Below are 144,179 nucleotides of genomic sequence, written 5' to 3'. Positions count from 1 at the left end.
TCATAGATATACTTTTTTAACTCGTTGAGCACATGAATTGATATAAGCGAATAACCAAAATATTAGGAAGGAGTAATGATTCGTGCAAGGTGTTCAGATTGAATATTAACAGTTGGTTGACCGATTTTCGTAAATTACCATTAAAATGAAATGTTAACATACCACTCACATTTGTTTGAACGGTTAATGTAAATCCAACATATCAGTTATCCAGCATAACTTTGCTTCTGTCATAACATCACTGTTGTAAACGGCGTCTGTTGCATCCGTTGCAACGCCCGTTACGACGTTTTGGTGACTAAACCGTTTCGACCCCGTCCCGTTTTCTTATAAGCCGGTCAACGGTCAAAAGTCAGGTCAAATGCAGGAAAAATTGGGTCAACGCCGGTCAATAGTCAGAAATTCTGTTAAAATCGGTCATAAGTCGGTCAAATCAATCAAAATCGACTTAGTTTAGTATTACATTTTGTATTATATTAACGCTAATAGCAATTATAGGTACAAACTTGTCAACGAAGGTTTTTTAGCTCTAAAATATGTGTAAATATATATTTATATATATATATATATAAAAGTCAACATTAGTCAACATCCGTTTCGACCCCGTCTCGGCCCCGTTTTTTCCGTTGCGACGTTTTGAGGTCGCTACCGTTTCGGCCCCGTCTCACGTCTTTTTCAACCTTGCATAACATTACTTTGTCACAAAACACATGACAAAAGTATAATGAAAAAAACAACGATATATTACACACCTTGATCTACCTTCTTCACATTTGTTTGAACGGCTAATGTAAATCCACAACTTTGCTTCTGTCATAACATTACTTTGTCACAAAACACATGACAAAAGTATAATGAAAAAAACAACAGGATATTACACACCTTGATCTACCTTCTTATCGTTATCATTAGCTGCTTTAACATCCTCTTAATATTAATTATATGTCAAACATGATTATGAGATTAGTATTCACATTTATTTTATAGATATATAAAACTGTTACCTTGGTGAAGATTTTGTATAAATAAATATCACTTCTAATTATGAACTCTTAAATCGATATTTAAAAAAGAAAAATCATATCATATGTTCAATACGCGATCTGCAACCTATTTTATGTGAATCCAAAATATCATATGTTCGTTTCATTCACCGATTCCATCAAAAATCAAGTTTAGAATAAGAGGGAAAAAACCTAACTTACGTGAATCGACAATATCAGGGGTGTCAAATCCAACTGTAATCAAACTAATATAAATCGAAAAGATCTCATCCAAAGAAACATGTGCCTTTCAAATTCATGAAGTCGAATGCTTCTGAGTAATACAAACCCCTTACAATCCATCCAAAAAGTTAATATCTCCTGTAACAAAAATAATTCCACACGTTAAATCTTTAAGACACTGATCTTTTATGATCATAAGCTTATAGAAATTTTCAATTAACTCATTATTTATCTTACAATTTCTCTGCAGTTAAAATGAAACAAAACTTGATAAATCTCACAGCTAAATCAAACAGGCAACAAATCATATATACACAGAAACTTATATTCAGGTGATACCTGAATATAATTGCACGATGAAAGATCAGCATAAATTCGAATTTCAGAAACCCTATGCAAATAAATGATCAATGTTAATGAAGAAATAAAAGGATGGAGTTTTAAATTGGAAAAATGAAAAACAAAAAGGATGGAATGCAGTTGGGCGATTATTGAATCGATATGCATCTGATGATGATGATGAACCCTAATATTATTATAAGATGCTTGGTTGAATATTTTTGTTGGTAGCGAGACACCACGTATGTATTTTTTTGAGCCGAGTAGTGGAGGGTATTATTGACAATATACAATAAAAAGATGAGAGAGACAATTGTTGAATGATCAGACTAATCAATGGTTATTATTCAAAGATAAGTTTGAATTCAATGGTCCTTTTTTTGCCAACTAAGATTTTTTTTAAAGATGATTAGCTAAAAGTAGCTTTGTTATAATATATAACTAGTTTATAACTTGCGATTTCGCGGGTTTTTGAATTTTACGTTTATGAAACTCATTTTGAGAGGTATTATTACAATCTACGCTAATATCATTACTATTAGGCAAAAAAGAAAACCTATAAACCCGGACATAGACTTCAATTGAGACTTCTTATTCGTGCCCAACAGTCCGACATACATTCAAAAAGAACCTTATATTCTCTAGCAAACACACCTACGCCTTTACCAAGATTTTTTCACATAGGCAAGACAAAGGACCATCATCGAGTGCGTGGAATAGTACAACAAACACTACTCAAACCCTCGGAAGATAAGAATATATACAACCATACCTATATTCAAATAGAAAAACTAAAATTAACTGTGAATATTATGTTGTTCGTTGGATGGATACGAAGTTGATCACATAGAGAAAGCTTAACTATTTCAAATTAAAAAGCTTAGAACTCTATTAAAACGTTAGATATCTCATCGCCAAACACTGTTTTGCACACAGGTTTTTGTTTCGCAGTAGATTGTTTGTTTGCTTTGCCCAGTAGAATGAATAACGATTGTCATATATAAAATTTCAGTTTACAACAATTGAAACAAAGTAAAAAGCCTCAAAGTTGGGATATTGTTGCTTTAATGTTCTCAATCTTTCAATAGAGTTATTAAAAACAACAAATATAAGGTTCAATGATTTACAACCCCTCATTATAATTTCAGTTACAATGTTGAACTGTTAATTTTTTTTTTTTTTTTTTTTTGCACAAAGTTTATTTAAACAGAAAGCACAAATCATAAAAAATGTAAAAATGTAAAAATGATTTACCAGAGGAGCAAGTGCATCGAAATATTCTCTTACAATCATGGATGATTCTTGTTCCTATTTTTTTTTTCAAAAGAAAAGATGAATCTTGTTCGTATTGCTCGACGTAAAGATGAATTGTGGCACCTCGTAAATCGAAAACCTACAACACCGATTAAGAGATTCAAAAATATGATAAACTGGTCATCCGTTTGATTCAAAGAACCGATATGCATAATTAACTCGATCGACACTCAACAAACGTGACCCGTCTTCAAATAAATACCGGATACCCTGATTCATGGAGATTGAACCATCAACAGGATCCTTGTATTCATATTCATCAGCAATAGCAACATTTGCCACATCAGATTGTATAACTATTCTCGTTCTGCATAAACAAATAGCACAAGGTAAATTGAAGAGTGCAAACAATCGATTTAACATGTATGAACTCGATTCGAATAACAAAAAATAGCGAAACAAAATATTTATATGCAATTACTTGTTAACTTGACTACGATTGGACTGCATGTCTGCATCTTCACCAAGTGAGCATTAGATCCTTCGTAACACCTGAATTGACATTCTTTTTTTTTTTTTTACGGCGAAGAGAATATATGATATATAAATAACATGATAACTTCATCAAAAAAATGAAGGTTATCAAAAAGAGTACAATGGAACTATTACAACCATGATACAAAAACGTGGAACGTTACACAAGAAAAGAAACATAACTAAACGTTAATGACAAAGTAAGAAAGGAATATGCTCCCAAACGTAAGCTTGAAGACCGTGAACAAACTTGAGATTTGTCTCCCAAAGGAAAACCTTCAATTTGATGTTCCTTTAGGAAAAGAAGGATTAGAGTGAAATTCTTCGAACATGTCCATGAAAGTTTCTTCAATAACTCCAAAACTTCTTAAAAAATAGTAACGAAAATCCATCCGGACCCGGTGTTTTGTTCCCACCGAAAGATTGTACAACTTTTAGCACTTCAACAGTCGAAAAAATAGCCTCACATTTGGACTTTTCTTGGGCTGTAATCTGGCCCAAATCCAGCGAGGCCCATTCTAAATTGGCAGTAGGCTGTGACAACATAGCATTAGGAGTGAACAACTTCACAAAATGATGAATTGCAAATTCCTTAACTAACAGTGGATCTTCTTCCCATATATCGTTTCCATTTCCTTGACCATAGTCTCTTGAATTGCTAAAAAATGGGTTTGAAACCGACCAACTAAAGCCCCCGCCATACGCCCTCTTGATTTGTTACCTAGGCCGCGTATGTTCCACGAGGCGATCCTCATTGTTTTGAGGGTTTGATAGGAGTGTAATCATCCTTCATGTTCTCCATAAAGACCCCAAAGTTAAACAATTCCTCTTTGTAAGTAATTTTTTTTGCCCAAAGGATGAATTACCAACACCACTTTGTTTACTAGATGTGCCTTGCCCAACTACATGTGCAATCTCGCTTGTAGTGTCAAAAATATAGGATATATTAGGGATTTCATCGATCCATTTGCTCCCACTATTACGACCACTATTTTTGTTAGAGACTTTTGGTTGTAAAAAAATTTCTTTGCTAACTTTTGAAGGAGTGCATCTTTCTTTGATTTCGTTACAAGAACTCCTGCACACAGAACTTATACACCCTTCGTTAGAAATGGCAGTAGGTTTAGTATTTTCAGTTACCTTAGTAGCAAAGGTTGAAACCTTATTGAAATTAATTGGTTGGCTAGCAGACATAGAAAGGGGTACTTTTGGAGGGCATTTTGGGGAGATAACATCAACGACAGGATAGTCTTTCTTATCAAGACTAAAAGGAGTATTTTGGGATAAAGTAGGGCCTGCAGAAAAAAGTACAGTGCTAGTATCCTCCTTTTTGTCGATTGAATCCCTATCACAAGATTTAAACAGTGACTTTTTGATATCTTCTGCAATTGACTTTGTACTTTGCCCCTGATGTTATGCGAGCTGTATATAAAATAGCTTAAATTTTAGCAGAAAATACTATTAAATACGATACAATTTTACACAAGATATTTATTTATTTATAGAATGGATATACTTAAACCTTGCTACAACACTTATAGGCGGTGTACCTAATCGTACAGTAGTGTAGTTTTTAGTAAGTCCGGTTCGTTCCACAGGGAAAATCTTTTAATCAAAGCTTAACGCTATATTAGTTTAATTTATAAAAATACGAATATATATATAAGTAATATTATTATTTTAAAGGGGAGTTTTTACCGTTTAATGACCGGTTTGTCTATTTTAAAACTTTAGTCGCAGTTAAAACAAAATGTAAAATATTAAATAAATAAAAGACTTAATTTAAAGCGTAAAGTAAATAACGATAATGAAATTGCGATAAATAAAAGTGCGATAAAATAAACTTGCGATAATTAAAAAGTACGATAATTAAAAGTGCAATTAAATAACAATAAATAAAAATGCGATAATTAGAAGTGCAATTAAATATGAAATAAAAGAATTATGCTTATTTAAACTTCCGTAATCATGATGTTTGACGTGTTGATTTTAGTTTTATGCCCATGGGTTAATTGTCCTTTGTCCTGAATTATTTAATATGTCCGTCTGGTTTTTGTCCATAACAGTCCATCAGTCATAAATATAAAGTGCGAGTGTCCTCGTCAAATTATCCTTATACCCGAAGTCAAATATTCCAACTAATTGGGGACTTAAACTGTAACAAGGTTTTATTACTTTGTTTAATAATTACACCAGGATGTCGACTGAGTGTAACCCAAGGTTTTAATACTTTGTTAACAATTATGCCAAGTGTCCTTGTACATAATTTCACCCCTGTTTTAATAATTCTAGTGGCTATTAATCCATTCCCGTGTCCGGTTAAATGAACGATTATTTGTACATATAAATATCCCGCCCATCGTGTCCGATTGAGTGTATATGGTTATTTATAGGGACGTCCAATTGTAAATCTTTATATTAACATTAACAAACTATCATTTAGTTAAACAAATATAAAGCCCATTAATAGCCCATAGTCTAATTTCCACAAGTGTCGTTCTTTTATCCAAACCCCAATTATGGTACAAAGCCCAATTACCCAATTTTAGTAATTAGCCCAACATCATGATTACTTCATTTTAAATAAGCATAATAATAACTTAGCTACGAGACATTAAATTAAAAAGGTTGAACATAACTTACAATGATTAAAAATAGCGTAGCGTTACACGGACAGAATTTCGACTTACACCCTTACAACATTCGCTAACACACCCTTATTATTAGGATTTAAAATTAAAATTAAAATTAAAATATAAATTATATATACATATACTACGTTGAGTGAAGAAGAAAAAGATGTGTTTTTGTGGTGCACCAAAGCTTGATTTTTATAGGCATGTGGGCTGGAACTGGGGCTCATGCGATCACATGGATTTATGCCTTCCAGGCCATGCGATCGCATGGCCAGCTGGGGAGGCTCACATTTGGTTGTTTTCTTCTGCCGACGGTTTTATAATATAATATAATATATATATTAATTTTAAGAATTAATTATATTATATTTATGTGCATAGTTGACTTGTAATTTTTAGTCCGTTGCGTCGAGCGTTGAGAGTTGACTCTGGTCCCGGTTCCGGATTTTCGAACGTCCTTGCGTACAATTTAATATCTTGTACTTTGCGTTTTGAATCTTGTACTCTTGTAATTTTGAGACGTTTCTTATCAATAATTGGAACCCCATTGATTGTATTTTGTACTTTTGAGCTTTTTGGTTGTTTGCGTCTTCAATTCGTCGAATCTGTCTTTTGTCTTCACCTTTTATTATTTAAACGAATATCACTTATAAATAGGACAATTGCAACTAAAAGCTTGTCTTTCTTGAGGAATAATGCTATGAAATATATGTTCGTTTTTAGCATTATCAGCCCCATACCTTTTTGACTTCTAACAGCATGGGTAACATTCTCAAGAGAGTTATGCACCACTCCAAATGTACTTGGTTTTTGAGGGGTGAGAAATTTCAAATCTTCAACGGGCACATTAAACTCGCCATCTTCCACTTCGGCTTCCGTGCCTACATGACCATTATCCGGCACCGGAGAATCAAGATGTTCAGATTTCTGTACCTCAGCAGCTGCTTTAATGGCACACTGTAAGACCAAGTTATATTCAAAGATAGTTTCATCGCTAATAATTTCTACCTCTTCGTTGTAATCGCTTTCTTCAACCCAAACATTGCAAGTATCAATATTGGCGACATTGGCTGTGACCATTTTACCAATAGGACCGGGGTTGAAAATTTCAAACAACACGAACACAACATCTGTGCGTTTAAGCCTGTGCTAATTAGGGTTAATGTGTAAAACTCTTCCGAAGTTTTGTGCAACTTCGATCGTACAATTGGGTGAAGAACAATCGTATGGGATGCCCGAAATCGCTATTTTGGCAAATCTAGAGAATTTGTTCCTTCTTTGAACCATTGGAATAACCTCCAGGATCTTTATGAAAACATTTGATCTTTTAAAAATTAAATCTAGTTTTTACCCTAGATAAGTTTTCCGGAATAACCCGTCACCGGTGTTTGCAAAATATTTTTGTGGGCTTGTGATGTTATGCGAGGTGTATATAAAATAGCTTATATTTTACTAGGAAAAACTATTAAATATGATACAATTTTACACAAGATATTTATTTATTTATAGAATGGATATACTTAAACCTTGCTACAACACTTATAGGCAGTGTACCTAATCGTACAGTAGTGTAGTTTTTAGTAAGTCCGGTTCGTTCCACAGGGAAATCTTTAAACAAAGCTCAACGCTATATTAGTTTACTTTTATAAAAATACAAATATATATAGGTAATATTATTATTATAAAGGGGGGTTTTTACCGTTTAATGACCGGTTTGTCGATTTTAAGATTTTAGTCGCAGTTAAAACCTAATGTAAAATATAAAATAAATACAAGACTTAAATTAAAGCGTAAAGTAAATAACGATAATGAAATTGCGAATAATAAAAATGCGATAAAATAAAATTGCGATAATTAAAAAGTACGATAATTAAAAGTGCGATTAAATAACAATAAAAATGCGATAATTAGAAGTGCAATTAAATATAAAATAAAGGAAATTAAATATGAAATAAAAGAATTATGCTTATTTAAACTTCCGTAATCATGATGTTTGACGTGTTGATTTTAGTTTTATGCCCATGGGTTAATTGTCCTTTGTCCTGGATTATTCAATATGTCCGTCTGGTTTTTGTCCATAACAGTCCATCAGTCATAAATATAAATTGCAAGTGTCCTTGTCAAATTATTATTATACCCGAAGTTAAATATTCCAACTAATTGGGGATTCGAATTGTAACAAGGTTTTAATACTTTGTTTAATGAATACACCAGGTTATCGACTGCGTGTAAACCAAGGTTTTACTACTTTGTTAACAATTACACCAATTACCCTTGAATGTAATTTCACCCCTGTTTTAATTATTCTAGTGGCTATTAATCCATTCCCGTGTCCGGTTAAATGAACGATTATTCGTACATATAAATACCCCGCCCATCGTGTCCGATCGAGTGTATATGGTAATTTATAGGGACGCCCAATTGTAAATCTTTATATTAACATTAACAAACTTTCATTTAGTTAAACAAATATAAAGCCCATTAATAGCCCATAGTCTAATTTCCACAAGTGTCGTTCTTTTGTCCAAACCCCAATTATGGTACAAAGCCCAATTACCCAATTTTAGTAATTAGCCCAACATCATGATTACTTCGTTTTAAATAAGCATAATAATAACTTAGCTACGAGACATTAATATAAAAAGGTTGAACATAACTTACAATGATTAAAAATAGCGTAGCGTTACACGGACAGAATTTCGACTTACACCCTTACAACATTCGCTAACATACCCTTATTATTAGAATTATAATTAAAATTAAAATATAAATTATAAATATAAATATAAATTTTACGTATGAAGAGGAAGAAAAAGATGATCATATTTTGATCAGAATTCGGTTTGCTTTATAGCCAGGGTTGAAAATTGGGGCTCCGCGACTCGCGGCAAAATGCCCTTCAAACTCCGCGAGTCGCGGAGATAGAAATTACAGCTCACACCCTTGGAGTTTCTCTGCCGACGGTTTTATATATATAAATATAATATATATATAATTAATATAATTAATTATATATTATATTATATTTATATACATAGTTAACTTGTAATTTTTAGTCCGTTGCGTCGAGCGTTAAGAGTTGACTCTGGTCCCGGTTCCGGATTTTCGAACGTCCTTGCGTACAATTTTATATCTTGTACTTTGCGTTTTGAATCTTGTACTCTTGTGATTTCAAGACGTTTCTTATCAATAATTGGAACCTTTTTGATCGTCTTTTGTACTTTTGGGCTTTTTGGTCGTTTGCGTCTTCAATTCGTCGAATCTGTCTTTTATCTTCACCTTTTATTATTTAAACGAATATCTCTTGTAAATAGAACAATTGCAACTAAAAGCTTGTCTTTCTTGAGGAATAATGCTATGAAATATATGTTCGTTTTTAGCATTATCAAATATTCCCACACTTGAGCGTTGCTTGTCCTCAAGCAATATTGTCTTGAAATACTAGAATCACTTCTTTATTCTTCACACTTTGTACATCAGTGATTTCTATACGGCGGTATAAACAATGGTAGTAACGATATGGTTTACAGTCCCACATGACTATAAAAATTTAGATCCATTAAGGAAATTGGATCTTTATGAAAACATTTGATCTTTTGAAATCTAGTTTTTACCCTAGATAAGTTTTCCGGAATAACCCTTTACCGGTGTTTGCAAAATATTTTTTTGTGGGTTTGGTGGGTTTCAGATTTGAAAATTTTAGCTCAAAACTTGCGGTTTTGTGTCACCCACTTGCTAACCTTGTATTTGGAAAGCAACACGTCCAGTTTACTTGTCCCGTATATTACCTTTCGGCAAACTACCGTCCGGTTGTAAAGGAAAGCGTTGAACAAGCAACTGTTTAAGGCAATGTCCCGTGACATGCTTTTGATTATGGTCTATAACGTGTCGGACGCAATTACTATCCTTGGTAGGGGAAATAGTAAAGCTCATCCTTATAATTTTTTTTCGGTCTGGCACAAGGTCCTGTCTTTGACCACTATGCAACCACCGTTCTTACGGTTGACACCCGATTTGATTCAGGTGACCTAATGAATTCCAGGTGAATTCCTAGGATTTTACGTTCAATGGTAATGAACGCATTGAAAATAGGGTTTTCAGAAAACAAATCGGTTTGTAATTTTGATCAAAATATTTTCTCGTTTAAGCTCGAGTTTAGATATCATTGAATTCCATGAGTTTGAATTCTCAATCTTTAAGGTCAATCTCAAGGATTGAGTAATATCAGTCTTAAAAGCTGATTTTTAATCTTTAAGGAGATTATCCTTTCTGGGGATCTGATTCATTAGTCTTATCAAGCTAATTTGCACGGTGCCCCCCCATTGTACGAGATAAATCCTTCTCATGGTTAGGATAAATCTGACCACTTGGCGACCCTGTTTAATGCTGAGGTCCGTGAATTTCCTGCTGATTTTAGTGATGACTTTTCTAGATTTTTCGTCAACCTACAGCTGGTCTGGACGACAATTTCATGACCTAAATCAAGAAGCGCGTGTCTTTTTCGGAAGACTTTACTTCCTTTTAAATGATGGAATTGATTCATCGTGTAGATCCATCTCTTTTTTTCTTTCATTGGGTAAAACAGTTTAGTTTAGTCCAAAGCAAAAGTATTTTCAGTTATTTGTTACAGATATATGTGACATATGTTTAAGATAACTTGGTAAATTTTCCCACACTTGGCTTTTATTTTCCTTTTTATCGTCCTCTATTCCATTTTAAATGAATTTTAACATTTTAGTTTGTTTCTCAATTTATGTCCTTTCCGAGGTAACAATAATTTCGGTGTTAAAACCTAGTTTTATCGTTCATAAATATGTATAAACATGATTTGAATTCATTTAATTGAAAATTTTTACTAGAATTGGGTAGTCAGTATATAAGACTAGGGCTGTTCTTTTTTATCAGAGAGCACTGGATTCTAATACAACTACTGCTTTACTAGTATTTTTAATGGTAACCAAATGTATAAAGTAAAAAATTTTAAAATCCGAAAGAATTTAACCCCTTCCCACACTTAAGATCTTGCAATGCCCTCATTTGCAAGAAATCAGTAACAATTTAAATTATTGAGGGTGATTTGTGTGAAAATGATTAAATTTTTACCAAAGTTTCCAAATATATTGGCGTTTGTTTGCTGAATGATAAATGGTGCACATCATTTGTTCATTCCGTCTTGTTGTTATTTCACATATATTTTGCATCTTGTCGTCAAAATTAGTTGCTTTTGCTGAACTTAATGCCAGTCTTTGAAAATGCGTTGTTTTACCCTGTTGTGTACATAAGATAAACTGCAAACATATAAACATATTTTTGAAGTTTGGTTTATTACCCCACATTCAAAAATTATTAAAATCTAAGAATAAAAGTTAGATAATTATAAAAATGATTACAATATTAACAAAAATATTAAATGTATCAATAATTACAAATTACAAAATAATAAAAAATAATAAGTAAACTAAGGATGATATTGGTACCAATAGGGGTTCCAGGCATAACCATAAGTGCTATAGAATGCTTCGGCAGGGTCATACGTAGGATATGGTGGCTGCATCTCTATCGACCAAGGAGGGAAGACGGGTTTTGGTGTAGGAATATAGTTTCTACCTATATGTTGGCAATGCGCTATGATCTGGTTCTGATGAACTTGCCAATCTTCAAATGCTCTCTGTCTAGCATTTTCGTATTCCTGAGAAGCTATAAACCTATGCATTTCTTGCATCTCATTCCCCCCTCCTACATTACCTTGTTCCTGGTTTCTCTCCACCTGTGGATGTCTACCATGGTATCGTACTGCGGCGTTATTTCGCCGCTTCAAAACTTTCGCACCATGGTATACATTTAAACCTATAGTGTCGCGGGGTTCCGGCTCTTCTAGTAATAATCCCCCCCCCCGACTTATATCCACACCGAGATATTCACCAATCAAAGTAATAAAAATACCACCTCCTATTATGCTATGTGGTCGCATCCCCCGAACCATAGCTGATAAATAATAACCCACACAATATGGTATACTTACAGCGCTCTGTGGGTCTCGAATACACATATGGTAAAACAAATCTTGTTCATTTACCTTTTCTTTGTTTTTACCCCTTTGTGTAATCGAATTAGCTAAAAACCTATGTATTACTCTTAATTCGGCTCTATCTATATCCAAATAAGAGTAGTTTCCCCCTTTGAAACGGTGATGGCTTGTCATTTGACTCCACACACCGTGTGTATCAAAATTCTCATCTATCTTTCTACCGTTTAGTATCAATCCTCTACAATCGGCAGACACTAATTCCTCAGGCGTATATATACGTAAAGTCTGAGCCATGTCCAGTAAAGACATGTGGCGCATCGAACCGCCTAACAAAAATCTAATAAAAGAACGATCGGTTAAACTAGCTACCCGATCATTCAACTCTATACTACATAACAACTCTTCACACCATACTTTATATACAGGTCTGCGTATGGTGAATAAACATATCCAGTCATTAAAAGAAGAATTACCATACCTCTGTACCAGTAATTCCCTAATTGGCCCGGCCAATTCTACAGCTTCTAAGGGTCCCCATTCTATGACCCTCGGTACCTCAACAACCTTAGAGTGAAGAGTATGCAAACCCCGTTGATATTTTGGATAATCTATCCAAAGTCTGTCAAATCTCAGGTTCGTGTGCAACTGTTCCAAGTGCATATCTGAAAAGGTCATGACTGGATGAGGTACATCCTGCTTGTAGTAGTTATCTACCTCCTGTTGTTCCAAATTCTCAGCAGGAGCATGGCGGGCTTGGGATGAAGATTCACCCCTTTCATTCTGCAAAACACATCAAACACAAATTTTGTGCATCCAAATATGCATTAGTGTCAGCAAAATCATCAATCAAAATAATTACAATGACATTATCAATTTATATCAAACTTAAGCTTATTTTCACATTTTTATCAAATCTACACTTTTTCAAATAAGCATATACGAAAATTTTCGCCAAGTTCATAAGCATTCAACTCAAATAACATGTCAAAATAATCATTACTAGCAATTAAACAAGTCTCAAATGGCATTATCTTTCAAAAATCAAGTTCATGAATTTTAGACTTGAAAAAGTCCACTTTAATTCTCAAAATCATGTTTAGGCTCAAAGTTTGGATCATTTAACTACCTAGACATGTTACACTACTCAATTTAGCAACAATTCATGACAAAAATCGGCCATAACCTGTTTATATCAAAAAGCCCCAAATTTGCTCAAGAACACAAACCCTAGATTACTCAAAATTTGAAGTTTAAGGCTTCTAATCATGTTAAACAGCATCAATCTAGGTTATACAAGCATAATACATAAACAATTTAAGTCTAATTACACTAAAAAGCATCAAAATCAAATTGGGGAAAAATTAGCTCAAGAACACCTAATTTCGAATTAAATGGTGTTTAGGTGTAGAAATTTACCGTTTTTCTTGAGTAATTCTTAGATATCATCCTTCTCAACATGATTTTAGCAAAAGATTTGGTGATTAACGGTTAAAATTGGGATTTTTGAGGTGTTTTTGGGTGGTTTTTCGGGGTTTTTCGCAGCAGAATTCGAGTTGTTTTTGTGTGTGGGAGTATACTGATCGTTCAGCTATTTTTATTTTTTTTCTGGGTTTTGGTCCCTCCGCGAGTCGCGGAGGTTTGCACTTCAAACTCCGCGAGTAGCGGAGTTTGCTCTTTTTTTTTTTTTTTTTTTTTTTTTATATATAATCTTTAACTTATAAAAACAATTAAGTAATTAATTTTAAAATTTTGTTTCCCTTGTTATTTAGGACGAGGTCGTTTCGGATCGATGTCCTAGTCCGTCCTTCGACAAAATTTTAAAATTTGTCTTTTTGTAGCGATTGTTTTAAAAGCTAAGATTTTTGGGTTTTTTTTCAATGTTTTTGGCATACTTTAATTCAATAAGATTAAAAATAATGATAATAAAAGTTCTCGTCCCTCCCTTGGGTAAAGCAATTTCGGTTCAAAGACCTAGTCTTCAACTTACGACGAATTTTAAAAATCATATTCTTAACTTAATGAGATAAAGTAAATTTTTGTTTTTAAATTCACACAACTTAAATATAAAATTCAAAATTAATATTAAAAATTCACACCAAACTTAAAATTTGAAATGCATAACATTAAAAATTTATATTTTAAAAATTAAAAATTCACACCAAACTTAAAAAATTTATAAATTCATATCAAACTTATATTAATTTTTCAAATATTTTAGATATATTGTTTTTACAAAGTTTACAATATTAATTTAAGATTTAAATATTAAGATTAAAAACATGGTAAAAATAAAATTAAAAATCTTTTTGTCTTTTTATCCCACTTTAATCAATCAAATATTATCAAAAATATGCGCCCCTCTTTTCGGTAAAGTAATTTCGGTTCCAAGACCTAATTTAACTCATGACGAATTTTTGAAATATTTTGGGTTGATTGATTAAAGATATTTATACCTTAAGAATAAACGTTAAATTTCGCAGTGATGTAATAAATTTTTGAATGATATCAATAATTTCGGTCGCCAAACCTAATTTTATTCAATACCAATTTAATACTTTTTTAGCGAACAAATTAGCGTTTATTATCAAAAGGTTAAAAATAAAAATAAAAATAAAAACTGTACAGACATACCTGTGAAATAGATTTCTTAGTTATATGATCTATTATATTCATAAGATAGTCGGTTTAATTGGTTTTCCATGGCTGCATAGGCGTAACCTCGAGCATTCATTGTCTTTTCTTCTAAACATATGAACGGTCCGTCTCTGCATAAAGTAACAAATTCGGTATTTGAATAGGTTTGATTATTTGAACATTTACCTCCATGTGACCATTTTCCGCATTTGTGACATCGTTCTAGGTGTCGTGCTCTTCTTTTCGCTGCGGATTTTGATTTTCCTTTACCAAATTTTAACTTATTATCTTCGCATCTGGATCCTTTTCTAACTCCGTCCATTCTTTCTCTGATTACTGATACTAATTCACTCGGTAGTATGTCATTATTACGTTTAGTGATCAAAGCGTGTAGCATTAGACCATGGTTTAGTTCACAGGCAGTCTTCATTTTGTAAAAACCTAAAAAAAATAAAAATTCAGAATGGGGGGAGAAGACTAGTTCTTTAGGGTCTGCTAGGGAAAGACCATACGTGTTCCATTTTCGAGAACTACACGAAAACAGACAATCTAACTCTAACAGAAATACATATTATCCTTTAAAGACTTGATTCTCCCCACACTTAGTTAGCTGTGGTGTCGAAATTGTGATTAACTTCGTTGTCGACTTCCATCGGACCATGTATGTAATGTTTAACTCTGTGACCATTAACTTTAAATTCAATCCCATTTGAATTTATTAATTCTATCATTCCGTATGGGAAAACTCTTTTGACTATGAATGGTCCAGACCATCTTGATTTCAATTTTCCAGGAAATAGCTTGAATCGTGAATTGAAAAGAAGAACTCTGTCTCCTTCTTTAAATTCTTTTGAACTTCTGATTCTTTTATCATGCCATTTCTTCGTTCTTTCTTTATAGATTAACGAATTTTCGTATGCTTCATGTCTTAATTCTTCTAATTCATTTAGTTGACTTAATCGTAGACGTCCAGCTTCATGTAAATCAAGATTACATGTCTTCAAAGCCCAAAATGCTTTGTGTTCAATTTCTACTGGAAGATGACATGCTTTTCCATAAACAAGTCTAAAAGGTGTGGTTCCAATTGGAGTTTTGTAGGCTGTTCTAAAAGCCCAAAGTGCATCCTCCAATTTAATGGACCATTCCTTTGGATTTGATCCTATGGTTTTTTCTAGAATACGTTTTAAAGCTCGGTTGGTATTTTCAACTTGTCCACTTGTTTGTGGATGATATGCTGTGGAGATTTTATGAGTTACTCCATATCTTTTAAGAACTTTCTCAAGTTGATTATTACAGAAATGAGTACCCCGATCACTTATTAAAGCTTTTGGTGTTCCAAACCTTGCAAAAAGACGTTTTAAAAAGTTTACTACAACTCGTGCATCGTTAGTTGGGAGAGCTTGTGCTTCCGCCCATTTAGATACATAATCAATGGCTACGAGTATATATAGATTATTATGAGATTTTGGAAATGGACCCATAAAGTCAATACCCCAAATGTCAAATACTTCACATACTTGGATGACATTTTGTGGCATTTCATCACGTTGACTTATTTTTCTGGCCCTTTGACATGCATCACAGGATTTGCAAAGAAGGTGTGCGTCTTTGTAAATTGTTGGCCAATAGAATCCAGCTTCATAAACTTTTCTTGCTGTTAGTTGAGGCCCATAATGCCCTCCTGTTGGTCCTGTGTGACAATGGTTTAAAATTTTACTAGCTTCATTTCCGAATACACATCGGCGTATTATTCCATCGGGACAACTTTTAAACAGATGTGGATCTTCCCAGAAATAGTGTTTTATATCACTGAAGAATTTCTTTCGTCTTTGGTACGATAATCCTTTTTCAAGGAGTCCACAAACTAAGTAGTTTGCATAGTCTGCAAACCATGGGATTTCTTTATAATCTATCTTCAATAGATATTCATCAGGAAAGTTGTCTTGTATGGCTGATTCATTCAGAACTTCTAACTCAGGATTTTCAAGACGAGAAAGATGATCAGCGGCGAGATTTTCTGCTCCTCTTTTATCTCGGATTTCAATATCAAACTCTTGTAAGAGTAAGATCCAACGGATTAATCTTGGTTTAGCATCTTGTTTTGAAAATAGGTATCTAAGAGCAGAATGGTCGGTATAGACCACCGTTTTTGCTAGAACGAGATATGATCGAAATTTGTCAAAAGCAAAGACAATAGCAAGGAGTTCTTTTTCAGTTGTTGTATAGTTCGTTTGTGCTCCTTGTAATGTCTTACTAGCATAATATATAGGTTGAAATCGTTTTTCAATCCTTTGTCCTAAAACGGCTCCCATTGCAAAATCACTTGCATCGCACATTAGTTCAAATGGTATATTCCAATTTGGTGTTATCATGATCGGCGCATTAGTGAGTTTTTCTTTAAGAATATTAAAAGATTTGATACACTCATCTGAAAAGATGAATGGCGCATCCTTTTCTAGGAGTTTATTCATAGGAGTGGCAATTTTAGAAAAATCTTTTATAAAACGTCGGTAAAAACCGGCATGCCCTAGAAAACTCCTAACTCCTCTAACATTGGTGGGATGTGGAAGTTTAGCAATTACATCTACTTTAGCTCTATCCACTTCAATTCCTTCTTTTGAAATTTTATGTCCAAGAACGATGCCTTCTTTAACCATGAAATGGCATTTCTCCCAATTAAATACTAGATTTGATTTTTCGCATCTAATTAGCATTCGTTCCAGATTAACTAGACATGATTTAAATGTATCACCGAAGACTGAAAAGTCATCCATGAATACTTCCATGCATTCTTCTATCATGTCGTGAAAAATCGCCATCATACACCTTTGAAAGGTTGCAGGGGCGTTACAAAGTCCAAATGGCATGCGTTTGTAAGCAAAAGTACCATAAGGGCACGTGAATGTGGTTTTCTCTTGATCCTCGGGTGCTATTGGAATTTGAAAATATCCGGAAAATCCATCTAGAAAACAATAGTAACTATTTCCGGCTAATCTTTCCAACATTTGATCTATGAAAGGTAAGGGAAAGTGATCTTTTCTGGTGGCGTCATTTAATTTTCTATAATCAATACATACACGCCATCCTGTTACAGTCCTAGTAGGAATAAGCTCATTTTTCTCATTTGTGATGACAGTCATGCCACCCTTCTTAGGCACGCATTGAACTGGGCTTACCCATGGACTATCAGAGATTGGATATATCAAACCTGCATCTAGCAGTTTAATAATCTCTTTCTTAACAACATCTTGCATATTAGGATTTAGTCTTCGTTGGCGTTGCACATACGTTTTATGACCTTCTTCCATAAGGATTTTATGTGTGCAATACGAAGGACTTATTCCTTTAATATCATGAATCTTCCATGCAATGGCTGGTTTATGAGCTTTCAACACAGAAATGAGTTGTGATTTCTCATTTTCAGTAAGAGAAGACGATATTATTACAGGTAATTCAGATTCACCATGTAAATAAGCGTATTCCAAATGGTTTGGAAGTGGCTTTAACTCTAATTTCGGAGGTTCTTCTATCGATGATTTATATCGATATCTGTCTTCTTCTTTTAGCATTTGAATTTCTTCTGTTGTTGGTTCGTATCCATTAGCTATAAGTGTAGCTAACATTTCAGCTTCATCAATTGGTTCATTACCTTCTCCTAAAGAACATTCTCCTGTTCCTTGTAATTCTGGAAATTCTTCTAATAATTCTGCATGTGCATCTATAGTTTGAATATAATAACATGTATCATCTGCAGATTGTGGTTGTTGCATTGCTCTATCAACTGAAAAGGTAACACTCTCATCCTCTATACTTAGGGTCAGTTTCTTACCGAACACGTCTATCATTGCTTTAGCCGTGTTTAAGAATGGTCTTCCTAATATGAGAGGAACTTGAGAATCTTCTTCCATGTCCAAAACAACAAAATCTACTGGAAATACTAAAGTACCAACTTTAACAAGCATGTTCTCCATTATCCCTCTAGGATATTTTATTGATCTATCGGCTAGTTGTATGCTTATTCTGGTTGGTTTCAATTCTCCAAGGTCTAGTTTAGCGTATAGTGAATACGGCATTAGATTTATACTAGCACCTAAGTCTGCCAATGCTTCTATTGAACTAAGACTACCCAGAAAACATGGAATTGTGAAACTTCCTGGATCAGATAGTTTTTCTGGTATCTTATTCAACAGCACTGCTGAACAATTAGCATTCATAGTAACAGCCGAAAGTTCTTCCATTTTCTTTCTATTTGTGATTAAATCTTTCAAGAATTTAGCATATCTTGGCATTCCTGAAATCACATCAATGAAAGGAAGATTTACATTTATCTGTTTAAACATATCCAAGAATTTGGAATGCTCGGCTTCAAGTTTTTCTTTCTTCATTTTACTCGGGTAAGGAAGTGGTGGTTGGTATGGTTTAACATAAGGTTTATCCTTAACTGTGTTATCTTCATTAACCTTCTCAACTACCGGTTCTTTTTCCTTATCTTGATCAGGTTGTGGTTCTTGTGGAGTAGGAATAGTTTCATCAGAAGTTACTGGTATTTCAGGTGGTTTAAGTGTTGTACCACTTCTTGTGGTAATAGCTTTAGCTGTTTCATTCCGGGGGTTAGCATTTGTATCGCTAGGTAGACTTCCCGGTTTTCTTTCACCTATTAACCTTTCTAGGTTACTCACTTCTTGTTCCAGATTTTGAATAGAAGCTTGTTGATTTCTAAATGCTTGAGCATTTTGTTCATTTGTTTGTTTTTGAGATGTGAAAAACTGCGTTTGAGTTTCAACTAGCTTCGTCATCATATCTTCTAAATTCGGCTTTTTATCATCGGTTTGTTGTGGTGGTTTGTTTTGAAAATTCGGTCTTTGCTGATTGTAAGTATTATTGGATACTTGTTGATTGCTAGGACCTTGTTGGTTGTTGTATGGAATATTTCGGTTATAATTCTGGTTTTGATTGTAAATCGGTCTTGGCGGTTGATAATTATTCTGATAATTATTTCCAGGCCTTTGGTTTATGTATGAAATATTCTCTCTTTGTTCCATTGTTAATTCAATACTGAGACAATCTTTTGTCAAATGTGGTCCTCCACACTGCTCACAACTAATTCGTATAGCATGAATATCTTTAGTCATCTTTTCCATTCGTCTCTCGAAAGCATCTATCTTTGCGGAAATGGAATCTAAGTCATGGCTAGAATCGGCTCTAGCTGCTTTAGATGATCTAATGATATCTTTTTCTTGGTGCCACTCATGTGAGTGGGAAGCAGTATTATCAATAATTTTGTAAGCATCAGTTTCGGTTTTCTTCATAATAGAACCACCAGCTGCTATATCTATGTCTTTTCTTGTAGTGATGTCGCATCCTCGGTAGAATATTTGTACTATTTGACAGGTGTCTAAACCATGTTGCGGACATCCTCTTAACAACTTTCCATACCTAGTCCACGCCTCATATAGAGTTTCATTTGGCTTCTGTGTGAACGTAACAATTTCTGCTTGAAGTCTTACGGCTTTAGATGCAGGAAAGAATTGTTTAAGAAATTTGTCAATTAAAACATCCCATGTATCGATCGCCCCTTCAGGTAACGATTCCAACCAATCTTTGGCTTCTCCCTTTAAAGTCCAGGGAAATAACATGAGATATATCTGTTCATCCTCCACTTCTCGTATTTTAAATAGTGTGCAGATCCTATTAAAGGTACGTAGATGTTCATTTGGATCTTCCTTCGGCGCACCACTAAATTGGCATTGATTAGTCACCATGTGTAGAATTTGTCCTTTGATTTCATAATCTGGCGCATTAATGTCTGGATGAGTAATTGCGTGACCTTGGCCAGTGCGTTTAGCTCTCATTCGGTCTTCCATACTTAAAGGTTCCAGATTCTCCATAATTGAATTTGTTGAATCGGTATCACTAGATGATTCTGTTTTAATAGTTCGTTCCTCAACAATCTCTGTTTGAATGATTGGTGGTTCCGGAGGAAAGTTTAATGGTTCAGGATCTATGAACCGTTCCTGAATATTTTCTGGATTCTCAATTGTGAGGTTGGGTTCAAAAAATGGATTATCGGAAATTTGAACTGAAGTACTTGGTTGACTGGATGACGATTCTAAAGAAAAATCAACGGCGGTTATATTTGTTAAACGATGTCTTGATCGAGTTACAGGTGGTGAACGTACAAAAGGTGATGAACGTCTTGCTCGGTGCATTCACTGAATATCCTATTAGTTTAAAAAGGAAAGAAAAATTATAATAAGTTATCCAATTAATAGACTTTTCTGATTTTGCCCACGTTTCGAATAGCCAAAAGATGCAGCAGAGGGGCAGGATTCGTTTGGTCTCAATATAATTGAGGACTGTTTGGCTCCAATAACCCGGTCCACGTACAAATCCAACTATTACTACGAACCAGAAAATTTTGATGTCTATCAATTTAACCACTTAAAATAAATTTTCGTAATTTTAAGAAATTTAGATAAGAAGTAGAAAAAATTCTAAGTCCTAAAAACTAGAATGGCGAGAAATAAGAGAGAAAAAGAGTTCGTCGAAAAAGGTCGAAAAAGAAAAAATGGTTGAAAAATAAAAGGTGACGGAAAAATAAAAGAAACTTATAAAAACTTAAAAATACTTAACTAACCTAACCTTATTACTACAACTAACTTAAAATTATAATCGCAAATTGAGATTACTAATTGGAATGATAATTGATACATAGTAAAAGGTCTAAAAATATTAAAGCTTACAGGAAAAACTAAATCCCAAATGGAAATAACTTAAAAAGAAACTAAAACTTAAAAAGGCGTCGCAAAATTCTAAAGCACCTAAATCTTAGTCTAAAGAAAAAGCACTTAAGGAATTCTACGGCAAAGCCTAAAAATCTAGGAGTAAAAATAACTATAGCAAAAACTAAGTTTAAAATTAAATATGAGCTAAAAATACAAATATTACGCTACAACGATTAAAAAGGTACAAAATATAAAAATATACAAAAAGTTATAAAAAGTACAATTTTTATAAAAATATTATTTTTATATTATTTATTTAATTAAACTACTAATTTTATAATTTAATAAAACTAATTTAACTAAATACATAAATAAATAAAAAGTAAAAATAAAACTAAAACTAATAATAATAATAATAATAATTAGGTAATAATAATAATAATTAATAATTACCGTAATTAATGCTCGATTAGGGCTTCCTTGTCGCCTGTCAGAAAGGCTCCGCGAGTTGCGGTGATTAATGAAGAAAACCCCGCGAGTCGCGGGGATCAGAAATTCAGCTGACAGGGTTGAGTTTTTACGCGTTTTCTTTATTATTTTTTTTTTATTTTATTTTCTGTTTTTAATTTTTATATAAATGAAAGATGTTTAATAAAATTTATATTATTATAAACTAAAATAAAGATAAAGAAACTTATAAAACTTAAATATTTAACAAAATCTTAAAAATGCTTATATTTTTGTTTTTCTTTTTATATTTTTCAATAATTAAAACGTATTTTTACAAAAACGAATTTTAATAAAAGTAGATAAAAATCTTTTTTTTTTTATATTAGCGTTGCGCTTCCGGCTTTTAAGAGTGTTCCCCGGCAGCGGCGCCAAAAATACTTGATGTTATGCGAAGTGTATATAAAATAGCTTATATTTTACTAGGAAAAACTATTAAATACGATACAATTTTACACAAGATATTTATTTATTTATAGAATGGATATACTTAAACCTTGCTACAACACTTATAGGCAGTGTACCTAATCGTACAGTAGTGTAGTTTTTAGTAAGTCCGGTTCATTCCACAGGGAAATCTTTAAACAAAGCTCAACGCTATATTAGTTTACTTTTATAAAAATACAAATATATATATAGGTAATATTATTATTATAAAGGGGGGTTTTTACCGTTTAATGACCGGTTTGTCGATTTTAAGATTTTAGTCGCAGTTAAAACCTAATGTAAAATATAAAATAAATACAAGACTTAAATTAAAGCGTAAAGTAAATAACGATAATGAAATTGCGAATAATAAAAATGCGATAAAATAAAATTGCGATAATTAAAAAGTACGATAATTAAAAGTGCGATTAAATAACAATAAAAATGCGATAATTAGAAGTGCAATTAAATATAAAATAAAGGAAATTAAATATGAAATAAAAGAATTATGCTTATTTAAACTTCCGTAATCATGATGTTTGACGTGTTGATTTTAGTTTTATGCCCATGGGTTAATTGTCCTTTGTCCTGGATTATTCAATATGTCCGTCTGGTTTTTGTCCATAACAGTCCATCAGTCATAAATATAAATTGCAAGTGTCCTTGTCAAATTATTATTATACCCGAAGTTAAATATTCCAACTAATTGGGGATTCGAATTGTAACAAGGTTTTAATACTTTGTTTAATGAATACACCAGGTTATCGACTGCGTGTAAACCAAGGTTTTACTACTTTGTTAACAATTACACCAATTACCCTTGAATGTAATTTCACCCCTGTTTTAATTATTCTAGTGGCTATTAATCCATTCCCGTGTCCGGTTAAATGAACGATTATTCGTACATATAAATACCCCGCCCATCGTGTCCGATCGAGTGTATATGGTAATTTATAGGGACGCCCAATTGTAAATCTTTATATTAACATTAACAAACTTTCATTTAGTTAAACAAATATAAAGCCCATTAATAGCCCATAGTCTAATTTCCACAAGTGTCGTTCTTTTGTCCAAACCCCAATTATGGTACAAAGCCCAATTACCCAATTTTAGTAATTAGCCCAACATCATGATTACTTCGTTTTAAATAAGCATAATAATAACTTAGCTACGAGACATTAATATAAAAAGGTTGAACATAACTTACAATGATTAAAAATAGCGTAGCGTTACACGGACAGAATTTCGACTTACACCCTTACAACATTCGCTAACATACCCTTATTATTAGAATTATAATTAAAATTAAAATATAAATTATAAATATAAATATAAATTTTACGTATGAAGAGGAAGAAAAAGATGATCATATTTTGATCAGAATTCGGTTTGCTTTATAGCCAGGGTTGAAAATTGGGGCTCCGCGACTCGCGGCAAAATGCCCTTCAAACTCCGCGAGTCGCGGAGATAGAAATTACAGCTCACACCCTTGGAGTTTCTCTGCCGACGGTTTTATATATATAAATATAATATATATAATTAATATAATTAATTATATATTATATTATATTTATATACATAGTTAACTTGTAATTTTTAGTCCGTTGCGTCGAGCGTTAAGAGTTGACTCTGGTCCCGGTTCCGGATTTTCGAACGTCCTTGCGTACAATTTTATATCTTGTACTTTGCATTTTGAATCTTGTACTCTTGTGATTTCGAGACGTTTCTTATCAATAATTGGAACCTTTTTGATCGTCTTTTGTACTTTTGGGCTTTTTGGTCGTTTGCGTCTTCAATTCGTCGAATCTGTCTTTTGTCTTCACCTTTTATTATTTAAACGAATATCTCTTGTAAATAGAACAATTGCAACTAAAAGCTTGTCTTTCTTGAGGAATAATGCTATGAAATATATGTTCGTTTTTAGCATTATCAGCTTGGTAGGTTTCAGATTTGAAAATTTTAGCTCAAAACTTGTGGTTTTGTGTCACTCACTTGCTAACCTTGTATTAGGAAAGCAACACATCCAGTATACTTGCTCCGTATATTACCTTTCGGTAAACTACCGTCCGGTTGTAAAGGAAAGCGTTGAACAAGCAACTGTTAAGGCAATGTCCCCTGACATGCTTTTAATTATGGTATATAACATGTTGAACGCAATTACTATCCTTTGTAGGAGCAATAGTAAAGCTCACCCTTATAATTTATCGGTCTGGCATAAGGTCCTGTCTTTAACCATGCTATGCAACCACCGTTCTTACGTTTGACACCCGATTTGGTTCAGATGACCTAATGAATTCCAGGTGAATTTCTAGGATTTTACTTTCAATGGTAATGAACGCATTGAAAATGGATTTTCAGAAAACAAATCGGTTTATAATTTGATCAAAATATTTTCTCGTTCAAGCTCGAGTTTAGATGTCATTGAATTCCATGAGTTTGAATTCTCAATCTTTAAGGTCAATCTCTAGGATTGAGTAATATCAGGCTTAAAAGCTGATTTTTGATCTTTTAAGGAGATTATCCTTTCTGGGGATCTGATTTATTAGTCTTATCAAGCTAATTTGCACGATGCCCCCCATTGTACGAGATAAATCCTTCTCATGGTTAGGATAAATCTGACCACTTGGCGACCCTGTTTTATGCTGAGGTCCGTGGATTTCCTGCTGATTTTAGAGATGACTTTTCTCGATTTTTCGTCAACTTACAGCTGGTCTGGACGACAACTTCCTGACCTACATCAAGAAGCGCGTTTCTTTTTCGGAAGACTTTACTTCCTTTTAATGATGGAATTGATTCATCGTGTAGATCCATCTCTTCTTTTCTTTCATCGGGTAAAATAGTTTAGTTTAGTCCAAAACAAAAGTATTTTCAGTTATTTGTTACAGAAATATGTGACATATGTTTAAGATAACTTGGTAATTTTTCCCACACTTGGCTTTTATTTTCCTTTTTATTGTCCTCTATTCCATTTTAAATGAATTTTAACATTTTGGTTTGTTTCTCAATTTATGTCCTTTCTGAGGTAACAATAATTTCGGTGTTAACACCTAGTTTTATCGTTCATAAATATGTATAAACATGATTTTGAGTTCATTTAATTGAAAATTTTAAAAATTTTTACTAGAATTGGGTAGTCAGTATATAAGACTAGGGATGTTCTTTATCATCAGAGAGCACTAGATTCTAATATAACTACTACGTTACTAGTATTTTTAATGGTAACCAAGTGTTTAAGATAAAAATTTTAAAAATCCGAAAGAATTTAACCCCTTCCCACACTTAAGATCTTGCAATGCCCTCATTTGCAAGAAATCAGTAACAATTTAAATTGTTGAGGGTGATTAGCGTAAAAATGATTAAATTTTACCAAAGTTTCCAAACATATTGGCGTTTGGTTGCTGAATGATAAATGGTGCATATCATTTGTTCATTTCGTCTGTTGTTACATCACATTTATTTGTCATCTTGTCGTCAAAATTAGTAGCTTTTGCTGAACTTAATGCCGGTCTTTGAAAATGCGCTGTTTTACCCTGTTTTGTACAATTTACCATATACATACATACAAATATAAACATGCATGGCAATTTGAAATGGGACTTAATATCCCACTTTCAAATCCTAAATGTGAAATATTAGTACACAATAATAATAAAAATGATAAAGATTACATAAGTATATTCAATAACATAAGTTTAAACATGAATAAGTAAAAAGATAAAAACATAAAAATCATATAAATAACCAAATGGAACTAAATCAGTCTGGATATGGGTTCCAGTTCATCTCGTTAGGTGGGTTCCATTATTGGTTATAGGTGTTTTGATAGGCTTGGTTATAGTCATACCGGTTAAAGGGTGGTCGGATATCAGGACTGTGTGGCGGAAAATGAGCATGTCGAGTAGGTACATAGTTATTTGGTACCTGATATGATAGCTAGCTCATGATTTGGTGCTGATGAACTAACCAGCTATCGTGTTGGCATCGCCTATAATCCTCGTATACTCGCTCGGAGTTCCACTGCTCATACATACTATGTCTGGCCACGTTCGTCATTGCTTCCTCATCTATACAAACGTGGACGTCAAGAATAGCATCTTGAAAGACATCCCTAATGTCTTCCGCCTCCTCCATTTCCTCGTCTGAGCCTCTCTCTACCTGAGGATGAGATCCCTCATAGGGTACTGCCTGGTTACGTCTACTTTTCAATACCTTAGCACCCACATAAACTTTCAATCCTAAGGGCTCAACCTGTTCTCTACAAAGCTGTAATGGACCCCCTTGGTTCCTATCAACACCTAAATACTCTCCAATGAGAGTAACAAAAATACCTCCTCCTATTATACTCCCGTCCTGCATTCCCTCTACCATTTTTGATAAATAAAAAGCAACACAGTAAGGTATATTGACAAAGCTTCTAGGATCCCGAATACACTTTAGGTAGAATAAATCATGTAAGGTAATTTTTTCTTTATTATGACCTCTCTGTGTAATCGAGTTAGCCAAAAATCTATGAATAATACGAAGCTCGGCTCTGTCAATATGTGTATAGGAGTGTCCTCCTGCTCGTGTAAAAACATCAAAATGTGACATACGCCTCTAAATGGCGTCAGCGTCAAAGTTACTATCTGCCCTTTCACCATAATGAATCAAATTTGTACAATCGGGTAATAGCAACTCACCAGGAGTATATATCTGTAAGGCCCTGGCCATGTCCAGCATGGACATTCTGTACATCCTACAGCCAAGGATAAACCTAAGAAATCTTCTATCATCTATTCTAACTATATTTGTATCAAGTGATACAGTACTCATCAACTCAACACACCATTCCTTATATACAGGTCTACGAATGGTGAAAAGACGTTCCCAATCTGTAAAATAAGAACTGCCATACCTTTGAACTAAAAGCTGTCTAACACGGTCAGCTAGATGGACCGTTTCCAAAGGGGCCTAATCGATTACCCTTGGCACCTCTACATTTTTTGTTACCAATTTGAATTTGTTCCTTTGATATGTCTCGTAATCTCTCCATCTCCTATTAAATCTCAGATTAGGATGCAGAGTGTGCTCAGGAATCGTTGGGAATTCTACTGGCGGCCTCATTGGGAATACTATGGATTCATCAACAAACTGTACCGGATCATAATAAGGTATGTGCTGATCAGGCTGTTGTTGTGGTTCTTGTTGTGGTTCTTGTCCGTGTTGCATTTCTGGTTCTGGTTCTGGTGCTGGTGCTGGTCGTTTAGATGATGATGCTCCTGAACCTCCAGTATCGGCTTTCTGCAAAACACATTAAATACAAAATTTGTGCATCCAAATATGCATTAGTGTTAGCAAAATAACAACTTAAAACAATCACTATAACATGTTAAATCAAAATTAAACTTATACACATTTTCACAATTTTTCACAATTCTACACTTTTCAAATAAGCACATATGAAAATGTATACAAAATTCATAAGCATTTAACTCAAATAACATGTCAAAATAGTCATTACTAATAATTAAACAAGTCTCAAATGGCAAATATATCAAATTAATCAAGTTCATGAATTTTGGACTTAAAAAGTCCACTTTAATTTCTAAAAATCATGTTTAGGATAAATGTTTGGATCATTTAACTATCTAAACATGTTACACTACTCAATTTAGCAATAATTCATGACAAAAATCGGCCATAACCTGTTTATATCAAAAAGCCCCAAATTGCTCAAGAACACAAACCCTAGATTTCTAAAATTTTTGAAGTTTTTGGCTTCAAATCATGTTAAATAGCATCAATCTAGGTTATACATGCATAAAATACTAACAATTTAACACTAATTACACTAGAAATTAACAAAATTGCATTAGAAAAAAAATTGATAATTATCACAAAAACTAGGAATTTATAGAGTTTAGGGGTGTAATTTTTACCATTTTGCTGAAGAATGAGAATCTAGGCATGATTAGAGCAAGAAAAATGACGAATTACGGTGAAAAATGGCGAATTTTAGAGGTGATTTGGGAGTATTTTCGTATGTTTGTGTGTTGTGGTGTGAAGAACTCAGCTCTCTGAGCTATTTGTTTCTGGCCTGCATTTGGTCCCCATGCGATCGCATGGGTTCCAAGTGCAAACCCCATGCGATCGCATGGGGTGCCGGCTACAGTACTTTCAGTTTTTTTTTTGGCATACTTTAATTCAATAAGATTAAAAATAATGATAATAAAAGTTCTCGTTCCTCCCTCGGGTAAAGCAATTTCGGTTCAAAGACCTAGTCTTAAACTTACGACGAATTTTAAAAATCATATTTTTAACTTAATGAGATAAAGTAAATTTTTGTTTTTAAATTCACACCAAACTTAAAATAAAAATACATAAAATTCAAAATTAATATTAAAAATTCACACCAAACTTAAAATTTGAAATGCATAAAATTAAAAATTCTTATTTAAAAATTAAAAATTCACACCAAACTTAATTTAAAAATTCATATTATAAAATCACACCAAACTTATATTATATTTTTCAAATATTTACAATTTTAAATATATTGTTTTTACAAAGTTTACAATATTAATTTAAGATTTATATATTAATTTTAAAAAAATGGTAAAAATAAAATTAAAAATCTTTTTGGCTTTTTTCCGACTTTAATCAATCAAATATTATCAAAAATATACGCTCCTCTTTTCGGTAAAGTAATTTCGGTTCCATGACCTAATTTAACTCATGACGAATTTTTGAAATATTTTAGGTTGATTGATTAAAGATATTTATACCTTAAGAATAAACGTTAAATTTCGCCGTGATGTAATAAATTTTTGAATGATATCAATAATTTCGGTCGCCAAACCTAATTTTATTCAATACCAATTTAATACTTTATAGCGAACAAATTAGCGTTTATTATCAAAAGGTTAAAAATAAAAATAAAAACTGTACAGACTTACCTGTGAGATAGTATTCTTTAGTTATATGATCTATCCCATTCATAAGATAGTCGGTTTAATTGGTTTTCCATGGCTACATAGGCGTAACCTCGAGCATTCAGTGTTTTTTCTTCTAAACATATGAACGGTCCGTCTCTGCATAAAGTAACAAATTCGGTATTTGAATAGGTTTGATTATTTGAACATTTACCTCCATGTGACCATTTTCCGCATTTGTGACATCTTTCTAGGTGTCGTGCTCTTCTCTTCGCTGCGGATTTTGATTTTTCTTTACCAAATTGTAACTTATTATCTTCGCATCTGGATTCTTTTCTTACTCCGTCCAATCTTTCTCTGATTACTGATACTATTTCACTCGGAAGTGTGTCATTATTACGTTTAGTGATCAAAGCGTGTAGCATTAGACCATGGTTTAGTTCACAGGCAGTCTTCATTTCCTAAAAAAAATAAAAATTCAGAATGGGGGGAGAAGACTAGTTCTTTAGGGTCTGCTAGAGAAAGACCATTCGGGTTCCATTTTCGAGAACTACACGAAAACAGAAAATCTAACTCTAACAGAAATACATATTATCCTTTAAAGACTTGATTCTCCGCACACTTAGTTAGCTGTGGTATCGAAATTGTGATTAACTTCATTGTCGATTTCCATTGGACTATCTATGTAATGTTTAACTCTGTGACCATTAACTTTAAATTCAATCCCATTTGAATTTATTAATTCTACTGTTCCGTATGGGAAAACTCTTTTGACTATGAATGGTCCAGACCATCTTGATTTCAATTTTCCAGGAAATAGCATGAATCGTGAATTGAAAAGAAGAACTCTGTCTCCTTCTATGAATTCTTTTAAACTTCTGATTCTTTTATCATGCCATTTCTTCGTTCTTTCTTTATAGATTAATGAATTTTCGTATGCTTCATGTCTTAATTCTTCTAATTCATTTAGTTGACTTAACCGTAGACGTCCAGCTTCATATAAATCAAGATTACATGTCTTCAAAGCCCAAAATGCTTTGTGTTCAATTTCTACTGGAAGATGACATGCTTTTCCGTAGACGAGTTTAAAAGGTGTGGTTCCAATTGGAGTTTTGTAGGCTGTTCTAAAAGCCCAGAGTGCATCCTCCAATTTAATGGACCATTCCTTCGGATTTGATCCTACGGTTTTCTCTAGAATACGTTTTAAAGCTCGGTTGGTATTTTCAACTTGTCCACTTGTTTGTGGATGATATGCGGTGGAGATTTTATGAGTTACTCCATATCTTTTGAGAACTTTCTCAAGTTGATTATTACAAAAATGAGTACCCCGATCACTTATTAACGCTTTCGGTGTTCCAAACCTTGCAAAAAGATGTTTTAAAAAGTTGACTACAACTCGTGCGTCGTTAGTTGGGAGAGCTTGTGCTTCCACCCATTTAGATACATAATCAATGGCAACGAGAATATAGAGATTATTATGAGATTTTGGAAATGGACCCATAAAGTCAATACCTCAAATGTCAAATACTTCACATACTTGGATAACATTTTGTGGCATTTCATCACGTTGACTTATTTTTCCGGCCCTTTGACAAGCATCACAGCATTTGCAAAGAAGGTGTGCGTCTTTGTAAATTGTAGGCCAATAGAATCCAGCATCGTAAACTTTTCTTTCTGTTAGTTGAGGCCCATAATGCCCTCCTGTTGGTCCTGTGTGACAATGGTTTAAAATTTTACTAGCTTCATCTCCGAATACACATCGGCGTATTATTCCATCGGGATAACTTTTAAACAGATGTGGATCTTCCCAGAAATAGTGTTTTATATCACTGAAGAATTTCTTTCATTTTTGGTACGATAATCCTTTTTCAAGGAATCCACATACTAAATAGTTTGCATAGTCTGCAAACCATAGAATTTCATTATAATCTATCTTCAATAGATATTCATCAGGAAAGTTGTCTTGTATGGCCGATTCATTTAGAACTTCTAATTCAGGATTTTCAAGACGAGAAAGATGATCAGCGCCGAGATTTTCTGCTCCTCTTTTATCTCGGATTTCAATATCGAACTCTTGTAAGAGTAAGATCCAATGGATTAATCTTGGTTTGGCATCTTGTTTCGAAAATAGGTATCTAAGAGCAGAATGGTCGGTATAGACCACCGTTTTTGCTAGAACGAGATATGAACGAAATTTGTCAAAAGCAAAGACAATAGCAAGGAGTTCTTTTTCAGTAGTTGTATAGTTCGTTTGTGCTCCTTGTAACGTCTTACTAGCATAATATATAGGTTAAAATCATTTTTCAATCCTTTGTCCTAAAACGGCTCCCATTGCAAAATCACTTGCATCGCACATTAATTCAAACGGTAGATTCCAATTTGGTGTTATCATGATCGGTTCATTAGTAAGTTTCTCTTTAAGAATATTAAAAGATTTGATACATTCATCTGAAAAGATGAATGGAGCATCCTTTTCTAGGAGTTTATTCATAGGAGTGGCAATTTTAGAAAAATCTTTTATGAAACGTCGGTAAAAACCGGCATGCCCTAGAAAACTCCTAACTCCTCTAACATTGGTTGGATGTGGAAGTTTAGCAATTACATCTACTTTAGCTCTATCCACTTCAATTCCTTCCTTTGAGATTTTATGTCCAAGAACGATGCCTTCTTTAACCATGAAATGGCATTTCTCCCAATTAAGTACTAGATTTGATTGTTCGCATCTAATAAGCATTCGTTCCAGATTAACTAGACATGATTCAAATGTATCACCGAAGACTGAAAAGTCATCCATGAAAACTTCCATGCATTCTTCTATCATGTCGTGAAAAATCGCCATCATACACCTTTGAAAGGTTGCAGGGGCGTTGCAAAGTCCAAATGGCATGCGTTTGTAAGCAAAAGTACCATAAGGGCACGTGAATGTGGTTTTCTCTTGATCTTCGGGTGCTATTGGAATTTGAAAATATCCGGAAAATCCATCTAGAAAACAATAGTAACTATTTTCGGCTAATCTTTCCAACATTTGATCAATGAAAGGTAAGGGAAAGTGATCTTTTCTGGTGGCGTCATTAATTTTCTATAATCAATACACACAGGCCATCCTGTTACAGTCCTAGTAGGAATAAGCTCATTTTTTTCATTTGTAATGACAGTCATGCCACCCTTCTTAGGCACGCATTGAACTGGACTTACCCATGGGCTATCAGAAATTGGATAAATTAAACTTGCATCTAGTAGTTTAATAATTTCTTTTTTTACTACATCTTGCATATTAGGATTTAGTCTTCGTTGGCGTTGCACATACGTTTTATGACCTTCTTCCATAAGGATTTTATGTATGCAATACGAAGGACTTATTCCTTTAATATCATGAATCTTCCATGCAATGGCTGGTTTATGAGCTTTCAACACCGAAATGAGTTGTGATTTCTCATTTTCAGTAAGAGAAGACGATATTATTACAGGTAATTCAGATTCACCATGTAAATAAGCGTATTCTAAATGGTTTGGAAGTGGCTTTAACTCTAATTTCGGTGGTTCTTCTATCGATGATTTATATCGATATATGTCTTCTTCTTTTAGCATTTGAATTTCTTCTGTTGTTGGTTCATATCCATTAGCTATTAGTGTAGCTAACATTTCAGCTTCATCAATTGGTTCATTACCTTCTCCTAAAGAACATTCTCCTGTTCCTTGTAATTCTGGAAATTCTTCTAACAATTCTGCATGTGAATCTATAGTTTGAATATAATAACATGTATCATCTGCAGATTGCGGTTGTTGCATTGCTCTATCAACTGAAAAGGTAACACTCTCATCCTCTATACTTAGGGTCAGTTTCTTACCAAACACGTCTATCATTGCTTTAGCCGTGTTTAAGAATGGTCTTCCTAATATGAGAGGAACTTGAGAATCTTCTTCCATGTCCAGAACAACAAAATCTACTGGAAATACTAAAGTACCAACTTTAACTAGCATGTTCTCCATTATCCCTCTAGGATATTTTATTGATCTATCGGCTAGTTGTATGCTTATTCTTGTTAGTTTTAATTCTCTAAGGTCTAGTTTAGCGTATAGTGAATACGGCATTAAATTTATACTAGCACCTAAGTCTGCCAATGCTTCTATTGAACTAAAACTACCCAGAAAACATGGAATTGTGAAACTTCCTGGATCAGATGAAATGTCCCGTTCTTATTGATTAAAAACGTTCCATATTAATTGATTTCGTTGCGAGGTTTTGACCTCTATATGAGACGTTTTTCAAAGACTGCATTCATTTTTAAAACAAACCATAACCTTTATTTCATAAATAAAGGTTTAAAAAGCTTTACGTAGATTATCAAATAATGATAATCTAAAATATCCTGTTTACACACGACCATTACATAATGGTTTACAATACAAATATGTTACATCGAAATCAGTTTCTTGAATGCAGTTTTTACACAATATCATACAAACATGGACTCCAAATCTTGTCCTTATTTTAGTATGCAACAGCGGAAGCTCTTAATATTCACCTGAGAATAAACATGCTTTAAACGTCAACAAAAATGTTGGTGAGTTATAGGTTTAACCTATATATATCAAATCGTAACAATAGACCACAAGATTTCATATTTCAATACACATCCCATACATAGAGATAAAAATCATTCATATGGTGAACACCTGGTAACCGACAATAACAAGATGCATATATAAGAATATCCCCATCATTCCGGGACACCCTTAGGATATGATATAAATTTCGAAGTACTAAAGCATCCGGTACTTTGGATGGGGTTTGTTAGGCCCAATAGATCTATCTTTAGGATTCGCATCAATTAGGGTGTCTGTTCCCTAATTCTTAGATTACCAGACTTAATAAAAAGGGGCATATTCGATTTCGATAATTCAACCATAGAATGTAGTTTCACGTACTTGTGTCTATTTTGTAAATCATTTATAAAACCTGCATGTATTCTCATCCCAAAAATATTAGATTTTAAAAGTGGGACTATAACTCACTTTCACAGATTTTTACTTCGTCGGGAAGTAAGACTTGGCCACTGGTTGATTCACGAACCTATAACAATATATACATATATATCAAAGTATGTTCAAAATATATTTACAACACTTTTAATATATTTTGATGTTTTAAGTTTATTAAGTCAGCTGTCCTCGTTAGTAACCTACAACTAGTTGTCCACAGTTAGATGTACAGAAATAAATCGATAAATATTATCTTGAATCAATCCACGACCCAGTGTATACGTATCTCAGTATTGATCACAACTCAAACTATATATATTTTGGAATCAACCTCAACCCTGTATAGCTAACTCCAACATTCACATATAGAGTGTCTATGGTTGTTCCGAAATATATATAGATGTGTCGACATGATAGGTCGAAACATTGTATACGTGTCTATGGTATCTCAAGATTACATAATATACAATACAAGTTGATTAAGTTATGGTTGGAATAGATTTGTTACCAATTTTCACGTAGCTAAAATGAGAAAAATTATCCAATCTTGTTTTACCCATAAATTCTTCATTTTAAATCCGTTTTGAGTGAATCAAATTGCTATGGTTTCATATTGAACTCTATTTTATGAATCTAAACAGAAAAGTATAGGTTTATAGTCGGAAAAATAAGTTACAAGTCGTTTTTGTAAAGGTAGTCATTTCAGTCGAAAGAACGACGTCTAGATGACCATTTTAGAAAACATACTTCCACTTTGAGTTTAATCATAATTTTTGGATATAGTTTCATGTTCATAATAAAAATCATTTTCTCATAATAACAACTTTAAAATCAAAGTTTATCATAGTTTTTAATTAACTAACCCAAAACAGCCCGCGGTGTTACTACGACGGCGTAAATCCGGTTTTACGGTGTTTTTCGTGTTTCCAGGTTTTAAATCATTAAGTTAGCATATCATATAGATATAGAACATGTGTTTAGTTGATTTTAAAAGTCAAGTTAGAAGGATTAACTTTTGTTTGCGAACAAGTTTAGAATTAACTAAACTATGTTCTAGTGATTACAAGTTTAAACCTTCGAATAAGATAGCTTTATATGTATGAATCGAATGATGTTATGAACATCATTACTACCTTAATTTCCTTGGATAAACCTACTGGAAAAGATAAAAATGGATCTAGCTTCAATGGATCCTTGGATGGCTCGAAGTTCTTGAAGCAGAATCATGACACGAAAACAAGTTCAAGTAAGATCATCACTTGAAATAAGATTGTTATAGTTATAGAAATTGAACCAAAGTTTGAATATGATTATTACCTTGTATTAGAATGATAACCTACTATAAGAAACAAAGATTTCTTGAGGTTGGATGATCACCTTACAAGATTGGAAGTGAGCTAGCAAACTTGAAAGTATTCTTGATTTTATGAAACTAGAACTTTTGGAATTTATGAAGAACACTTAGAACTTGAAGATAGAACTTGAGAGAGATCAATTAGATGAAGAAAATTGAAGAATGAAAGTGTTTGTAGGTGTTTTTGGTCGTTGGTGTATGGATTAGATATAAAGGATATGTAATTTTGTTTTCATGTAAATAAGTCATGAATGATTACTCATATTTTTGTAATTTTATGAGATATTTCATGCTAGTTGCCAAATGATGGTTCCCACATGTGTTAGGTGACTCACATGGGCTGCTAAGAGCTGATCATTGGAGTGTATATACCAATAGTACATACATCTAAAAGCTGTGTATTGTACGAGTACGAATACGGGTGCATACGAGTAGAATTGTTGATGAAACTGAACGAGGATGTAATTGTAAGCATTTTTGTTAAGTAGAAGTATTTTGATAAGTGTATTGAAGTCTTTCAAAAGTGTATAAATACATATTAAAACACTACATGTATATACATTTTAACTGAGTCGTTAAGTCATCGTTAGTCGTTACATGTAAGTGTTGTTTTGAAAGCTTTAGGTTAACGATCTTGTTGAATGTTGTTAACCCATTGTTTATTATAACAAATGAGATGTTAAATTATTATATTATCATGATATTATGATATATAATATATCTTAGTATGATGTATATACAGTTAAATGTCGTTACAACGATAATCGTTACATATATGTCTCGTTTCGAAATCATTAAGTTAGTAGTCTTATTTTTACATATGTATTTCATTGTTAATACACTTAATAATATATTTACTTATCATTTAACATAATTAACCAAGTGTATCAATATCTTAATATGATTCATATGTACCTAGTAAGACGTTGTTATAACGATAATCGTTATATATATCGTTTTCGAGTTTCTTAAATTAATAGTCTCATTTTTATGTATATAACTCATTGTTAAAATACCTAATGAGATACATACTTATAATAAAAACATGTTAACTATATATATAACCATATATACGTCATTGTATAGTTTTTACAAGTTTTAACGTTCGTGAATCACCGATCAACTTGGGTGGTCAATTGTCTATATGAAACATATTTCAATTAATCAAGTCTTAACAAGTTTGATTACTTAACATGTTGGAAACATTTAATCATGTAAATATCATTCTTAATTAATATATATAAACATGGAAAAGTTCGGGTCACTACAGTACCTACCCGTTAAATAAATTTCGTCCCGAAATTTTAAGCTGTTGAAGGTGTTGACGAATCTTCTGGAAATAGATGCGGGTATTTCTTCTTCATCTGATCTTCACGCTCCCAGGTGAACTCAGGTCCTCTACGAGCATTCCATCGAACCTTAACAATTGGTATCTTGTTTTGCTTAAGTCTTTTAACCTCACGATCCATTATTTCGACGGGTTCTTCGATGAATTGAAGTTTTTCGTTGATTTGGATTTCATCTAACGGAATAGTGAGATCTTCTTTAGCAAAACATTTCTTTAAATTCGAGATGTGGAAAGTGTTATGTACAGCCGCGAGTTGTTGAGGTAACTCAAGTCGGTAAGCTACTGGTCCGACACGATCAATAATCTTGAATGGTCCAATATACCTTGGATTTAATTTCCCTCGTTTACCAAATCGAACAATGCCTTTCCAAGGTGCAACTTTAAGCATGACCATCTCTCCAATTTCAAATTCTATGTCTTTTCTTTTAATGTCAGCGTAGCTCTTTTGTCGACTTTGGGCGGTTTTCAACCGTTGTTGAATTTGGATGATCTTCTCGGTAGTTTCTTGTATAATCTCCGGACCCGTAATCTGTCTATCCCCCACTTCACTCCAACAAATCGGAGACCTGCACTTTCTACCATAAAGTGCTTCAAAAGGCGCCATCTCAATGCTTGAATGGTAGCTGTTGTTGTAGGAAAATTCTGCTAATGGTAGATGTCGATCCCAACTGTTTCCGAAATCAATAACACATGCTCGTAGCATGTCTTCAAGCATTTGTATCGTCCTTTCGCTCTGCCCATCAGTTTGTGGGTGATAGGCAGTACTCATGTCTAGACGAGTTCCTAATGCTTGCTGTAATGTCTGCCAGAATCTTGAAATAAATCTGCCATCCCTATCAGAGATAATAGAGATTGGTATTCCATGTCTGGAGACGACTTCCTTTAAATACAGTCGTGCTAACTTCTCCATCTTGTCATCTTCTCTTATTGGTAGGAAGTGTGCTGATTTGGTGAGACGATCAACTATTACCCAAATAGTATCAAAACTACTTGCAGTCCTTGGCAATTTAGTGATGAAATCCATGGTAATGTTTTCCCATTTCCATTCCGGGATTTCGGGTTGTTGAAGTAGACCTGATGGTTTCTGATGCTCAGCTTTGACCTTAGAACACGTCAAACATTCTCCTACGTATTTAGCAACATCGGCTTTCATACCCGGCCACCAAAAATGTTTCTTGAGATCCTTGTACATCTTCCCCGTTCCAGGATGTATTGAGTATCTGGTTTTATGAGCTTCTCTAAGTACCATTTCTCTCATATCTCCAAATTTTGGTACCCAAATCCTTTCAGCCCTATACCGGGTTCCGTCTTCCCGAATATTAAGATGCTTCTCCGATCCTTTGGGTATTTCACCCTTTAAATTTCCCTCTTTTAAAACTCCTTGTTGCGCCTCCTTTATTTGAGTAGTAATGTTATTATGAATCATTATATTCATAGATTTTACTCGAATGGGTTCTCTGTCCTTCCTGCTCAAGGCATCGGCTACCACATTTGCCTTCCCCGGGTGGTAACGAATCTCAAAGTCATAATCATTCAATAATTCAATCCACCTACCCTGCCTCATATTCAGTTGTTTTCTGATTAAATATGTGTTGAAGACTTTTGTGGTCGGTATATATAATACTTTTGACCCCATATAAGTAGTGCCTCCAAGTCTTTAATTCAAAAACAACCGCGCCTAATTCCAAATCATGCGTCGTATAATTTTGTTCGTGAATCTTCAATTGTCTAGACGCATAAGCAATCACCTTCGTTCGTTGCATTAATACACAACCGAGACCTTGCTTTGATGCATCACAATAAATCACAAAATCATCATTCCCTTCAGGCAATGACAATATAGGTGCCGTAGTTAGCTTTTTCTTCAATAACTGAAACGCTTTCTCTTGTTCATCATTCCATTCAAATTTCTTCCCTTTATGCGTTAATGCAGTCAAGGGTTTTGCTATTCTGGAAAAGTCTTGGATGAACCTTCTGTAGTAACCAGCTAGTCCTAAAAACTGGCGTATGTGTTTCGGAGTTTTCGGGGTTTCCCATTTTTCAACAGTTTCTATCTTTGCCGGATCCACCTTAATACCTTCTTTGTTCACTATGTGACCGAGGAATTGAACTTCTTCCAACCAAAATGCACACTTTGAAAACTTAGCGTACAATTCTTCCTTCCTCAATACTTCTAACACCTTTCTCAAATGTTCACCGTGTTCTTGGTCATTCTTTGAGTAAATAAGTATGTCATCAATGAAAACAATGACAAACTTGTCAAGGTATGGTCCACACACTCGGTTCATAAGGTCCATGAACACAGCTGGTGCATTAGTTAAACCAAACGGCATGACCATAAACTCGTAATGACCGTAACGTGTTCTGAAAGCAGTCTTTGGAATATCATCTTCTTTCACCCGCATTTGATGATACCCGGAACGTAAGTCAATCTTTGAATAAACAGACGAGCCTTGTAGTTGATCAAATAAGTCGTCGATTCTCGGTAGTGGGTAGCGGTTCTTGATGGTAAGTTTGTTCAACTCTCGGTAGTCGATACACAACCTGAATGTACCATCTTTCTTCTTGACAAACAAAACAGGAGTTCCCCACGGTGATGTGCTTGGTCGAATGAAACCACACTCTAAAAGTTCTTGTAATTGGCTTTGCAGTTCTTTCATCTCGCTGGGTACGAGTCTGTAAGGAGCACGAGCTATTGGTGCAGCTCCTGGTACAAGATCTATTTGAAATTCAACGGATCGATGTGGGGGTAATCCCGGTAATTCTTTCGAAAATACATCGGGAAATTCTTTTGCAATGGGAACATCATTGATGCTCTTTTCTTCAGTTTGTACTTTCTCGACGTGTGCTAGAACAGCATAGCAACCTTTTCTTATTAGTTTTTGTGCCTTCAAATTACTAATAAGATGTAGCTTCGTGTTGCCCTTTTCTCCGTACACCATTAAGGGTTTTCCTTTTTCTCGTATAATGCGAATTGCATTTTTGTAACAAACGATCTCTGCTTTCACTTCTTTCAACCAGTCCATACCGATTATCACATCAAAACTCCCTAACTCTACTGGTATCAAATCAATCTTAAATGTTTCGCTAACCAGTTTAATTTCTCGATTCCGACATATATTATCTGCTGAAATTAATTTACCATTTGCTAATTCGAGTAAAAATTTACTATCCAAAGGCGTCAATGGACAACTTAATTTAGCACAAAAATCTCTACTCATATAGCTTCTATCCGCACCCGAATCAAATAAAACGTAAGCAGATTTATTGTCAATAAGAAACATACCCGTAACAAGCTCCGGGTCTTCCTGTGCCTCTACCGCATTAATATTGAAAACTCTTCCACGGCCTTGTCCATTCGTGTTCTCCTGGTTCGGGCAATTTCTAATAATGTGGCCTGGTTTTCCACATTTATAACAAACTACATTGGCATAACTTGCTCCGACACTACTTGCTCCGCCATTACTCGTTCCGACACCATTTGTTCCTTTCGTTCTATTAACCCCTGGTCCGTAGACCTCACACTTCGCCGCGCTATGACCATTTCTTTTACACTTGTTGCAAAATTTGGTGCAGAACCCCGAGTGATTCTTTTCACACCTTTGGCATAGCTGCTTCTGATTGTTGTTGTTGTTGCAGTTATTATTGTTGTTGGGATGATTGTTGTAGTTGCTGTTGTTGTTGTTGTTGTTGTTGTTGGGCCGTTTGTTGTAGTTGCGATTGATGTTGCGATTGTTGGGATAATTGTTGCGATTATTGTTGTAATTGCTGTTGTTGTTGTATTGGTGATTCTTATCACCGTTTTCCTCCCACTTTCTTTTGACTTGCTTCACATTGGCCTCTTCAGCAGTCTGTTCTTTAATTCTTTCTTCAATCTGGTTCACTAGTTTGTGAGCCATTCTACATGCCTGTTGTATGGAGGCGGGCTCGTGTGAACTTATATCTTCTTGGATTCTTTCCGGTAATCCTTTCACAAACGCGTCGATCTTCTCTTCCTCATCTTCGAATGCTCCCGGACACAATAGGCACAATTCTGTGAATCGTCTTTCGTACGTGGTAATATCAAATCCTTGGGTTCGTAACCCTCTAAGTTCTGTCTTGAGCTTATTGACCTCGGTTCTGGGACGGTACTTCTCGTTCATCAAGTGCTTGAATGCTGACCACGGTAGTGTGTACGCATCATCTTGTCCCACTTGCTCTAGATAGGTATTCCACCATGTTAACGCAGAACCTGTGAAGGTATGCGTAGCGTACTTCACTTTGTCCTCTTCAGTACACTTACTTATGGCAAACACCGATTCAACCTTCTCGGTCCACCGTTTCAATCCGATCGGTCCTTCGGTTCCATCAAATTCCAAAGGTTTGCAGGCAGTGAATTCTTTGTAGGTGCATCCTACACGATTTCCTCTACTGTTAGATCCAAGGTTATTGTTGGTATGTAGCGCAGCCTGTACTGCGGCTATGTTTGAAGCTAGAAAAGTACGGAATTCCTCTTCATTCATATTCACGGTGTGTCGAGTAGTCGGTGCCATTTCCTTCAAAATAGTTAAATGGAACAAGTTAATCATACAGAATATTAAGAGTAGTTAATAGTATTTCGTAGCATAATATGAACTCATTTATAAAAGCTTTTTCTTCATATTAGCGTTTTATAAGTTTAAATTCGGGTAGTACCTACCCGTTAAGTTCATACTTAGTAGCTAATATACAATTCAACTACTACAATTCTATATGAAAAACTGATTATAATAATATTTCGCGTTCAAACTTTTATACAATATTTTACAAACTTACAATACCGCTTATTTTACATAAAGCATGAAATATAGCACACAATAACTTTGATACAAGATAGTTGTGAAGACAATTCTAGCTAGTACACAAGTCGTTCAGCAAAGGCAATAAAGACACGTAATTCATACGTCCAGAAACAAGTCATGCATTCTGGTTTTACTAGGACTACTTCCCATCCTTGGTCTTGTGCAACATAACCGTTATGGCCGTTGATAAGACAGCGTGTTGTAACGTCATCAAAGGGACGAGGGTTACGTAATGTCCAACAGTCCCGTAATAATCTAAAAACCTCATTTCTTACCCCAATTACCGACTCCGTCACTTGTGGAAACGTTTTGTTTAATAGTTGTAGCCCGATGTTCTTGTTCTCACTTTGGTGAGAAGCGAACATTACTAATCCGTAAGCATAACATGCTTCTTTATGTTGCATGTTAGCCGCTTTTTCTAAATCACGAAGTCCAATATTCGGATATATTGAGTCAAAATAATTTCTTAACCCGTTGCGTAAAATAGCATTTGGGTTCCCCGCAATATATGCGTCAAAGTAAACACATCGTAACTTATGGGTTTCCCAATGTGATATCCCCCATCTTTCAAACGAAAGTCTCTTATAAACCAAGACATTCTTGGAACGTTCTTCGAATGTCTTACAAACTGATCTCGCCTTAAATAGTTGTGCCGAAGAATTCTGGCCGACTCTAGACAAGATTTCATCAATCATGTCTCCGGGTAGGTCTCTTAAAATATTGGGTTGTCTATCCATTTTGTGTTTTTAAACTGTAAAATAGACAAGAGTTAGATTCATAAAAAAATACTTATTAATACAAGCAATTTTTACATATATCATAAAGCATAAGAACACTATATTACATATATTACACCACACGAATACAACTATCTTATTCCGACTCGCTCGTTTCTTCTTCTTCGGTTTTGGTTCGTTTTGCCAAGTTTCTAGGGATATATGATGTTCCCCTAATACGAGCCGTCGTTGTCCACATTGGTTTAGAAAAACCTGGTGGTTTAGAGGTTCCCGGGTCATTGTTACAACTTAAGGACTTCGGGGGTTGATGATACATATAAAGTTCATCGGGGTTGGAATTAGATTTCTCTATTTTTATGCCCTTTCCCTTATTATTTTCTTTTGCCTTTTTAAATTCAGTTGGGGTAATTTCTATAACATCATCGGAATTCTCGTCGGAATCCGATTCATCGGAGAATTGGTAATCCTCCCAATATTTTGCTTCCTTGGCGGAAACACCATTGACCATAATTAACTTTGGTCGGTTGGTTGAGGATTTTCTTTTACTTAACCGTTTTATTATTTCCCCCACCGGTTCTATTTCTTCATCCGGTTCCGATTCTTCTTCCAGTTCCGATTCTTCTTCCGGTTCCGACTCTTCTTCCGGTTCCTCTTCGGGAACTTGTGAATCTGTCCACAAATCATTCCAATTTACATTTGACTCTTCATTATTATTAGGTGAGTCAATGGGACTTGTTCTAGAGGTAGACATCTATCACATAATATCAAACACGTTAAGAGATTAATATATCACATAATATTCATATGTTAAAAATATATAGTTTCCAACCAAAATGTTAAGCAATCATTTTTAAAGAAAACACGGTCGAAGTCCAGACTCACTAATGCATCCTAACAAACTCGATAAGACACACTAATGCAAATTTTCTGGTTCTCTAAGACCAACGCTCGGATACCAACTGAAATGTCCCGTTCTTATTGATTAAAAACGTTCCATATTAATTGATTTCGTTGCGAGGTTTTGACCTCTATATGAGACGTTTTTCAAAGACTGCATTCATTTTTAAAACAAACCATAACCTTTATTTCATAAATAAAGGTTTAAAAAGCTTTACGTAGATTATCAAATAATGATAATCTAAAATATCCTGTTTACACACGACCATTACATAATGGTTTACAATACAAATATGTTACATCGAAATCAGTTTCTTGAATGCAGTTTTTACACAATATCATACAAACATGGACTCCAAATCTTGTCCTTATTTTAGTATGCAACAGCGGAAGCTCTTAATATTTACCTGAGAATAAACATGCTTTAAACGTCAACAAAAATGTTGGTGAGTTATAGGTTTAACCTATATATATCAAATCGTAACAATAGACCACAAGATTTCATATTTCAATACACATCCCATACATAGAGATAAAAATCATTCATATGGTGAACACCTGGTAACCGACAATAACAAGATGCATATATAAGAATATCCCCATCATTCCGGGACACCCTTCGGATATGATATAAATTTCGAAGTACTAAAGCATCCGGTACTTTGGATGAGGTTTGTTAGGCCCAATAGATCTATCTTTAGGATTCGCGTCAATTAGGGTGTCTGTTCCCTAATTCTTAGATTACCAGACTTAATAAAAAGGGGCATATTCGATTTCGATAATTCAACCATAGAATGTAGTTTCACGTACTTGTGTCTATTTTGTAAATCATTTATAAAACCTGCATGTATTCTCATCCCAAAAATATTAGATTTTAAAAGTGGGACTATAACTCACTTTCACAGATTTTTACTTCGTCCGGAAGTAAGACTTGGCCACTGGTTGATTCACGAACCTATAACAATATATACATATATATCAAAGTATGTTCAAAATATATTTACAACACTTTTAATATATTTTGATGTTTTAAGTTTATTAAGTCAGCTGTCCTCGTTAGTAACCTACAACTAGTTGTCCACAGTTAGATGTACAGAAATAAATCGATAAATATTATCTTGAATCAATCCACGACCCAGTGTATACGTATCTCAGTATTGATCACAACTCAAACTATATATATTTTGGAATCAACCTCAACCCTGTATAGCTAACTCCAACATTCACATATAGAGTGTCTATGGTTGTTCCGAAATATATATAGATGTGTCGACATGATAGGTCGAAACATTGTATACGTGTCTATGGTATCTCAAGATTACATAATATACAATACAAGTTGATTAAGTTATGGTTGGAATAGATTTGTTACCAATTTTCACGTAGCTAAAATGAGAAAAATTATCCAATCTTGTTTTACCCATAACTTCTTCATTTTAAATCCATTTTGAGTGAATCAAATTGCTATGGTTTCATATTGAACTCTATTTTATGAATCTAAACAGAAAAGTATAGGTTTATAGTCGGAAAAATAAGTTACAAGTCGTTTTTGTAAAGGTAGTCATTTCAATCGAAAGAACGACGTCTAGATGACCATTTTAGAAAACATACTTCCACTTTGAGTTTAATCATAATTTTTGGATATAGTTTCATGTTCATAATAAAAATCATTTTCTCATAATAACAACTTTAAAATCAAAGTTTATCATAGTTTTTAATTAACTAACCCAAAACAGCCCGCGGTGTTACTACGACGGCGTAAATCCGGTTTTACGGTGTTTTTCGTGTTTCCAGGTTTTAAATCATTAAGTTAGCATATCATATAGATATAGAACATGTGTTTAGTTGATTTTAAAAGTCAAGTTAGAAGGATTAACTTTTGTTTGCGAACAAGTTTAGAATTAACTAAACTATGTTCTAGTGATTACAAGTTTAAACCTTCGAATAAGATAGCTTTATATGTATGAATCGAATGATGTTATGAACATCATTACTACCTTAATTTCCTTGGATAAACCTACTGGAAAATAGAAAAATGGATCTAGCTTCAATGGATCCTTGGATGGCTCGAAGTTCTTGAAGCAGAATCATGACACGAAAACAAGTTCAAGTAAGATCATCACTTGAAATAAGATTGTTATAGTTATAGAAATTGAACCAAAGTTTGAATATGATTATTACCTTGTATTAGAATGATAACCTACTATAAGAAACAAAGATTTCTTGAGGTTGGATGATCACCTTACAAGATTGGAAGTGAGCTAGCAAACTTGAAAGTATTCTTGATTTTATGAAACTAGAACTTTTGGAATTTATGAAGAACACTTAGAACTTGAAGATAGAACTTGAGAGAGATCAATTAGATGAAGAAAATTGAAGAATGAAAGTGTTTGTAGGTGTTTTTGGTCGTTGGTGTATGGATTAGATATAAAGGATATGTAATTTTGTTTTCATGTAAATAAGTCATGAATGATTACTCATATTTTTGTAATTTTATGAGATATTTCATGCTAGTTGCCAAATGATGGTTCCCACATGTGTTAGGTGACTCACATGGGCTGCTAAGAGCTGATCATTGGAGTGTATATACCAATAGTACATACATCTAAAAGCTGTGTATTGTACGAGTACGAATACGGGTGCATACGAGTAGAATTGTTGATGAAACTGAACGAGGATGTAATTGTAAGCATTTTTGTTAAGTAGAAGTATTTTGATAAGTGTATTGAAGTCTTTCAAAAGTGTATAAATACATATTAAAACACTACATGTATATACATTTTAACTGAGTCGTTAAGTCATCGTTAGTCGTTACATGTAAGTGTTGTTTTGAAACCTTTAGGTTAACGATCTTGTTGAATGTTGTTAACCCATTGTTTATTATAACAAATGAGATGTTAAATTATTATATTATCATGATATTATGATATATAATATATCTTAGTATGATGTATATACAGTTAAATGTCGTTACAACGATAATCGTTACATATATGTCTCGTTTCGAAATCATTAAGTTAGTAGTCTTATTTTTACATATGTATTTCATTGTTAATACACTTAATAATATATTTACTTATCATTTAACATAATTAACCAAGTGTATCAATATCTTAATATGATTCATATGTACCTAGTAAGACGTTGTTATAACGATAATCGTTATATATATCGTTTTCGAGTTTCTTAAATTAATAGTCTCATTTTTATGTATATAACTCATTGTTAAAATACCTAATGAGATACATACTTATAATAAAAACATGTTAACTATATATATAACCATATATATGTCATTGTATAGTTTTTACAAGTTTTAACGTTCGTGAATCACCGATCAACTTGGGTGGTCAATTGTCTATATGAAACATATTTCAATTAATCAAGTCTTAACAAGTTTGATTACTTAACATGTTGGAAACATTTAATCATGTAAATATCATTCTTAATTAATATATATAAACATGGAAAAGTTCGGGTCACTACATCAGATAGTTTTTCTGGTATCTTATTCAACAGCACTGCTGAACAATTAGCATTCATAGTAACAGCCGAGAGTTCTTCCATTTTCTTTCTATTTGAGATTAGATCTTTCAAGAATTTAGCATATCTAGGCATTCCTGAAATCACATCAATGAAAGGAAGATTTACATTTATCTGTTTAAACATATCCAAGAATTTGGATTGCTCGGCTTCAAGTTTCTCTTTCTTCATTTTACTCGGGTAAGGAAGTGGTGGTTGGTATGGTTTAATATAAGGTTTAGCCTTAACTGTGTTATCTTCATTAACCTTTTCAACTACCGGTTCTGTTTCCTTATCTTGTTCAGGTTGTGGTTCTTGTGGAGTAGGAATAACTTCATCAGAAGTTACAGGTATTTCAGGTGGTTTAAGTGTTGTACCACTTCTTGTGGTAATGGCTTTAGCTGTTTCATTCCGGGGGTTAGCATTTGTATCACTAGGTAAACTTCCCGGTTTTCTTTCACCTATTAACTTTGCTAGGTTACTTACTTCTTGTTCCAAGTTTTGAATAGAAGCTTGTTGATTTCTAAATGCTTGAGCATTTTGTTCATTAGTTTGTTTTTGAGATGTAAAAAACTGCGTTTGAGTTTCAACTAGCTTCGTCATCATATCTTCTAAATTCGGCTTTTTATCATCGGGTTGTGGTGGTTTGTTTTGAAAATCAGGTCTTTGCTGATTGTAAGTATTGTTGGATACTTGTTGATTGCTAGGACCTTGTTGGTTGTTGTATGGAATATTTCGATTATAATTCTGGTTTTGATTGTAGATTAGTCTTGGCGGTTGATAATTATTCTGATAATTATTTCCAGGCCTTTGGTTTATGTATGAAATATTCTCTCTTTGTTTCATTGTTAATTCAATACTGAGACAATCTTTTGTCAAATGTGGTCCTCCACACTGCTCACAACTAATTCGTATTGAGTGAATATCCTTAGTCATCTTTTCCATTCATCTCTCGACTGCATCTATCTTTGCGGAAATGGAATCTAAGTCATGGCTAGAATCGGCTCTAGCTGCTTTAGATGATCTAACGATATCTTTTTCTTGGTGCCACTCATGTGAGTGGGAAGCAGTGTTATCAATAATTTTATAAGCATCAGTTTCGGTTTTCTTCATAATAGAACCACCAGCTGCTATATCTATGTCTTTTCTTGTAGTGATATCGCATCCTTGGTAGAATATTTGTACTATTTGACAGGTGTTTAAACCATGTTGCGGACATCCTCTTAATAACTTTCCAAATCTTGTCCACGCCTCATATAGAGTTTCATTCGGTTTCTGTGTGAACGTAACAATTTCTCCTTAAAGTCTTACGGCTTTAGATGCCGGAAAGAATTGTTTAAGAAAATTTTCAACTAAAACGTCCCATGTATCAATCGCCCCTTCAGGTAACGATTCCAACCAATCTTTGGCTTCTCCCTTTAAAGTCCAGGGAAATAACATGAGATATATCTGTTCATCCTCCACTTCTCGGATTTTAAATAGTGTGCAGATCCTATTAAAGGTACGAAGATGTTCATTTGGATCTTCCTTCGACGCACCACTAAATTGGCATTGATTAGTCACCATGTGTAGAATTTGTCCTTTGATTTCATAATCTGGCGCATTTATGTCTGGATGAGTAATTGCGTGACCTTGGCCAGTGCGTTTAGCTCTCATTCGGTCTTCCATACTTAGAGGTTCCAGATTCTCCATAATTGAATTTGTTGAATCCGAATCACTAGAGGATTCTGATTTAATGGTTCATTCCTCAACAATCTCTGTTTGAATGATTGGTGGTTCCGGAGGAAAGTTTAGTGGTTCAGGATCTATGAATCGTCCCTGAATATTCTCCGGATTCTCAATTGTGAGGTCGGGTTCAAAAAATAGATTATCGGAAATTTGAACTGGAGTACTTGGTCGACTGGATGACGATTCTAAAGAAAAATCAACGGCGGTAATATTTGCTAAATGTCTTGATCTAGTTACAGGTGGTGAATGTACAAAAGGTGGTGAACGTCTTGCTCGGTGCATTCACTGAATATCCTATTAGTTTTTAAAAAAGAAAAGAAAAATTATATAAGTTATCCAATTAATAGACTTCTGATTTTGCCCACGTTTCGAATAGCCAAAAGATGCAGCAGAGGGGCAGGATTCGTTTGGTCTCAATATAATTGAGGACTGTTTGGCTCCAATAACCCGGTCCACGTACAAATCCAACTATTACTACGAACCAGAAAATTTTGATGTCTATCAATTTAACCACTTAAAATAAATTTTCGTAATTTTAAGAAATTTAGATAAGAAGTAGAATAAAAATTTATGTCCTAAAACTAGAATGACGAGAAATAAGAAAGAAAAAGAGCGCGTCGGAAAAAGGTCGAAAAATAAAAATAAGAAAGAAAAAGAGTGACTTATAGAACTTAAAAACACTCGACTAACCCAACCTTATTACTATCACTAACTTAAAATTATAATCGCAAATTGAGATTACTAATTGGAATGATAATTGATACATAGGTAAAAGGCGTCTAAAAATATTAAAGCTTACAAGTAAAACTATATCCCAAATGAAAATATCTTAAAAAGGTACTAAAACTTAAAAAGGCGTCGCAAAATTCTAAAGCACCTAAATCTTAGTCTAAAGAAAAAGCACTTAAGAAATTTTACGGCAAAGCCTAAAAATCTAGAAATAAAAATATAACTATGGCAAAAACTATGAATTAAAACTAAATACGAGCAAAAAATACAAAAGTTACGCTAAAACTATTAAAAAGGGACAAAATATAAAAATATATAAAAAGTTGTAAAAATTACAATTTTTATAAAAATATTATTTTTATATTATTTATTTTATAAAACTATTAATTTTATAAATTATTAAAACTAATTTAGACTTAAAATACAAATTATAAATAAACTAAACTAAATAATAAAATAATTATAACCTAATTAGGGTTATTAATTAATAATAATTATTATTATAAACCATAATTTCGTACAACTTATGTTTCAGACGAGTCAAATCACTCCATACGATCGCATGGAGTGTATGCTATATATTCAAGCGATCGCATGAAGTAGAAAATCGGGCCAGATGGGTTGGGCTGCTACAGTGTAGCCCGTAAACTTTTATATTTTTTTTTGTTTTGTTTTGCTGTTTTGATGTTTTATAAAAAAAACACAATATTTAAATAAAATTTATATTTTTAAATACTAAAAATAAAAATAAAGAAACTTTATAAAACTTATATATTTAACAAACTCTTAAAAATATATAAATTTTTGTTTTTCTTTTTATATTTTTGAATTTTTAAAACGTATTTTTACAAAAACGTATTTTTATAAAAGTAAACTAAAAATAAAAATCTTTTTTTTATATAGCGTTGCGCTTCCGGCTTTTAAGCTAAATTTTTAAGTTCCTCGGCAGCGGCGCCAAAAATACTTGATGTTATGCGAGGTGTATATAAAATAGCTTAAATTTTAGCAGGAAATACTATTAAATACGATACAATTTTACACAAGATATTTATTTATTTATAGAATGAATATACTTAAACCTTGCTACAACACTTATAGGCAGTGTACCTAATCGTACAGTAGTGTAGTTTTTAGTAAGTCCGGTTCGTTCCACAGGGAAAATCTTTTAATCAAAGCTTAACGCTATATTAGTTTAATTTATAAAAATACGAATATATATATATATAAGTAATATTATTATTTTAAAGGGGGGGTTTTTACCGTTTAATGACCGGTTTGTCGATTTTAAAACTTTAGTCGCAGTTAAAACAAAATGTAAAATATTAAATAAATAAAAGACTTAATTTAAAGCGTAAAGTAAATAACGATAATGAAATTGCGATAAATAAAAGTGCGATAAAATAAACTTGCGATAATTAAAAAGTACGATAATTAAAAGTGCAATTAAATAACAATAAATAAAAATGCGATAATTAGAAGTGCAATTAAATATGAAATAAAAGAATTATGCTTATTTAAACTTCCGTAATCATGATGTTTGACGTGTTGATTTTAGTTTTATGCCCATGGGTTAATTGTCCTTTGTCCTGGATTATTTAATATGTCCGTCTGGTTTTTGTCCATAACAGTCCATCAGTCATAAATATAAAGTGCGAGTGTCCTCGTCAAATTATCCTTATACCCGAAGTCAAATTTTCCAACTAATTGGGGACTTAAACTGTAACAAGGTTTTATTACTTTGTTTAATAATTACACCAGGATGTCGACTGAGTGTAACCCAAGGTTTTAATACTTTGTTAACAATTATGCCAAGTGTCCTTGTACATAATTTCACCCCTGTTTTAATAATTCTAGTGGCTATTAATCCATTCCCGTGTCCGGTTAAATGAACGATTATTTGTACATATAAATATCCCGCCCATCGTGTCCGATTGAGTGTATATGGTTATTTATAGGGACGTCCAATTGTAAATCTTTATATTAACATTAACAAACTATCATTTAGTTAAACAAATATAAAGCCCATTTGTAACAACCCAAACCATACCGCGTATAAAACCCCGTTAAATTTCGTGACAAAAAAAGAATTTGCTGACTGACCCAGTTGCGCGGCGCGCCAACAGGTTGCGCGGCGCGCAGAACCTGTCTGGCAGCCCGCTGTCCCGTTTTACTTAAAATGCCAAAATGTTTGACCCGTTCCCGATGTCTTTAGCCAAAACGCTTTTAACCATGAATTCATATATATAAAACTAGCACGTTTAATTAATAAAATTAAGTTTACGAAGTGGGTCCCACATTAACCCATTTTGCCACCTTAAGTACCGAAATACAACATTTGACCAAAAGACTTTTAATACAAACAAAGCCGAGCATGGCGATTGGGGATACACTACCCAATCCTAAACGATCCAAAAGCAAGTCACTAAAGCAACTATGCAAGTCTTCTAGTCCTCGCGCTTACCCGAGCCACCGTCCGCATCGTATCTATAAAAAGAGTCAACAACGAGAGGGTAAGCTAATGCTTAGTGAATGATAACATACTACATACATATATATGTATAAAATGAATACGCCACACAAAACAAATACCGCATACCGAAGCATCCAAGTATAAAGCATCTACACTAAGCATACCGTACGATCTAAGCAACGAGCTAATGATACAACACAAAAGATAGTCCGCCAACGACAAAGTAAACATCGCCCAATAGCTACACCCGGAGGGTTAGCTACAACACAACAACACATTAATATAATACAATAATAATAATACACAAGGTTAACCCCTTAACCTCAATCACACGAACATTGGCCGAACAACCCGAGCCTTGTGAATTCGCACAACCCGAAATTCACTTCTCAACCATAAGATGACCGAACAACCCGAGTCATCGTGAATCCGCACTACCCGAGATTCACTACCTCAAATAAGGTGACCGAACAACCCGAGTCACCATGAATCCGCACTACCCGAGATTCATTTCACAATACTAAAACCCCCGGTCACGGGATTATAAAATCCACCACACAACCATATCAACCCTTCGCCATTAGGGTTATAACAACCAAATCACAACCAAGTGTGATAACGTGCACACAAACGTGTACTTCGCCAAAGATGGTCAACCAAGACGCACAAACGTGCCAATTGGACTCATACACAAGTCCTTCAAATCCACCTATATGTGAAGTGAGCTCTATAACCGAGAATCACTTCACCCGACCCGCACCCATCCTACACATACATATGCATATAGGATATTATCACTCACCTTGAAGTCTTGAAGAAAGCTTCCAAGTAAACCGCAACTCGCCGATGAAAAATACCTATTCCATTATCACAAATACCACAACACAATTAGATTGGATTCACAAATTAACCCAATTCGTCACTTAGTGCCATTTCGACCCAAATGCACTTCCAAGCACAAACCGTACCCAAACTAACCAATAATCACTAACACAAGTGAGAATGGTCCTAATATGCCAATTAAACCCGAACACAAGTGCCAAACACGTGTCATACCCATTTTGACACTTAAACCCTAATTTTGACCCATAAAGGTCAAAATCTCATCCTTTACAAGTTTTGACACCAAAACACATTTAACTCGGTTCTATACTTCAACTTAATCCATTTTAAGTTTATAAACCTCATTAAATCGCCAATCGGGTCATAGTCACCACCAAACCCTAATTTGACCCAAAGTCAAAGTTAGTCAACCAAACAACCTAAAATGGTTTCCAATACTTCCATAATCACTAATCCAAGTGATTAAACTCATAATCAAAGCCTAATCAAGGCCAAACCGCCAACCAACCCAAAACCCACCAACAATAACAATAAACCCGATTACTAGCATCACTAAACCCATTTCATCACCTAAAAGGGTATTACAACAAATTAACTCAAAACCCTAACTTGAATATCAAATTAAATAAATGAAATTCGGAGTTTGAGCTTACCAATACTATCACCGCGTAGCCGAGAACGAAAGGAACAACTTTAAAACCCGAGACTTTGAACGATTCGAGCTTCTTCTTCACCAAAACCTCTAATCTCTCTCTAAACCTCCCTCTCTCTCTAAGAATGGATGAGGATGATGAATGGATGTGAAATGATCCAAAGTTGGATCTAAACCAACTGATAATGCCCACAAATCCGGCCCCATGTGAAATTACCCAAATACCCTTCATTTAAAATAAATAAAACAAGATAGGTTCTGTCAGCGCGTTTGCGCGGCGCGCGGCCGCTTTGCGCGGCGCGCAGATTGACAGATTCAGCTCTTTTCCAATTTTAATATATATAAGTATTCAACGAAGCCCGATCTCATATGCCTTTAATAAACAAGTATACAAAATAAATATTCGGGTCTTACAACTCTCCCCCACTTGAACTCGATCACGTCCTCGTGATCCTCATCACTTAACCAAACAGACCTCACCCTACGGTCCTCGACATAAGTCTCAATCCGACTTCCTAAGCAATTCTTTCCAACGAATCGCCTTCCACAACTAAATCGTCACCCGCGACTTCTCAAGTCCACAATCCGAGCACTAAACCATGCTCATTCCCCAACATCGAGGAAAACTCAACTAATCTCGTACCGGGATGTCAATCCCTTAGCATACTAATACCGAGTACAACTCTAAAAGCAACCAAGTCTCAACCTAAGGTCAACGACCCGAAACAATGAAGACCGAACCAAAAGAATCCTTACGGATACCACCAATCACGAATCATCCATTGTAGTGCGCAATACGACCCATACGCAACTACCGTAACAACACAATCCACGGTTAGAAACCGATAGCGCCCAAAGCGGCTATGGGAACACAAATCCCAAGGTGTACGAAATCGTCCATCGTCACACCCGTAACAAACATGTGAGCGAAACACGGCTATCGCATCACTAATCATACCACGTGGTCCTCACGACCCCACCATCGACGCATAAAACGACCGATAGTTCCCACAACATGGTCCTTACGACCCCACCATTGGTGTATCAAACAACCAATAGATTACAACTCAACATGGCCGAAACAACCCGAGCCAAAACACATATGGAGGATGGTCGAAACAACCCGAACCTTAGTGAATTCGCACAACCCGAAATCCACCAACCCAATCCATATATCTCACAATGAAATGACCGCACAACCCGAGTCATCGTGAATACGCGCAAACCGATATTCACTACTACCACCACATAGTATAACCGAGGATGGCCGTACAACCCGAACCTTAGTGAATCCGAACTACCCGACATTCACTACCTCAAACTATGAGCCCAACCAACAGGGACATTCGTACTACCCGAAATATTGTGAATACGAACAACCCGATATTCACGTCCCACAACACAACCCTCTTGATGAAGTCAGCGGACCCCGAAGGTCATGCTCCACCAATCTCATTATCGGATGAAGTCAGCGGACCCGAAGATCATGCTTCACCGATCTCAATACCGGATGAAGTCAGCGGACCCGAAGATCATGCTTCACCGATCTCAACACCACGCTCATGACGAAGTCAGCGGACCCTAAAGATCATGCTCCATCAATCACGTACTCCCATGATGAAGTCAGCGGACCCTAAAGATCATGCTCCATCACGCAACCATACTATAATGAAGTCAGCGGACCCCGAAAGTCATGCTTCATTAATCATCAATACCACGATGAAGTCAGCGGACCCCGAAGGTCATGCTTCATCAACTACATACCATAATCGAGCAAGAACCACCTATATCAAACATAGGTACCGAACAAGAATTCTCCAAAAGAGAACCCGACACACACCTTCCTTAACCGAAGGATTTCACCTTGCTCACCAAACACGTCCATTATCTCTCAACGAGATTTACCACATTACCGCCTCGGTGGGATTCCAATCCAAACCATAAGTACAATTTATCCGAAATCGCACTCTACCACGAATCGACCCAAAACTAGGTCTCGGTAAAAATTCCAGATCTACCAAAATCATCATCCGAAATATCACACTAACACTTTCCTCGCGCAGGAGTGCGACTCCCCCACTTGGAAACACGTTCCTATATCACAAATCGTACACCCGTACGATGCTACCAAAGGTAGACTTTACCAACAATTGGGTACACACGACCCATCACCACACCTTGCTCTAACCTTGAGCACACGAAGGATTTCAATCAATCCTTAAACACTTCGAACGAAAAGTGTACCACGATTACACAAACCATACCCTCGCAATTATCCAATTGCTTTAGTTTGTCAAGTTTCACCTAGTCACTCATGTACCTACGGGTTTCTCCCGGTACCCTAAGTACAATGTAACCACAACACAATCGGAGTCGACACCACGCTAGTAGGTATAAAAGAGGCACCTAATGTCGCGTCATAAAGACTCCATTACCAACACACATCGAGATTTTAAACACTCGGCCTCAAAGGTTCCAATCACCCGACGAACCTCATGGTTCATCACTTCAACACCAAAAGCGAACATGCGCTAAACAATCGAACACCAAAACCATTTCCGTGGCTTGGTAGTAACATTCCCCAAATACTAAGGAATGCTTGGTTACACCAAGTCTTACGCCCTTCGTCCAACAACCAAACATCACCATAGGGTACTTCCGTTAGGAACGTCACCCTGAACCATAACATGCAAATCACTATGCAATTAACAAGTCCGAACATAAACGCCACATAAATAAATATTCAAAGACATATTTATCAAAACGAAACGTACCTCAACGTCTCCTTGCGGCATTCGCCGCCGCCAACTCGGGACAATCCGGCTTGCGATGTCCCTCTTTATGACAATAGTAGCACATTCCGCCTTCACTTCTCGGCATCGTGCATTCCCACAACTTGTGACCCCTAACGCCACAATTGAAACATCTAGGCGCACGAGATTCCACCGCGCCCTTTACCACTTTACTCGTACTCGCACTCGGACCCTTAGTCCTCTTACTCGGAGCACCATAAGAAACAACCCTTCCCTCACTTGAAGGTTCGCCCTTTTTCGATCGCGTATAAGACTCGAAACCTCTAGCCACCGCAAATAATTCTGCAAACGATTTCGCGTAGCCCCGGCTAATCTTACCTTTCAAGTCATCATTCAAGGTTCGATAGAAATCCTCCATCAACAAACGATCATTCCCCAAATATTCCGGGCAAAAACGAGCCTTCGACATAAAAGTCGTCTTTAAAGTATTCAAGTCCATAGAACCCTGTTGCAAATTTCGCAACTCACAACGCAATTCCGATAAATCGGCTGAAGTTCGGAACTCCTCGAAGAATTCCTCCTTAAATTCGCCCCACGATAACGTCATAAACGTTTCACCACCGACAAGATCAATCTTGCCATCCAACCAATCCTTCGCCCTACCCCGCAACAAACTAGTAGCGAGTCTCGTCTTTTTCTCGGGAGGGCATTCCATAGTACGAAAACACCCTTCGACATCCGAAACCCAAGTCGTACTCACCAAAGGATCCGGCTTCCCATCATACATCGGGGGTCTAGTCCTCATGAAGCTCTTAAGACAACGCTCCATTTCACCCCTATTTTGGAATTCGGAATACTTCCCATCCATTTCTTCTCGAAACGCTCTCATTTGCTCCGCAACGGCGGCCGCAACTCTAGCGTTAAATTCCGTGTCATTCGTCTCGGTCTCGTTTCGCGTCGTCATTCTAAAGAATGCAAAACGATTAGTCCACGCACGTATAAAACGACACGCACAACACCACCCCATCTTGCTAAACACTCGTCGTACATCACTTGTTAGACACGATTTGCACCCGTAATAAGGTCTGCAAGTTCTTATTACGCACGCACGCCGCATCGACTCGTTAGTACAACGACCGCCTCGCTCGATGCTATAAACAAACACAAACAAAATTCTACGCGATAGAAGCACACGCGAGAATTACCCCACAACACAAATAATATATTAATAATATCCGCATTACTAATATAAACGTTAGTCAACCTATAAACAAGGCACTAACTAAACCCGTTCCTGACCCGTAATCCTACAAGTCCCGCAACAAATTACGCGCACACAAAAGTCTAAGTCTAGGCACTTATCTCAAGTCACCTAAATCCCTTAGACCATGCTCTGATACCACTTGTAACAACCCAAACCATACCGCGTATAAAACCCCGTTAAATTTCGTGACAAAAAAAAAATTTGCTGACTGACCCAGTTGCGCGGCGCGCCAACAGGTTGCGCGGCGCGCAGAACCTGTCTGGCAGCCCGCTGTCCCGTTTTACTTAAAATGCCAAAATGTTTGACCCGTTCCCGATGTCTTTAGCCAAAACGCTTTTAACCATGAATTCATATATATAAAACTAGCACGTTTAATTAATAAAATTAAGTTTACGAAGTGGGTCCCACATTAACCCATTTTGCCACCTTAAGTACCGAAATACAACATTTGACCAAAAGACTTTTAATACAAACAAAGCCGAGCATGGCGATTGGGGATACACTACCCAATCCTAAACGATCCAAAAGCAAGTCACTAAAGCAACTATGCAAGTCTTCTAGTCCTCGCGCTTACCCGAGCCACCGTCCGCATCGTATCTATAAAAAGAGTCAACAACGAGAGGGTAAGCTAATGCTTAGTGAATGATAACATACTACATACATATATATGTATAAAATGAATACGCCACACAAAACAAATACCGCATACCGAAGCATCCAAGTATAAAGCATCTACACTAAGCATACCGTACGATCTAAGCAACGAGCTAATGATACAACACAAAAGATAGTCCGCCAACGACAAAGTAAACATCGCCCAATAGCTACACCCGGAGGGTTAGCTACAACACAACAACACATTAATATAATACAATAATAATAATACACAAGGTTAACCCCTTAACCTCAATCACACGAACATTGGCCGAACAACCCGAGCCTTGTGAATTCGCACAACCCGAAATTCACTTCTCAACCATAAGATGACCGAACAACCCGAGTCATCGTGAATCCGCACTACCCGAGATTCACTACCTCAAATAAGGTGACCGAACAACCCGAGTCACCATGAATCCGCACTACCCGAGATTCATTTCACAATACTAAAACCCCCGGTCACGGGATTATAAAATCCACCACACAACCATATCAACCCTTCGCCATTAGGGTTATAACAACCAAATCACAACCAAGTGTGATAACGTGCACACAAACGTGTACTTCGCCAAAGATGGTCAACCAAGACGCACAAACGTGCCAATTGGACTCATACACAAGTCCTTCAAATCCACCTATATGTGAAGTGAGCTCTATAACCGAGAATCACTTCACCCGACCCGCACCCATCCTACACATACATATGCATATAGGATATTATCACTCACCTTGAAGTCTTGAAGAAAGCTTCCAAGTAAACCGCAACTCGCCGATGAAAAATACCTATTCCATTATCACAAATACCACAACACAATTAGATTGGATTCACAAATTAACCCAATTCGTCACTTAGTGCCATTTCGACCCAAATGCACTTCCAAGCACAAACCGTACCCAAACTAACCAATAATCACTAACACAAGTGAGAATGGTCCTAATATGCCAATTAAACCCGAACACAAGTGCCAAACACGTGTCATACCCATTTTGACACTTAAACCCTAATTTTGACCCATAAAGGTCAAAATCTCATCCTTTACAAGTTTTGACACCAAAACACATTTAACTCGGTTCTATACTTCAACTTAATCCATTTTAAGTTTATAAACCTCATTAAATCGCCAATCGGGTCATAGTCACCACCAAACCCTAATTTGACCCAAAGTCAAAGTTAGTCAACCAAACAACCTAAAATGGTTTCCAATACTTCCATAATCACTAATCCAAGTGATTAAACTCATAATCAAAGCCTAATCAAGGCCAAACCGCCAACCAACCCAAAACCCACCAACAATAACAATAAACCCGATTACTAGCATCACTAAACCCATTTCATCACCTAAAAGGGTATTACAACAAATTAACTCAAAACCCTAACTTGAATATCAAATTAAATAAATGAAATTCGGAGTTTGAGCTTACCAATACTATCACCGCGTAGCCGAGAACGAAAGGAACAACTTTAAAACCCGAGACTTTGAACGATTCGAGCTTCTTCTTCACCAAAACCTCCAATCTCTCTCTAAACCTCCCTCTCTCTCTAAGAATGGATGAGGATGATGAATGGATGTGAAATGATCCAAAGTTGGATCTAAACCAACTGATAATGCCCACAAATCCGGCCCCATGTGAAATTACCCAAATACCCTTCATTTAAAATAAATAAAACAAGATAGGTTCTGTCAGCGCGTTTGCGCGGCGCGCGGCCGCTTTGCGCGGCGCGCAGATTGACAGATTCAGCTCTTTTCCAATTTTAATATATATAAGTATTCAACGAAGCCCGATCTCATATGCCTTTAATAAACAAGTATACAAAATAAATATTCGGGTCTTACACCATTAATAGCCCATAGTCTAATTTCCACAAGTGTCGTTCTTTTGTCCAAACCCCAATTATGGTACAAAGCCCAATTACCCAATTTTAGTAATTAGCCCAACATCATGATTACTTCATTTTAAATAAGCATAATAATAACTTAGCTACGAGACATTAAATTAAAAAGGTTGAACATAACTTACAATGATTAAAAATAGCGTAGCGTTACACGGACAGAATTTCGACTTACACCCTTACAACATTCGCTAACACACCCTTATTATTAGGATTTAAAATTAAAATTAAAATTAAAATATAAATTATATATACATATACTACGTTGAGTGAAGAAGAAAAAGATGTGTTTTTGTGGTGCACCAAAGCTTGATTTTTATAGGCATGTGGGCTAGAACTGGGGCTCATGCGATCGCATGGATTTATGCCTTCCAGGCCATGCGATCGCATGGCCAGCTGGAGAGGCTCACATTTGGTTGTTTTCTTCTGCCGACGGTTTTATAATATAATATAATATATATATTAATTTTAAGAATTAATTATATATTATATTATATTTATGTGCATAATTGACTTGTAATTTTTAGTCCGTTGCGTCGAGCGTTGAGAGTTGACTCTGGTCCCGGTTCCGGATTTTCGAACGTCCTTGCGTACAATTTAATATCTTGTACTTTGCGTTTTGAATCTTGTACTCTTGTAATTTTGAGACGTTTCTTATCAATAATTGGAACCTCATTGATTGTATTTTGTACTTTTGAGCTTTTTGGTCGTTTGCTTCTTCAATTCGTCAAATCTGTCTTTTATCTTCACCTTTTATTATTTAAACGAATATCACTTGTAAATAGGACAATTGCAACTAAAAGCTTGTCTTTCTTGAGGAATAATGCTATGAAATATATGTTCGTTTTTAGCATTATCAGCCCCATACCTTTTTGACTTCTAACAGCATGGGTAACATTCTCAAGAGAGTTATGCACCACTCCAAATGTACTTGGTTTTTGAGGGGTGAGAAATTTCAAATCTTCAACGGGCACATTAAACTCGCCATCTTCCACTTCGGCTTCCGTGCCTACATGACCGTTATCCGGCACCGGAGAATCAAGATGTTCAGATTTCTGTACCTCAGCAGCTGCTTTAATGGCACACTGTAAGACCGAGTTATATTCAAAGATAGTTTCATCGCTAATAATTTCTACCTCTTCGTTGTAATCGATTTCTTCAACCCAAACATTGCAAGTATTAATATTGGCGACATTGGCTGTGACCATTTTACCAATAGGACCGGGGTTGAAAATTTCAATCAACGCGAACACAACATCTGTGCGTTTAAGCCTGTGCGAATTAGGGTTAATGTGTAAAACTCTTCCGAAGTTTTGTGCAACTTCGATCGTACAATTGGGTGAAGAACAATTGTATGGGATGCCCGAAATCGCTATTTTGGCAAATCTAGAGAATTTGTTCCTTCTTTGAACCATTGGAATAACCTCCAGGAATTCCATCTCACTTAGATTCGGTCCCATCGTCATCCTCTTAAAACTTTCCTCGTCGGAACATTGAACAATGTAGCCGAAGAGACCCCATGCTGAAATCGATTCTATGGCGATAAACCGACTTTTCAACCAATTAAACAATTTTAGAGCAGAGATGGGTGTTTTGTCAATGATGAGAGTAGTTAGGTTGATACTTTTACAAGTATCCTCGTTAGCAGGAAGGTTAATTGAAGGAGTAACAGTAGGATTTTGTGAATGATGATGATTGTGATTATTTGAAAATTTGGGCTCAAGAATGATATCCTTCTTTGCGTACCCAACTGTGAGGGTCATTCCGTTTATGATTTTTCCGTTCATTGAGTTCAATGCTCTGGTTGCTACATGGGTATTTTTGAACTTAACGAAGGCATAGGATCGAGCCTTTTTCCAAGAGATACTCAAAATCGTTCCAAAACCGTAAAAAATATTACGGATGGTGGACGGGTTAGTGAATCGAGAAAGGTTTCCCAGGAAAATGGTGGGTTTTGGTGAATTAACATTCTGATTCTTTGGGGTAAAGGTGTTGGAAGGGTGAGAATTTGAGTAGTTGTTATTAATTGGGATGGAATTGGGGAAAGATGTCTTGAAGGGTTGAGAGAGTTTGGGGTTCATTGTGGTAACACAACCGTATTATATCTGTATTTTATCCTGAATTGACATTCTTAAGGAAAATGGGTCAAATTTAACAAATATGAATATCTATTAAAATTTCAAAGCTCATAGTTAGGTTTTATTAGAAGTTCATAATAATTCATAATTAATATCATAAAAATCTCAAAATTATAACCAGTATAATAGTGGCAGCGTGTGGTAAGACCATGCTAGGTATGATATCAAATGGAGTTTTTAGGGAGAACTTGAAAGTTGGGAACATAACCAACAAGATGAGGGAAGGACGACTTAGATGGTTTGGGCATGTTATGAGACGCCCACCTTTAGCCCAGGTTAGGAGAGTCGAGACACTCGTTGTTGGGGGCGTAAGGAGAAGGGGTAGACCCAGACGTAGGTTAGAGGATAGATTGAAGCTTGACATGAAGGAGCTTCTACTGACGGAGGACATGACTTCTGATAGGAACCTGTGGAGGAGTAGAATTAGTGTAATTGAGTAGGAATCTTTTTTCGGCTTATTAGAACTATAATATAGGCGCTAGAGCCATCTCTTCTCTCTTCTTATTAAAGCAGGAGCTTAAATAGATAATATTGTTTTCAAATATTAAATCTTAGCCATCAATTTAACATAAACTCACATTTAGAGCCCTTGGATCAAATCCTCAAAACATTATTACATAATACGAATTTCATAAAAGTTAGACTTACATTTTTACCCATAAAATAACCACATTTTACAAAATTTTCATTAAAATCCAATAAAGAGGTGTTTTTAAAAAATTTTCAACTATCCATTTGAGAAGCTAAAATTGTGGATTTTAATATGGAACATTTAAATTCAAATTAACTGATAACTCAGAATGTAATTAATTTATTGTTATTGACTTAAAATAATTGTGGAAAGACTCGCGTGAACATAACTGCAATTTGATTTAGTCATCCTTTTAATTTGAACAGTTAATCCAACGCGTTCTAGGATTAAACCTAAACCTTACAAATAAACGAAAGTTGACTAATCACATTTTCGAATCCCTTCTTTTCACATTATGTAATACCAAAATCAATTAATCTATCCCGTAATGATATGATTCATCATAATTCGATTAATCTTTCCCCGCGATTGATAAGGTGGTTTCAGTTGGGATTCATCGGGAAAACAATCGAGTGTCGATATCTTTGATTAGTGTTTCAGAACGAATCGGGGGCAAAAAGATTGCAAAGTATTTTGTTTAATTTGATTCTTCTACATTATATATGAAAGTATTTCGTATGCCTGAGCGACATATTAAATTAATGTGGCTAATATGTTATGATCCAAGTCGGGTCATACCCAATAACAAACTTACTGACACCTTAAACGTATTTAATCTTGACGATTGGCTCGCTAAATAAATACGCGACACTTGAACTTTAGAAAATCAGTTTTCTAAAATATTATCACTTGAAATAAATTATTTGAATAATTTATATTTAATTATTTATAGGTTTAAATAATTACGTTGTGTTATATTTTATAAGTTGGTTTATAAAATATATATAAGTAACAAAAGCATGGTTTTATATATTTGCAAGTTTTATAAAATGCAAGTTTTATAAAAATTAAAACCCCACCCATGGTGGACTGCATTTTGAAGGGACCAAGGAGGGACAAACATGAAAGAATCTTGTTGCTTTTGAGTGCACAAGTCCTCATGTACATGGGCATAAGAACCATGACTTATGGGAGACTAAAAACTAATGCAAAAACACATTCTCTCAAGTGAAAACTCTCTCATTTCTGCTGCAGCACCATTCTGGCCGAAATTTTTAGTAAAAAAGGAGTGTGCTTGAGTTAGTTTGAAAGCTTATCTTCAAGTGTCAATAAATCCTAACTATAGTATTAGGTGTTGGGTAAAGTTTGGGGTATTATCTCTTGAGGTTTCATGCTTTTGAAGCTTGCATTCTCACCATCTTTCTAGTTGCTGCTGTCCAGTTTTTCAAGTGCAATCAAAGGGTTTTTGAGCTTGGTTAATTAGTTAGTTAAGTGTCTAAATCTTAACTAACTTAAAGGGTGGTGTTGGTGCATCAAAGGATTGGGTTTTACACACATGTTCATCATCTTCATCATCACTTATTAACCTCCTAACTTGGAGAAGGTATAACCTCTAAACTACTTCTATTTTGTAAGCATATATTCAAGGCTTGATAATTGATAATGGAGTTCAATCTAAAATGGTTTAACATATAAACTTGTTTTCTAAATAATCATGCTTCCGCTTGTTATACCTTTACATGAATGGGTTTCAAGATCAAGTTAACATTATGAAATCGTTGATATGTTGAATTCCATCAATGGTATCTAGAGCCGAAGTCTTTGAAATATGCTTATTATATATGGTCTTTTAAACCCACCAACTTTGCATTCTATTAACATGCATAAAAGTAGAATGTAAAAATGTTCGGTTTTGGGTGGGTTTATAAAATAGCCGAATTTAAGGGGTTCCAAAAGTGGTTTTGGGTTTGCCTTTTGGTTCATATTTGTTGATAAATTAATGTTCACAATCATAGCCATGACCTTGTGTTTGAATGAATACATGTTTGGTTGATTAATTATTCATTTGGTATGTAATATTAATTCATTCATGTGGTTGTAATATTCATTCAATGGGTTTGTAATATTTATTCATTTGGTTATGTAATTTATTTTATATTTGGCATGTAAAATAGATTAGGTTGTATTTTCATTTTCTAGACAAAATGTATTAGGATATATTTTGTAACAAGATGAAGATGCATGAAGATCACAAGGAAGAACACAAGATGCATGTGGATGCAAGGTTAAGTGGGAGGTTAAAACCTCTTACTTTGTGTTTTACCCATTGACCGGTGGCATTTTGTTTTTGGCTAAACAAAATGTCTACCAAAAGGCTTGATTGTGAACATTTGTTTTGCATGCGTGGTTGTTTTAATTTCTTGTATGATTGTGGATTGTGTATGTTACTACAACAAGCTATCACACAAGTTAACAACAAGCAAAACTACAATTTAATTGGTTAAATTATTAACTATATGCAATGAACAAAACTACAATTTAATTGGTTAAATTGAAATAGCAAAAGACGTTAATAAATGGTTATTATGAACTAGAAACGGATTGCACATATAAAATGGTTTATATCATAGTAATAAAATTGGCATTATTACATGACATGAAAATGGATTTTCATAAGTACCATACACTAAATGCATGTTGGTGTATGACATAAAAGTTTTCTCAAACTAGAAATAACGAAAACTTAAAAATCCCTTTTAACAAACAAGGTAAACAAGTTAAACGTCGTCCTTTTATGTGACACTTAGACATATTAGGGAACTCATGATGGGATAAAGGTCACCTAACCGTCATGAACAAACTAATATGATTAAGGTGAATTTCGCATGCTTGTGGGATAAAGGTCACCTAACCACTTGTATGTTAAGTTTACACGTTTACACAAGTAGGACAACTTGATTTGGAAATCATGAACTTAGGGTCACCGAAGCATGATGAACAAATAGGCGTTGATGGGATAATATGCCATGCAAAAGGATTGCATGATCCCATAACTTAGAAGTTGCAAAAGGATTGCAATTGTCATATAATGACTACCTAGCTAAATCAAATGACGGGATAAAGGTCACCTAACCGAAATTTGGTTTACCGTTGGATTCTAAAATTTAATATATATCAATTGGATTTAAGGGTATTGATTGTTAAATTAAAATTAATACTTAAACAACTTTGTTAAATTTTGTAGATGGCCGCCAATAACAACAACATTCCAAACGCACCAATAAACTTTAACAACCTATCGTTGAGGTCAATCCTCGAAAAGGAAAAACTCAACCATACGAACTTCATGGATTGGTTTTGCAATCTAAGAATTGTCCTCAAACTTGAGGACAGGGCGTATGCTTTGGAAGACCCCATTCCCGATCAACCGGACGAGGATGATACGGAAGGCATGGCTTATTGGGAGAAATATTGCACCGATTCGTTACAAGTTTCTTGCCTCATGCTTGGGACTATGATACCCGAACTCCAAAAGGACTTCGACAAGGAGATGTTCTTTCAACAAGCTCATGTCGAGCGCTTTGAAACGGTCCGAGCGCTTCATGCATGTCGGATGGATGACACCAATCCGTTTCATCTTATGTCCTTAAGATGAAAAGCCTGATTGATCGAGCAAATTGTCTAAATTGCAACGTGTCTAATGAATTAGCCACGGACCTTATCCTTAACTCATTGTCAAAGAGGTTTGACACATTCGTGTTAAATTATAACCTGAATGGTTGGGATAAAAGCATTGGCGAATTACATGCCATGATTAAGACGGCCGAAGCAAGCATGGGTAAAAGGGCTTCACCCATGTTTATGATCAATGAAGGCGGGTCCAAAAACAATAACACTTCTAAGCCAAAGGCAGCTAAGAGGAAAGGACCCGCCTACCAAGGCAAGGGCAAAGGGAAAGGGAAGATGGTTACCCCAACCAACAACAACAAGAAGCAAAAGGTTACCGGAAAAGCTAACCCCAAGGAAGATCCGTGCTTTGGTTGCGGTGAAATGGGTCACTAGAAATGCAACTGCCCGGTCTACCTTAAGGAGTTGAAGGAAAAGAGGGATGCATGGCAAACCTCAGGTAATGTATATATGGTATACATTGAGCTTAGTATTACTTCTTCTAATACATGGGTATTAGACACAGGATGTGGAACTCATATTTGCAATTCTTTGCAGGGGTTCAAAAGAAGTAATCAAGATGCGGGAACAACAAGTCTCTTCATGGGAAATGGAGCAAGGGTGCAAGTGAAAGCTCATGGAGACTTTGTTTTAAAGCTTCCAAGTGGTTTGGAGCTTATTTTGAAAAATGTTTTGTATGCACCCGATTTATCTCGAAACATTATTTCTGTATCCCGTTTGAAACAATATGGTTTTAATCTTAATTTCATTAATGATGATATCCATGTTTCTTTAGATAATGTGTTCTATTTTAAGGCTTCGCCTTCAAATGGTATTTATGAATTGGTTCATGATGACACATCATACAATAGCTCAATATACCATGCAAACACCAAGAAACTCAAAAGGGATTTGAGTGATTCCTACTTATGGCATTGTCGCCTTGGTCACATAAACAAGAATCGAATGCATACACTTCAAAAGAATGGCCTTTTGAAATCAAATGAACTAGACTCGTTTGATGTATGTGAATCTTGTTTACAAGGCAAAATGACTACAGCACCTTTCAAAGGGACCTATGAAAGGGCTAAGGACTTATTGGGATTAATACATTCGGATGTATGTGGACCCTTTAGGCCCATAACTAGGAATGGTGAAAGATACTTCGTTACTTTCATTGATGACTTCAGTCGTTTCGGATATGTGTACTTATTAAGAAACAAGGATGAAACTTTTGAAGCATTCAAGGAATATCAAAACGAAGTACAAAATCAACTCAATAAGACAATCAAGGTACTTCGTACCGATAGAGGAGGTGAATACCTAAGCGATGCTTTCCAAGATCATCTTAAAAGTTGTGGGATTATCTCACAACTCACTCCTCCTGGAACACCCCAACTTAATGGAGTTTTCGAAAGGAGGAACCGAACCCTAATGGATATGGTTCGATCTATGATGGCTAGAAGCATGTTACCTCTATCATTTTGGGGTTATTGTCTATGCTCCGCGGCTCGTATTTTAAATATGGCCCCAACCAAGAAAGTGGAACGAACTCCTCATGAGATGTGGTTTGGAAAACCTCCATCTCTATCATACTTAAAGGTATGGGGATGTGAATCTTACGCTAAGCGTTACGTCCCTAATAAGTTGAATGCTCGATCCACGAAGTGTATCTTCATAGGATATCCCAAGGATGATATGGGATACTATTTCTATGATCCAACCAAGCAAAATGTATTTGTTGCTCGAAAGGCTGAATTCCTTGAAACTAAGTTCCTAATGGAAGGAAATAGTGAGAGGAAGATAGATCTTGAAGAGGTTCAAGATCAAGTAGATGATACACAATTGGTTGACACTAGCACTCAACATGAAAATGTTGAGAGTGATCAAATGGATGATCAAAATACACAAGACGTTCGCAGATCTGGTAGGATTAGTAATCCACCTGAGAGATATGGGTTTCTCATGGATGGTTGCTATGTGGTTGATTTGGATGAACCAACAAACTACCAAGATGCTTTATCAAGGATTGATAAAGATAAATGGCAGGAAGCCATGAACGCTGAGATGCAATCCATGTATGACAACCAAGTTTGGGAACTTGTTACACAACCTACTGGCTCAAGGCTAGTTGATTGTAAATGGCTTTTCAAAATGAAAACCGACATACATGGAAACTTGGATACATATAAATCTAGACTTGTAGCAAAAGGTTTCACTCAAACTCAAGGGGTTGACTATGATAAAACTTTTTCGCCTGTGGCAATGCTAAAGTCTATTAGGATATTACTTGCCATTGCTGCTCATTATGATTATGAAATATGGCAAATGGATGTCAAGACCGCTTTCCTAAATGGACATCTTGAGGAAGATGTCTATATGGTTCAGCCTGAAGGTTTTGTTGATCCGAAACATCCTAAAAAGGTATGCAAGTTAAAGAAGTCAATCTACGGATTGAAACAAGCATCTAGAATGTGGAATCATCATTTTAATGAGGAGGCCAAGAAATTTGGCTTCATTAAAAATGGTGATGAAGCTTGTGTATACAAGAAAGCTAGTGGGAGCACTATCATTTTCCTTGTACTATATGTGGATGATATATTGTTATTTGGAAATGATATTCCGGTAATGGAAGGTGTTAAAACTTGGCTACGTAAATGCTTCTCCATTAAAGATCTTAGAGAAGCACAATATGTTTTGGGGATTGGGATCTACAGGGATAGTTCCAAGAAACTGATAGGTTTGAATCAAAGTGCATACATTGAAAAGATCTTGAAAAGGTTCAAGATGGAGAACTCTAAGAAAGGTTTGGTACCTATTCAAAAGGGAACACTTCTCAGTTCATCTCAGTGCCCCACCACGAAAGATGAACACGAGAGAATGAAGAAAGTCCCATATGCGTCTGCCATTGGGTCAATCATGTATGCAATGATATACACTAGACCGGATGTGTCATGCGCTCTTAGCCTGACAAGTAGATACCAGAATAACCCAGGCAATAGTCATTGGATTCCTGTCAAAAGTATATTGAAATACCTTAGGAGGACTAAGGATATGTTTCTAATATATGGGTCTGCTGAGGAGGAACTCGCTGTAAATGGTTACGTGGATGCGAGTTTCCAAACTGATCGAGATGATTCTCGATCACAGTCCGGTTATGTCTTCCTGTTAAATGGAGGTGCGGTCTCTTGGAAGAGTTCAAAACAGGATGTTGTTGCATTATCCACTACAGAGTCGGAGTACATTTCCGCCTCATTGGCAGCTCAGGAAGCTGCATGGATGAAGAAATTCATCGACGACTTAGGAGTAGTCCCTTCCATTCAGGACCCTCTTGAGATCTTTTATGACAACGAGGGTGCGATTGCTCAAATCAAGGAACCTCGTGCTCACCAAAAGACCCGTCACATTGAGCGGAGATTCAACTACATAAGGGATGAAGTTGAAAATGGAAAGATATGTATTCACAAAGTTCACACAGATCTTAACATAGCGGATACACTCACGAAGCTCTTACATGGATCAAAACATGCAGGACATGTTTGTGCTTTAGGGCTTTGATATTCTAGTGATTGGTCATGATCTATTTTAAGTATTGTAACGGAACGAAATTGTTCAAACTCATTAATATAATTATGGTATTAATTTATTTTGAGTCATGTTCCTATTTTGCATATTTTATCCATGAATAAGTAATTATTCTAAATTCCGTAGTCGATTACATTTGTGGGAACAAGTGTGAGGTTTAGACTATTATGAACTTGGATTGGTATACATTCACGGGCTGAATGTGGGGCAAGGTTGCAACCAAGGTTCATAGATATTTGTAGGATACAAATATTGGAAGACCTGCCCTCAAGATTTACTTAATGGAGCCTTTGTGGTTGATCACATGTAATCTTGAGTAAACGCGAATATCATTGTATCCTCTGACCTGAGATACATATTGGGCTCGGATATTTACCAAGTATTGTGCCTTGATTCTTTCCTTCGCTATTCTGAAATATGGTAGTTCATAAGGAAGAACTCAGATACAATGCAAAGTATATATTTAGGACGTATGTAGTCAAGATGGAATTTGTCCCTCTTATTCGTTGAGAGTCAGATGTCTAAGGCCTGATAAAGTTAAAACTAGAAGAGAGTGATCACTCTGTGTCTCTTGGATTTAACATGACATCTAGGATGAAAGGAAATAATGAAAAGATTCACCTATTCATATTCGAGATGGGAACTCGAAAAGGATGATGTTATTGAATAGCACATAGTCATAACATATTAGGGGTGATGGACGGTCGTTAGATGGTATCTGTCACTTGCATTAATTTCTTATGTTTCTTGTGCAAGTGGGAGATTGAAAGTATTTCGTATGCCCGAGCGACATATTAAATTAATGTGGCTAATATGTTATGATCCAAGTCGGGTCATACCCAATAACAAACTTACTGACACCTTAAACGTATTTAATCTTGACGATTGGCTCGTTAAATAAATACGCGACACTTGAACTTTAGAAAATCGGTTTTCTAAAATATTATCACTTGAAATAAATTATTTGAATAATTTATATTTAATTATTTACAGGTTTAAATAATTATGTTGTGTTATATTTTATAAGTTGGTTTATAAAATATATATAAGTAACAAAAGCATGGTTTTATATATTTGCAAGTTTTATAAAATGCAAGTTTTATAAAAATTAAAACCCTACCCATGGTGGACTGCATTTTGAAGGGACCAAGGAGGGACAAACATGCAAGAATCTTGTTGCTTTTGAGTGCACAAGTCCTCATGTACATGGGCATAAGAACCATGATTTATGGGAGACTAAAAACTAATGCAAAAACACATTCTCTCAAGTGAAAACTCTCTCATTTCTGCTACAGCACCATTCTAGTCGAAATTTTTAGTAAAAAAGGAGTGTGCTTGAGTTAGTTTGAAAGCTTATCTTCAAGTGTCAATAAATCCTAACTATAGTATTAGGTGTTGGGTAAAGTTTGGGGTACTATCTCTTGAGGTTTCATGCTTTTGAAGTTTGCATTTTCATCATCTTTCTAGTTGCTGCTGTCCAGTTTTTCAAGTGCAATCAAAGGGTTTTTGAGCTTGGTTAATTAGTTAGTTAAGTGTCTAAATCTTAACTAACTTAAAGGGTGGTGTTTGAAATGTCCCGTTCTTATTGATTAAAAACGTTCCATATTAATTGATTTCGTTGCGAGGTTTTGACCTCTATATGAGACATTTTTCAAAGACTGCATTCATTTTTAAAACAAACCATAACCTTTATTTCATAAATAAAGGTTTAAAAAGATTTACGTAGATTATGAAATAATGATAATCTAAAATATCCTGTTTACACACGACCATTACATAATGGTTTACAATACAAATATGTTACATCAAAATCAGTTTCTTGAATGCAGTTTTTACACAATATCATACAAACATGGACTCCAAATCTTATCCTTATTTTAGTATGCAACAGCGGAAGCTCTTAGTATTCACCTGAGAATAAACATGCTTTAAACGTCAACAAAAATGTTGGTGAGTTATAGGTTTAACCTATATATATCAAATCGTAACAATAGACCACAAGATTTCATATTTCAATACACATCCCATACATAGAGATAAAAATCATTCATATGGTGAACACCTAGTAACCGACATTAACAAGATGCATATATATGAATATCCCCATCATTCCGGGACACCCTTCGCATATGATATAAATTTTGAAGTACTAAAGCATCCGGTACTTTAGATGGGGTTTGTTAGGCCCAATAGATCTATCTTTAGGATTCGCGTCAATTAGGGTGTCTGTTCCCTAATTCTTAGATTACCAGACTTAATAAAAAGGGGCATATTCGATTTCGATAATTCAACCATAGAATGTAGTTTCACGTACTTGTGTCTGTTTTGTAAATCATTTATAAAACCTGCATGTATTCTCATCCCAAAAATATTAGATTTTAAAAGTGGGACTATAACTCACTTTCACAGATTTTTACTTCGTCGGGAAGTAAGACTTGGCCACTGTTTGATTCACGAACCTATAACAATATATACATATATATCAAAGTATGTTCAAAATATATTTACAACACTTTTAATATATTTTGATGTTTTAAGTTTATTAAGTCAGCTGTCCTCGTTAGTAACCTACAACTAGTTGTCCACAGTTAGATGTACAGAAATAAATAGATAAATATTATCTTGAATCAATCCACGACCCAGTGTATACGTATCTCAGTATTGATCACAGCTCAAACTATATATATTTTGGAATCAACCTCAACCCTGTATAGCTAACTCCAACATTCACATATAGAGTGTCTATGGTTGTTCCGAAATATATATAGATGTGTCGACATGATAGGTCGAAACATTGTATATGTGTCTATGGTATCTCAAGATTACATAATATACAATACAAGTTGATTAAGTTATGGTTGGAATATATTTGTTACCAATTTTCACGTAGCTAAAATGAGAAAAATTATCCAATCTTGTTTTACCCATAACTTCTTCATTTTAAATCCGTTTTGAGTGAATCAAATTGCTATGTTTTCATATTGAACTCTATTTTATGAATCTAAACAGAAAAAGTATAGGTTTATAGTCGGAAAAATAAGTTACAAGTCGTTTTTGTAAAGGTAGTCATTTCAGTCGAAAGAACGACGTCTAGATGACCATTTTAGAAAACATACTTCCACTTTGAGTTTAACCATAATTTTTGGATATAGTTTCATGTTCATAATAAAAATCATTTTCTCAGAATAACAACTTTTAAATCAAAGTTTATCATAGTTTTTAATTAACTAACCCAAAACAGCCCGCGGTGTTACTACGACGGCGTAAATCCGGTTTTACGGTGTTTTTCGTGTTTCCAGGTTTTAAATCATTAAGTTAGCATATCATATAGATATAGACCATGTGTTTAGTTGATTTTAAAAGTCAAGTTAGAAGGATTAACTTTTGTTTGCGAACAAGTTTAGAATTAACTAAACTATGTTCTAGTGATTACAAGTTTAAACCTTCGAATAAGATAGCTTTATATGTATGAATCGAATGATGTTATGAACATCATTACTACCTTAAGTTCCTTGGATAAACCTACTGGAAAAGAGAAAAATGGATCTAGCTTCAACGGATCCTTGGATGGCTCGAAGTTCTTGAAGCAAAATCATGACACGAAAATAAGTTCAAGTAAGATCATCACTTGAAATAAGATTGTTATAGTTATAGAAATTGAACCAAAGTTTGAATATGATTATTACCTTGTATTAGAATGATAACCTACTGTAATAAATAAATATTTCTTGAGGTTGGATGATCACCTTACAAGATTGGAAGTGAGCTAGCAAACTTGAAAGTATTCTTGATTTTTATGTAACTAGAACTTGTAGAATATATGAAGAACACTTAGAACTTGAAGATAGAACTTGAGAGAGATCAATTAGATGAAGAAAATTGAAGAATGAAAGTGTTTGTAGGTGTTTTTGGTCGTTGGTATATGGATTAGATATAAAGGATATGTAATTTTGTTTTCATGTAAATAAGTCATGAATGATTACTCATATTTTTGTAATTTTATGAGATATTTCATGCTAGTTGCCAAATGATGGTTCCCACATGTGTTAGGTGACTCACATGGGCTGCTAAGAGCTAATCATTGGAGTGTGTATACCAATAGTACAAACATCTAAAAGCTGTGTGTTGTACGAGTACGAATACGGGTGCATACGAGTAGAATTGTTGATGAAACTGAACGAGGATGTAATTGTAAGCATTTTTGTTAAGTAGAAGTATTTTGATAAGTGTATTGAAGTCTTTCAAAAGTGTATAAATACATATTAAAACACTACATGTATATACATTTTAACTGAGTCGTTAAGTCATCGTTAGTTGTTACATGTAAGTGTTGTTTTGAAACCTTTAGGTTAACGATCTTGTTAAATGTTGTTAACCCAATGTTTATAATATCAAATGAGATTTTAAATTATTATATTATCATGATATTATCATGTATGAATATCTCTTAATATGATATATATATACATTAAATGTCTTTACAACGATAATCGTTACATATATGTCTCGTTTAAAAATCATTAAGTTAGTAGTCTTGTTTTTACATATGTAGTTCATTGTTAATATACTTAATGATATGTTTACTTTTCATAGTATCATGTTAACTATATATATATCCATATATATGTCATCATATAGTTTTTACAAGTTTTAACGTTCGTGAATCACCGGTCAACTTGGGTGGTCAATTGTCTATATGAAACATATTTCAATTAATCAAGTCTTAACAAGTTTGATTGCTTAACATGTTGGAAACATTTAATCATGTAAATATCAATCTCAATTAATATATATACACATGGAAAAGTTCGGGTCACTACAGTACCTACCCGTTAAATAAATTTTGTCCCGAAATTTTAAGCTGTTGAAGGTGTTGACGAATCTTCTGGAAATAGATGCGGGTATTTCTTCTTCATCTGATCTTCACGCTCCCAGGTGAACTCGGGTCCTCTACGAGCATTCCATCGAACCTTAACAATTGGTATCTTGTTTTGCTTAAGTCTTTTAACCTCACGATCCATTATTTCGACGGGTTCTTCGATGAATTGAAGTATTTCATTGATTTGGATTTCATCTAACGGAATAGTGAGATCTTCTTTAGCAAAACATTTCTTCAAATTCGAGACGTGGAAAGTGTTATGTACAGCCGCGAGTTGTTGAGGTAACTCAAGTCGGTAAGCTACTGGTCCGACACGATCAATAATCTTGAATGGTCCAATATACCTTGTATTTAATTTCCCTCGTTTACCAAATCGAACAACGCCTTTCCAAGGTACAACTTTAAGCATGACCATCTCTCCAATTTCAAATTTTATATCTTTTCTTTTAATGTCAGCGTAGCTCTTTTGTCGACTTTGGGCGGTTTTCAACCGTTGTTGAATTTGGATGATCTTCTCGGTAGTTTCTTGTATAATCTCCGGACCCGTAATCTGTCTATCCCCCACTTCACTCCAACAAATCGGAGACCTGCACTTTCTACCATAAAGTGCTTCAAACGGAGCCATCTCAATGCTTGAATGGTAGCTGTTGTTGTAGGAAAATTCTGCTAACGGTAGATGTCGATCCCATCTGTTTTCGAAATCAATAACACATGCTCGTTGCATGTCTTCAAGCATTTGTATGGTCCTTTCGCTCTGCCCATCAGTTTGTGGATGATAGGCAGTACTCATGTCTAGACGAGTTCCTAATGCTTGCTGTAATGTCTGCCAGAATCTTGAAATAAATCTGCCATCCCTATCAGAGATAATAGAGATTGGTATTCCATGTCTGGAGATGACTTCCTTCAAATACAGTCGTGCTAACTTCTCCATCTTGTCATCTTCTCTTATTGGCAGGAAGTGTGCTGATTTGGTGAGACGATCAACTATTACCCAAATAGTATCAAAACCACTTGCAGTCTTTGGCAATTTAGAAATGAAATCCATGGTAATGTTTTCCCATTTCCATTCTGGGATTTTGGGTTGTTGAAGTAGACCTGATGGTTTCTGATGCTCATCTTTGACCTTAGAACACGTCAAACATTCTCCTACGTATTTAGCAAGATCGGCTTTCATACCCGGCCACCAAAAATGTTTCTTGAGATCCTTGTACATCTTCCCCGTTCCAGGATGTATTGAGTATCTGGTTTTATGAGCTTCTTTAAGTACCATTTCTCTCATATCTCCAAATTTTGGTACCCAAATCCTTTCAGCCCTATACCGGGTTCCGTCTTCCCGAATATTAAGATGATTCTCCGATCCTTTGGGTATTTCATCCTTTAAATTTCCCTCTTTTAAAACTCCTTGTTGCGCCTCCTTTATTTGAGTAGAAAGGTTATTATGAATCATTATATTCATAGATTTTACTCGAATGGGTTCTCTGTCCTTCCTGCTCAAGGCATCGGCTACCACATTTGCCTTCCCCGGGTGGTAACGAATCTCAAAGTCGTAATCATTCAATAATTCAATCCACCTACGCTGCCTCATATTCAGTTGTTTCTGATTAAATATGTGTTGAAGACTTTTGTGGTTGGTATATATAATACTTTTGACCCCATATAAGTAGTGCCTCCAAGTCTTTTATGCAAAAACAACCGCGCCTAATTCCAAATCATGCGTCGTATAATTTTGTTCGTGAATCTTCAATTGTCTAGACGCATAAGCAATCACCTTCGTTCGTTGCATTAATACACAACCGAGACCTTGCTTTGATGCGTCACAATAAATCACAAAATCATCATTCCCTTCAGGCAATGACAATATAGGTGCCGTAGTTAGCTTTTTCCTCAATAACTGAAACGCTTTCTCTTGTTCATCATTCCATTCAAATTTCTTCCCTTTATGCGTTAATGCAGTCAAGGGTTTTGCTATTCTAGAAAAGTCTTGGATGAACCTTCTGTAGTAACCAACTAGTCCTAAAAACTGGCGTATGTGTTTCGGAGTTTTCGGGGTTTCCCAATTTTCAACAGTTTCTATCTTTGCCGGATCCACCTTAATACCTTCTTTGTTCACTATATGACCGAGGAATTGAACTTCTTCCAACCAAAATGCACACTTTAAAAACTTAGCGTACAATTCTTCCTTCCTCAATACTTCTAACACCTTTCTCAAATGTTCACCGTGTTCTTGGTCATTCTTTGAGTAAATAAGTATGTCATCAATGAAAATAATGAAAAACTTGTCAAGGTATGGTCCACACACTCGGTTTATAAGGTCCATGAACACAGCTGGTGCATTAGTTAAACCAAACGGCATGACCATAAACTCGTAATGACCGTAACGTGATCTGAAAGCAGTCTTTGGAATATCATCTTCTTTCACCCGCATTTGATGATACCCGGAATGTAAGTCAATCTTTGAATAAACAGACGAGCCTTGTAGTTGATCAAATAAGTCGTCGATTCTCGGTAGTGGGTAGCGGTTCTTGATGGTAAGTTTGTTCAACTCTCGGTAGTCGATACACAACCTGAATGTACCATCTTTCTTCTTGACAAACAAAACAGGAGCTCCCCATGGTGATGTGCTTGGTCGATTCTTGGTAGTGGGTAGCGGTTCTTGATGGTAAGTTTGTTCAACTCTCGGTAGTCGATACACAACCTGAATGTACCATCTTTCTTCTTGACAAACAAAACAGGAGCTCCCCACGGTGATGTGCTTGGTCGAATGAAACCACGCTCTAAAAGTTCTTGTAATTGGCTTTGCAGTTCTTTCATCTCGCTGGGAGCGAGTCTGTAAGGAGCACGAGCTATTGGTGCAGCTCCTGGTACAAGATCTATTTGAAATTCAACGGATCGATGTGGGGGTAATCCCGGTAATTCTTTCGGAAATTCATCGGGAAATTCTTTTGCAATGGGAACATCATTGATGCTCTTTTCTTCAGTTTGTACTTTCTCGACTTGTGCTAGAACTGCATAGCAACCTTTTCTTATTAGTTTTTGTGCCTTCAAATTACTAATAAGATGTAGCTTCGTGTTGCCCTTTTCTCCGTACACCATTAAGGGTTTTCCTTTTTCTCGTATAATGCGAATTGCATTTTTGTAACAAACGATCTCTGCTTTCACTTCTTTCAACCAGTCCATACCGATTATCACATCAAAACTCCCTAACTCTACTGGTATCAAGTCAATCTTAAATGTTTCGCTAACCAGTTTAATTTCTCGATTCCGACATATATTATCTGCTGAAATTAATTTACCATTTGCTAATTCGAGTAAAAATTTACTATCCAACGGCGTCAATGGACAACTTAATTTAGCACAAAAATCTCTACTCATATAGCTTCTATCCGCACCCGAATCAAATAAAACGTAAGCAGATTTATTGTCAATAAAAAACGTACCCGTAACAAGCTCCGGGTCTTCCTGTGCCTCTGCCGCATTAATATTGAAAACTCTTCCGCGGCCTTGTCCATTCGTGTTCTCCTGGTTCGGGCAATTTCTAATAATGTGGCCCGGTTTTCCACATTTATAACAAACTACATTGGCATAACTTGCTCTGACACTACTTGCTCCGCCATTACTCGTTCCGACACCATTTTTTCCTTTCGTTCTATTAACCCCTGGTCCGTAGACCTCACACTTCGCCGCGCTATGACCATTTCTTTTACACTTGTTGCAAAATTTGGTGCAGAACCCCGAGTGATACTTTTCACACATTTGGCATAGCTGTTTCTGATTGTTGTTGTTGTTGCGGTTGTTATTGTTGTTGGGATGATTGTTGTAGTTGCTGTTGTTGTTGTTGTTGTTGTTGTTGTTATTATTGTTGGGTCGTTTGTTGTAGTTGCGATTGATGTTGCGATTGTTGGGATAATTGTTGCGATTATTATTGTAATTGCTGTTGTTGTATTGGTGATTCTTATCACCGTTTTCCTCCCACTTTCTTTTGACTTGCTTCACATTGGCCTCTTCAGCAGTTTGTTCTTTAATTCTTTCTTCAATCTGGTTCACTAGTTTGTGAGCCATTCTACATGCCTGTTGTATGGAGGCGGGCTCGTGTGAACTTATATCTTCTTGGATTCTTTCCGGTAATCCTTTCACAAACGCGTCGATCTTCCCTTCCTCATCTTCAAACGCTCCCGGACACAATAGGCACAATTCTATGAATCATCTTTCGTACGTGGTAATATCAAATCCTTGGGTTCGTAACCCTCTAAGTTCTGTCTTGATCTTATTGACCTCGGTTCTGGGACGGTACTTCTCGTTCATCAAGTGCTTGAATGCTGACCACGGTAGTGCGTACGCATCATCTTGTCCCACTTGCTCTAGATAGGTATTCCACCATGTTAACGCAGAACCTGTGAAGGTATGCGTAGCTTACTTCACTTTGTCCTCTTCAGTACACTTACTTATGGCAAACACCGATTCGACTTTCTCGGTCCACCATTTCAATCCGATCGGTCCTTCGGTTCCATCAAATTCCAAAGGTTTGCAGGCAGTGAATTCTTTATAGGTGCATCCTACACGATTTCCTGTACTGCTAGATCCAAGGTTATTGTTGGTATGTAGCGCAGCCTGTACTGCGGCTATGTTTGAAGCTAGAAAAGTACGGAATTCCTCTTCATTCATATTCACGGTGTGTCGAGTAGTCGGTGCCATTTCCTTCAAAATAGTCAAATGGAACAAGTTAATCATACAGAATATTAAGAGTAGTTAATAGTATTTCGTAGCATAATATGAACTCATTTATAAAAGCTTTTTCTTCATATTAGCGTTTTATAAGTTTAAATCCGGGTAGTACCTACCCGTTAAGTTCATACTTAATAGCTAATATACAATTCAACTACTACAATTCTATATGAAAAACTGATTACAAAAAAAAATATATCATATTCAAACCTTTATACAATAACTTGCAAACTTACAATACCGCTTTTTTTTTTTTTACATATAGCATGAAATATAGCACATAAAACTTTGATACAAAGTAGTTGCGAAGATAATTCTAGTTAATAAATAAGGCGTTCAGCAAAGACAATAAAGACACGTAATTCATACGTCCAGAAACAAGTCATGCATTCTGGTTTTACTAATACCACTTCCCATTCTTGGTTTTGTGGAACATAACCGTTGTGATCGATAGTAAGACAATGTGTTGTAACGTCGTCAAAAGGATGAAGGTTACGTAATGACCAACAGTCTCGTAATAACCTAAAAACCTCATTTCTTACCCCAATTACCGACTCCGTCACTTGTGGGAACGTTTTGTTTAATAGTTGTAGCCCGATGTTCTTGTTCTCACTTTGGTGAGAAGCGAACATTACTAACCCGTAAGCATAACATGCTTCTTTATGTTGCATGTTAGCCGCTTTTTCTAAATCACGAAGTCCTATATTCGGATATATTGAGTCAAAATAATTTCTTAACCCGTTGCGTAAAATAGCATTTGGGTTCCCCGCAATATATGCGTCAAAGTAAACACATCGTAACTTATGGATTTCCCAATGTGATATCCCCCATCTTTCGAACGAAAGCCTTTTAAAAACCAAGGTACTCTTGGAACGTTCTTCGAATGTCTTACAAACTGATCTTTCCTTCAATAGTTGTGTCGAGGAATTCTGACCAACTCTAGACAAGATTTCATCAATCATGTCTCCGGGTAGGTCTCTTAAAATATTGGGTTGTCTATCCATTTTGTGTTTTTATACTGTAAAACAGACAAGAGTTAGATTCATAAAAAAAATACTTATTAATACAAGCAATTTTTACATATATCATAAAGCATAAGCACACTATATTACATATATTACACCACACGAATACAACTATCTTATTCCGACTCGCTCGTTTCTTCTTCTTCGGTTTTGGTTCGTTTTGCCAAGTTTCTAGGGATATATGATGTTCCCCTAATACGAGCTGTCGTTTTCCACAACGGTTTAGAAAAACCTGGTGGTTTAGAGGTTCCCGGGTCATTTTTACAACTTAAGGGCTTCGGGGGTTGACGATACATATAAAGTTCATCGGGGTTGGAATTAGATTTCTCTATTTTTATGCCCTTTCCCTTATTATTTTCTTTTGCCTTTTTAAATTCAGTTGGGGTAATTTCTATAACATTATCGGAATTCTCGTCGGAATCCGATTCATCGAAGAATTGGTAATCCTCCCAATATTTTGCTTCCTTGGCGGAAACACCATTGACCATAATTAACCTTGGTCGGTTGGTTGAGGATTTTCTTTTACTTAACCGTTTTATTATTTCCCCCACCGGTTCTATTTCCTCCTCCGGTTCCTCCTCTTCAAGTTCTGATTCTTCTTCCGGTTCTGATTCTTCTTCCGGTTCTTCTTCGGGAACTTGTGAATCAGTCCAATATATATTCGACTCTTCGTTATTATTAGGTGAGTCAATGGGATTTGTGCTAGAGGTAGACATCTATCACACAATATCAAACATACATAATATATACATGTTAATAATATATTGTTTCCAACAAAAATGTTAAGCAATCATTTTTAAAGAAAACACGGTCGAAGTCCAGACTCACTAATGCATCCTAACAAACTCGATAAGACACACTAATGCAAATTTTCTAGTTCTCTAAGACCAACGCTCGGATACCAACTGAAATGTCCCGTTCTTATTGATTAAAAACGTTCCATATTAATTGATTTCGTTGCGAGGTTTTGACCTCTATATGAGACATTTTTTAAAGACTGCATTCATTTTTAAAACAAACCGTAACCTTTATTTCATAAATAAAGGTTTAAAAAGCTTTACGTAGATTATCAAATAATGATAATCTAAAATATCCTGTTTACACACGACCATTACATATTGGTTTACAATACAAATATGTTACATCGAAATCAGTTTCTTGAATGCAGTTTTTACACAATATCATACAAACATGGACTCCAAATCTTGTCCTTATTTTAGTATGCAACAGCGGAAGCTCTTAGTATTCACCTGAGAATAAACATGCTTTAAACGTCAACAAAAACGTTGGTGAGTTATAGGTTTAACCTATATATATCAAATCGTAACAATAGACCACAAGATTTCATATTTCAATACACATCCCATACATAGAGATAAAAATCATTCATATGGTGAACACCTGGTAACCGACATTAACAAGATCCATATATATGAATATCCCCATCATTCCGGGACACCCTTCGGATATGATATAAATTTCGAAGTACTAAAGTATCTGGTACTTTGGATGAGGTTTGTTAGGCCCAATGGATCTATCTTTAGGATTCGCGTCAGTTAGGGTGTCTGTTCCCTAATTCTTAGATTACCAGACTTAATAAAAAGGGGCATATTCGATTTCGATAATTCAACCATAGAATGTAGTTTCACGTACTTGTGTCTATTTTGTAAATCATTTATAAAACCTGCATGTATTCTCATCCCAAAAATATTAGATTTTAAAAGTGGGACTATAACTCACTTTCACAGATTTTTACTTCGTCGGGAAGTAAGACTTGACCACTGTTTGATTCACGAACCTATAACAATATATACATATATATCAAAGTATGTTCAAATTTATATTTACAACACTTTTAATATATTTTGATGTTTTAAGTTTATTAAGTCAGCTGTCCTCGTTAGTAACCTACAACTAGTTGTCCACAGTTAGATGTACAGAAATAAATAGATAAATATTATCTTGAATCAATCCACGACCCAGTGTATACGTATCTCAGTATTGATCACAACTCAAACTATATATATTTTGGAATCAACCTCAACCCTGTATAGCTAACTCCAACATTCACATATAGAGTGTCTATGGTTGTTCCGAAATATATATAGATGTGTCGACATGATAGGTCGAAACATTGTATACGTGTCTATGGTATCTCAAGATTACATAATATACAATACAAGTTGATTAAGTTATGCTTGGAATAGATTTGTTACCAATTTTCACGTAGCTAAAATGAGAAAAATTATCCAATCTTGTTTTACCCATAACTTCTTCATTTTAAATCCGTTTTGAGTGAATCAAATTGATATGTTTTCATATTGAACTCTATTTTATGAATCTAAACAGAAAAAGTATAGGTTTATAGTCGGAAAAATAAGTTAAAAGTCATTTTTGTAAAGGTAGTCATTTCAGTCGAAAGAACGACGTCTAGATGACCATTTTAGAAAACATACTTCCACTTTGAGTTTAACCATAATTTTTGGATATAGTTTCATGTTCATAATAAAAATCATTTTCTCAGAATAACAACTTTTAAATCAAAGTTTATCATAGTTTTTAATTAACTAACCCAAAACAGCCCGCGGTGTTACTACGACGGCGTAAATCTGGTTTTACGGTGTTTTTCGTGTTTCCAGGTTTTAAATCATTAAGTTAGCATATCATATAGATATAGAACATGTGTTTAGTTGATTTTAAAAGTCAAGTTAGAAGGATTAACTTTTGTTTGCGAACAAGTTTAGAATTAACTAAACTATGTTCTAGTGATTACAAGTTTAAACCTTCGAATAAGATAGCTTTATATGTATGAATCGAATGATGTTATGAACATCATTACTACCTTAAGTTCCTTGGATAAACCTACTGGAAAAGAGAAAAATGGATCTAGCTTCAACGGATCCTTGGATGGCTCGAAGTTCTTGAAGCAAAATCATGACACGAAAACAAGTTCAAGTAAGATCATCACTTGAAATAAGATTGTTATAGTTATAGAAATTGAACCAAAGTTTGAATATGATTATTACCTTGTATTAGAATGATAACCTACTGTAAGAAACAAAGATTTCTTGAGGTTGGATGATCACCTTACAAGATTGGAAGTGAGCTAGCAAACTTGAAAGTATTCTTGATTTTTATGTAACTAGAACTTGTAGAATATATGAAGAACACTTAGAACTTAAAGATAGAACTTGAGAGAGATCATTTAGATGAAGAAAATTGAAGAATGAAAGTATTTGTAGGTGTTTTTGGTCGTTGGTGTATGGATTAGATATAAAAGGATATGTAATTTTGTTTTCATGTAAATAAGTCATGAATGATTACTCATATTTTTGTAATTTTATGAGATATTTCATGCTAGTTGCCAAATGATGGTTCCCACATGTGTTAGGTGACTCACATTGGCTGCTAAGAGCTGATCATTGGAGTGTATATACCAATAGTACATACATCTAAAAGCTGTGTATTGTACGAGTACGAATACGGGTGCATACGAGTAGAATTGTTGATGAAACTGAACGAGGATGTAATTGTAAGCATTTTTGTTAAGTAGAAGTATTTTGATAAGTGTATTGAAGTCTTTCAAAAGTGTATAAATACATATTAAAACACTACATGTATATACATTTTAACTGAGTCGTTAAGTCATCGTTAGTCGTTACATGTAAGTGTTGTTTTGAAACCTTTAGGTTAACGATCTTGTTAAATGTTGTTAACCCAATGTTTATAATATCAAATGAGATTTTAAATTATTATATTATCATGATATTATCATGTATGAATATCTCTTAATATGATATATATACATTAAATGTCTTTACAACGATAATCGTTACATATATGTCTCGTTTAAAAATCATTAAGTTAGTAGTCTTGTTTTTACATATGTAGTTCATTGTTAATATACTTAATGATATGTTTACTTATCATAGTATCATTTTAACTATATATATATATCCATATATATGTCATCATATAGTTTTTACAAGTTTTAACATTCGTGAATCACCGGTCAACTTGGGTGGTCAATTGTCTATATGAAACATATTTCAATTAATCAAGTCTTAACATGTTTGATTGCTTAACATGTTGGAAACATTTAATCATGTAAATATCAATCTCAATTAATATATATAAACATGGAAAAGTTCGGGTCACTACAGTGTTGGTGCATCAAAGGATTGGGTTTTACACACTTGTTCATCATCTTCATCATCACTTATTAACCTCCTAACTTGGAGAAGGTATAACCTCTAAACTACTTCTATTTTGTAAGCATATATTCAAGGCTTGATAATTCATAATGGAGTTCAATCTAAAATGGTTTAACATATAAACTTGTTTTCTAAATAATCATGCTTCCGCTTGTTATAACTTTACATGAATGGGTTTCAAGATCAAGTTAACATTATGAAATCGTTGAAATGTTGAATTCCATCAATATATCTATGATTTACGTTTTTAGATTTTGGATGTGAGTAATTTTGTAGATTTACTATGTATTACGGAGTATGATTTAGACTTAAAAATAAATATTCATATAATTCAATAGAATCATGTTGTTGTTGATTAGTTACCTTAACTGATTTTGTTAACATTGTAGGCTTGGATGCTTAATTAATTGCAAGATGATATTCACCCAGGGGTATCCACGAGCTTGAAGTATTCGTAATGTTCTTATTTTTGGATTAATCGATAACATAGTACTATTTGTGAACATCATCCTTATTGTCTAATGGAAATATCATTTTCATTTGGTGTTGCGATTGATTAATCATTATGCTTTTTTTTGTTATCAGTTGTAGAGCAAAGCAGGAGAGACGATCTTGAGTTACTTGGTTATGTGCTGATGTTATTTTTTGAGACAAATTTTTCATAATATTTTAATCATCATTTATAATTATATGTTCAACATCAAAATCATTTAACTTCAAATATTAACTCTGTTTTTATATATTTGGTAAGGACTGAAAGCAGGCACTAAGAAGCATAAATACGATAAAAAGGTGAAAAGAAGATACTCGCTCCTATAGAGGTATCATCAAGAAAAAAACATATTTAAGCGTTTCTTTATTAAATTTAACTACATGATTTTCTAATGAATCATCATCATTTATATAAAACTTGTGCAGGTGATGTGCAAGTTTTATCCTACATAATTCATATCGTATTTTCATTATTGTCATTCTTTGCCCTTTGATGACAAGCCAGATTATTCATACTTGAAAAGGCTTTTTTGAGATCTTTTTATTCGAGAAGGTAACATTATAAATTTCTTGAGTATTTTATTTTACTTTTTTATTCAGTGCATGAAAAAATTATGGATGTTGTAGAGATTTTGTTTGGTTTGTCTTTTGTATGTTTTCATCATACGAACAATGTATTATAATTGTTATTATTGTCTTCGTCTCTCTAAATTAGTATACACATATGAGTGGGTCCGTATTGCTAGAATATCAATCTGACTATGTTTTTTATTTGGGTTTTAGTATTGAAAAGTGAATAAAATAAGTACTCACAAAACCCTTCGTTGTTCGTCTTTAATTTGTTGCTCAAGGGAATGAAATTTAGCTATAAGATCGAAATCTGTGTTTTTACTGTAAACTGACATTATAGTCCAAATTGGATGGGCTCATGATTATCATTGTATTTATGTTCTTAAATATTTAGTATTGCTTCTAAGATAATGTTGTATCTTTATCGTGTAGAATTCATTGGAGGAACTTCCCATTTAAAAGTTACTAGCCTTTCATGTAAGTTCAACTAATTATTGTGTCGCACATAATTCGTTATTGTATTTATATATTTTAAATTGGTTTATTATTTAAACAGACCACTGCCATATCTTTTAGAGATCCAACACCATGGTATTATATAGTTTCAACTGCTTTATTTATTAATCTTAGTTTTGATTACTTCCTTTATTTAAATCTTACTTTATTATATATATTTATTTACTAACCCATGTTAATGAGAAATGAGTAAGTAAAACATGCTTCAATAGTAAAACTAAATGCATGAACAGAACATGATGCAGACCTAGGCTGAGAAATTAAGAAACACGCAAGTACCATAATTTTCAAGAATGCAAGTATCATTCACATTTCTAACCATATGTGTGGCAGGCCATAGTTCGATAGGTGGAAAACTTATGTTCATAATATCTCCTACTTTTGGCAGGCCTAAGATGATCTTGTGATGGCATTAGAGACTCGAGTAAATCATGAACAAGGTAAATATCAGATATCAAATGCTTTGTTCTTATTTATAAGTTTTGTAACGTATATAGTTAGTGACTCCAATCCTAAAAGGTGTTATGGTTGTTCCAATGGATGTTGCTCAAATGACTTAGTATGTTGCTCAAAAGCGATATATCTCAATCTTTCGTATTTGTGTGTGACATCGCAAAATATGTGCATAATTATAATTAAAAATTATCAAAATATAATGATTTTGAATATGTACTAATGTGAAGATGTTATAATCCACATGTGAAAAGGATTGTGTTAGAAAAAACCTATTTTTTTTTTAACGGCAAGCTTGAATCAGTGTAACATTTATTTCAACGACACTCATCATTTGCACACACACACACGCATTCGGGAGGAAACCCAAATCTCATTACAGGAACCCGACCCTTTAACCATCCCGAGGGGCAGGCGGACCGGGTTTGAATCCTGAATGGATCCGGAAGAAAACCCCCATGGGGTTAATCTAGATATCTAAAGTTTTAAATATAGTAAACATATAGTTCAATGAATGTATAACTTCATTTTAATAATTTTCATGCATAAGTTCGAGAAGTTGCGGGTCTTAAACTAATATAAACCAATGGTCTTAAACTATTATAAACCAATGGTTATGATTTACATTTTGTGTTACAACTACATTATGTATTTATGTGAGCATACTTTGAACTTACTTCATTTTCAGCTTCTTTCATTATTAAACTCAGAATCGTCCAACATTCCTTAGGAATTTTCTTATCTTTAAAAAAATTATTAAATAAAACCCGCGAAGTCGCTGGTCTTTGACTAGTATATATTTATATTACAACCTTTTATATAACTATAACTATATATTATATATTATATAGCTACACTACTTTATATATATATATATATATATATATATATATATATATATATATATATATATATATATATATATATATATATACGTATAGGTTTTTGTACCGATGTTTATATGTATACATATATGCCTCTGTATCTATGGGTATTATTTAGGTTATATATAGGTTCCCGTGTATATGTTTGTATCTGTTTATGTATGTATGTATCTATGTGTATATATGTATGCTTGTATCTATACTTAGGTATATATACCTATGAATGTCTCTTTATGTATACATGTTTAGGTATAGGTATATATATATATATATATATATATATATATATATATATATATATATATATTTATGAGTGTGTGTGTGTGTGTTGGTGTGTGGGTGTGAGAGTGTGTGTATGTGCACATGTGGTTGTATGATTGTGCTTTTTGATTGTTTGCATGTCTACTTGGATTTACATATTTCTGCGCATTATATTAGCCATGCTATCTGTCTTATTGTTGTGCATTACTGCTATATGTGTTTTCTTTTATGGCTACTTTGTTTGGTTGCATCTTTCTAGGTGCACATAACTCTTGCAGGTACGTATGTCCGCGCTATTTCGTTTTGAGGAGCATTCCTGGCCGGAGGTCCTTTAGGAAGCAATCTCTTGGCTCTCGAGTAGAGGGAGGGACGATCTTATCTAGTCACGAGTTCTATACCCGCGGGTGGAGTAGAGACTTCCTTCTACTCTAGAGCTCGAGGAATGATTGTCTACACTCCACGTCCCTCATACCCCACATTCGTGGGATTGAGCATTGTTGTTGTTGTTGTTGCTGTAATAGTGGCAGCGTCCAAACGTAGCCCTGTGTTGTTTCACAATGTCTTCAACGTTCACAAGCTTTCCACCATTAAGGTTGTCCTTGTTTTTATAAGCAAGAACTGACAACCAAGTTAACACAGCCCAAATTCCATCCTTTTCATGAAGGTGGTCCGACCCTATAACATACGGAGTATTTAACAAAGTGATTAATTTAAGCATCTATAGGCTTCTTCATATTCACCAAAGGTTTTCTTCTAGATTATAGTTATACAGAGGTAAGGAGTAAATGCATAATATATGTGTAATACATAAGCGAATGAGGCTGCAAGTAAAAAACGCTTATACTTTCAACATATAATCATAAAAGAATGAAATTTTAAACATCTATTTTGTAAACTCATAATCAGTATTTACCTTAAGTTCAAATTCTTGAACAAACAAATAATTATGTGTTGGTGGTGCCATCATAAAATCTACTTGTCTGAAATTTCTCTAATATCCTTTGAACCAAATAAGTACCGATCAAATCCACATGATCATGAAACATGTACCTACACATTTAAAATGAAAACTAATTGGTGATACAGATTCATGGTGTTCTTGGTTGACACTATCTTCATTCAGGTGGTTAAGTCTTCGATCTTCCAACTCGAATGTCTAGTATACAGAATCATGGTGTTCTTAGTTGACACCAACACTTTAACCTAATTAGTCTAAGGAAAAATGATTCATCTATTTATTGCAATTTTCCTTTTTTAAACCCAAGAAAGACCATAACAACAATTATACTACATGTTATAAAAATTTAATACATCATCAGCATCATACAAGCCCTAATTAACTACAGAACAACTTCAAGATCTACAAAAGTTACAATCTTTAACATCAAAAAATATACATCTACTACATATAAAATTACATGAAATGAATTCAATCTACCCAGAACTTCATAACCCACTGAATAAAGTGAAGAATCTTAAAAAGCCCCAAAATCATGTTTATAAATGTGTTCACACATAAGATTAATGCACCTATCACACCACCATCTAAGATACCGGTGAGTTTCTATCATGTTTGTAAAGAAATACCGATGTAGTATGCTTAAATGGGTGAATCCGACCCATTTGACCTTTTACCAACCCACTTCTATATGTAGGTACAAAAGAATATATAGGTGGTTTGTATTTGTCAAAAACTTCCACCTACAACCTTGGAATCTTGATGCACCTCTTACCTTCCCTTTAAAGTATACAAAAACTTCCATCTACAACCTTAAAATTTAAATGCTGATCAGGTATGCGTAGATCATCGCACAAACCAAGTTACCATATTCCAACATAATACCAAACGCATATCCGCTTTGGTAAGATTACTAGTTTGCCCTTAAGTTGTGTTGTGTTATTATATGCTTATATTTTTATTTAATGTTTATTATTAATTAATGATGTTGTTAGGACCAGTTTGTGACAAGGGTCACATAACAGTTTTGTTTATTTAATTTGGACTTCGTTTGGGTTGCCAAATGACATACGAAAGATATCAGATAACTGATAAATACCCGTGTATTGCACAGTGTGGGAATTAACCATAATTAAGTGACTAGTGCTGTGTTCTTCTTCCCATTTTTACACTTTTCTTTTCAAACACCCGTACCTTCACTCTTACCTACATCAAACCCTAATCTTAAATCCTTGTTCTTGAGCTCAAATCTTTTACACTATCTTGTTCCTTGTGTTTTACAGATTTATCAAGGTAAAATTCATAGCATTTCATGCTCTAATCTTTGAGAAAATTGAGTTTTTGTGTTAGGTTTTACAAAGTGTGTAATTTGGGTTAAAATGGTTAGATTTGATGTCGTTTGAGTCAAAATCTTGTGGGTTTGTGTTTCTACATGTTTAGTGTCTTTGATTTTGTCAGTTTTTAGGTCGTAATCGAGCTCCAAAGCAAGAATTGGTTGAATTTGGGTGAAACCCATAGTTTTGTTCTTCAGCACCTGCAGATAAAGATAGTCGGTCGAGTGTCTCTAGACACTCGACCGAACGACTCGACTATCGACCGAGTGTGTAGGACCCACAGCTGAGTGTGTCTGTGAGAGACCATCGACCGAGTGACTAGACACTCGACCGAGTGAGTGTAGACAGTCGAACGACTGTCTCTGACAGTCAACCGAGTGTCTTTGGCAGTGAAACATTTTACTAAGTGTTGATTTCTAGCCGTTATGCTGCCCGTTCGTATACTGATGATTATGATATTATAACTAACTTGTGTATATGTCTTTTTCAGGAGAAAAGGAGAAGGAGAAGGTTCAGTGATTAGATAGCTGAACACCTTCTCGTTTGTTGGTAATCAGTGAGTGGGACTAACTGGAGATTAATAGTATAGAGTAGCTTGCTATTCTATGATTTTCCATGCTTGTTAGAATTAACATGCTACTACTGTTAGTTATTTCTGTGATGATTCTGTGTTAGTTGTTGCTTGTTGATGAAGCCCAGTGCGTCCCTATCATGTGGTAGCCTAATTTGATAGGAGAGATCAACCTGCTGATTGGGTTCTTCATGTGGTAGCCTATTTGCATCCGTGCAGTATATGTTTGAATGACGCGTTCGTCGCGTGTGGATGATATATGCAACATGGTATGTAGGAGGAACTTTCGGTAAACCCTAGCCCAATCAACTGGTGGTTAATGGTTTGGCCAAGCTACCGGAGTCTCTATTGACTGCACTACTAGGTGATGGTTATGTGTTAGACTATGTGACATGATTAGTATAACAGTTCTGTATACTATTGCCTGTAGTTAGTTGTACTCACTTAGCTTCGTGCTAATTCCCCTCCATCTCATCCCTGCAGGTTGTTAGCTTTTGTAGATATCACTTTTTGGGGAGCAATCGGGCATGGTGATGTTATGTTTGACAGTAATTAACTCTGATGTGGTCTCACTTAATTTAAGATGTGTTCATTTGTAAACATAATGCATTTATATTCCTTTTGTCTAAAGTATATATTTTGTTTTAATGACACGTGACATCGGTTGAACTGTATTAATGTTATTTATCAGATATGTCATATTTAATAAACTTAATGCTTCAGCAACGTATAAAAAAAATTAGCGGTGTCACAAGGATTCTGCAACATTAGTAATATGTACCTTGAAAATTATACCAACATTACACTCCTTAATATTACGTTAACATTCTTGAGGGATATCATCTCCTTTCTCCTTTCTCCTTTAAGTTGCATTTAAATCTATAAACAAATGGAAAAATATACATCTGTTGGTTAAGAATCCAATTATAATATTCAAAAGTTAATCACTTTGTTTTGATGATGACACAAAAGAGATAAGTGCTTAATCATATGTAAGACGACATGAGTTCATACACTATCTCTAGCAAAAGACCAATACATAAATTATTAACTTGGTAAAACTGCTATGTGGCTACACCACGGTCGACCGTGAGTCTGACCGTGATGCCCTGCACCAACGGCTGCACCATTTTTCAAAATTGTCAATCTGTGGTCAACCTCACGGCATACCGTGGATCGACCGCAGTTTTCCCTGTAACCAAATTCATCCACTTTAAGATAGACCACTTTGAGGCATCTATAATTTACAAAATTTTTTTAAACATACTTATAATAGTTGCCTCCTTTGATTTCAAAAGAGTTTTGAACCAAAAGATGTTAATTTTTACTAATCACACCTAATGACATCTTAAGCTCAACTAAGATTAAACACAAAAATATTTTACTTTTTATTTATTACAAAATGTCATTCAAATACATACTAATGATTGTCATTAAAAGTGCTCTCCCATGACTCTTATTTATCATTTTTATGTATGTGTTATTGTGAAGTAGTAAGTTGTTGTAATAATCTCCAAGTAAGTTCCAACTAAATTCAAACTAGTTCATTTGAGATGTAACAATGTTCCAAGGGCAAGATACTTCCATTAGCAAAATGACATGAAACGACTCCAAACCGTTTAATTAAAAACCGACTATTTTTTTTTTACATGAGTGGCGCACCATCCAACACGTGCGGCACTTTTGTGACTCAGGAGCGGCGCTTTTTTGCCCAAAAGTGACGCTTCTGCCGACTATTCGAAAAGACCACCAGTTACCGACCAAGAGCGGCGGTTTTACCCTTAAAAGCGGCGCTTTTGACACTAAAATAGTGCAGGTTCAAATTTTACTAAGTGTTAAACCAACCCATTAAACGCCAATCACAAGTCTCACATTACAAGGACCCAATACAAGTTTATTATGATCCAAAACACATCCGTTCACATTATTAAGCACCACATGACCATAATAGTTCATTAACTGCAACAAAACGATCCGATACAATTAAGGTGACAATTTCGACCCAATTACACCAAAACAAAGGATTAAGACTCGACATCCCAACCCAATACCATGAGCATGATCCCGGAGATTTTACCACACCACCAACCCACATCCAAAGCCAATGCTACTCCGCTAAGCCAACTTCTAGCAACCTAGCCAAGCTACTAGAATCCTCCAATACATCAAACGATACCTATACAAAAAGGTAAACAATGAAGGAGTAAGCAAAGGCTTAGTGAGTGCAATACTTATATGCGTACATTGATATGGCCGAAACCTATTTATGCAGCGTCATCAGGTCGCACAACGTCAGAATCAGCTGATCATGGTAGCGAACAATAGTTTTAAATTTATATTTATCGGGGCCTAAATCGTACTACTCCTTATTATGAGTAAGGGAAGTATGACCTAGGGTCATATTTTTAAGGTATAAGTAGAATCGAACCTATAATTAATGCTTAAGATAATCCTAAGGTGAAGGAGTAGTGGTTTGTTACCTAATTTTGGGTTTTCTAGTTTATAAGACAAGTAAAGTAAATGCAATAAAATTTGTAATTCATATAGGGTTAAAACAAGCGCATACTATGATTTCATCAGTTACTTTGCCGAGATTATGGAATGTTGGCTCATGAATAGGTATTGACCTTGTATTCATTACACTGGTCCTAAAGCCCCTGTCGTAAGACATGTCACTGGGTAATGCGATAGGATTGAAGATTCTGAATAGACAGCAACATCCCTTACCCCCGACACCTGTACAGTCTGACTACAGGCATACACGTTCAGACGGCTCATCCAATTGACCGACTCGGTTGGGTGACGTATTAACATTCCACAAAGGTCTAAACTTTCTTAAGCATAATAGAATACAGGCTTTGCTAATATCTGAAAGATGTGATGTGCTTCGATGCTTTCATTAATGATTGGGTTTAAAATGTAGTTAGGCCCTTAAAAAGAGTTCAACTATAAAGAACACCAGGGCCAAGTCGGTTTTGACTTCCATGTACACGTTCGGTTATCCTAACGGTCTAATCCTTTATATGTTTAAACAAACAGTTCCTTAATTAACCAAGAATCCCTCAAGCGGGGTGTAATGCGTGAGATCGCGTTATGGTGAAGTGTACTAATCAGCACTGATCGGGTTCCATGGCCTTACTTAGCAGAGGTACAGTTACAACAACCGTTGTGCTTCAGCGTGCACGTACGAAGTATATATGCTTGGTGACTACACTAGCATAGTGTAGGACCGAAAATGTACTAGGGGTCTAGTTAGATGTTTCACTACGAAAGATTCTTCAGTCAGAATCCAAGGCTCGATGGACTTACTACAACCGATGTGCCTCAGTCAAACTTACGTTGTATTCGATAGACTTCTCTTACCAAGGGGTGACACAGATAGTGTACTCTGAATTGGGTTCGCAACTTCCTAGTAACAGTACCAATAACTACGTTCTATTAGTTGAAAAAGCGATTAAGTTTAAAGCATAATCGGAAAGCATCTCCACAACATACACAAGCCATAATATTATTTCGGCATTATAACTGACTACATCATAGCATAAAATAAAGATAACTACTCGCTATCATGGCAACAATATCACAAAGAATAATAATGAAAAATATTATATAAAGACAAAGGATAGAAGTACCAGTAGATTAAACGAGTTCTGAGTACAAAAGTGATAACTTCAAACTCCAGACTGCTCCTAATATAATCTTTCGCGTTCTTCTCCGGGTACTAGGCTTCCTGCACGGAGTTGAAGATCTTGAAAGTATGACTAATATTGTAGAAAGAGAGAGAAAGAAGTGAATTGAAGTGTGTGAAAAAATGGATGACAAAGACATGGCTGGTAGGCTGTTTGGCAAGCCGTTTGCAGGGCCTGTTTGCAAGGTAGCCCATTTTCCATAGTGGCAAGCCATTTGGCAGCCCGTTTGGCTTGCTGATTTGCTGGATCGTAACTTGATTTCTTGTCTTTCACCGTTTTCGCTCTAGAATCTTCGTTTTAGCTCCGATTCTCTTAATTCTTTTTGCACCGTCTTCGTAATCACTTGTTCTTCAATTTTAACCGACGAAGCGGTATTTTGGTGATGAAGCTTGGAACTTTATTGTTTTCGAGCCTTAATACCGGGTTAAAAACGTGACTTTTTAGCCGATATCATACATACATAACCTGCTTCCTTGCACAAACCAACACAATTCTGCATGCAAGCTAGTAAAGCAACCACATACTAACACAAATCCGCATACAAGCTAGCATCACTGATGCAAATAAACACAACCGAGTACAAGCTAGCATGTTAATTGCATAAACAAGAATATAACACGCTACACTACCAATAACTACATACGATCGCAAAATGGTTAACCATTCCCAAATGTGCTAATCATAACATGAATAGCACCAACAACCCGTGTACACGGCCAACAAAAGCGCCTCCCAGATGGCACCACCATGTACACCGAATGTGGTAAATGAAAAGTGTGGTCTCAATTGGTAACACTTCCCGCATCCTCACAAGTGGCCAACAAAGAGTGGACGTCAAAGTTATTGCACTCACCACTTTCCCCCAAGCACAATGTGGCCAACAAAGAGCAAGTAATTATTAGAGACATCACTCACCACAATGCATCAAGTGGCCAACAAAGAGTAAAATCCTTCACAATCGGATAGTACTCGCCACTAATCCGTAAGCAAACAACTTATATACATGCACATATAAATACTCCACTCACCTTGGGAGCACAAGCATAAGTCAATATGCAATACCATTGCCTTCGCATCCGAGCAAGCAATCACCTATATAAATATAGGCACACAAACACATAAACATCAATTCTATAAAAGAGAATCCAATACCAGCACCCTTAATTAGCCTAGGGTCTTGATGTGCGTAGAGGTGTATACGAAATAGTTATATTTTTGCTACGAAATACTATTAAATACGATACAATTTTACGCAAGTTATTTATTTATTTATAGAGTGGATATACCTAAACCTTGTTACAACACTTATAGGCAGTATACCTAATCGTACAGTAGTGTAGTTTTTAGTAAGTCCGATTCATTCCACAGGGAGCTAGCCAAGTTTAACGCTATATTTTAAAAACTATATTTGTATATATATATATATATATATATATATATATATATATATATATATATATATATATATATATATATATATATATATATATAAGTAGTATTATTATTATAAAAGGGGGTTTTTACCGTTTAATGACCGGTTTGTCGATTTTATGTCTTAAGTCGCAGTTAAAATCTAATGTAAAATATTAAAAATAAATATAACTTAATTTAGAGTGTAAAGTAACTGACAATAATTAAAGTGCGATAAATAAAAGTACGATAAATAAAATTCCGATAATTAAAAAGTATGATAATTAAAAGTGCAATAAATAAAATGACAGTAAATAAAAGTGCGATAAAATACGAAATAAAGGAATTATGCTTATTTAAACTTTCATAATCATGATGTTTAACGTGTTGTTTTTAGTTTAGTACCATGGGTTAATTGTCCTTTGTCCTGGATTATTCGATATGTCCATACGGTTTTGTCCATAATAGTCCATCAATCATAAATATAAAGTGCGAGAGTCTTCGTCAAATTATCCTTATACCCAAAGTCAAATATTCCAACTAATTGGGGATTCGAATTGTAACAAGGTCTTAATACTTTGTTTAATGAATACACCAGGTTATCGACTGCGTGTAATCCAAGGTTTTATTACTTTGTTAACAATTACACCAATTACCCTTGAATGTAATCCACCCCTGTTTCAACAAGTCTATTGATTATTAATCCATCCCCGTGTCCGGTCAAATGAATAATTATTGGTATTTATAGATATCCCGCCCACCGTACCCAGTCAAGGGTATGTGGTTATATATAAATACGTCAAATTATAAGTCTATATATTAAATTAACGAGGTATCATTTAGTTAATATAAAGCCCATTAATAGCCCATAGTCTAATTTTCACAAGTGTCATTCTTTTATCCAAACCCCAATTATGGACCAAAGCCTAATTACCCAATCTTAATATTTAGCCCAACAACACGATTACTTCGGCTTAAATAAGCATAATAATAACTTAACTACGAGACATTAATTTAAAAAGGTTGAACATAACTTACAATGATTAATAATAGCGTAGCGTTACACGGACAGAATTTCGACTTATACACTTACAACATTCGCTAACATACCCTTATTATTATTAATCTTAAATTAAAATTAAAATTAAAATTAAAATTATATATATATATATATATATATATATATATATATATATATATATATATATATATATATATATATATATATATATATATATATATATATATATATATATTTATATATTTATATATTTCGTAAGAGATAGAGAGGATAGAAAAAGATGCGTTATTTTCGGCCAAAATACGCGAACTTTATCGGACCTGAGCTGATACTGTGCACCATGCGATCGCATGGCCTTCTTTTACAGCTCACATACTTTTGTTTTTTATTTGCCGACAGTTTTAATAAATAAATATAATATATATATATATATAATTTTAAGAATTATTTATATATTATATTATATTTATGTGCATAGTTGACTTGTAATTTTTGCTCCGTTGCGTCGCGCGTTGAGAGTTGACTCTGGTCCCGGTTCCGGATTTTCGAACGTCCTTTTGGTACTATTTAATATCTTGTACTTTGCGTTTCGCGGCTTGTACTCTTGTAATTTCTAGACGTTTCTCATCAATAATTTGAACCACTTGGATTGTACTTTGTACTTTTTAGCGTTTTGGTCATTTGCTTCTTCAATTCGTCGAATCTGTCTTTTGTCTTCACCTTTTATTATTTAAACGAATATCACTTGTAAATAGAACAATTGCAACTAAAAGCTTATCTTTCTTGAGGGATAATGCTATGAAATATATGTTCGTTTTTAGCATTATCAAATATTCCCACACTTGAGCGTTACTTGTCCTCAAGCAATATAGTCTTGAAAAAAAAAATACTAGAATCACTTCTTTATTCTTCACACTTTGTACATCAGTGATTTCTATACGGCGGTATGAACAATGATAGTAATGATGTGGTTTACAGTCCCACATGACTATGAAAATTTAGATCCTTTAGGAAATTGGATCTTTATGAAAATATTTGATCTTTTGAAAATTCAATCTAGCTTTTACCCTAGATAAGTTTTCCGGAATAATCCTTCACCGGTGTTTGCAAAATATTTTTGTGGGTTTTGTGGGTTTCAGATTTGAAAATTTTAGCTCAAAACTTATGGTTTTATGTCACCCACTTGCTAACCTTGTATTAGGAAAGCAACACATCCAGTATACTTGCTCCGTATATTACCTTTCGGTAAACTACCGTTCGGTTGTAAAGGAAAGCGTTGAACAAGCAACTGTTAAGGCAATGTCCCGTGACATGCTTTTGATTATGGTCTATAACGTGTCAGATGCAATTACTATCCTTTGTAGGAGCAATAGTAAAGATCACCCTATAATTTTTCGGTCTGGCACAAGGTCCTGTCTTTGACCATGCTATGCAACCACCGTTTTTACGGTTGACACCCGATTTGGTTCAGGCGACCTAATGAATTCTAGGTGAATTCCTAGGATTTTACGTTCAATGGTAATGAACGCATTGAAAATAGGGTTTCAGAAAACAAATCGGTTTGTAATTTGATCAAAATATTTTCTCGTTCAAGCTCGAGTTTAGATATCATTGAATTTCATGAGTTTGTAATTCTCAATCTTTAAAGTCAATCTCAAGGATTGATTAATATCAGTCTTAAAAGCTGATTTTTGATCTTTAAGGAGATTATCCTTTCTGGGGATCTGATTCATTAGTCTTATAAGCTAATTTGCACGGTGCCCCCTATTATACGAGACAGATCCTCTCATGGTTAGGATAAGTCTGACCACTTGGCGACCCTGTTTGATGCTGAGGTCCGTGGATTTCCAGCTGATTTTCAAGAAAACTTTTCAAGGTTTTTCGTAGACTCTACAACTGGTCTGGACGACAACTTCCTGACCTAAATCAAGAAGCGCGTGTATTTTTCTCTCAGAAGACTTAACTTCCTTTTATATTACAATAAACAGGGTAAAACTGATAAATATCGTCCAAAACAAAAGTATCTTCAATTATTTGTACAAAAATATGTGATATATGTTCTAAATAATTTGGTAAATTTTTCCCACACTTGGCTTTTATTTTCCTTTCTTTGCCTTTTTATTTTCCTCTATTCCATTTTAAATGAATTCTAACATTTTGGGTTGTTTCTCAATTTATGTCCTTTCCGAGGTAACAATAATTTCGGTGTTAACACCTAGTTTTATCATTCATAAATATGTATGAACATGATTTTGAGTTCATTTATTTGAAAATTTTTGAAAAATTTTACTAGAATTGATAGTCAGTATATAAGACTAGGGCTGTTCTTTATTATCAGAGAGCACTAGATTCTAATACAACTACTGCGTTACTAGTATTTTTAATGGTAACCAAGTGTATAAGTTAAAAATTTTAAAAATCCGAAAGAATTTAACCCCTTCCCATACTTAAGATCTTGCAATGCCCTCATTTGCAAGAAATCAGTAACAATTTAAATTATTGAGGGTGTTTAGCGTAGAAAAATGATTAAATTTTACCAAAGTTTCCAAACATATTGGCGTTTGTTTGTTGAATGATAAATGGTGCACATAATTTGTTCATTCCGTCTTATTGTTACATCACATTTTTTTTTTCGTTTTGTCGTCAAAATTAGTAGCTTTTGCTGAACTTAATGCCAGTCTTTGAAAATGCGTTGTTTTACCCTGTTGTGTACAATTGACAATATACATACATACAAATAATAACATGCATGGTAATTTGAAATGGGACTTAACATCCCACTTTCAAATCAAATATGAAATATTAGTACAACATAATAAAAATGTTAAAACTTACATAAAAGTATCACAATATTATATGTTTTAAACATAAAAAAAATAATAAAAGATAAAAATCACCAACGGGAAATATATCAATCTGGATAGGGGTTCCAGTTCATGTTGTCTGGCGGGTTCCACAGTTGGTTATAGGTGTACTGATAGGCCTGGTTGGGGCCGTAGAGAGTAAATGGTGGTCGCATATCGGGCTGGTGTGGAGGATAGTAAGTAGGTCGGGTCGGTACGTAGTTATTTGGTACCTGAGGTGATAGCTGGCTCATGATCTGATGCTAATGATAGTGCCATCTATCATGCTGTCGTTGCCTGGAATGCTCGTAGACATTCTCGGCATGCCACTGCTCGAACTGACTAAATCTAGCCTCGTTTGTCATTTCTACCTCATCTATACGCTAATAAACGTCAGTAACAACCTCCCTAATGACATCCCTAATGTCATCCGGTTCCTCCATTTCCTCATCTGAACCTCTCTACCTGTGGATGACGACCATCATATGGTACTGCCTGATTGCGTCTGCTCTTTAATACCTTTGCACCCTGATAGACCTTCAATCCTAAAGGGTCAACCTGTTCCCTACATACCATCAGTGGACCCCCTTGATCCCTATCTACACTCAAATACTCTCCAATGAGAGTAACAAAAATACCTCCTCCTATTATTCCCCGTCCTGTATTCCTGCCACTATTTTGGACAGATAAAAACCAACACAGTAGGGGATATTAACAAAGCTTCTAGTGTTTTGAATACACTTAAGGTAAAATAAGTCGTGTAAGGTCATCTTCTCCCTGTTTTTACCTCTTTGTGTAATCGAATTAGCTAAAAATCTATGTATAATACGTAGTTCTGCTTTGTTAATATCTAAATAGTAGTGTCTTCCTTCCAGCGAAAAAACATTATAATTTGACATACGCCTCCAGACAGCGTCCGCGTCAAAATTCCTATCTACCCGCTCCCCATGATAAATCAAATTTATACAATCGGGTAGTAGTAATTCACCAGGAGTGTAAATCTGTAAAGCCCTGGCCATGTCCAGCATGGACATCCTGTACATCCTACGGCCAAGTAAAAATCTAAGAAAACTTCTATCATCTAACCTAACTACATCCGCATTAAGTGATATAGTACTCATAAGCTCAACACACCACTCTTTATATACAGGCCTACGAATGGTGAATAAACGTTCCTAATCCGGAAAAGAAGAGCTGCCATACCTTTGGATCAGATGCTGCCTAACTGAGTTAACTAGTTTGACCCTTTCGAAAGGCTCCCAATCGATTACCCTCGGTACTTCTACATTTTTCGTTACCAGTTTAAATTTGTTACTTTGATATGTCGGGTAATCTCTCCAACTTCGATCAAATCTCAAATTAGGATGCAACTGTTCTTCATGAATAGTTGGGTGTTCTATTATTGGATGAATCGGAAATTGTACGTAGGCATTAACATATTCTTGTTGTGGATCATAATATGGTACATGTTGATCAGGTTGTTGTTGTTGTTCCTGTTATTGCTCCGGTTCATATTGTGGCTCATATTGCATCTCTGGTTATGGTTCCGGAGCAGGTTGCCTAGATGATGATGATACACCATCAGTATCGGTATATCTCTGCAAAACACATTAAACACAAAATTTTTGCATCCAAATGTGCATTAGTGTTAGCAAAATAACAAATTAAAACAATTACAATAACATGTTCAATCAAAATTAAACTTATACACATTTTCACAATTTTAACAATTCTACAATTTTTCAAATAAGCATATATAAAAATGTTTACAAAGTTCATAAGCATTCAACTCAAATAACATATTAAAATAACCATTACTAGCAATTAAACAAGTTTCAAATGGCATTTACATCAATTTAATCAAGTTCATGAATTTTAGACTTAAAAAGTCCACTTTAATTCTCAAAAATTATGTTTAGGATCAAAGTTTGCATCATTTAGCTACCTAAACATGTTACACTACTTAATTTAGCAATAATTCATGACAAAAATCGACCATAACCTGTTTATATCAAAAAAAGCCCCAAATTGCTCAAGAACACAAACCCTATATTTCTAAAAATTTTGAAGTTTTTGGCTTCAAATCATGTTAAATAGCATCAATCTAGGTTATACATGCATAATATAATAACAATTTAACTCTAATTACACTAGAAATTAACAAAATCAAATTAGGTAAAAATTAGCTCAAGAACACTAAAATTCGAATTTAAAGAGTTTTAGGGGTGAAATCTTTACCTTATTTGAAAAACTTCTGAACAATTTCATGATTAGAGCGGATTATAGCAAGAAATATGGTTGAATTTGGTAAAATATTGATGATTTTAGGGTGATTTTTGGGTATATGTTCGTGTATGTGTGTGTGTTTGTGAGAAGTAGCAGAAGCTCGTTGCCTTTATGATCCTGTCCAGTATTTTTCCTCCATGCGATCGCATGGAGGTGTAGCCTAAATCCCATGCGATCGCATGGATCCCAGGTTTTTTTATTTATTTATTTTTTTATATAAAAACCTTCATTAATAAAACAATTAATTAAATTTAAAATTTTGTTTTCCTTTTTATTTAGGACGAGGTTGTTTCGGTATCCTTGACAAAATTTTAAAATTTGTGATTTTAAAGCGTTTGTTTTAAAAGCAAAGATTTTTGGATTTTTTAAATGTTTTTGGCATACTTTAAATCAATAAGATTAAAAATAATGATAACAAAATTTCTCGTCCCCCCTCGGGTAAAGTAATTTCGGTTCAACGACCTAGTCTTCAACTCACGACGAATTTTAAATATCAAATTTTTAACTTAATGAAATAAAGTAAATTTTTGTTTTTAAATTCACACCAAACTTAAATTTAAAATGCATAAAATTAAAAATTCATATTAATATCATTAATATTTTAATACATTAATTTTACAGACTTATATTGACAATATTAATTTTTAAAATATTTAAAAACTTAAATATATTAATTTAAAAAGATTTACAATAATAATTTAATATTTATATATTAATTTTAAAAACAAGGTAAAAATAAAATTAAAAATCTTTTTGGTTTTTTTTATCCCACTTTAATCAATCAAATATTATCAAAAATATACGCCCCTCTTTTGGGTAAAGTAATTTCGGTTCCATAACCTAGTTTTACTCCTGACGAATTTTTGAAATATTTTGGGTTGATTGATTAAAGATATTTATACCTTAAGAATAAACGGTAAATTTCGCAGTGATGTAATAAATTTTTGTATGATATCAATAATTTCGGTTTCGCACACCTAATTTTATTAAATACCAATTTAATACTTTATAGCGAACGATTCAGCGTTTATTATCAAAAAACGTTAAAAGTAATAAAATAAAATAAAAACTGTACATACTTACCTATGAGAAAGAATTCCCAGAGACCTGCTTTAGCCGACTCATAGGAGAGTCGTGTGATTTGGTTTTCCATTGCTACATAAGCGTAACCTCAATTCTTCAATAACTTTTCTTCTAAACATATGAACGGTCCTTCTCTGCATAGAGTAACAAATTCGGTATTTGAATATGTTTGATTGTTTGAACATTTACCTTCGTGTGACCATTTTCCGCATTTATGACATCTTTCAAGGTGTCGTGCTCTTCTTTTTGTTGCGGATTTTGATTTTCCTTTACCAAAATGTATCTTATGATGATCTTTCCTGAGTTCTTTCCTTACTTCGTCCATTTTTCCTCTTACGAATGATACCACTTCACTCGGGAGTGTGTCATTATTACGTTTAGTAATCAAAGCGTGTAGTAGTAGACCATGGTTCAGATCAAAAGAATTCTTCATCTCGTAAAACCTAAAAAAAATAAAAATTCAGAATGGAGGGAGAAGACTAGTTCTTTAGGGTCTGCTAGGGAAAGACCATTCGGATTCCATTTTCGAAAACTACACGAAAACAGAATACCTAACTCTAACAGAAATATATATTACCCTTAAAAGATTCGAATCTTCCCACACTTAGTTAGCTGTGGTGTTGAAATTGTGATTAACTTCATCTTCAACTTCCATTGGACCATGTATGTAATGTTTAACTCTGTGACCATTAACTTTAAATTCAATCCCATTTGAATTTATTAACTCTATTGTTCCGTATGGGAAAACTCTTTTGACTATGAATGGTCCAGACCATCTTGATTTCAATTTTCCGGGAAATAGCTTGAATCGTGAATTAAAAAGAAGAACTCTGTCTCCTTCTTTAAATTCTTTTGAACTTCTGATTCTTTTATCATACCATTTCTTCATTCTTTCCTTATAGATTAGCGAATTTTCATATGCTTCATGTCTTAGTTCTTCTAATTCGTTTAGTTGACTTAACCGTAGACGTCCAGCTTCATGTAAATCAAGATTACATGTCTTCAAAGCCCAAAATGCTTTGTGCTCAATTTCTACTGGAAGGTGACATGCTTTTCTATAAACGAGTTTAAAAGCTGTGGTTCCAATTGGAGTTTTATAGGCTGTTCTAAAATCCCAGAGTGCATCCTCTAATTTCATGGACCATTCCTTCGAATTTGATCCTACGGTTTTTTCTAGAATACGTTTGAATGCTCGGTTGGTATTTTCAACTTGTCCATTTGTTTGTGGATGATAAGCGGTTGAGATTTTATGAGTTACTCCATATCTTTTAATAACTTTTTCAAGTTGATTATTACAAAAATGAGTACCCCGATCACTTATTAAAGCTTTCGGTGTTCCGAACCTAGCGAAAAGATGTTTTAAAAAGTTGACTACAACTCGTGCATCGTTAGTTGGGAGAGCTTGTGCTTCCGCCCATTTAGATACATAATCAATGGCAACGAGAATGTAGAGATTATTATGAGATTTTGGAAATGGACCCATAAAGTCAATACCCCAAACGTCAAATACTTCGCATACTTGAATGACATTTTGTGGCATTTCATCACGTTGACTTATTTTTTTGGCCCTTTGACATGCATCACAGGATTTACAAAGAAGGTGTGCGTTTTTGAAAATTGTAGGCCAATAGAATCCAGCGTAGTAAACTTTTCTTGCTGTGAGTTGAGGCCCATAATGCCCTCCTGTTGGTCCTGTGTGACAATGGTTTAAGATTTAACTGGCTTCATCCCCGAATACACATCGGCGTATTATTCCATCGGGACAACTTTTAAACAAATGTGGATCTTCCCAGAAATAGTGTTTTATATCATTAAAGAATTTCTTTCGTTTTTGGTACGACAACCCTTTTTCAAGGAATCCACATACTAAGTAATTTGCATAGTCTGCAAACCATGGAATTTCATTATAATTGATCTTCAAAAGATATTCATCAGGAAAGTTATCTTGTATTGCCGATTCATTTAGAACTTCTAATTCAGGATTTTCAAGACGAGAAAGATGATCAGCTGCGAGATTTTCTGCTCCCTTTTTGTCTCGGATTTCAATATCGTAAGAGTAAGATCCAACAGATTAATCGTGGTTTGGCATCTTGTTTCAAAAATAGGTATCTAAGAGCAGAATGGTCGGTATAGACCACTGTTTTTGCTAGAACGAGATATGAACGAAATTTGTCAAAAGCAAAGACAATAGAAAGGAGTTCTTTTTCAGTAGTTGTTGTAGTGACCCGAACTTTTTCATGTTTATATATATTAATTGAGATTGACATTTACATGACTAAATGTTTCCAACGTGTTAAGCAATCAAACTTGTTAAGACTTGATTAATTGAAATAGGTTTCATATAGACAATTGACCACCTAAGTTAACCGGTGATTCACGAACGTTAAAACTTGTAAAAACTATATGATGACATATATATGGTTATATATATAGTTAACATGATTTTATTATAAGTAGGTATCTCATTAGGTATTTTAACAATGTGTTATATACATATAAATGAGACTATTAAATTAAGAAACTCGAAAACGATATATATAACGATTATCGTTATAACAACGTCTTACTAGGTACGTATGAATCATATTAAGATATTGATACACTTGGGTAATTATGTTAAATGATAATTAAATATATCATTAAGTGTATTAACAATGAACTACATATGTAAAAATAAGACTACTAACTTAATGATTTCGAAACGAGACATATATGTAACGATTATCGTTGTAACGACATTTAACTGTATATATGTCATACTAAGATATATTATATATCATAATATCATGATAATGTAACAATTTAACATCTACTTTGATATAATAAACAATGGGTTAACAACATTTAACAAGATCGTTAACCTAAAGGTTTCAAAACAACATTTACATGTAACGACTAACGATGACTTAACGACTCAGTTAAAATGTATATACATGTAGTGTTTTAATATGTATTCATACACTTTTGAAAGACTTCAAGACACTTATAAAAATACTTCTACTTAACAAAAATGCTTACAATTACATCCTCGTTCAGTTTCATCAACAATTCTACTCGTATGCACCTGTATTCGTACTCGTATAATACACAGCTTTTAGATGTATGTACTATTGGTATATACACTCCAATGATCAGCTCTTAGCAGCTCATATGAGTCACCTAACATATGTGGGAACCATCATTTGGCAACTAGCATGAAATATCTCATAAAATTACAAAAATATGAGTAATCATTCATGACTTATTTACATGAAAACAAAATTACATATCCTTTATATCTAATTCATATACCAACGACCAAAAACACCTACAAACACTTTCATTCTTCAATTTTCTTCATCTAATTGATCTCTCTCAAGTTCCATCTTCAAGTTCTAAGTGTTCTTCATAAATTCCATAAGTATAGTTTCATAAAAATCAAGAATACTTCCAAGTTTGCAAGTCTACTTCCAAGCTTTCTAATCCATTCCAAGTAATCATCTAAGATCCATGAACCTTTGTTATTTACAGTAGTTTATCTTTCTAATTCAAGGTAATATTCATATTCAAACTTTGATTCAATTTCTACAATTATAACAATCTTATTTCGAGTGAAAATCTTACTTGAACTGTTTTCGTATCATGATTCTGTTTCAAGAACTTTCAAGCCATCCAAGGATCCTTTGAAACTTGATCCATTTTTCTCATTTCCAGTAGTTTTATCCAGAAAACTTGAGGTAGTAATGATGTTCATAACATCATTCGATTCATACATATAAAGCTATCTTATTCGAAGGTTTAAACTTGTAATCACTAGAACATAGTTTAGTTAATTCTAAACTTGTTCGCAAACAAAAGTTAATCCTTCTAACTTGACTTTTAAAATCAACTAAACACATTTTCTATATCTATATGATATTCTAACTTAATGATTTAAAACCTGGAAACACGATGAACACCATAAAATCGGATATACGCCGTCGTAGTGAAACCGGGGGCTGTTTTGGTTTGGATAATTAAAAACTATGATAAACTTTGATTTAAAAGTTGTTCTTATGGTAAAATGATTTTTCATATGAACATGAAACTATATCCAAAAATCAAGGTTAAACTCAAAGTGAAAGTATGTTTTCTAAAATGGTCATCTAGACGTCGTTCTTTCGACTGAAATGACAACCTTTACAAAAACGACTTGTAACTTATATTTCTGACTATAAACCTATACTTTTTTTGTTTAGATTCATAAAATAGAGTTCAATGTGAAACCATAGCAATTTGATTCACTCAAAACGGATTTAAAATGAAGAAGTTATGGGTAAAATAAGATTGGATATTTTTGATCTTTTTAGCTACGGGAAATGTTTAACAAATCTATACAAATCATATTCTAGCTAACTTATATTGTATTATACATGTATTCTAATATATTATGTAATCTTGGGATACCATAGACACGTATACAAATGTTTTGACATATCATATCGACCCATGTATATATATTATTTGGAACAACCATAGACACTCTATATGCAGTAATGTTGGAGTTAGCTATACAGGGTTGAGGTTGATTCCAAAAATATATATACTTTGAGTTGTGATCTAGCCTGAGACGTGTATACACTGGGTCGTGGATTGATTCAAGATAATATATATCGATTTATTTGTGTACATCTAACTGTGGACAATTAGTTGTAGGTTACTAACGAGGACATCTAACTTAATACACTCAAATCTTTAAAACATAATAAAAATGGTTGTAATTATATTTTGATCATACTTTGATATATATGTACATATTTGTATAGGTTCGTGAATCGATCCGTGGCCAAGTCTTATTTCCGAGGAAGGAAATATCTGTGAAAGTGAGTTATAGTCTCACTTTTAAAATCTAATATTTTTGGGATGAGAATACATGCAGGTTTTATAAATGATTTACAAAATAGACACAAGTACGTGAAACTACATTCTATGGTTGAATTATCGAAATCGAATATGCCCCTTTTTATTAAATCGAATATGCCCCTTTTTATGGCGCATTAGTGAGTTTTTCTTTAAGAATATTAAAAGATTTGATGCATTCATCCGATAAGATGAATGGAGCATCCTTTTCTAGGAGTTTATTCATAGATGTGGCAATTTTAGAAATTTTTTTTATGAAACGTCGGTAAAAACCAGCATGCTCTAGAAAACTCCTAACTCCTCTAACATTGGTGGGATGTGGAAGTTTAGCAATTACAACTACTTTAGCTCTATCCACTTCAATTCCTTCCTTTGAAATTTTATGACCAAGAACGATGCCTTCTTTAACCATGAAATGGCATTTCTCCCAATTAATTACTAGATTTGATTGTTCGCATCTAATAAGCATTCGTTCAAGATTGATTAGACATGTTTCAAAAGTATCTACGAAGACTGAAAAGTCATCCATGAAAACTTCCATGCATTCTTCTATCATGTCGTGAAAAATTGCCATCATGCACCTTTGAAAGGTTGCAGGGGCGTTGCAAAGTCCAAATGACATGCGTTTGTAAGCAAAAGTACTATAAGGGCACGTGAATGTGGTTTTCTCTTGGTCCTCGGGTGCTATTGGAATTTGAAAATATCCGGAGAAACCGTCAAGAAAACAATAGTAACTGTTTTCGGCTAATCTTTATAACATTTGATCAATGAAAGGTAAGGGAAAGTGATATTTTCTGGTGGCGTTATTTAATTTTCTATAATCAATACAAACACGCCATCATGTTACAGTCCTAGTAGGAATAAGCTCATTTTTCTCATTTGTGATGACAGTCATGCCACCTTTCTTAGGTACGCATTGAACTGGGCTTACCCATGGACTATCAGAGATTGGATAAATTAAACCTGCATCTAGCAGTTTAATAATTTCTTTCTTAACAACATCTTGCATATTTGGATTTAGTCTTCGTTGGCGTTGCACATACGTTTTATGACCTTCTTTCATAAGGATTTTATGTGTGCAATACGAAGGACTTATTCCTTTAATATCATGAATCTTCCATGCAATAGCTGGTTTATGAGCTTTTAGCACAGAAATGAGTTGAGATTTTTCATTTTCTGTAAGAGAAGACGATATTATTACAGGTAATTCAGATTCACCATGTAAATAAACGTATTCCAAATGGTTTGGAAGTGGCTTTAACTCTAATGTCAGTGGTTCTTCTATCGATGATTTATATCGATATTTGTCTTCCTCTTTTAGCATTTGAATTTCTTCTGTTGTTAGTTCATATTCATTAGCCATAAGTGCGGCTAACATTTCAGCTTCATCAATTGGTTCAGTTCTTTCTCCTAAAGAACATTCTCCTGTTCCTTGTAATTCTGGAAATTCTTCTAACAATTCTGCATGTGAATCTATAGTTTGAATATAATAACATGTATCATCTGCAGATTGCGGTTGTTGCATGGCTCTATCAACAGAAAAGGTAACACTCTCGTTCTCTATACTTAGGGTCAGTTTCTTACTGAACACATCTATTATTGCTTTAGCCGTGTTTAAGAATGGTCTTCCTAATATGAGAGGAACTCGAGAATCTTCTTCCATGTCCAGAATAAGAAAATCTACTGGAAATACTAAAGTACCAACTTTAACTATCATGTTCTCCATTATCCCTCTAGGATATTTTACTGATCGATCGGCTAGTTGTATGCTTATTCGTGTTGGTTTCAATTCTCCAAGGTCTAGTTTAGCGTATAGTGAATACGGCATTAAATTTATACTAGCACCTAAGTCTGCCAATGCTTCTATTGAACTAAGACTACCCAGAAAACATGGAATTGTGAAACTTCCTGGATCTGATAATTTTTCTGGTATCTTATTCAACAGCACTGCAGAACAATTTGCATTCATAGTAACAGCCGAGAGTTCTTCCATTTTCTTTCTATTTATGATTAGATCTTTCAAGAATTTGGCATACCTTGGCATTCCTGATATCACATCAATGAAAGGAAGATTAACATTTATTTGTTTAAACATATCTAAGAATTTGGATTGCTCGGCTTCAAGTCTTTCTTTTCTCATTTTACTCGGGGTAAGGAAGTGGTGGTTGGTATGGTTTAACACAAGGCTTTGCCTTAACTATGTTATCTTCATTAACCTTTTCAACTACCGGTTCTTTTTCCTTATCTTGCACAGATTGTGGTTCTTGTAGAGTAGGAATAGAGTCATCAGAATTTACAGGTATTTCAGGTGGTTTAAGTGTAATACCACTTCTCGTGGTAATGGCTTTAGCTGTTTCATTCCGGGGGTTAGCATTTGTATCACTAGGTAGACTTTCCAGTTTTCTTTAACCTATCAACCTTGCTAGGTTGCTCACTTCTTGTTTCAGATTTTGGATTGAAGCTTGTTGATTTCTAAATGCTTGAGCATTTTGTTCATTCGTTTGTTTCTGAGATGTGAAAAATTGAGTTTGAGATTCAACTAGCTTCGACATCATATCTTCTAAATTTGGCTTTTTATCATCGGTTTGTGGTGGTTTATTTTGAAAAATAGGTCTTTGCTGATTGTAAGTATTGTTGGATACTTGTTGATTGCTAGGACCTTGTTGATTGTTGTATGGAACATTTAGGTTATAATTCTGGTTTTGATTGTAGATTGGTCTTGACGGTTGATAATTATTCTGATAATTATTTTCAGGAATTTGGTTTATGTATGAAACATTCTCTCTTTGTTCCATTGTTTGTTCAATACTGAGACAATCTTTTGTCAAATGTGGTCCTCCACACTGCTCACAACTAATTCGTATTGAGTGAATATCTTTAGTCATCTTTTCCATTCGTCTCTCGACAGCATCTATCTTTGCAGACATGGAATCAAAGTCATGGCTAGAATCGGCTCTAGCCGCTTTAGATGATTTAACGGTATCTTTTTATTGATGCCACTCATGTGAGTGGGAAGCAGTGTTATCAATAATTTTGTAAGCTTCAGTTGCAGTTTTCTTCATAATGAAACCACCAGCTGCTATATCGATGTCTTTTTGTGTAGTGATGTCGCATCCTTGGTAAAATATTTGTACTATTTGATAAGTGTCTAAACCATGTTGCGGACATCCTCTTAATAACTTTCCAAATCTTGTCCACGCCTCATATAGACTTTCATTTGGCTTTTGCGTGAACGTAACAATTTCTCCTTGAAGTCTCACAGCTTTAGATGCCGGAAAATATTGTTTAAGAAATTTTTCAACTAAAACGTCCCATGTATCAATCGCCCCTTCAGGTAACGATTCTAACTAATCTTTGGCTTCTCCCTTTAAAGTCCAGGGAAATAACATGAGATAGATCTGTTCATCCTCCACTTCTCGGATTTTAAATAAACTACAGATCCTATTAAAGGTTCGAAGATGTTCGTTTGGATCTTCCTTCGGCGCACCACTAAATTGGCATTGATTAGTTACCATGTGTAGGATTTGTCCTTTGATTTCATAATCTGGAGCATTAATATCTGGTTGAGCAATTGCGTGACCTTGGCCAGTGCGTTTAGCTCGCATTCGGTCTTCCATACTTAGAGGTTCCAGATTTTCCATTATTGAATTGGTTGAATCTGAATCACTAAAGGATTCTGACTTAATGGTTTCTTCCTCGACAATCTCTGGATGAGTGATTTATGGTTCAGGAGGAATGATTAGTGGTTCAGGATCTCTGAATTGTCCCTGAATATCCTCCGGATTCTCAATTGTGAGATCGGGTTCAAAAAATGGATTATCGGAAATTTGAATTGGAGTACTTGGTCGACTGGATGACGATTCTAAAGAAAAATCAACGGCGACAATATTGGCTAGATGTCTTAATCGAGTTACAGGTGGTGAACGTATGAAAGGTGGTGAACGTTTTGTTCGGTGCATTCACTGAATATCCTATTAGTTATAAAAGATAAAAATTATATAAGTTATCAAATTAATAGACTTTTCTGATTTTGCCCACGTTTCGAATAGCCAATAGATGCAGCAGGTAGCCAGGACCCTTTAAATCGGAAGCCCACAACTCGCCACTAACAAATCCAACTATTACTACGAACCAGAAAATTTTGAATGTCTATCAATTTAACCGCTTAAAATAATTTTTCGTCGAAGTTTAAAGAAATTTTAGAGAAGAAATAGAAAATTCTATGTCCTAAAAACTAGAGCGCCGAGAAATAAGAAAGAAAAAGAGCGAGTCGAAAAATAAAAGGTCAAAAAATAATAAAAAGAACGTAGCGCGTCGAAACTTAAAAGTCTAAAAACTAAGAATTAAAAGTTGCATCTAAAAATATTAAAGCTTAAAAGAAATACTATATTCAAAACGGCAATAACTTAAAAAGTACTAAAATCTATTAAATATTAAATCGATGAGCGACGTCGTAAAATTCTAAAGCGTCTAAATTTTAATCTAAAGAAAAAGCACTTAAGTGATTATACGGCAAAGCCTCAGAGTCTAGAAATAAAAATAACTATGGCAAAATACTATATTAAAAACTAATTACGAGCGATAAAAATAAATATTACGAATAAACGATTAAAAAGATACAAAAATAAAAATAAGCTTAAAGTTATAAAAATACAATTTTTATAAAAATATTATTTTTATATTATTCATTTTATAAAAGTATTAATTTATTAATTATTAAAACTAATTATAACTTAAAAGTACAAATTAAATAAAACTAAATCTAATTATTATTAAAATAAACCTTAATTAGGGTTAATAATAATAATAATTAATAAATCCTAAACCTAATCGTACGTACCAGGTACCAGACCTGTCTTTTCACGTCATGCGATCGCATGAGATATACGTTGCCAGGCCATGCGATCGCATGAAGTAGGGTTCCATGCCAGATTATGGGTTGCTACAGCACCAGGCCCGAATTCTATTTTATTTATTTGTTTTTAATGGTTTTTAATATATATATATAATATAAATATAACTTATTAGTTTTTATAACTTTTCACAATAAAAAAAAATAAACTTTTTAATTTAACTAAACTTAAAAATATAGATATATTTTTCTTTTTCTTGTTTTTGTATTTTTGTATTTTTGTATTTTTAATATTTAAAACGTATATTTTTACAAAAATAGATTACGACTTAATAAAAATCTTTTTTTTATTTTATATATATATAACGTTTTGCTTCCGGTGTTTAAGCAGTTCCCCGGCAGCGGTGCCAAAAATACTTGATGTGCGTAGAGGTGTATACGAAATAGTTATATTTTTGCTACGAAATACTATTAAATACGATACAATTTTACACAAGTTATTTATTTATTTATAGAGTGGATATACCTAAACCTTGCTACAACACTTATAGGCAGTGTACCTAATCGTACAGTAGTGTAGTTTTTAGTAAGTTCGGTTCGTTCCACAGGGAGCTAGCCAAGTTTAACGCTATATTTTAAAAACTATATTTGTATATATATATATATATATATATATATATATATATATATATATATATATATATATATATATATATATATAAAGTAGTATTATTATTATAAAAGGGGGGTTTTACCGTTTAATGACCGGTTTGTCGATTTTATGTCTTAAGTCGCAGTTAAAACCTAATGTAAAATATTAAAAACAAATATAACTTAATTTAGAGCGTAAAGTAAATGACAATAATTAAAGTGCGATAAATAAAAGTACGATAAATAAAATTGCGATAATTAAAAAGTATGATAATTAAAAGTGCAATAAATAAAATGACAGTAAATAAAAGTATGATAAAATATGAAATAAAGAAATTATGCTTATTTAAACATCCATAATCATGATGTTTGACGTGTTGTTTTTAGTTTAATACCATAGGTTAATTGTCCTTTGTCATGGATTATTCGATATGTCCATATGGTTTTGTCCATAATAGTCCATCAATCATAAATATAAAGTGCGAGAGTCTTCGTCAGATTATCCTTATACCCGAAGTCAAATATTCCAACTAATTGGGGATTCGAATTGTAACAAGGTCTTAATACTTTGTTTAATGAATACACCAGGTTATCGACTGCGTGTAATCCAAGGTTTTATTACTTTGTTAACAATTACACCAATTACCCTTGAATGTAATCCACCCATGTTTCAACAAGTCTATTGATTATTAATCCATCCCCGTGTCCGGTCAAATGAATAATTATTGGTATTTATAGATATCCCGCCCACCGTACCCAGTCAAGCATATGTGGTTATATATAAATACGTCAAATTATAAGTCTATATATTAAATTAATGAGGTATCATTTAGTTAATATAAAGCCCATTAATAGCCCATAGTCTAATTTCCACAAGTGTCGTTCTTTTATCCAAACCCCAATTATGGTCCAAAGCCCAATTACCCAATCTTAATATTTAGCCCAACAACACGATTACTTCGGCTTAAATAAGCATAATAATAACTTAGCTACGAGACATTAATTTAAAAAGGTTGAACATAACTTACAATGATTAATAATAGCGTAGCGTTACACGGACAGAATTTTGACTTATACACTTACAACATTCGCTAACATACCCTTATTATTATTAATCTTAAATTAAAATGAAAATTATAAATTATATATATATATATATATATACATATATATATATATATATATATATATATATATATATATATATATATATATATATATATATATATATATATATATATATATCGTAAGAGATAGAGAGGATAGAAAAAGATGTGTTATTTTCGGCCAAAACACGCGAACTTTATAGGACCTGAGCTGATACTGTGCACCATGCGATCGCATGGTTTTTGGTCTTCCTGGCCATGCGATCGCATGGCCTTCTTTTACAGCTCACATACTTTTGTTTTTTATTTGCCGACAGTTTTAATAAATAAATATAATATATATATAATTTTAAGAATTATTTATATATTATATTATATTTATGTGCATAGTTGACTTGTAATTTTTGCTCCGTTGCGTCGCGCGTTGAGAGTTGACTCTGGTCCCGGTTTCGGATTTTCGAACGTCCTTTCGTACTATTTAATATCTTGTACTTTGCGTTTCGCGGCTTGTACTCTTGTAATTTCTAGACGTTTCTCATCAATAATTTGAACCACTTGGATTGTACTTTGTACTTTTTAGCGTTTTGGTCATTTGCTTCTTCAATTCGTCGAATCTGTCTTTTGTCTTCACATTTTATTATTTAAACGAATATCACTTGTAAATAGAACAATTGCAACTAAAAGCTTGTCTTTCTTGAGGGATAATGCTATGAAATATATGTTCGTTTTTAGCATTATCAGGTCTCTAACTTGCTCACCAAAACCGCCCATTTAATCACCTAAATGGACATAACCAAATTACAACTACGGGTGGTAATCCAAACCAACACCAATAGGCACAATTCAACCCAAATAGACCAACCTAGGTCTCAACACTAGATCACTAGTTAGTTAGTGATCAAACAAACATCACTTGCCCAAATCAACCAACTTAGGCAACAACGACGCATATTTCCCTTGACCACCTTTGACTTAAGTCAAATTCACCCAATATCACCCACTGCCAATAATGACTAGTGATTAAGTTTCCAAAACACCAATTATTCAATTTAATCAAGTACTCAAGTATCCATTTCACAAAACTTGACCCAAATCCTTAGTTTGACCCCAAATCCAATTCAACACTAAATTTTGACCAAAATCAAACTCTTAAACACACCCATATCACCACCATGTTATCCAATTGATTAATCATACTATCAAAGGTTGATTTTAAATCATAAACCTAGTTATCACAGCAACTTCACCTCTTTGAGGCATTTCATCAAACACCTTATGTGCATGACTTCAAACTTGTTCTTAAGAACACCAAACTCACCAATACTTCTCCAATCTAGTGATTATCACTTAAATCAAAGACAAATACACCCAAATTCGTCATCAAACCCTAAACCCTAAATACTAAGGTTCAATTACCCAAACCTTCATCAAAACCCCCAAATTTCAAAGGAAATGAGGTTTATAACTCATCACTAACATAAACCCTAACTTGAAATCAATCAACAAGATGAAATTCAGCGTTAGAACTTACCATCACCATCAAAATGTAGCTAGAAGGAAGATGAACAACATTAACTCTTGCACTATGAAAGGATTCAAGCTTCTTCATCATGTTCTTGCACTTTCTCACTCTAGAATCAACTTCCTCTCTGTAGAAATGGATGAGAGGATTTTTGTGGGTGAAATAAGGATAAGAATGAGATACAAATCTGCTTTTCAAGCCATATACACGTTCACAAGTGAATTGAACAATATGCCCTTCATTTAAAAGTCCAAAAATACAATCAGCACCCAAACAGGTCCAAAAGCGGCACTCATAGCCCAAAAGCGATGCTCCTGGAGCCTTCCAGCTCACAAGTTGAAATTAAAAATGTCCGACTCGAATTACGATCGTCTGGGCTTTTGGATTCGCCTCAATCTGAGTTCGTATGAGGAAGTTATGGCCCAAACGGTGAACGCGCGCATAACCTCGCAGCATACACCAAACTTTTGCACATCAAACTCTCGACATTCCAAATACCAAATTTTTGGATCTTTACTTGACACGTAATTAAGAAGGGGTGATGAAGTTTTGGAAGGTAATGTCAAGAGACAAAATTCTGCAATTACCCTATTAAGAAATCAATGACAAATGGTCAAAGCTTGAAGACTTTCTTCTTTTATGGACATGTCAACTTTCACACTTATGTCCAAAACAAAAAGGGTAATGGGTATGATTTTAGAGATAATTGGCTTTTAGTTGCAGCCATTCAAGAAGGGAAAATGATAAAGTTCAAAGGACAAAAACGGCTATATGATTCAGATGCCAGGGGTACAAGGTCGAACAACAATCGACTGTGCAGTGAGTCGTACAGCTTCTAGACAGATTTCTCTTTCCTATAAAAGCCAAACCTTGAAGCATTTGAAGACTGACCTCTTGCACTCATATTTTCTGATATTACTCTTATAATTCATTGTAATCTTTTAGAGTGATTCTAGCAAGAGTACTTGTAAGCTTAAGTTGTAAGTTTACTTGTAAACTATCTTCTTAAAGGGATCAAAATGTAGTTGTATTTTCACTAGGTTAGAGCATTAGGATCTTGTGGTAAGAGCTTTAGGTGTTTGTGAAGTCTTTCAAGGGACGTAAGGGTTCACAAGTTGCGGCTTATCGAAGTACTAGTGTTGTATCCGGACACTCCACCGAGTTTGGAGTATCATAGTGAAGAAAAATCTCAATTCGTAGAATTGGGGAGTGGATTAAGGAAGATTAGTTAACATCTTCCCGAACCACTATATATCATTGTGTTTGTTCTCTCTTCCTTTATCTCTTTGATTACATATACATATACATATATTTTATACGTATTGTTTGAGAACAAACATTTCAAGTCACAATATATCAAGTTCAAGTTCAAGAAAACGTAAAGATTTTATTAAAAATTGACTAAGTAACTATTCACTCCTTCTAGTTACTTACAACATCAATTCCTTTAATAAATAAACTAAATGTATAATTGGAAATATAATATAATTATGGATGGAGAATTACTTTGAGGTCATCGACAGAAAGCAGACTGCTGAAAGCATTACATTACGTATTTTTTTCACTGATATAATGTTAGAATAAAAGCATTGCTATCAAGCTAATGTACCAAGACCTGCCAACATTTTATGTAACGACCCAACCTTTTTCGACTTATGTTTTTACTTGTTACTTTCACGAAACTGCATATTTGTGCGTACTGTGATAGATTATATTCTGGGATCATTAATTATGTTAATTACTTTCGTTAATCCCTTGCAACATGCTTTTAAGTACTTAATTACTTAACGTGATCCTTGATTGCATTTACGACCGTTAGTGTCACTTAAGGATTAAAACGAGATACGTACTTGGTACACGTTAAACTTTCATCATAATTGGAATATTATGACTGCGTAAACGTAATTGTTATTTATTAATGGCAATTACTTGGTTTTATGGTCCCTTAATTAAGCTTAGTATTTACTAAGGCTTACTAGTCACCTTAATGGACTTTATCTTAGTGGACTTCCAAGGCCCACCATACTTACTTAATGGGCTCACTTAATGGACTAGTTAATGGACTAATTTAGCCCATTAAGTATAAGACAAAACCCAATTAGTTAATTAGACAAGATTAAGCATGCTTGGTACCATATACTTACACTTTTTAGCCTTTTGTTCCATGCCACCCAACATGTGCAACCACCACCATGTACCACCATCCAATAGCAAGCAAATGGTCCCCCCCACCCCCATGCTAACCATCGGCCTAAGGGTCACCACCAACACCACCACTTCATTTTAAACATCTCATTCTCATTTCAAAAACACACACACTTATTCTCTCAAATTTCTCTTTACTTTTCTCTCATCTTTTCTTGAAGAAACTTGAAGGTTTTGATTCTTTTTCTCTTCTTTTTCTTCTCAAAACTGTAGCATCATCATCATCATCATTGCTATTTTTGGATTTTGGTTTTTATAACTTTAATCCTCATGTTATCATGCAATCTTTGATCTCTTTTACGATAAAGAAGCAAGAACAAGGATCAAAGCTTTGTAGCTTTTAGTTCTACATGAACTTGTAACAACTTTTAAGATCAAATTACTTTATGATCTTCTTCACGTTCAAGTATTGGAACTTTAAAGTTCATTTCATGAAGATTCAAGTTTATGACTTGATATCTTTTTATATAAAGGGTCCTTACTTGAACTTGTTTATTTTTAACTTTAAATCTATCTTTTATGTTATAGAATTCAATTTGTTTAAGTTACATGGTCAAAGATTAATTGTTAAACTTTGATCTCATAAATCTTGTAACCAAAGTCTAACTTTGAAAGTTCAAGAACAAGAAAGTTTAAGCTTACTAGTTTACAACTTTCACACATGTAAGATTGATCTAAGATATATAACTTATGGTCATCTAACTTGTTAAACCAATAATTCATTTATTTGTGTTCACTTTACTTTACAAAATCTAAGTTTCATAACTTATGATTGTGTAAAGTTAAAGGTCTAAGTGTTTTGACTTAGGGTTTCACCAAGAACATGAGATCTAGACTTTTTAGTCTAAGATCTTTAATATCTAGTTAAGATCTAAGCTCTCTAGCTTAAGGTCTTGATTATTTAGTTTGATTCAAAGTTTATAGCTTTATAAGACTTGTATTTGTGTTGAAACTAAGAAAATTGATGCAACTTTGGTTCATTACCTTGCTCAAACTCTCACATGAGTTGTGTTTTAATTCTTAGTCTTGACTATTGTGTGTTGATGGTAGAACCTTGGTCAAAAGTGATGCAAACACATCAACGAGTTGTACACTTGAAGTTATAAGCATCAAAGATGAGAACAGTGATGAGCATCAAGCACCAAGAATCCCACCGGAGCACCTTGCTTACTGTTTTCTGGATCTGATCAGTCACCTGGGCTACTGGAAAAGTTGACTTCCAGATAGTTCAGTTCGAGTAGATGACTTTTCGTTTAAGACTCGTGTAAAGACCCGTCTTAATCCATCCGGACGAATACATTACATTTGGTTACATCACGAGGTACTTGACCTCTATATGATACATTTTACAAACATTGCATTCGTTTTTAGAAGAAAAACTTTCATTACATCGAAAGTTAACGACATGCATACCATTTCATAATATATCCAACTATAAATGAATTAATAATATTCTTGATGAACTCAACGACTCGAATGCAACGTCTTTTGAAATATGCCATGAATGACTCCAAGTAATATCTTTAAAATGAGCAAATGTACAGCGGAAGATTTCTTTCATACCTGAGAATAAACATGCTTTAAAGTGTCAACCAAAAGGTTGGTAAGTTCATTAGTTTAACATAAATAATCATTTCCATCATTTTAATATACCACAAGATTTTCATTTTCAGTTCTCATAAATATACGTCTCATGCATAGAGACAAAAAATCATTCATATGGATTGAACACCTGGTAACCGACATTAACAAGATGCATATAAGAATATCCCCTATCATTCCGGGAAATCCATCGGATATGATAAAAACGAATTCGAAGTACTAAAGCATCCGGTACTTTGGATGGGGTTTGTTAGGCCCAATAGATCTATCTTTAGGATTCGCGTTAATTAGTAGATCTGTTTACTAATTCTTAGGCTGCCAAGTAAAAGGGGCATATTCGACTTCGATCATTCAATCATATAATGTAGTTTCGATTACTTGTGTCTATTTCGTAAAACATTTATAAAAGCGCATGTATTCTCAGTCCCAAAAGTATATATTGTAAAAGCATTTAAAAAGGGAGTAATGAAACTCACCATACTGTATTTCGTAGTAAAAATACATATAACGTCATTGAACAAGTGCAAGGTCGGTCTCGGATTCACGAACCTATATTAATTATATATATTAATACATATAATAACATTTAAACAAGTTGATATTATTAATATACTAGTTTTATTAATGATTTATATGTTACCCTAAATAAATATATTAATCATATCATTTTTATATATTTTAATTACATAGTTAATGTTTATATATATCGGATTCTTATTAAGGTATTTAAATTAAAACATATGTGATATATTAAAATTTATATATAAGGTTATATTAAAATATATTTATATCTTATATGTAATTTAATTAATAATAAAAAATAATATTTTATTTTGAAAACTAAATAGTTTGTAAGCTTAACATAGTTATTATATATGTGTTAGATACATTTTATGTAAGTAATATATGTTGTAATAATAGTAATGATAATAATAATAATAATAATAATAATAATAATAATAAATAACTAATAATAGTAGTAGTAGTAGTAGTAGTAGTAGTAGTAGTAGTAGTAGTAGTAGTAGTAGTAGTAGTAATAATAATAATAATAATAAAAATAATAATAATAATAATAATAATAATAATAATAATAATAATAATAATAATAATAATACTTTTACTAAATGATATTTATAAAAATGATATTTTTTAACAATAATGCTAATAACAATAAAATCAATGATGTTAATAATAATAATAATAATAATAATAATAATAATAATAATATTAATAATAATAATAATAATAATAATAATAATAATAATAATAATAATAATAATAATAATAATAATAATAATAATAATTGTAATAATGATATTAATAATAATAGAATTCTACCTTAAAAAGCTCCAAAAAAAATAAACTGTCTTAGCCCAGGCTCGAACTCGCGACCTCTCGTTCACCCGCAACACCCCTAACCATTGAACCATTGCTTACTTTCTAGTAGTAATAATAATAATAATAATAATAATAATAATAATAATAATAATAATAATAATAATAATAATAATAATAATAATAATTGTAATAATGATATTAATAATAATAGAATTCTACATTAAAAAGCTCCAAAAAAAATAAACTGTCTTAGCCCAGGCTCGAACCCGCGACCTCTCGTTCACCCGCAACACCCCTAACCATTGAACCATTGCTTACTTTCTAGTAATAATTCGATCACTTATACAATTAACATATACGAACCCGTTATCATATTCATTATACTTTTATCATCATCATCTATCATCATTATCATTTCCTACAGCTCATCACCAACTATAATATAATGCGATCATTATCATTATCAACAATCACCTATCATCATCATCCTTATCATCCTACATCATCATCAAAATTAACATCGTGACAGAATCATTATCCCACATTCACCTTCTCCTATGCTTACCCATATCATCATCGTATAATCATTAACCTTCCCCATTGTCGCCATCATTTTCTATATATTTACCGTCGCTCACCCTCATCATTAACTCTTTCGAAAACAGCACTAATCGTAGCAGTAGGAGAATAATTGACCCAATATCTATTGGGCTTGGCCTAAGATGAACAGCCCACTATCCAATGGAATTTATCAAGGCTTGAATGAATTCCATTAGCCCGATAATAACTTTAGACATGTCGAGGCCCAGTTTTAATATAAGCCTAAGTTGATTTTGGTTTTATTATATAAACTTTGAATTTGGATTTGTATATGTTAAAGTCGACTGAAACAAACTTCATAACAACAATTACAGTAGCGGTTTAAATGGTCCCATGTCCCGGTTAGCAATAGAATAGATTCGTTATCACCTTCCCTTCGTTATCACGTCACCTTTTAGAGGATTGTCGTCCCAAATTTGAAAGGTTCCAAAGAGTCAAGGATATAATAAATTCAAAAAGCAAAATCATTCATCTATATTGTAAATGGGTCGTAACCAAGCAAACCACAAAGGGTCCCCACCCTTAATATAATTATCGACAGAAAAACTCCCACTAGGGTGAGTCTCTTCGTTAAACAGTAACCCAGAAAATATAATACAAACGTAGCAGCAGCATGTGGGTTAACATTTTGGTTGTGATTTTATGATGATTATGGTGGTGGTCAGGTTACGTTCCATTTAATTCGACTAGGAGGTGGTGAACAAAAGTTGGTTGTTTTAAAATAAAAACGTGTAGCAACAATGGAGGTTTATGCGATGGCTTTAAAATGGTGATGGTTTACTGGTTTAATCGATTTGATAGCCATGGTGATGATACATGGTTGTTCTTGGTTTGGGTTTGATCACAACAAAAAGAAAACTATAGTAGCAGTAATAGTTTAAAAGAGCTGACGGTCGTGGTGATTTTGGGGGTTCACGAAAGAAGGAAACAAAGAAGATGAAGGTGGTCTGTAATGGGTGGTCGATGGTTGAATATGGTGATGAGGTTCAAAGAAGGTGGTGATGGAGAAGAGTGATCATGGTGATGGTGGTGTGTGATTGCAACAAGGGTTTGCAAGGTGAAGGTGGTTCAATGATTTGAAATGGGTGCTGGTCTAGGGTGATAACCGGTGGTGTGGGTCTGGTGGACGAAGGTGGTGATGATTCGTGATTTTAATGTAGAAGGTGATATTGAGAGTTTGTCTAATGAAATGAGTTATCTCCATAAACATATTGTGTATGCATATATATGTACACTTACATATGAATGATAATGATTGGTTGAAGAAGTCAAAAGGAACCACAGTATTCGATAATATACTGTGAGGCTTGTGATAATTTAACAAGGACATATAACAGAATATTAATATAGTAATATATATATATATATATATATATATATATATATATATATATATATATATATATATATATATATATATATATATATATAAAGTGTTAAAAGAATCGTGCAACACAGTATAGCCATCTCACAAATTGGATTACCCTACCGACAAAAATTCACGAAATAGTATATCGTGCTCCGTTGTAAATTAGTGGCGAATAAAAGTCTTCAGAAAAATTCTAAATTTTTAGATTAACTATATTTACTTATTTTGGTCATTATGGTATAAAATTCGATCCTTAACTTGTTAAATAAAAATTACATCAACTATCCCTCTCATTTTTTGGTAAAATATAAAAAGTGTTAAAATTTATTACATAATCTCTAAATATCTTATTAATAAGCCTAAAATTTATAAAACTTATTTTCGTATCACCGTTTATTTTAAAATTACATAAGTTTGAATTTAACTTGCTTAATATCAATCGGAATATCAAACAAGTATTACAATCATTTAATATTTATTTTTAATATACTTTATTTATATATATAGATATATTTTAAATAATAATTATTATAATATCCTATTTTTATTTTTATTTCACATAATTAAATTTTAATAGCAATAACATATAATATTTCAAATTATATTTTCAATTACCATTTATATATATATATATATATATATATATATATATATATATATATACACACACACACACATATCTATTTACAATTAATTGTTCGTGAATCATCGAAACTGGTTTAAGGTAATTGAATACATGAACATAGTTCAAAATTTTGAGATTCAGTTTAATATACTTTGCTTATCGTGTCGAAATTATATGAAGATTAGGTTTAAATTTGGTCAGAAATTTCTGGGTCGTCACAGTACCTACCCGTTAAAGAAATTTCGTCCCGAAATTTGATTGGGATGGTCATTGCTAACAATAAATATGTTTTCATGACTCATACGAGTTGGAATTTAGAGTTTTATCACCAAAATAATTCGATTATTCGAAGAGTACGAATGAAGCTATCACTAAAGAGTGAAATTAGAAATCAAAGATTCGTCTTAACTTTTGACATGGTAACGGTTGAATACAAAAAATAAGGTGTCTCAACTTTTGACGTTGTCTTGATTGAATTTCGGAATTCAAGGGATTTAAAGAAAATCTTCGAAATCTAAAAGATTTGATTCTTCGGCGAATAAGGAAATTAAGATCTCTATAATTAAATACCGTGATCTGCCTTGATTACTCCGTCTGACATTTCCATTATAAATTAAACTCTTTCTGTTCCATTATTCTCACCATTCCTATAATTTCTTTCTTAGTTCATACATCCAAAAGATTGTGAAAATGCTTAATCCCGTTCTAATCCTTGATATTTTCCTAATTATCATTTATGTCATCCTTCTTTTAAATCTTCCACCATAAAAATCTGTTTACTTTTACTATTACCTTGGGGTGATACTATTCTTAATTCTACCGTGTCTTTATATTGTTATTCATATTAATATCCACAGTTTGTAACCTCCATGTTATTATTGGGCTTTATATTTTCTCTTATATTTTGAAGCTCTTTGCCTTTTTATTATCTTCTCGATCTCTAGTAAAGCGAGTAACGGTCCAGAATTCGTAGGTATGAAGTTTCGAATGAACATAGCTAATGTTCTAAGAGATATATTATAATAGCATGATCTTGATTTGTTAAGTTACCAGAATTCAAGATAAAAGATAGAACTATCAAGGAAATATATTCTTGATATGATTGGAGATTAGGTAGAATGTAAGAGTCGTGTAACATGGCACATGATGACGTTATGGTCTGTGAATCATCACGTTCCATTAGAAACTAAGCATGACTTACTGTAATATAATCACGTTGATCAAGTGTCATTATATTATACTAACCCATGCTTCAGTTCCCATCACTACTTCAAAAACATTCATTTTTTTAAATGAATTTTCCCGAGATTTAGAAACTAAAACAGTTTCCTTTTATGATATAACACAGACAGAGCGGAGAGATAATTAATATCGGACAAGAATATTTATGAAGATATCTTCAGAAATATTGAGGATATTTATAATGAAAGATACGATAATATTTTATAATTCTACAATCAAAATGGGATGAAGAAATTCATTCACAATGATTTAGAACAATTACGGAATAAGGTATTCGCTAAAGATTTCATCAGAACAGAATCATCAAGATTCTTTATGTACAAGTTTAGTCCTTGTGATTTGTTCAGAGTCTCCTTCATGGTTTGCTCAATTCATTTATCAGTATCAAAACTTTTGAGCTTTTTCAGTATGTCGCTCTTTATTATCAAACTTTTGACTGTTTAAACAGTCTTCAGTTTTCGCTGCTTCATCAGCTTTTTCAGAACTCAGAGATCTGATTCGCAAGCTAGAGTGCTTTTCAGAAATTCAGAGATTCCGAATTGAAATTCATCAGTCCAGAAGATATACGTTATATATAGATACTGCGAAATTCGAGAATTAATGATTAATGCTTCCCGGTAATTGGTATGGCAACTATCGTTACAAGATGTCAATGAGTACATGATAGAGTTTCAATGAATAAACATAATGGTTTTTCGGAGAGACTTAAGCCAATGAGTAATGAAGTTGCTGGTAAGTCTACTGGTAATATGGTGGAATATAAAAGGTTCCCAGGTAACAATAAAAGAGCATACATATATATTAAGGTTATAATAAGGTTGTTTCGAACGAAAAGTCGAAGTTGACTTGTTGGAGCTGTGATAAAATTGGCTAATTTGGAAAGAGATTGCAAAGTTATTTTCGGTAATAACAATGCCAAAGGAGCTAGCACAGTTACGCTTTAAACGTTTACTCAGGTTCCGACTGTTTTCAGGTGCATGACTATATGCATCAATCTTTTCTTCCGTAGATGAAATGCGGTTGGTTCATCCTCTCGATTGAGGTGTTTTCAAGAATTAGGAAAGGTTTGAACGTAGATTAGAATCGTCAAGATACAAATGAGGTTTAAGATGAAATCAAGTGGCAACTTGAAGAAATATTTAGTTTCATATGTTATAATCAATATTTTAATTCATTTTAATTGTTCAATATTGGTAGTCCACAGTTAGTAATTCAATAATTCATATATAATATATTTGAATTAATTAATACGTATCGTGACCCATTGTATACATGTCTCAGACTCGATCACAACTCAAAGTATATATATTATTGTAGAATCAACCTCAACCCTGTATAGAGAACTCGATCATTACTGCATATAGAGTGTCTATGGTTATTCCAAATAATATATACAGATGCGTCGATATGATATGTCAAAACCTTGTATACGTGTCCCGACATTTAAAATGCGTAATTAATAGTATTTAAATGACGATAAATAAAGTGCGTAAAATAAATAACAGAAATTAAATGACAATAAATAAAATTGCGAGAATTAAAATTGCGATAAATAAATGTAAATAGGAATTAACAGTTAGCTAGGAACAGTTAGCTAGAATTTTGTTATCGTGGATTCTTAACAGCATTTCTCATAGTTAATTTGTTTATTTCTAATAAATTTTATTTGTCCAATGTTTTCTTCATTATGCCACTTGTTGGATTCTGATAGGTCAAAATCCAAATATGAAATTGAATGAAAATGATTATTCTGTGGTGAACGAATTCGTATATCTGTGGATGTAAGTAGGATAGTAAATGACTATTGAATCAAGTTTGAAGAATGTACAGTGTAACTTATTAGTGTGAAATCTAAATATTCCTCGGGTATTACCTACCCGTTAAAATATTTTCACCATTAACAGTTTGTACAAAAGAATTTTTAATTACAATCTTTATGAAAACATATATACATATATATTTTCTTCAGATGTAATCATGGATTTATGAGTTAATATGATATTAATCTCATCTGATTTTTGGTTGGAACTAGAATGGATAATCTCCAAAACTTTAGAGATTACATAATCGCCTTGTCGAACGAGGATAAATGATGTAGAACGTCATGTAGAACGATGATTATGCTTGAGGTATAGATTGTGATGTTGAGGCATGTAATGTTGAAACTTGGGTTGTTGGTGGTACTGTTGGTGCCGGTGATGTTGCTAAAGCTGGTAAGTTTTGCACCATATTCTCCAAATTAATTACTCGAGCGCGAAGTTTGTTGACTTCTTCTATTACCCATGAATGATTGACGCTTGGAAAGAGCGGATGAATAAGGTTCAGAATTTGGGATATCATATAATCGTTGTGGGATATCCTGGCAATGAGGGTGAATATGGTGTTTCGAACAGGTTCGCCGGTAAGTGCTTCAGGTTCTTCACCAAGAGGTGAATTCGGTTGGTGAAAGGGATCGCCTTCTTCGCATCTTCATTGATTAAGTAACTACGGACCCATCAGATGAATTGGGGATGGCTGATTGGTTGATTCATTCTGGTGACGCTGCTTCCGGAGTTTAGGTGAACATCCATGTCGGAATAGCTGTCGGGTTCCAAAGAACTTAAACTAGTGACGAGTTCCATTTCGTACTATTGAGTAAAGGATTTTTCGATAAGAAATGATTTTCGACTATCAGATGGTATTCTAACTACATAGAATATATATATAAATAGAACAAAAGATTTCGTAGATTACGGAAGAATTTACGGAATATGTCAGGGAAAGTCTACGGTAACAGATATGCTAAGATATGATTTAGCAGATACGCTAAGATATGAATTTTGTCTATACACTATTCATGAAATTAATGCAGTAAGATGTGTTAAGACTAAAAAATGATAAGCAGGTAATTTTCGACACGAAATGATAAGCAAAACTTTTGACATGCAGACACGGTCGAAATCCAGACTCACTAATGCATCTAAACAACTATCAGTTAGACACACTAATGCAAGACCTGGTTCGCTAAGACCACCGCTCTGATACCACCTGTAAAGACCCGTCTTAATCCATTCGGACGAATACATTACATTTGGTTACATCGCGAGGTACTTGACCTCTATATGATATTTTTTACAAACATTGCATTCGTTTTTAAAAGACAAACATTCATTACATCGAAAGTTGACGACATGCATGAAATGACCCGTTCATATACATTATAAACGATTCACAATAGTTGATTACATTGCGAGGTATTTGACCTCTATATGATACATTTTACAAACATTGCATTCGTTTTTAAAAGACAAAATTTCTTTACATCGAAAATTGACAGGCATGCATACCATTTCATAATATCCACTATCCAACTATAAATTGATTTAATAATAATCTTTGATGAACTCAATGACTCGAATGCAACGTTTTTCGAAATATGCTATGAAAGACTCCAAGTAATATCTTTAAAATGAGCAAATGCACAGCGGAAGATTTCTTTAACACCTGAGAATAAACATGCTTTAAAGTGTCAACCAAAAAGTTGGTGAGTTCATTAGTTTATCATAATCATTTATTTCCATCATTTTAATAGACCACAAGAATTTCATTTCCAGTTCTCATAAATATACGTCCCATGCATAGAGACAAAAATAATCATTCATATGGTGAACACCTGGTAACCGACATTAACTAGATACATATAAGAATATCCCCTATCATTCTGGGATCCTCCTTCGGACATGATATAAATTTTGAAGTACTAAAGCATCCGGTACTTTGGATGGGGTTTGTTAGGCCCAATAGATCTATCTTTAGGATTCGCGTCAATTAGGGTGTCTGTTCCCTAATTCTTAGATTACCAGACTTTAATAAAAAGGGGCATATTCGATTTCGATAATTCAACCATAGAATGTAGTTTCAATTACTTGTGTCTATTTCGTCAAACATTTATAAAAGCGCATGTATTCTCAGTCCCAAAAATATAAAGGGTAAAAAGGCAAATGAAACTCACCATACTGTATTTCGTACTAAAAATACATATAACGTCATTGAACAAGTGCAAGGTTGGCCTCGGATTCACGAACCTAAATTAATTATATATAATTATGTGTTGGTCAATATTTGTCTAACAAATTAGGCCAAGTCATAGTGTACCACAATCCTAATGCTCGAGACTAATATGTAAAAGTCAACAAAAGTAAATTTGACTCAAAATAATTTCCAAAAATCTATACATGATTAATATATAGTTTAAATATCGTCGTTTTATATTTTTAAATATTTTTAAAAGATTTATTAGAGTAAATAATATAATTTATTTATTAATAAATAAATTTTTATATTAAATTTATATAATATAATATACTTTTATATATATTAAGTAATAAAATTTATAGGGTTCATTTAATATCATAAAGATAATATGATAGGTATTATTAAAGTAAGTTATTACACGTAGTAAAATATGTTTGTATCACATATTTATTTGATAAAATAATATCTATAATGATAGTAAGTAAAAGTTGTATTATTTTGTAATAATTATTATTATTATAAAAATATCAATATTTATAATTACTAAGATGACATTATGATAAAACGATAATTCTAATTATGATAACTTTAATATTTACGATAATTTTTAATATTATCTTTAAAATAATAATTCTATTTAAAATAATAATAATAATGATATTTTATAGTAACAATGACATTTCTATTAAAATGATAATTTTTGTTAAAATGATAGTTTTAATACGAACGATATTTTTAATAATAATAGTAATGATAAAAATAATAAGAACGATAATTTTATCTAAATCAATATCTTATAATATTTTAATTTCATCATGATACTCTTACCCATTATTTCCTAATTGTTTCGTTTAATAGCTTTTAATCGTCTTTTATATCGTGTTCATAATAATGATAATAATAGTAATCAAAATAATTAGGTGTTACAAATATTTGTTTTAATTACACTAATATTAATAATGATAGTTACTATAACATTTTTAACGATAATACTAATAATTATCTTAATGATAATATAGTAATAATAATAATAACAATGACAATATCCATTTTTAAATAATGATATATATATTAATAATGATAATAATAATAATAATAATAATAATAATAATAATAATAATAATAATAATAATAATAATAATAATAATAATTGGATAATAATTATAATAATACTAATTATAACTTTAACGATAACAACGATAATAATAATAAAAAAAATAACAATTTTTAATGATAAATCCCTTTTATTGATAAAGATAATAATAATGATAATAATAAGATAAAACTAGAACGACGATAAAAACGACGATAATAATAATCATTTTTAATAAAAATATCGAAAATTCAATTGATTATAACTTCTAATCCGTTCATCAAAACCATTCGATATCTAAAGGAAAAGTCCTTAATTTTTCGCTAGCTTTCCAAGGACATGCATATCTTATACCTTATCTCAACCGCAAGTGTAACTAATTCAATATTCAACCTAACCTGTCTAAGGGCAATATCAAAAGTACAAGCATGCATAATCCTAAATACTCGAGCACTAGTCAGGGATACACTATTAGTATGTAAAAGTTAAATTATGAGTACTCACGTATCAATATTGAGATTCAATATTGCAGGAAAGGTACGTAGACGCAACGGAAATGATAAACACTATATTGACCTCACGAGCATACCCATGAACCATACTCAATCACCTCCATAGCTATAACCCATAATTTCCTTAATCCTATCCTACTCGAAAAACAATTTCGAAATCACTTGGACAGCACTCCGTCGTAATATTTTATGTATACTAATAATATCTTGAAATAATACGGAGTAAATATATATGTAAATCGATTGAGAGAGTTTAGAGAAAAATATTTTTAAGTTTCTATAAAATAATGAAACCTATTGAATTCTATTTATAATAGATTTTTGAATTATTAAAGTGAATTATTAAAGTATGAATTATTAAAGTGAATTATTAAAGTATGAATTATTAAAGTGAATTATTAAAGTATGAATTATTAAAGTGAATTATTAAAGTATGAATTATTAAAGTGAATTATTAAAGTGAATTATTAAAGTTAAAGTAAAGTAAAAATAAAGTAAAGGTAAAGTTTAAGTATAGTAAAAGTATAAAACTATGTACGTATAATACGCGTATAAATATATATAATATTTATTTAAATCGTTATATATATTTAATAAAATAAAATATAAATATCGTTATCTTTATCATACTAGTTAAGTAATGAGTTGTCAAAAGTGGTTCTAGATATTTATAAAAGTTATATACGTTTTAATAATAAAGTTCTTTTTAAACTGAAAACGTTTTTGTACGTTTGAAACTAAATAGATCAATCGAGTCTTTATGAGATTCAATCTTCCACTATCCTTTATCTAGTTCTCAATGATTGACAATTTGTTCTTATTTATAAATCACTTTACCATTTTCCGAATATTGTTAAAACGGAAAGATTTCTCAAATCAACGTGGGCCTTTCAACAGAGACTTGTAATCATAATTCAATATATCTGATAATTCAATCATTTGATCTTATCTTCTAATTCTATTGATAAATATTTTGAAACAGATACAATCATATAAAGTATTTAATCTAATATTTTGTTTACGTTTCAAGTTATAATATATATACACATATACATATATAATCATATTCGTTTAATGGTTCGTGAATCGTTGGAACATGGTCGAGGTTGAATGAATGTATGAACATAGTTTAAAATTCTTGCAATTTAACTTAACAAATATTGCTTATCGTGTCGGAAACATATAAAGATTAAAGTTTAAATTTGGTTGGAAATTTCCGGGTTGTCACAATGCATACCATTTCATAATATATCCAACTATAAATGACTTAATAATATTCTTGTTGAACTCAACAACTCGAATGCAACGTCTTTTGAAATATGCCATGAATGACTCCAAGTAATATCTTTAAAATGAGCAAATGCACAGCGAAAGATTTCTTTCATACCTGAGAATAAACATACTTTAAAGTGTCAACCAAAAGGTTGGTGAGTTCATTAGTTTAACATAAATAATCATTTCCATCATTTTAATAGACCACAAGATTTTCATTTTCAGTTCTCATAAATATACGTCCCATGCATAGAGACAAAAAATCATTCATATGGATTGAACACCTGATAACCGACATTAACAAGATGCATATAAGAATATCCCCTATCATTCCGAGAAATCCATCGGACATGATAAAAACGAATTCGAAGTACTAAAGCATCCAGTACTTTGGATGGGGTTTGTTAGGCCCAATAGATCTATCTTTAGGATTCGTGTCAATTAGTAGATCGGTTTACTAATTCTTAGGCTACCAAGCAAAAGGGGCATATTCGGCTTCGATCATTCAACCATATAATGTAGTTTCGATTACTTGTGTCTATTTCGTAAAACATTTATAAAAGCGCATGTATTCTCAGTCCCAAAATATATATTGCAAAAGCATTTAAAAAAAGGAGTAATGAAACTCACCATACTGTATTTCGTAGTAAAAATACATATAACGTCATTGAACAAGTGCAAGGTCGGTCTCGGATTCACGAACCTATATTAATTATATATATTAATACATATAATAACATTTAAACAAGTTGATATTATTAATATACTAGTTTTATTAATGATTTATATGTTACCCTAAATAAATATATTAATCATATCATTTTTATATATTTTAATTACATAGTTAATGTTTATATATATCGGATTCTTATTAAGGTATTTAAATTAAAACATATGTGATATATTAAAATTTATATATAAGGTTATATTAAAATATATTTATATCTTATATGTAAATTAATTAATAATAAATAATAATATTTTATTTTGAAAACAAAATAGTTTGTAAGCTTAACATAGGTATTATATATGTGTTAGATACATTTTATGTAAGTAATATATGTTGTAATAATAGTAATGATAATAATAATAATACATAACTAATAATAGTAGTAGTAATAATAATAATAATAATAATAATAATAATAATAATAATAATAATAATAATAATAATAATAATAATAATAATACTTTTACTAAATGATATTTATAAAAATGATATTTTTTAACAATAATGCTAACAACAATAAAATCAATGATGTCAATAATAATAATAATAATAATAATAATAATAATAATAATAATAATAATAATAATAATAATAATAATAATAATAATAATAATAATAATAATATTAATAATAATAATAATAATAATAATAATAATAATAATAATAATAATAATAATAATAATTGTAATAATGATATTAATAATAATAGAATTCTACCTTAAAAAGTTCCAAAAAAAATAAACTGTCTTAGCACATGCTCAAACCCGCGACCTCTCGTTCACCCGCAACACCCCTAACCATTGAACCATTGCTTACTTTCTAGTAATAATTCTATCACTTATACAATTAACATATACGAACCCGTTATCATATTCATTATACTTTTATCATCATCATTAACATTTCCTACGGCTCATCACCAACTATAATATCATGCGATCATTATCATTATCAACAATCACCTATCATCATCATCCTTATCATCCTACATCATCATCAAAATTAACATCGTGACAAAATCATTATCCCACATTCACCATCTCCTATTCTTACCCATATCATCATCGTATAATCATTAACCTTCCCTATTGTCACCATCATTTTCTATATATTTACCGTCGCTCACCCTCATCATTAACTCTTTCGAAAACAGCACTAATCGTAGCAGCAGGAGAATAATTGACCCAATATCTATTGGGCTTAGCCTAAGACGAATAGCCCACTATCCAATGGAATTTATCAAGGCTTGAATGAAGTCCATTAGCTCGATAATAACTTTAGACATGTCGAGGCCCAGTTTTAATATAAGCCTAAGTTGATTTAGGTTTTATTATATGAACTTTGAATTTGGATTTGTATATGTTGAAGTCGACTTAAACAAACTTAATAACAACAATTACAGTAGCGGTTTAATTGGTCCCATGTCCCGGTTAGCAATAGAATAGATTCGTTATCACCTTCCCTTCGTTATCACGTCACCTTTTAGAGGATTGTGGTCCCAAATTTGAAAGGTTCCAAAGAGTCAAGGATATAATAAATTCAAAAAGCAAAATCATTCATCTTTATTGTAAATAGGTCGTGACCAAGCAAACCACAAAAGGTCCCCACCCTTAATATAATTATCGACAGAAAAACTCCCACTAGGGTGAGTCTCTTCGTTAAACAGTAACCCAGAAAATATAATACAAATGTAGCAGCAGCAGGTGGGTTAACATTTTGGTTGTGATTTTATGATGATTATGGTGGTGGTCTGGTTACGTTCCATTTAATTCGACTAGGAGGTGGTGAACAAAAGTTGGTTGTTTTAAAATAAAAACATGTAGCAACGATGGAGTTTTATGCGATGGCTTTAAAATGGTGATGGTTTACTGGTTTAATCGGTTTGATAGACATGGTGACGATACATGGTTGTTCTTGGTTTGGGTTTGATCACAACAAAAAGAAAACTATAGCAGCAGTAATAGTTTAAAAGAGTTGACGGTCATGGTGATTTTGGGGGTTCACGAAAGAAGGAAACAAAGAAGATGAAGGTGGTCTGTAATGGGTGGTCGATGGTTGAATATGGTGATGAGGTTCAAAGAAGGTGGTGATGGAGAAGAGTGATCAAGGTGATGGTGGTGTGTGATTGCAACAAGGGTTTGCAAGGTGAAGGTGGTTCAATGGTTTGAAATGGGTGGTGGTCTAGGGTGATAACCGGTGGTGTGGGTCTGGTGGACGAAGGTGGTGATGATCCGTGATTTTAATGTAGAAGGTGATATTGAGAGTTTGTCTAATGAAAAGAGTTATCTCCATAAACATATTATGTATGTATATATATGTACACTTACATATGAATGATAATGATTGGTTGAAGAAGTCAAAAGGAACCACAGTATTCGATAATATACTGTGAGGCTTGTGATAATTTAACAAGGACATATAACAGAATATTAATATAGTAAAATATATATATATATATATATATATATATATATATATATATATATATATATATATATATATATATATATATATATATATATATATATATATATATATATATATATATATGTAAAGTGTTAAAAGAATCGTTCAACACAGTATAGCCATCTCACAAATTGGATTACTCTACCGACAAAAATTCACGAAATAGTATATCGTGCTGCATTGTAAATTAGTGGCGAATAAAAGTCTTCAGAAAAAGTATAAATTTTTAGATTAACTATATTTATTTATTTTGGTCATTATGGTATAAAATTCGATCATTAACTTGTTAAATAAAAATTACATCAACTATCCCTCTCATTTCTTGGTAAAATATAAAAAGTGTTAAAATTTATTACATAATCTCTAAATATTTTATTAATAAGCCTAAAATTTATAAAACTTATTTTCGTATCACCGTTTATTTTAAAATTACATGAGTTTGAATTTAACTTGCTTAATATCAATCGGAACATCAAACGAGTATTACAATCATTTAATATTTATTTTTAATATACTTTATTTATATATATAGATATATTTTAAATAATAATTATTATAATATCCTATTTTTATTTTTATTTCACATAATTAAATTTTAATAACAATAACATATAATATTTCAAATTATATTTTCAATTACCATTTATATATAAATATATATATATATATATATATATATATATATATATATATATATATATATATATATATATATATATATATATATATATATACACATATCTATTTACAATTAATTATTCGTGAATCGTCGAAACTGGTCGAAGGTAATTGAATACATGAACATAGTTCAAAATTTTGAGATTCAGTTTAATATACTTTGCTTATCGTGTCGAAATCATATAAAGATTAGGTTTAAATTTGGTCGGAAATTTCCGGGTCTTCACAACTCGTCTTAATCCGATATACGGTTTAGGATTTATAGCCTTCCGAAAGTCACTACGTCTTTGTAACGTTGTGCTGAAAAATCTGACCTACTCGCACTTAAACCGTCACCACGGTCAAACGAAGACGAGTTTGGTTCTGAAAATTGGTCAGTGGTAGGAGGACTCACATACGGAGCCATGTCCACTGACTAAGAGTCTTTTCGATTTGTGTAGAGGTCGTAGCAGCTGAACGAAGTTAGCCTTTGTTTTGATCTCTATTCTTGATTGAAACCTACTTTACTCTTTTTGATTGATGATGAATGATGATGATACTTAATACTTAATTTACGTACTTTCAAACCTTTGGGAACGATTTACTGACTTAGTAACTTTTGACTTAGGTTGAGGACCTTTTGGACCAACTACTTGCTTACTTATCTCGTATCGACTTTTATCGCTTATTCACTGTGAGTTATAGCTCCCTTTTTTTTACTTTAACTATTTTTGGGACTGAGAATACATGCGCTTTTTATGTTTTACTTACTAGGCACGAGTACTTAAACTTTTATATGTGTGGGTTATATAACGGCATAAACTTTCCCCTTAGCTCGGTAATGTTTAGTCATTAGTTTTTGAACCGATGAACGCGAATCTTAGATATGGATCCATAGGGTTTGACATCCCTACTCGGGCTAGTCGCGCTAGCATTTAACGGGTGGTTAATACTTCGTAGACTTACGCACTCGCCAAGTGTACTTTTAGGGGGTGATATTTACGTTAAGTTAGTTACCAAGTGCCCAAGGTTAAGCACATACTTTTCATACTGTTTTGAATACGAAATCTCGTGGCCTACATTACATTATTGTTATAATTAAACTATAGCTCACCAACATTCGCGTTGACTTTTAAGCTTGTTATTTCTCAGGTGCTTAGACGTTTGATGCTTCCGCTGTATTAGTCTCACTGTTAGACTTGCTGTGTAGACTCCCGCTACTTTTGTTTAGAGATGTCTCTGCATGAAACTTTTACTTTGCATTCACGAACTATGTTACTTTTGAACAATGAATTAGTAATGACCTTTGAGTCTCGTACTTATGTTATTGCTTTCTATTCATAGAAGCACACTATCGTTTGTAAAACATTTAACGTCGGTAAAGATGTTACCCCTTTTTATGAACGCAAACTTATTTTAAAACAGCATATAGTGTTTGACCTTGTAATGATCCTATTGTTGATGATCCGTACACGTTAATTTTGTACGGGGCGTCACATTTGGTATCAGAGCATTGGTTGTAGGGAATTAGGTTGCATTAGTAAGTCTTGACCGAGCCAAGTAGGATTCGCTAATAGGACTAATCTACAACTTGCTCGTTTACCTGTTTCTGTTGAACTTACTGCATGCTACTGCTTACCTTACTACTATGAGTACTTGCTGTATACTACTGCTTATTCTCGCTACTGCATGCTACTATCTGCTTTCGATTGCATGATACTTTTGTAGGATTTTGTTAATATTGCCATGATATGTACTGCTAGGATGCTGTAGTGCCTAATTACGTGCTTGCTATATGTCTTACTGATATGGAAAAAGTTATTTTTCCTTGTTTAGATGTCGGACATACCGCCCATTATCGTTGATTTGGATACTGACTCAGATTCGTCCGCGGCATCACCTTCCATTGTTACTGACTCACAGATCCCGTCACCGCTACCCTCCGATGACTCTGGCGATTCACCTTCTAGTGGACTCGTGCTGGACCTTATGGACATCCCAGACGGAAATGAGGATCTCGCGGAAATTCCAGCTCCACCCAGCCCTAGACTCCCGGGGCCACAGCACCATTCTGGTGGTACTGTGATTCCTGGGGGAAATAGGGGCAGCCCTTTCCGTAATGAGCATGGACATTGGGCTAGACGCCTTGCTAATGGACGCGTCGTGCCGATCCCCCTGGCAGATATCGACTAATGACCACAGGTCGGGCGGATCCACCTTCAGATGATTCAGACAATTCATCATCCGATGACACCAGCGAGGAGGATTCCGAGGATGATTCCGAGGAGGACCCTGAGGAGGAGCCCGTGCAGCTGCCCTCTACCCCGCTGAAGAAGCGGTATCATTTCGATGGTACTGTTATTCCAGGGGTTAACGGAGGAAGACCGTTCGTGGATGCACGTGGATAGTTGGTTAGGGTTACCGCCCGTAAGCGGGTTGTGCCATATCCTGCTGATCCATTCGTACATAAGACCGCTCGTTATGCGCCTTCTACTTCTGGCACTGCATCGTCTGCACCACCGGCGCCATCTGCACCACCGACACTACCTGCCCCACCAGCATCTCCCACCGCCGAGGAGCTGACGAGGGAAGTGCATACCCTTCGTGCTCGGGTGACTGAGCTTGAGGACCAGATGACCCACCTGATGGACATCATTTACCCACCATCACCATAGGGCTATTGTATTAGATTTCATTATGTAATCCCGTTGGTAGTTTCATGTTTTACTCATGTATTGTGCGAACCTTATGCGGATGTATGCAACTTTCTTATTAATGAATAGAACTTAATGTTGTTTAATTTTTACACGGTGTTCTATTTACGTTACAGTATGATGATTTTGTGGTATATGTATCTAGTTTGCGTTACTTAATTACTGTGTGTTGTGTTGATTCCATATCGGTTAACATATGACATAATATTATTAATTATTGAATGTTGGATTTTGACTTAAGTCGAAATTTTGTTTAGAAGATCAATAGCAAACGGAAGAGCTCCAAGAGAAACACCCACAGCGGCACTGATTGAGGAAATGATAACTGCTCGAGTAGCCGCAGCAATGGAAAATGTCAACCCCCAAGCTCCACCGGCTAACCAGAACATTCAGAATTGGTGCACCTATAAGGAATTTCAGAGCTGCAAGCCCCACAATTTCAGTGGTACTGAGGGGCCGGTTGGATTAACGAGGTGGTTTGAGAAGTTGGAAGCTGTATTCCGTGTGCTTAACTGCTTAGAAGTGAACAAAACTAAGTACACCTCCTGCACGTTGTTGGACGGCGCTTTAACCTGGTGGAACACACTTGCTCAGGCTAAGGGATTTGACGAGGCTTATGCTACACCATGGGAGGAGTTTAAAAGTGCTATGATCGATGAGTACTGCCCCAGGATCGAAATTCAGAAGATGGAAGCGGAATTTTGGGAACTGAAAGTTGTAGGGACTGATCTTGATGGCTATAACCGAAGGTACTTGGAGTTAGCTTTGATGTGCCCCACAATGGTTACCCCTGAATTTAAACGAATGGAACGGTATTTTTGGGGACTTCCCAAGACCATTCAGGAAAATGTCACCTCTTCGAAACCGGTAGATGTCCCGGAAGCCATGCGCATGGTGCACACCCTGATGAACCAGATCACCCGCAAGGAACCAGAGAAAGCAAAATCAGAATCAGGAGCTAATAATGAGAAGCGTAAGTGGGAAGGCAACAAAGGAAAGGTCTTTGATCAGAACCCAGCTAAGAGGCATGAGAGTTTTAAGGAACACAATGACTGGAGGAACCCCAACCCGAACCCTAGCTCAAACCCTAACTACAAGGGTAGTCTCCCGCAGTGTAAGAGATGCTATAAGCATCATACTGGGTACTGCAACGTGGTATGTGAAAAGTGTAAGAGGACTGGGCACATTGGCAAAGATTGCAAGATCACCACCCTAGCTGTGAAGACAAACCCTACTGGACCAAGAAAGTGTTTTGAGTGAGGTCAGCAAGGTCACTTTAAGAACGAATGTTCGAACAAGAAGAAGGATGGCGGGCCAGCACGTGGAAGAGTTTTCAACATGAACGCCAGGGATGCTCGTGAGGATCATGACTTGGTCACAGGTACATTCACTATCAATAACCTATTTGCTTCTGTCTTATTTGATACCGGTGCCGATAGAAGTTATGTATGTAGACATTTTTGTTCTAAAATAGACTGGTCGTTAGTACCTTTAGACGAGAGTATTCTTGTTGAAGTAGCCAATTGGAAACTTGAGAAAGCTGACCAAATTGGATAAGGAGGTATAATAAACCTAGCCGGTGTGGACTCTGATATTGATTTGATACCCATCAAGTTGGGAAGTTTCGATGTGATAGTTGGTATGGACTGGTTGTCTAAAGTAAGAGTAGAAGTTGTTTGTGGGGAGAAGATTATCCGTATACCTCGCGAAGACGGTGTGCCATTGATTGTACACGGAGAGAAAGGTAGCCCAAAGTTGAACCTTATTAGTTGCATGTGAAATGTCCCGTTCTTATTGATTAAAAATGTTCCATATTAATTGATTTCGTTGCGAGGTTTTGACCTCTATATGAGACGTTTTTCAAAGACTGCATTCATTTTAAAACAAACCATAACCTTTATTTCATCAATAAAGATTTAAAAAGCTTTACGTAGATTATCAAATAATAATAATCTAAATTATCCTGTTTACACACGACCATTACATAATGGTTTACAATACAAATATGTTACAACAAAATAAGTTTCTTGAATGCAGTTTTTACACAATATCATACAAGCATGGACTCCAAATCTCGTCCTTATTTAAGTATGCGACAGCGGAAGCTCTTAATAATCACCTGAGAATAAACATGCTTAAAACGTCAACAAAAATGTTGGTGAGTTATAGGTTTAACCTATATATATCAAATCATAATAATAGACCACAAGATTTCATATTTCAATACACATCCCATACATAGAGATAAAAATCATTCATATGGTGAACACCTGGTAACCAACATTAACAAGATGCATATATAAGAATATCCCCATCATTCCAGGACACCCTTCGGATATGATATATATTTCGAAGTACTAAAGCATCCGGTACTTTGGATGGGGTTTGTTAGGCCCAATAGATCTATCTTTAGGATTCGCGTCAATTAGGGTGTCTGTTCCCTAATTCTTAGATTACCAGACTTAATAAAAAGGGGCATATTCGATTTCGATAATTCAACCATAGAATGTAGTTTCACGTACTTGTGTCTATTTTGTAAATCATTTATAAAACCTGCATGTATTCTCATCCCAAAAATATTAGATTTTAAAAGTGGGACTATAACTCACTTTCACAGATTTTTACTTCGTCGGGAAGTAAGACTTGGCCACTGGTTGATTCACGAACCTATAACAATATATACATATATATCAAAGTATGTTCAAAATATATTTACAACACTTTTAATATATTTTGATGTTTTAAGTTTATTAAGTCAGCTGTCCTCGTTAGTAACCTACAACTAGTTGTCCACAGTTAGATGTACAGAAATAAATCGATAAATATTATCTTGAATCAATCCACGACCCAGTGTATATGTATCTCAGTATTGATCACAACTCAAACTATATATATTTTGGAATCAACCTCAACCCTGTATAGCTAACTCCAACATTCACATATAGAGTGTCTATGGTTGTTCCGAAATATATAGATGTGTCGACATGATAGGTCGAAACATTGTATACGTGTCTATGGTATCTCAAGATTACATAATATACAATACAAGTTGATTAAGTTATGGTTGGAATAGATTTGTTACAAATTTTCACGTAGCTAAAATGAGAAAAATTATCCAATCTTGTTTTACCCATAACTTCTTCATTTTAAATCCGTTTTGAGTGAATCAAATTGCTATGGTTTCATATTGAACCCTATTTTATGAATATAAACAGAAAAAGTATAGGTTTATAGTCGGAAAAATAAGTTACAAGTCATTTTTGTAAAGGTAGTCATTTCAGTCGAAAGAACGACGTCTAGATGACCATTTTAGAAAACATACTTCTACTTTGAGTTTAACCATAATTTTTGGATATAGTTTCATGTTCATAATAAAAATCATTTTCTCAGAATAACAACTTTTAAATCAAAGTTTATCATAGTTTTTAATTAACTAACCCAAAACTACCCGCGGTGTTACTACGACGGCGTAAATCCGGTTTTACGGTGTTTTTCGTGTTTCCAGGTTTTAAATCATTAAGTTAGCATATCATATAGATATATAACATGTGTTTAGTTTATTTTAAAAGTCAAGTTAGAAGGATTAACTTTTGTTTGCGAACAAGTTTAGAATTAACTAAACTATGTTCTAGTGATTACAAGTTTAAACCTTCGAATAAGATAGCTTTATATGTATGAATCGAATGATGTTATGAACATCATTACTACCTTAAGTTCCTTGGATAAACCTACTGGAAAAGAGAAAAATGGATCTAGCGTCAATGGATCCTTGGATGGCTCGACGTTCTTGAAGCAGAATCATGACACGAAAACAAGTTCAAGTAAGATCATCACTTGAAATAAGATTGTTATAGTTATAGAAATTGAACCAAAGTTTGAATATGATTATTACCTTGTATTAGAATGATAACCTACTGTAAGAAACAAAGATTTCTTGAGGTTGGATGATCACCTTACAAGATTGGAAGTGAGCTAGCAAACTTGAAAGTATTCTTGATTTTATGAAACTAGAACTTTTGGAATTTATGAAGAACACTTAGAACTTGAAGATAGAACTTGAGAGAGATCAATTAGATGAATAAAATTGAAGAATGAAAGTGTTTGTAGGTGTTTTTGGTCGTTGGTGTATGGATTAGATATAAAGGATATGTAATTTTGTTTTCATGTAAATAAGTCATGAATGATTACTCATATTTTTGTAATTTTATGAGATATTTCATGCTAGTTGCCAAATGATGGTTCCCACATGTGTTAGGTGACTCACATGGGCTGCTAAGAGCTGATCATTGGAGTGTATATACCAATAGTACATACATCTAAAAGCTGTGTATTGTACGAGTACGAATACGGGTGCATACGAGTAGAATTGTTGATGAAACTGAACGAGGATGTAATTGTAAGAATTTTTGTTAAGTAGAAGTATTTTGATAAGTGTATTGAAGTCTTTCAAAAGTGTATAAATACATATTAAAACACTACATGTATATACATTTTAACTGAGTCGTTAAGTCATCGTTAGTCGTTACATGTAACTGTTGTTTTGAAACCTTTAGGTTAACGATCTTGTTAAATGTTGTTAAACCAATGTTTATAATATCAAATGAGATTTTAAATTATTATATTATCATGATATTATCATGTTTGAATATCTCTTAATATGATATATATACATTAAATGTCTTTACAACGATAATCGTTACATATATGTCTCGTTTAAAAATCTTTAAGTTAGTAGTCTTGTTTTTACATATGTAGTTCATTGTTAATATACTTAATGATATGTTTACTTATCATAGTATCATGTTAACTATATATATATCCATATATATGTCATCATATAGTTTTTACAAGTTTTAACGTTCGTGAATCACCGTTCAACTTGGGTGGTCAATTGTCTATATGAAATCTATTTCAATTAATCAAGTCTTAACAAGTTTGATTGCTTAACATGTTGGAAACATTTAATCATGTAAATATCAATCTCAATTAATATATATAAACATGGAAAAGTTCAGGTCACTACAGTACCTACCCGTTAAATAAATTTCGTCCCGAAATTTTAAGCTGTTGAAGGTGTTGACGAATCTTCTGGAAATAGATGCGGGTATTTCTTCTTCATCTGATCTTCACGCTCCCAGGTGAACTCAGGTCCTCTACGAGCATTCCATCGAACCTTAACAATTGGTATCTTGTTTTGCTTAAGTCTTTTAACCTCACGATCCATTATTTCGACGGGTTCTTCGATGAATTGAAGTTTTTCGTTGATTTGGATTTCATCTAACGGAATAGTGAGATCTTCTTTAGCAAAACATTTCTTCAAATTCGAGACGTGGAAAGTGTTATGTACAGCCGCGAGTTGTTGAGGTAACTCAAGTCGGTAAGCTACTGGTCCGACACGATCAATAATCTTGAATGGTCCAATATACCTTGGATTTAATTTCCCTCGTTTACCAAATCGAACAACGTCTTTCCAAGGTGCAAATTTAAGCATGACCATCTCTCCAATTTCAAATTCTATATCTTTTCTTTTAATGTCAGCGTAGCTCTTTTGTCGACTTTGGGCGGTTTTCAACCGTTGTTGAATTTGGATGATCTTCTCGGTAGTTTCTTGTATAATCTCCGGACCCGTAATCTGTCTATCCCCCACTTCACTCCAACAAATCGGAGACCTGCACTTTCTACCATAAAGTGCTTCAAACGGCGCCATCTCAATGCTTGAATGGTAGCTGTTGTTGTAGGAAAATTCTACTAACGGTAGATGTCGATCCCAACTGTTTCCGAAATCAATAAC

The 144,179-nt window shown here is 33.9% G+C and overlaps 1 long non-coding RNA gene across 1 annotated transcript; it reads right to left on the bottom strand.

Moving 5' to 3' along the window:
- Positions 1–187: 187 nt before the first annotated feature.
- Positions 188–1,743, bottom strand: LOC139870872 (uncharacterized). The gene is made up of 4 exons (XR_011766616.1): positions 1,566–1,743; positions 1,206–1,364; positions 753–810; positions 188–680 (listed from the first exon to the last, which is right to left on the bottom strand). It is a non-coding gene; the product is annotated as an uncharacterized lncRNA (long non-coding RNA).
- Between the last annotated feature and the right edge of the window lie 142,436 nt (positions 1,744–144,179).

The sequence above is a fragment of the Rutidosis leptorrhynchoides genome, chromosome 1 (assembly GCF_046630445.1).
Source record: "Rutidosis leptorrhynchoides isolate AG116_Rl617_1_P2 chromosome 1, CSIRO_AGI_Rlap_v1, whole genome shotgun sequence".
Lineage (NCBI taxonomy): Eukaryota > Viridiplantae > Streptophyta > Magnoliopsida > Asterales > Asteraceae > Rutidosis > Rutidosis leptorrhynchoides.
The sequence above is the reverse complement of the archived record's forward strand: the minus strand, read 5'-3'. Positions and strand labels throughout refer to the sequence as shown.